General features: G+C 36.3%; 2 long non-coding RNA genes across 3 annotated transcripts; both read left to right on the plus strand.

The window, feature by feature from the left end:
• The first annotated feature begins 23,492 nt into the window (after positions 1–23,492).
• On the plus strand, positions 23,493–118,761 carry LOC109157020. 2 transcript variants are annotated; one of them, XR_002050154.1, is made up of 3 exons: positions 23,493–23,617; positions 24,212–24,283; positions 118,705–118,761. It is a non-coding gene; the product is annotated as an uncharacterized LOC109157020 (long non-coding RNA). The 2 variants fall into 2 exon arrangements; XR_002050153.1 differs by lacking the exon at positions 118,705–118,761 and adding an exon at positions 24,588–24,637.
• Positions 84,923–85,196, plus strand: LOC109157028. The gene is made up of 2 exons (XR_002050155.1): positions 84,923–84,992; positions 85,071–85,196. It is a non-coding gene; the product is annotated as an uncharacterized LOC109157028 (long non-coding RNA).
• Positions 118,762–128,609: the final 9,848 nt, after the last annotated feature.

The following is a 128,609-nucleotide window of genomic DNA, read 5'->3' on the forward strand; positions in this document are numbered from 1 at the left end:
AATCCGGCTAATTATGCTGTGAGCACGTGCCCACCTTGCAAGGTGGGAACGGTTCCGTATCCATAATTTCTATACTGTAGATTCATAATTTCTATACTGTATATCCATAATTTCTATACAGTATATCCATAATTTATAAAATTTATACTTTAGATTCCAATTGTTGAACTCTGTTTTCACAAATTAGAGAACTATATGTTCATAATTGATAACTATACAGTACAGAAATTACAAATCTACAGTACATATATTATGAATCTGCAGTATAGAAATTATGAATGTACTGTATAGAAATTATGAATCTACTGTATTTAAATTTTGAATCTACAGTTTAGAAATTATGAAGCTAAAGTATAGAAATTATGGATCAACATTATAGAAATTATGAATCTACAGTATAAAAAATATGGATATGGAACCGTGCCCACCTTGCAATGTCCTTGTTTGACAATTAGCAGTTAGCTGTTAGCGTTAGTGGATTATATTAGCGGATTTGACCAGCGAATTATATCAACGATGGGTAAAAAGATATTTGAAAAATTAGCCGTTTAGATTAACATGTAAAATGACCTAAGGGTATACATATATTTAATAATAATAATAATTGTTTTTTAAAAAAAATAATAATAATTAAGCCAATCCTATTAACTACTTGGGGGATTTATTGACAAGAGTATTCAAATCACACAATAAATTGAAGTGGAAAACTAACTCGCAATGTCATTATTTGGCAATCAGCAGTTAGCTATTCAATATTAGTATATATTTAATTTTAATATTTTATACCATAATTTTATTTGCTCTCCCTTATGTCCCATATTTGATTTCAACCATACCTATACAATTATTTTATTGACAATTACAATCAATCTTGACTATATTATCTTGCATTTGTAAACTTAGAATTACTTATTTAAATACGCAAATTCAACATTCAATTATCTATGCATGAACAATTCCAATATAATTTTGTTTGATATACTTTAAAGTACTTATTTTTTTAAAAAACATTGGGCATTATCCCAATCGCGCAATGCGCGTAAAAAACTAGTATATATATATATAACTTAAAGGTTCAAATTAAAGCTTTAACTAAATTTATCAACAATACCTAACATATACAATAATACACAACGAATTTGTCAACAATGTCTAACTTATACAATAATACACAACAAATTTGTATATACAATAAACAAATAATACAATAATTAATGATTTACGAATACATCAAATGCAATGTAGGTAATTTTCTTCCACCAATGCTACAATAACCTTTGATCCACAACTACTAAAATAACTATTAATATTTTAACCAAGTAACAACATTATCCAAATTAAAACATTTATAAAATTATACGGTAAAGGTGCAATCTCTATAAACAAATAATACAAATAACACAACAAATTTGTATATACAACAATAACAAATAATACACAATAAACAACAATAACAAATAATACACAATAAACAACAATAACAAATAATACACAATAAACAACAATAACAAATATACAATAATACACAATAAACAACAATAACAAATAACAAAAAAAAAATTAAAATAATTAATGATTTTCGAAAAAAAATAAAAAAAAATTAAACAAACTCACCGTACCTCTGCCGGCGTTCGTAGCAGCGACGGTGGTGGCGGGGGATGTAGCAGCGGCGACCGGCGTTCGGCGTTCGTAGCAGCGGCGGTGGTGGCGTGCGATGTAGCAGCGGCGACCGGCGGTGGTTGGCGTGGTAGCAGCAGCGGAGACCGGCGGTGCTTGGCGTGCGAGGAGCAGCGACGACCGGCGGGTGTGAGGTCTGAACGGCGGACGATGAAAGGCGAGCGAATTGAAGGACGGAGGAAGGAGACGGCGGAGAGGTCTAATTTGGGGGGTTAGGGCGGAGAGCGGGCTGAATTGGATTTGGGGGTAGATTAGAAAATTAATTCGCGTCCAAAGTTGCCAATTTTGGACGCGAATTATATCCGCATTAAGTCATTCGCGTCCAAAGTTGGCAACTTTGGACGCGAACTTTGGTCTCATTAAATTATTCGCGTCCAAAGTTCGAAACTTTGGACGCGATTTATTTAAAAAAAATATATATATATAGTGGCAATTTAATTACAAAATTGCCACCGCACTACACATTCGGCGTCCAAAGTTGTAACTTTGGACGCGATCTATACGATCTTATTGATATTTTTTGTACTAGTATATATATATATATATATATATATATATATATATATATATATATATATATATATATATATATATATATATATATATATATATATATATATAGGGGAGGCTTCAAGTAAGAACCCTTTGTTAGATAGGAACATAAGAACTAATCCAATCTATTTAGAATCTCTTAATCAATGGTCAAGATAATTAGGCATCTTAAAGAGCATCTTTACCGTAATTAATTAGAAAGGACATTAGTGTAATTATGTCCACCTATCAATTAAAATCAAATATTATATTTAGATTCTTTCCAAGATTTTAGGATGACAAAATAAGGGAGGAGTCCTGTTGATTGGTGAATTTACATTCTGCGACCGCAGCACCTTCAAACGATCACCAAACATCAAATTTCGGAGAGAGAGACGGCGACCACAAATCAGCGAATATTTCTGCTCAAGGATGGCCAGGGGCGACAATGAAGGAAACATAAATATTTATTCCCAAAATATGTGCGTACTAGTGTTTGAGATTAAATTGAGTTGTGTCATTCATACTCCTCTGTGTAATACAACAAATGAATGAAAAGTGCCGTTGTGTTGTGTGGGCCGTGTGGCTACTCTAGATTGGTAGGGAATGTTGAACAATAGTGGTTTGAACATTTAGCAATCACCATGCTATGATTCAGTCAAATTTGCAAATTGGGCAATCGATATGGCACACACAATTTAGCATAAGTGCATGACATTGTCTATAACATTAATCTAGTTTTCGTGAATTCAATGGTTCAGTATTTTTGCACAGTATGGCACACATAATACAACTCATGTGCACACAAAAATTTTTACTGTCTTGCCTTACACACACTAATTCTGCAAAGTATGGCACAAATAGTGTAATCGACATTTTCTGCACATGTGTTGAATTGTGAGTGCCATTATGTGCAATACTACTGATTGAATGAAACCCACAGGTATTTGGTCGCACTGTGTGCAAATATGGTAAGAGGTATGTGCCACACATGATATAGAACTCCTAAGTGCGTGCACATAGGAAAAATTGATTGTGCCAGACAGTTAAGAGAAAATCTGACTTTATTCATGGTTTGGTGTGCTATTTGGTCCCACTGTCTACACATATGGTAAGAGGTATGTGCACATATGAAAAATTGTTTGTGCCATACAGTTAAGACAACTTCTGACTTTATAATGATTTGATTGCTTCACAAATCTTGATGGCTCATCAGGGAGTTCATCCAGATGTGTAATGAACATTTCACCTTGAGCAACGAATTAATGAACCCCAGTGAACAGTCAATGAAGACACCATGATAGCCAAAATTTTATGTTACGCCAAAAACAATCCTGAGGCTTAGAGGTTGAAATATTTCAAGAATTATACATTCGAATACCGCTGCCCTAAAGATATTCACACGGTCTTTATTATTTTGTTTGTAAATGAAAAAACATACGACAACTTGATTTAATAGGTTAATGTGTGTACTTGGGTTGAACTATGGGTGGCATAATGTTACAGAAAGTGCATATAAAAAGACGCAGTACTGATTATTTTGCACCTGGGTTTAACTCTGTGTGCCAAAATGTGCAGTGATACTAACAAAATGTAATCTCATAAACTAGAAACTAGAAACTAGGATCATGTGTTGTACCATTGTGTGCACTTGGGTTACACCGTGTGTGCCACACTTTGCAGATTTTTTTTTTGTTTTTTTTATGAACTATAAGATGTTGTATAAGTTGGTGTGCACGCGAGTTACACCATGTGTGCCATAATGTGTAAAAATAGTGTATCAATGAATAGGTGTACACTTAGGCTGCTTTGTGTGTGCCATGTCATGCAAAAATGCTAATAGTTTGAATCCACGGAAACCAGAACGATGATATACATGTCCGTGTGCACTTGCATAAATTGTCTGCGCCATAACCTACATAATGAGTGTGCACCTGGGATAAACTGTGTGTGCCAAATTGTGTAGTGACACTAACATAATGAAATCCCAGAAACCAGGTTGATGTGTCATACAAAGATGTGCCAACGGATGACACTGTGTGTGCCATATTGTGCACAATTAGTTGGTGGACGAAAACACATATGACATACCGTGCAGGATTAGTTTGTGCCCGACAAGGCGTAAAAGAAATTAGTGTGCACGTGGGTTCACTTAGGTTGGTCTGTGTGTGCCATGACGTTCTAAAAATGCTAATAGTTTGAACCCACGGAAACCATAATGAGGTTATACACAGCGGTGTGCACTTGTGTAAAATTGTATGTGCCATAACGTCAATAATGAGTGTGTGGCTGAGAAGACAAAACTCAAGTAGATGTGCACCTAGGTTAGACTGTACTAACATAAAGAAAACTCAAAAACCAGGATGATCTGATATACAATGATGTGCACTTGGGTTACACTATGTGTGCCATACTGTGCACAATTAGTATGCACGTGGGTTACATCATGTGTGCCATAATGAGTACACTTAGTATGTCTTGATTACACTGTGTGTTTTCAAAATAAAAAATACTAGATAGAACATAAAGCTCCCTTGGATTAAATCTCAATTATCATAACACATGAAAACATAAAAATACGTACATGAACTTAACAACAACACTAATCAACTAGTTGAAATGAGCACATGTAGCTAGCATTCTTAATCCGCGTCATGGTATTCAACTATGCTATAGATGTTCTTGGAATGGTGTATGTTAAACTCAACGGTCAAAATCTGACACAAATAAGTCATCCACAACAAATCAAGACCCCATAGTATCACCCTTCTGCAAACCACAATCTCATTGATTAACTTATTGCCTCAAGAAGGTCTCCATGTGCCGCATCGCAAATACGCCACAATCCACATTGTTATGTGCATCACACTAACGCATCTGCATCCTTCTAGGAATAAGCTTTCGTACGATCGCCCCACACCGTTCATCAACCACATCATCAAGGAATACATATAAGAAATATTTATGGCAAAGTGGGTAAAACGATAGAAAACATTAAGAAATGCCAAAAACAACATAATCAAACATTAGGGAAATAAACGTTGGGTGAAAAGTTAGAAAACAGAACTGTGTGTGCCATAATGTGCAACAATACTGCTTAGCAGGAAAACACGCAAACCAGGATGATGTGAGATCTAGTGTGTGCACATTTGTTATCCTGTGTGTGCCAAACCGTGTACATTGGCTTTTATATATCAATATCAATGTTCTCAAGTAATTAATGACTAAATGTATGAACCTTCTTCCAAGTTCTAGCAAGTAGATACCACTAAACATCGCAGCAAGCATTGAATCAGGCTCACGCTGTGTTAGGGTATACACTGTGGTGCAAAATTTCTTCCATCCTTCAAGAAATAAACAATAAACATATAAAACAATAATGCACCATTCAATAAAGGATCCTAAACCCCAAACATAACTCCCATAGCAATGTAGACGATTAGAACACCAAACCCTACACAACTACACACCCACCCCCCACCCCCCACCCCCCACACCCCAGACCCCAGAATCGGCGAAAACCAAATCAGAACAAAAAAGAAAAAAAAAACACCGACAAATCACGCAGAGGAAAATCAAATAAAAAATAAAATCGACCTCGAACGGATGTCCTCGTCGCCGGACGGTAACGCTTGGGATTCCTACTATCAACACCAGCCATCTACCTGAGAACAGAAACAGCGAAAAAGGAGAGATGTCACCGGAATACGGCGTGCGACAGTCGAGAAACAGAAGGAGTCATGAATTCGAAACTTCTCTCTGACTTAAGAGGAGAATGCGACTATTACGCACGCACACCACTCGCACTACTGTTGAAAAACCTAAACTACCCTAATTACTTTTAATAAAATCCCACTTACGTAAAATACCATATTAAAACAATTAAAAATATGGACCATTGATTAATGAAGATAAAAGGCTAAGATAGTTAGATCTGGAGCGCACTAGAGGACCGATGCTTAGATAGTTAGTTTCCCTTCGGCCTGCGTGCCATGATGGTGTATTGACATTGCTTTGAGGATATTTAGTTAGTATTGCCTGTGCATCTGAGTTCTCCAGCTCAGATGTGGCATAGCACCCCAAACTCTTGTGTTTAGTAATGCTCTATTTTCGATATTAATAATAGAACTACCTTTATTATATAAGTCTTAAAAGTTTTAAAAAATCTGGGGTGTTACACAGGTAATTAGCAAGTAGTGTGGGTCAATTAACATATATGTTGCGTCAATTTAACTCATAGTGTGCGTCAATGTAATTTACAACTCGCAATAGTTAAGTGCGTGAAATTAGAACTCAATATGCGTGAACTAACATCATAGTGTTTGTGTATTTCAACCCTAATTTGTATCATTTTGAAGTAAACATACAAAGCATAATGTGCGAGAAATTAAACACTAAACGATATTTTGAATGAATATGTGAAATTTACCTTGTACAGTAGTTGCCAGTGGAGTAGATTTTTCTGGTTGTGGGGCATTTTCCGGCGACGCCATATGTGCGGTTTAAAAAAAAAAAAAAACTTTGAACGAATTATAATATCTTCATTTGAAAATGCACACACAGATATACTTAATGAAAAAAGCTTTGAAAACAAGTACAAATGGCGACTGTAATGTCAAAAAGCTTTGAAAATGCTTTGAAACTGATCGTGGTGAAGAATAAAGTGTTTTTTTTTTTAATATCCAGAGTACTAATTTAGTTATTTACCCCATGACTGCGCGAAATTGAATTTAAATGACCTAAATTCACGCTTTAAAATCAACGGCCGAGATAATTGGATGAATTTATGAATTTAAATGACCGTTATTTACTCTTTAATGATTTGTGTGACAAGAGTAACTCGTCGCACATTAAGATTTAACTATACGCATATTAAAGTGTTCTTGTGCGTATATTAAAAAAAGTAAATTCACGCAAGGCGCCATTAAACTTCTTCACACCCCACCCCCACACACCCCCCTACCTGGTGGTAGGGGGGCGGGTTGGGGTGGGGGGAAAGTAGTTTAATTATTTAAGGCATTTGGAGTATAGTTTAGTTTGTTTAATTAAATATACACATATTACGGACATAATTAAAGGAAGAAATTAAGCATACACATATAATATTTATAATTAAACAAATTAGCATAATATTAATTAAATATACACATATTAGGAACATAATTAAAGGAAGAAATTAAACATATACATACATATAATATTTATAATTAAACAAATTAGCATAATATTAATTTAATATAATTTATACTCCTTAATTACATCGTTAAGAATTGACGCACCTTAAGGCAGCTTAAACTATTAAGTCAGGCACCTTAAGGAAAATCAATTTTTTTTTTTTGTTTTCACAAATCATTTAAATATACAAAGTAAATATTAAAATTAAGCACCCCAAGGCATATTGTCTTCTTTAATTTGGAGAATTGATTTTGGATCTACAAGTGTTCATTCGGAAGAACAAGTGTTAAATATTGTTTCTACAATGAATAAATGAATGAGTTGACTGGTGAATTGGTATAATTCTTTGCACATATTGATCACACTCAAGATCAAATCCCTTTTCAAAGATTTAATTTTTTTTTTTAATCCACGCACATTAGGACTTAAATCAATGCATCTTAAAGTCATATGTCGTGCACTTTAATTGATTTTTCGACGCAATTTAAACTTTTGACATTTAAAATTCTTTTCCTTTTGCTGCAACTAATTTAAATGTATAGATACACGCACATTGTACTTTTATTTCGCTCATGGAATAGAGCAAACCAAAGCACATTAACTCTTTTTTACCAACCTTTCTTTAAGTAATATTCTGATTGTGTGTGTAAGTACTGTCAAGGCTATTCGTTGTCAGCACTTTATGGCATTTGTAGTTGGGGAAACGGACAACATTGAATGGTCATTCATTTACCAACCCCTCTTATACGCATATTAAAGTTTTTCGCAGCGCATATTAAGTTATCTCTAACGCACCTTAAATACTGAAGGTATACATACACGCACCCCACACCCCACACCCCCCTGCCTAGCAGGTGGTAGTGGAGGGGGTAGTTTTTGGGGAAAGTAGTTTAATTGTTTAAGGCATTTGGAGTCAAACTTAGATTGGGTTTTTCGTAGAAATTTTCATCCATGCACACAGAAATATTCGTATAGGCATCTTAAAGTATTACGCCGTGCATATTAAGTGTATATCAAACACACCTTAAATCCTTAAGGTATACATACACGCACATTGCACTAGTATTTCACGCACGTAATGCCTTAACCAATTAAACTTATTCGAACCCCACCCACACACCCCCCTACCTGGTGATAGGGGGCGGGTTAGGGTGGGGAAAAGTAGTTTAATTATTTAAGGCATTTGGAGTATAGTTTAGTTTGTTTAATTAAATATACACATATTTCGGACATAATTAAAGGAAGAAATTAAGCATACACATATAATATTTATAATTAAACAAATTTGCATAATATTAATTAAATATACACATATTAGGAACATAATTAAAGGAAGAAATTAAACATATACATATATATAATATTTATAATTAAACAAATTAGCATAATATTAATTTAATATAATTTATACTCCTTAATTACATCGTTAAGAATTGACGCACATTAAGAATTGCGGAAACGCATAGTGTACTGTAATTTGACCCACCTTAAGGCAGCTTAAACTATTAAGTCACGCACCTTAAGGAAAATCAATTTTTTTTTTTTTGTTTTCACAAATCATTTATATATACAAAGTAAATATTAAAATTAAGCACACCAAGGCATATTGTCTTCTTTAATTTGGAGAATTGATTTTGGATCTACAAGTGTTCATTCGGAAGAACAAGTGTTCATTCGGAAGAACAAGTGTTAAATATTGTTTCTACAATGAATAAATGAATGAGTTGACTGGCGAAATGGTATAATTCTTTGCACATATTGATCACACTCAAGATCAAATCCCTTTTCAAAGATTTAATTTTTTTTTAATCCACGCACATTAGGACTTAAATCAATGCATCTTAAAGTCATATGTCGTGCACTTTAATTGGTTTTTCGACGCAATTTAAACTTTTGGCATTTAAAATTCTTTTCCTTTCGCTTCAACTAATTTAAATGTATAGATACACGCACATTGTACTTTTATTTTGCTCATGGAATAGAGCAAACCAAAGCACATTAACTCTTTTTTACCAACCTTTCTTTAAGTAATATTCTGATTGTGTGTGTAAGTACTGTCAAGGCTATTCGTTGTCAGCACTTTATGGCATTTGAGGTTGTGGAAACGAACAACATTGAATGGTCATTCATTTACCAACCCCTGTTATATGCATATTAAAATTTTTCACAGCGCATATTAAGTTATCTCTAACGCACCTTAAATACTTAAGGTATACATACACGCACCCCACACCCCAGACCCCCCTGCCTAGCAGGTGGTAGTGGAGGGGGTGGTTTGTGGGGAAAGTAGTTTAATTGTTTAAGGCATTTGGAGTCAAACTTAGATTGGATTTTTCGTTGAAATTTTCATCCATGCACACAGAAATATTCGTATAGGCATCTTAAAGTATTACGCCGTGCATATTAAGTGTATATCAAACACACCTTAAATCCTTAAGGTATACATACACGCACATTGCACTATTATTTCGCGCACGCAATGCCTTAACCAATTAAACTTATTCGAACCCCACCCACACACCCCCCTACCTGGTGATAGGGGGCGGGTTGGGGTGGGGAAAAGTAGTTTAATTATTTAAGGCATTTGGAGTATAGTTTAGTTTGTTTAATTAAATATACACATATTACGGACATAATTAAAGCAAGAAATTAAGCATACACATATAATATTTATAATTAAACAAATTAGCATAATATTAATTAAATATACACATATTGGGAACACAATTAAAGGAAGAAATTAAGCATATACCTACATATAATATTTATAATTAAAAAAATTAGCATAATATTAATTAAATATAATTTATACTCCTTAATTACATCGTTAAGAATTGACGTACATTAAGAATTGCGGACATGCATAGTGTACTGTAATTTGACGCACCTTAAGGCAGCTTAAACTATTAAGTCACGCACCTTAAAGAAAATCGTTTTAAGTATTGAAATCGCGCACACTAGAATAAATTACAATGCATCTTAAATTAATATTCCACGCACCGGAGTGGTAATACACAAACCGACACACATTAAGTTTTCAGATCACGCATCTTAAAGTCATTTGTTGTGCACTTTAAATGGTTAATCGACGCACATTAAGTCTTTGGCATTCTCAAATTTTTTCCTTAGGCATTTAAGTCATTCAATAGTAAAACTAACGCAGTTTAAGACTTAATTCCACGCACGTAAAGAATTAATGACACGCACTTTAAACAATTATAACACTCACCCTTAACTATTATACCACAAACTAGTGATGGCTTAACGCCAAATTTATAGATGGAATTTAGGGTTTTCAATGATTAACCTAAGGGTAACACTTTTAACGTGCGCTACGTAAAAATTTAAGGTGTGTGATCTGGAAAGGTAAAGCGTGTTGGTTTGTGTATTAATAATTGTGTGCATGGTATAAGTGTTAAAAATTGTTTTTACAATGAGTAAACGGATGAGTTCACTGGAGAAATGGTAGAAGTCTTTGTACATATCGATCGCATGGTAAAGACTTAATTTTCTTTTGAATCGACGCACATTAGGACTTAAATCAATGCATCTGCGCATATTAAAGTATTCATGTGCGTATATTAAAGAATAAATTCACGCACGGCGCAAATTAAATGATTATTCCACGAATCCAAGTGTTATTACACAAACAACCACACGTTATCATTCCATACAGCGCATCTTAGTCTAAGTTTACGCACCCTATTTATTTCGCAGTTTACTCGCACGTGAATGTGTATTTTGACATAAAATGATTTTGGACAGTTTTTGTGGTATTATTAAATATCATAATCATAAATTCCTAATCGAGTAAAATACAGTGATATATAAATACACATAGTTATACCTGTCACTTGTGAGAAAATAAAAGAGTATAATAAATGTAATTAAAGAAATTTCCTTTATGAGATATTCACATTTTCAATCGTTAAATTATTTCTTATCTTGAACTGTAATTTCTTAATTTTTAAGTAATTAAGCAAATGTGATATCATTGTAACAGAAATATACAAAAATTAAGCCAAATATAGAAAAATAAGTAAAAACGAAATAGTTAGTTTGACCAGTAAATAATAAATATCGCAACTGATAAAATATACAGGTGGAATATTAAGTTATTGTAATTTAATCATTTTCGACACACATTTGAAGGGGAAGGTAGGGGTGCTCAATTGCTTAACATATAAACTGTAACGTACAGGAATGTAACCAGCTATAATATATATAATCTGTATTTATTCATGAAATCTGCTCGTATAACATCAATATAAATAGAAGTGATCTTCATCCTTTTGCTTCGTTCGATCCCAAAAGCAGCTAGCCATTTCTCTCAAGAAGAGAATAGAGTTTTTGTAAGTCTTTGCTTCCTTTTCTTCAATTCTGTGTATATATATATATATTCTAATACATACATACATTCCCATTCTTTGTTGAATTTTTGTTTGTTATGGATCGGACTTTGTTGGGCTGAGGCTTGTAAGGGTCAAGTCCAACACCATGTGGCTAGGAGGATTGTTGGGCGGAGGTCGGTAAAGGACCAAGTCCAACACTCTGGCTCTCAAAAATGTGTGTGATTGGCTATAGCTTTTGGCATAAGTGATTCTAAAGATTGATCAGATTATTCTTTGAAAAGCTAAGGAAGACTTGTGCAGATCGATATGTCTTCTTCAACGATGAGAGTAGAGTGCAGGATATGCCGTGGTGAAGATTTGAATTCAAATATGGAGGTTCCTTGCTCTTGCCGGGGTACCTTAAAGGTTGGTAGATTTATACGTGGCGCTAAGCTAGTTAGCTTATTTTAATTCCCCCGCCCAACTTATCATATATAATATAATCTATTGTTTTTAATTTTATTTACATAACAGCAAATCAAATTTATTTGGAGCTTAATCGTATTAATTTGTTTTGGACGGTTTCAGTATGCACATAGGGGATGTGTCCAAAGCTGGTGCAATCAGAAAGGTAACACTGTGTGTGAGATTTGCAACCAGGTAATTAAGCTCTGGTTTTTTTTTTTTTTTTTTTTTTTTTTTTTTTTTTTTTTTTTTCTTTTGTTAGATCATGAGATATCTTAAATCGACCCTAACTATATATAGGAGGTACTTTAAATCTGAATGTATGTATCATTGTAAATCTAATGGAGAATATTGTTAACACATTATATTAATTACATGAAGCCCAAACAATATCTTGTTAAAATCTTTCTCATTCTTTTATTTATTTTAATTTTTACTTGATTTTCTTTCACTGTACTGTAGCCTTTCCAGCCTGATTATACAGCCCCTCCTCCCCCTGTTTGTCGATATGGGAGCCTTCCTAGCCTCTTAAGGTGAACAATTAGGTTTCCTACTTTACATCTTCAACATATATATATGCCAAGCTTCTTTAATATAATATATATTGTATACTCGTATTTATGCATTTAATTTGTTGTGTATGTCTATCAGAGGAGGTACGATAGTTCCAAGGAGACACTTGAGTAATCGGCCACATCCATTTACCGCACGAATAAGAGAGCAGCAGAATGAGAATGATTCATCATCTAATTCTTGAATATATATATATATATATATATATATATATATATATATATATATATAATCATCATTATATATTGTTTTCTATATTTCAAACTTAAGATGACTTAATTTGGTCAATTTTGTTTTAAATTTGATCAATTCCTTGTATTCCTAGCTACTTGGCTACAAATTTCTTGAATTTAATTTTCCTAAAAGACCATGCATGCCATCCTAGCTTGTTTATGCATGATTTGAAGCTCTCATCCCATCCTTTAATCCTTTAATTTCTTAAAAAGATCAGAGAATGTGAAAGCCCAAATTAAAGTACCAGAGTTAGATGGTCATTGGCTCATTGCGCGTCACACGCGGGCGCACACACACAAATATATATATATATATATATATATATATATATATATATATATATATATATATATATATATATCCAACGTTGCTTTGTCCTCCCTAAACATATCAATCCATGCCTTAGAGACAATAATACCATCGAGCTTCTCTTCTCTTCTGTGTAATCCAAGGTTTCTCTAGACTTAATTAGTCCAAGTATATCAACTTGCAACTTATCACCGTCTCCCAACAAAATTTGATATTTTATTATAGGTAAATAATTTAAATATTATTATTAATTACTAAAAATTTTTAATAAGATAATAAAGCGTATGTTTGATTTAGATGAAATAGGTGATGATCCAGTTGTATTTCTTACTAAACAGTTTTCTAAACTTTTGAAACAGGTATCAAAAGGTTCACGAAACAAGAATATGCAAAAGGGGGCGTCATCATCTAAAACGAGTTCTAAATCCGGATCATCAACCTTCAAGTCTTCTGGTTCACGTCTAGGACAGTCCAAAGAGAAATCCACCAGTAAAGGGATCAGATGCTATGAATGTGAGGGCTTCGGACATGTACAAGCAGAGTGCCCCACCTATCTTTGACGCAAGAAATCCATGTCAGCAGTTACTTGGAGTGATAATAACTCGGACGGTGAAACAGGAGGATCTGATTCAGACGAAATTTCTGGTAATTTTGTTGCCTTTACTGCACATATGGCTGCTGGATCGTGTCATGAAGATGTTGCTGACTCAGAGGGAGGCGAGTATACCTCTGCAGAAGATTTAGAATCAAGTGAATCATCTTTTGAAATTGAGTTTAATAAGTTGTATCCCAAATGGGCAGCACTAAGAAAAGAAAATCGTAGATTAACTAGTGAAATAGGGATTGTAACAACTGCAAAGAAAGTGTATCAAACTCAAATAGCCGATAGGGATCTACTTCTCAAAGAGGCATTGGCCCGAGAAGAAAGACTGAAACAAGAGGTACAGACTCTGAAGTAGGAGCTGAACACCTACAAACGCCAAATCCAAATGATGGATACCACGTCTACACTTGACGAGATCCTTGAGTCTGGAAGAAAGACGTCTGCAAAATTTGGTCTAGGATTCACAGGAAACAGCTCAAAGGATAAAACAGTGTTTGTCAAAGCGTCAGGTCCTGGTCGAGGAGATATTCCAGAATGCTACTACTTCTACAAAGATCAAAGAATCGAGAAGTTCAAACACAAGAACATTCAACCCTTTACAAGACAAATCTGGGTGAAAAAGACAGATTATATCTCATTCGTATCTTTCCACTCTAAAAGTACAGGCCGAGAAGAAAAATGGTACTTCGATAGCGGGTGTTCACGACACATGACGGGAAATGCTAAATTTCTGAGTAACGTAAACACAAGCAAATGTGAAGTTACCTTTGGCGATGGTATAAAAGGACAAGTCACTGTATAGGCACGCTAAACGTAGTTGGTCTACCAAAACTGGAGAAAGTTCTACTAGTCAAAGGACTTCATGCAAATCTTATAAGTATAAGTCAACTATGTGACGAGAACTGGAACGTGAGCTTCAAAAAAAATAGTTGTAGTGTCCTAGACAAAGCAAATCAATGTGTTATGGAAGGTACAAGGTCAACTGATAATTGCTATATTCTTACTAACAATGCTTTGTGTTGCAGGATCAATGTAGATGAAACTGAGCTTTGGCACCAAAAGCTAGGACATCTAAGTTACAGACTTCTTGACAAACTTGTGAAGATTGAAGGTGTTCGTGGATTACCCAAGCTGAAAGTCAAACCAACCATATGTGGTGCATGTCAAGCAGGAAAGCAAACCAAATCCTCTCATCCAGCGCAGCACACTATAAACACAAGTCACTTCTTGGAACTGATCCACATGGATCTCATTGGTCCAACTCAAACAGAAAGTGTTGGAGGTAAGAAATACATACTCGTTTGTGTAGATGATTATTCTCGTTTTTCTTGGGGTTACCTTTCTCAGGGACAAGTCTGAGACTCTTGAAGCCTTCAAAACTCTGGCATTAAAACTCCAAAAAGAAAGAAATGAGCCCATCATTCGAATCCGAAGTGATCACGGACGAGAATTCGACAACAATCTGTTCGATACCTTCTGCAACCAAACAGGAATCACACATGAATACTCAGCACCGAAAACACCTCAACAAAATGGAGTTGTTGAACGGAAGAACCGCACAATTCAAGAAATAGGACGAGTTCTACTCAATGCCAAAGGACTACCTCAAAAATTTTGGGCAGAAGCTGTGAACACTGCATGTCACATCATCAATCGGGTCTATCTACGTCCAAGCACGAATCAGACTCCGTATACATTATGGAAAGGTAAGAAACCAAACATTAAATATTTTCATGTTTTCGGATCACGCTGTTTTATCTTGAAGGATCGAAACCCTGTCGCAAAATTTGAAACAAAAAGCGATGAAGGCATCTTCCTCGGCTATTCAACGAACAGCAGGGCATATCGTGTATACAACAAGTTACCAAAACCATTATGGAGTCCACAAATGTTGTAATCGATGATCAACCGAGTGATATTATCACAACGTCTCAGCCTGGACCAGTGACAGAACCTGACACAAGTTGTCCTGAACCTAATCCAGAATCTCCTGTGCCATCTCCCACGTCAACTCAACCTGAGCAAGAAACTGAGTCTGAGTCTGAATCTGACACTGAACATGGTAACATTGATATTCCTACACGCATCCAGAAAGCTCATCCAATACAAAACGTAATTGGAGACCCCAGTTCCGGCGTAAAAACCAGAGGTAAACCGAAACGCGATTATCTTCAATTAGCAGGATATTCTTGTTATACTTCGCAGATCGAACCGAAGAATATCAAAGAAGCTTTAACAGACGAACACTGGATCAAGGCCATGTAAGAAGAACTGGGGCAGTTCGAATGAAATAAGGTATGGTCACTAATTCCTAAACCTGACAATGTCAATGTTGTAGGTACCAAATGGATCTTTCGCAACAAAACCGATGCAGCTGGCAACATCGCTAGAAATAAAGCGCGGCTTGTAGCCCAAGGCTACTACCAAATTGAAGGAATCGACTACGACGAAACATTTGCCCCTGTTGCATGGCTAGAATCAATACGACTACTTCTATCGATTGCCTGTGCCCTAAAATTCAAGCTGTTTCAGATGGACGTTAAAACAACCTTCTTAAATGGTTATCTCTCGGAAGATATATACGTTGCTCAGCCAAAAGGGTTTGAAGATCCACGTCATCCAGACTATGTCTACAAATTACAAAAAGCTCTCTATGGCTTAAAACAGCCCCCAAGAGCCTGGTATGAGAGACTTACTCAATATCTTATTCAGAACAACTACAAAAGAGGAGGATCAGACAAAACGTTATTTATAAAACGATCAGGTAAACACATAACAATTGCTCAAGTCTATATAGATGATATCATTTTTGGATCCACACAACCAGGAGAGACAGACCAGCTAGTCAAGGTAATGCAACAGGAGTTTGAAATGAGCATGATAGGTGAACTAACCTATTTTCTTGGATTACAAGTAAGTCAAACTAAAGAAGGGATTTTTATTTCACAAGAAAAATATGCGAAAAATCTTCTATCCAAATTTGGGCTTGAATCTGCAAAAGATGCCCGTACTCCTATCTCTACGACTTCAAAATTGTTCAAAGATGAAAAAGGAACATCTGTAGACTCTACTATGTACAGAAGTATGATAGGCAGTCTATTGTACTTAACAGCCAGTCGACCAGATATTATGGTAAGTGTTGGTATGTGTGCACGCTATCAAGCCGATCCAAAAGAGTCACACCTAAAGGCGGTAAAGCGTATTATAAATTATGTTAAAGGTACGATAAATTATGGTATTTGGTACTCGAACGATACTAATCTGAATCTTGCAGGATACAGTAATGCTGACTGGGCAGGAAATGCTGACGACAGAAAAAGTACATCAGGCGGATGTTTCTTTATCGGAAAAAATCTAGTCGCCTGGCTAAGTAAAAAGCAAAACTCGATTTCACTCAGCACAGCTGAAGCTGAGTATATAGCGGCGGGTAGTTGTTGTACACAATTACTCTGGATGCGTCAGATGTTAACTGACTATGGTATAGAACAACAAAGTATGACATTGTTCTGTGACAACACCAGCGCAATCAACATCTCTAAAAATCCAGTCCAACACTCCAGGACGAAACACATAGACATTCGACACCACTTTATTCATGAGCTAGTCGAAGAGAAAGAAATTATCTTGGAATATATTCCAACAGATAAAAATCTTGCAGATCTATTCACCAAGCCGTTAGACAAATCGAGATTTGAACTGCTTAGAGCTGCCCTTGGTGTTTGCAATCCTACAGCTTAATCATCAACACCAGGTACAACAAATAATCTCTAATTAATTTTCTTTAACGTAGTTGTTGTTTATTTGTTGCAGGAAATTTCTAAAAACTCTCCAACTTAGTTTTAATTCTTCTCGCCCATATACCTGCTTATTTCCTTAACCGGCTCGGCTACCTTATTTATCTATATATTAATTCCACCATTACATAATGTGTATTGAAATATTAATTTCAAACAACTTCCACCACTCTCTCCTAGTATGACTCTACTACTACCCCTACAAACTAGTCACATCACTCATCCCATCCATCACAGCTTTTGAGAAGCTCATTAATTAAAAGCCTTCTTGTCTTTCTTGCTCTTACATGTCAAACCCACACCATTCATCTTCATCTTTACCACACTCAAACATCGAACCTTCAACAATGGAAGACGACAACCCTTTCGCCATTTTCACAACCAAATCCGAAAGATTGGAGCTTTTCCGACACATCATCAACCCTAAATCTCCGCTTACATCTGATGATACGGATCGAGTTCTCGCAACGATCAAGCAACATGCAAGCCTTCTTGAAGGACTCTCGGACAAGGAAATCAGACAGATCCAAGCTCTAGCTAGGTTCATATCTGTGGAGCCGTGGACTTTTCCGGCCGAATCAACCAAGTCGCCTCCGCCACAATCTGAGTTCGTACAGGTCTCATCCCCGGAAACTATGGTAGTATCTTCACCTTTAGATGAAACTGTTTCTGCTTCTAGAAAGTTAGATTTGAACATCTCTATGCCAAATCAGTTTGTGTCTACCTCAAGTGATTTGTGTGCCCCTTCTGTTCCTTTACAAGGTGATCTGTATGATTGTTCTTCACATAAATTACCTGAAAATCTTGTGCCTTTATCTGATTTAATGCATGATGTGTCATCTCCCTTCACCATTCGAAATATTAACCAATATGTGTCTCCCATGGCTTGTGCTGCATTCTCTATTCCCATAACCATTCTAGTCTCGAAATCTACAGAGGTTCCCATCCATGTGCCCACCTCACATGATTCTATTCCCATTATCTCTATGCCCGTGGGCAAATCTTCCCGAAAAGGGAAAGAAAAAATTACTGTTTCAGGTACAGCCGAGAAAAGAAAAATCAGAGCATTGGAGGATGTTGTCTACTTATCTGATTCCAAGCAATCAAAAAGAGGGTCCACATTGCCACCCAGAATGACAAGGTCTAGATCAGTTTCAGGCCCAGTACCAAGTCCGGCCCCTGCACCAGCAGCTGCTACTGTCCCCTCTGGCTCAAAGATGAAACAACCCATGAAGAAATATCATCCTATTTTACTGTCTCCAGATTTGATGTCTGACTGGAATGTTCATGCTAATAGGGATTTTATTCTGGAGAAATCCATCAATGTGGAGGAGTTGACAGAAAAATGCAACATTGTGCCTATTTTGCGAGATCAATACCTGCTTGCCTCACTTGTTCATGTTGGCCCGTATTCCAGATGGCTCACTGCCGAGTTCTACATGAATTTAACATTGGATACGTTTTCGGAGGGGTCACCGCGATTTCAACAAGTTTTTATTCGGGATAAATGGTATCCCTTAAGTCCGGCAGTGATTAATTCCTATTTGGGTACTCCAAATCATCAAGCTGCTCCTGACCCAAGTCCTAATCTCCTAGCCGCTACTTTAACTCACAACAAGATCGTCACTTGGCCAAACACCGGACTTGAAAGCCTAAAGCTCACCACGGTCTACTCTGTTCTGTTACGGCTAGCCTCAACAAATTGGATGCCGGCTGTTCGTCATCATTTTGTGTCTGACTAGCTTGCTGCCCTTCTCTACAAGATCAGGAACCGGCTCCCTCTCAATCTTGGAGAAATCATCTTTGGCCATCTTGCTCAATTTGTGCGACATAGGGAACCTAAGGTACATCTACCGTTTCCTAGTCTCATTTTTGGACTTCTATAGGAACATGGGTTCAAGCCCTACACAGATGAGGTGGTGATTGCTAATGCCTCAGTCTATAAATATGATGATCGTTTGACAAATAAGGATCACTATGATGATAGAGCTACGCTTTTGATCACTCCCGGCGCACCAACTGCCACGCCCTCTGTGTCTGCCCCTGCATCATCCGCTGACACTGCCTCTGCACCAAATCCCCGTCTTACGACTGCAATCAAGGAACCTCCGACGCTCATGGATCGCCGTCAAATTGTTCCCACTCTTCAAGCGTCAATTGCTCAAGTCCGCACATCGGTTGCTTCTCAACAAATAACCATTGATGGCTTAGAAAAGTTGTTGAGTGCTCAGTTGGGAGAAATAGCCCGAATGGAGGCTATCTATGCTCGGATTCGATCTAACACTGCGCTGGCACTAGTTCTATTTCTGAGAGTGATGACTCTGAGTCGGGCACCCCGTCTGCAAGTTAATCCAATCCACTAGAATGATGTTCACCGGTTTTGTTTGTCATTTATTTGGCATAAACAAAGGGGGAGTATTGGAGAAAGGGGGAGTATTTTGGAATGTTTGGATGTTTGGTAAGTTTTTTGTTTTTGGTATACTTTGGTATGGATGTTAATCCTTGGTTCGGATGCTATATTAATAATTTGGTACTATATAAATATTTTTGGTATGACTATGAATGAATGTATGAATGTCTTGGTATATTTGGTATGTTGACTGCATGGTATGAATTGGTTTTATTTGGAATGCATATGAAGAAAGGAAAGCTCCAAGTTAGGGGGAGTAATTCAAATTTCAGTACGGAAAGCGTGACATATATGGTATGTTTGATACAACACTATTTCGTGCATGATTCACTATTTATTAATTGGATGAAGTTTGTGAGTCAACATCAACCAAGGTTCAAAGTAAAATCTCACACACACAAATAATCTTTGGTCTGGTCTTAAGAGAATTTAATTTCACATTTGTTTTCTTTATATGTTCAGTACGTATACTATGGGATGTTAATAAAATATTCATTCCTTTTTCCCAAAGTATAATGATACTATTGTTTTACCAAATAAATTGCCAAAGGGGGAGATTGTAAGTGTACAAATGAGTACACATTAGATTGGCTAATTTATTAGTTTATTTTACTAATACGTAATGTTAATGTAATGTTAATTAGTATGAGTTGTAATGTAATTATTGGACCAAGCTAAAATGTGTGGTGGAGTTTTATTTCTAAATGAGTTGGACAAAGAAGCAAGTCTGAAGATCTCAAATTAAAGAATGAGTGGTTGAGAAGAATTCAAGCCACATATGAAGCTACAATCAAGGCTTGGTGGAATGGAGAGTGCGTACAGTATATAAGGAAGGGAAAATGAAAGAGGAAGTTGCCAATTCTAAAATTCTGATCTCATATGCAAGCTTCCTACATTACTGCTTTAATATTGATTATATTATTTGTGATTTAAATCTGTACAACAAATCAGTACCTGTGACAGCTGTAGTGCTACACCAAAGATGGTTATGACATGCACGGTTCTGTCCTGAGTAGGTGTTTTAGAAGAGTTGTAGTGGTAAAGGCTGTGAGCCGTTTGTAGTTACCTCTTGTAATACTCTGTGGTGAACATCTAGTGGATGGGCAGACGTGGGTTGCCCCGCAGACGTAGGAGAAGGAGCTCCGAACTGCGTAACAATTCTACTGTGTCTTTACTTTATTTACGCTTTCAATTTCGTTATTTATACGTTGATTAAATTGGTTTAATTAAACAGCGAAATTGTCTCGTAACATAAGATCAAATAGAATCCTTAGTGTTAAATTAATTTCAAGATACACGGACTTTTTCAGTGGTGAACGTAGTCATCCCAGACTCACCCCGAATACTTTATCATCTTATATATAGATGCGCGTAATTATACATATCATTTCTAGAAATTAAAATGTACCTAACTTGCCCAAATGATCCAATACTTTGATTATTAAGTTTCTTAATTAAAAATGAACTTATAATAAATTAAAAATAAACATATAGTATACAAAAAAAAAATTGAAACCTATTTAGGTTCATCTTACAATGATTGCATAATTATACCTACCCCTTGCGATAAAAGAGGTGTAATAATAAATGATATTAAATAGTTTTCTTTATAGGATGATTACATTTTTAGTCGTTAAATTGGTTATTATCTTGAATTGTAGCTCCTTATTTTTTTTTAAATGGCGTCCTTCTAACTTTCAATTGGCCCATCTGGCCTCACAATCTAAGGCCAATTATATTGTGGACTATGGTTCACATTTGGGTAAATTATATCATTCATCAGGGCGCACAATTCATTGTACGCCCTGGTCAAAACGATGTCGTTTCTCGTTTCTGCCGTTAACTTCTAAAAATAAAAAAATAAAAATAATTCTCTGTTTAGGATGTACAGAATTGTCTATTATAATACACATAAACTCCTAACATAATACACATAATCTAACATAATACGTAATACACATAAACTCTTAACATTATACACATAAACACAATTGTTAAAAAAAAACTGTAATGGGATTGGACGGATAGAACACTATCCATCGCGTCAACTCCCCACGCAACTTATAAAAACGACGTCGTTTTTGGCCAAGGCGCACAATGCATTATGCACCCTAGTGCACGATATAACGATTATCACATTTGTGGATCATAAATAAATGTACATTTTTAATATATTAAATATAAATTATTTGTATACTTAAGGTTCATTATTTTGTAGTATAACAAATAATGTACATTTAAAAGAATAAACTTTTAGTGTATTAAAAATATATTTTCAGTATAATAAAAATGTTCCTTATATTAGTGATTCATCTTACAAGATCAACCATAACCCATTCTATAATAATTGACAATGTAATCAAATTGACAATTTGAGCAAAAATTTAACAAATCATATTTGTTTCCATAAGAATCGAAGGACTAGCAGATTTTAAAATTGAAAGTAATTTAAAATAACTAAATAAGTGTGATTTTTCCTTCTTTAATTAAAGAAGATTACAAATTTTGATATAAATTTTGTTAATCTTTGACCCAAAATATTGGATATTGTTTATTGTTTTTCATCAGTACACCTAATTAAGGACATGGTGATCAAACAATCCTTGAACTTCAATATAAGTATAATAAAAATAAAATCGAATTGGATATCAAAAATAATATAAAAATAAAATCTTGTGACATTTACTAGAACTCAAAATTAAAAAACATGTATATTAGCTTTTGAATTGCGAGTCTTGATTAAACACGTAATATTTTTTAGTGATAATATCATATTTTATGAAATTTTTTTAAAAAAGCATTACATTTTTACTAAGAAATATATTACGTCTCTCACATAACACAATTTCATAAGAATTTTATGATTTTAAAAACTTTTTATGGTATTATTTAACATTATAATATAATTTCCGTTTGAGAAAATTGAAACTATATATATAAATACACATAGTTATAGCTACCACTTCATTCACTTGTGAGAAATTAAAAGAGGTATAATAATACATGTAATCAAAGAATTTCCTTTATGGGATAGTCTCATTTTTAATTTTCAAATCTTTTATTTTTTATCTTTAAATGTAATTTCTTAAGTTTTAAGTAAATAATGTTACATGTAACAGGTGACGGATTGAAATTATTACGGAGTATATTTTAATAATTTGGACACATTTGAAGGGGCTGGGGTGGTCAAACTGTAACCTACATGAACCGTGTATATATATACCTGATGGATTCTTTTTACTCGGTCCACAACAGCGATTTCTCTGAAGAAGAGAAAGGAGTCCTTGTAAGCCTTAATTAGTTTCCAGTTCTTTTGTGTATATTCTAATAAATTCCTATTCTTCATTGAATCATTCTAAAGATCATTCATTGGCCCCTGACTGGGTCTGCTTTCTCCAAGGAATCGAAAACTGCAGATATGTCTTCAAGCAAGATGGTAGAGTGCAGGATATGCCATGATGAAGATTTGGATTCAAGTATGGAGACTCCTTGCTCTTGCCGTGGTACCTTGAAGGTTTGTGGGCTTCTTTTCATTTTTTTTTTAAATAAAATTCAAAATTTTCAATTTCATCTGACTATATCATGTACTCTATGAACCTTTCTTGAACGTGTTTAATTTATTTTCCCCAACTGTTGGGCTGAGGCCACCACGGGCCAACTCCAACATTCATGTGACTAGCCATGGATTATTGGACAGAGGCTGATAAAATATCAAATCGGACACCCAAACTCTTGGAAATGTGTGGTGATATAAAGAAATAAAGTTGTACATTCCCTATAAAAATTAAAATAGCTTTTCACACCAACTTACCATAGTCTACTGTTTTAATGTATTCAAATAGGAGAAGATTTTGGACTACTACTTTATAAATAATCAATTTATATATATATATATATATATATATATATATATGTGTGTGTGTGTGTGTGTGTGTGTGTGTGTGTGTGTGTGTGTGTGTGTGTGTGTGTGTGTGCGCATGTGTGCGTGTGCGTGTGTGCGTGTGTGCGTGTGTGCGTGTGTGCGTGTGTGTGTGTGTGTGTGTGTGTGTGTGAAAATTTTGAATTTGATCATTCTTAATTAGCTTGTATTTGTTTTTGGCGGTTTCAGTACGCACATAGGGTATGTGTGCAAAGGTGGTGCAATGAGAAAGGTGACACTGTGTGTGAGATTTGCCACCAGGTAATTAAGTTCTGTTTTTGTTAGATAATGAGATGTCTCGATTAAGGCCTTATTATAACTTATAGAAAATACTTTGAGCATGTATTATACTCAGATTAATTTCCATTCACATTATAATTAAGCTCTTTTTTGCTTTTGTTCACATCTTCCGTCCGAATGTATCATTATAAATCTATGGAATTGTTAACACTTTCTATTACTTGAAACCCAAACAATACCAGTTTTAAAGTTTTAACTCGAAGTGGATTGGTGTTTAAATTGTTCTCTTTTATTTATTTACTTGCTTTAGTTTGTTTCACTGCAGCCTTTCAAGCCTGATTATACAGCACCTCCCCGTGTTCGTTGCTGTGGGAGCTTAAGGTGATCAATTAGGTTTCATACTTTACATCTTTAGCATGCCAAGCTTCTTTAATATACATAGTATTATATTCTATTCATTATGCATTTAATTTGGTGTTTATTATATCAGGAGAAGTAACGTACTTACAAGGTTAGACGTGAGTAGATCTCGTCCGTTTGCAGCATGGTTAAGAGAGCAGAATGGGAATGATTCATCTAATTCTTGAATATTAATGACGGTAAATAAATTACCAGATACTATGTATGTAGAAAGTAATCAAAGTTGTATTGTGTAACACCCCAAGACATCAGAATGAAAGAAAAAGCAAAGCCAACCGGAACACACACCGGGATGACGTGGTTTTACCCCTTGGGCTGTTAGTTGTTGTTGATTTGTTAGTTGTTACTAGATATTTTCCTTGTATAAGTTGGGGATAGATTTTACCGGAGGATTATGCTTGGAATTAATCAACTATTATCTCTTTTCTCTCATTTCCCTCTTTATTCTCTCTCTCGCCTAGTCTCCCCTCTGCATTTCTTCTTCTTCGATGGAACACTTAGTGCATGATAGACTAATCTAGGGAGGGAACTGAGCAGGAGAAGAATTGTTCATTGAGCAGAAGAATTATGAAAAGTACGCACAAAGGAGATAGAAGGCAGCATTATATATGCTGGTACACCATCTGCTAAGCATATAACAGAAATAACAGAAAGATGAAAAGGATTGAAAATACAGAAATGCCCTTAGAGACTAAGCTAAGACTAAGCTATTACTTTGACAACCCCGTAAGCTGGAGCATGAATATCTTGAAGGCCCAGCTTAGAATGAAAAATGTCAAAGCTTGGCTTTAGTAAGGCTTTGGTAAAGTCATCTGCAGTTTGTCATCTGGATGGAATAGAAAGCAGTTTGATAACCCCTTCATTAACCTTTTGTTTGACCACATGGCAGTCAATCTCAATGTGTTTAGTACGCTCATGAGACACATGATTCTCTCCAATAGCTATGGCATACTGATTATCACAAAACAAGACACTTGGACTGTTAGGCTGCACCTTCAAATCTGCCATCAAATACAAGAGCCACTGAATTTCACACACAGAAGAAGCCAAAGACATGTATTCTGCCTCTGAAGATGATCTTGAAACAGTGGCCTGCTTCTTTATTTTCCAAGAAATCAATGATTCTCCTAAGTAAATGCAAAAACCAGTAATGGATTTCCTTGTTTCTGCACAAGTAGCCCAGTCTGAGTCTGAAAATCCATATAGTTTGAGGTGCGATTTGGCTGGATAAAACAATCCTTTTCCAGGAGCCTCTTTTAGATATCTTAACACTCTGTGTGCTGCCACAAGATGAATATCTCTAGGCTGATCAACAAACTGACTTAGCTGCTGAACAGCATAAGTAATATCTGGCCTGGTGTTTGTTAGATACAACAATTTTCCTATTATTCTTCTATAGACCTCAGGACTGTCAAGTTGTGTTCCTTTAGTACTTGTGAGTTTCTGTCCTGCAGTGATGGGGGTTTGTGCAGGCTTGGCCTCTAAAAAACCATATTCTTCCAAGATGTCCAAGGTGTACTTTCTTTGGCATAGGTTAAGACCATCAAAGGATCTGAAAGCCTCTATCCCTAGGAAATAATTCAAATGTCCAAGGTCTTTAATCTTGAAAGCCTTGTCTAAGAAGTATTTTAACTCATCAATCAGGTTGGGATGTGTGCCTGCAACAAGAATGTCATCCACATAGATTAATAAAGCAGTGAATGAATTATCTGATGCCTTAGTGAATAATGAGGGATCAGTTGTGGATTGTTGGAAACCATTGTCAAGTAATGCCTTTGTCAGTTTGGCATTCCATTGCCTGCTGGCCTGTTTTAGGCCATAGAGAGATCTCATTAATCTGCAAACTTGTTTAGGAGTCTCACTTTGAAATCCTGGGGGTAAAGTCATATAAACTTCCTCTGATCTTCTAGATCACCATGTAGGAAGGCATTATTGATGTCTAATTGCTGAATATCCCATCCTCTTGCAATAGCCACTGCTAGAAAAATCCTGATAGTGGTCATCCTAGCCACAGGTGAAAATGTCTCAACATAATCCACCCCTAGCTGTTGAGTGTAACCCTTGGCAACAAGCCTAGTCTTGTGCCTTTCTATAGACCCATCTGCCTTGTGTTTGATCCTGTAAACCCACCTACACCCAATTGGAGACTTTCCTTTTGGGAGTTCTGTTAATATCCAAGTCTTATTCTCAATAAGTGCTTGAATTTCAGACTGCATTTTGTTTCTTCCTTGTGCAATAGTAGCACCATAACATAGACAACCAAAAGATTTGAACTGATCATACATCACCTGCTTGCCAAATAGTATTTCAAAAGGAGTATTTCCATCCATAATGGGAGAAGGAAGTCTGTTAATAATATAGCAAGCATGTAAGACACAATGTCCGATCCCCAGAATTCCATAGGCAAACCAGATTGGAACCTAAGAGCTCTAGCTACATTCAAGAGGTGTTGGTGTTTCCTTTCTGCAATACCATTCTGCTGAGGTGTATACACACATGACTTTTGAACAATTCCCTTTTCATTATAGAAATTAGTCATGAGAAACTCATTCCCATTGTCTGTTCTCACAGTCTTAATTCTTGCAGAAAATTGAGTATGGACATACTGATAAAAGTTCTGAAATAACAACTTGACTTCTGATTTATTCCTCATTAGATGCAACCAAGTAAATCTACTATGGTCATCAACAATGGTTAGAAAGTAGTGTTCTCCTTTTAAGGAAGCAATAGCAAAGGGGCCCCAAACATCCATATGAACTAAATCAAAACATTTTACAGCCCTGGAAGTACTGACAGGAAATGTTGATTTCTTGTGTTCGGCAAAGTGAAATACATCACAAGTAAAATTAGAAGATTTAACAGAATGTCCATGCTTCATTCCTTTCAAAAGGTGTATCTTATTTATGGGATAATGCCCTTAGAGACAAAGCTGAGACTAAGCTATTACTTTGACATTCTTCCTTCCCCAGATTCTGTTTTCTTCTTCTCCCTCTTGTAATACTGTTCTGCTCTTCCCTTTCTCCCCTACTTTGACCTAAGGTTCATTACAATTGGTATCAGAGCCCTATCTCCCTTCACCATGGAAGCTCAATTGAGTAAATTAGAAGCTCAGATGACTGAAGCAAGCGTCAAAATTGATACGCGATTTCAGGCTACTAAAGATTTAGTGGAGAGAATCATGGCTAAGATGGAGTTTATGATGTCCAGCTGGAGAGATGAGATACTGGAGGCGATCGGACTCAACACATCAGCTCCCCCGATTCCGGATGATGAATTAGGGATCTTCGCCGGAGATTAAGAAGTGGTGATCTTTGCTGGAGATTCAGAAGCTGCGATATTCGCCGAAAATTACGAAATAGTAGAGACGAACCCAGGTGTTGAGGTTCATTACAAGGACATGCATCATTGTACATACAGAACAAACACTTCAACCACACAAATTATAATCAATGAGTTTCCTACAAGCTTAACACTAGCTAAGAGACACTTTGTTCTTTGATGTTTGGGTTGATGAGAACTCATTCAGAAGGCGCCTCTGTACCACTGAACTACTACCCACAACTTCACCATTGCCAATCTATTGATACATTAAGTTATTAAGTTATTTGAGCCCGATAGAATAAATTTTTTAGTGTACTGGAGATTGAAGAACACAATTCCCTAAATATTATTGTTCAAAATAATAGAATCAATCTTAATACATCCATTAAAAAAAAAACATATTTGCATATTACAGAATACTTGAAACATATTGTAAAATGTGATACATATAAAAGAGGAAAAAGCTACACAATACTTGAGCCCTTATAAGTCATCACTTTATTCTTCAATCCGGCACCATTCCTCAACATCAACCTAATAATAAAAGAAATTAGTTACAGATTGAAATAAGATTTTTAAAAAAGATTGAAACTATTAATCTGTTATTACCCAATAAAATTGAGAATGATGATCACCAATGCCTAGCTGGAATACTTTCTGCAATATGTGGAAATTCAAGAGAACAATTATAATAGAAAACAGTTAATAAATAAATATAAAAGGAAACTAAAACATGAATATAGCATTTTATACTGCAACATTAAAAAAAAAAAAACATAAACTGCATAATCACCAAAAATGAACTTGTAATCCTTACTTCACCTATAGCAACTAAAGTTAATAGAATAGAATGCTCCAAATTGAAAAGCCAAGCTCCAAATTGCTCTTCCTCAATCTTCTATTTCAGTCATGGTGATGGAGTACTGAGTTTTGGGCTATATTTATAGGTGATTTAGAGTGTTTGAGTATATTTATATGTGATTTTATTTAAATCTTAATAATTCAGCCTTGAGTTTTAATAGGAGTTTGTAATTTAGTAAATTTAACAGAGAATTAACGGGGAATTATAAAAGTAATAATGAAGAATATATAATTTTTAACGGGAAAAAGAATAATATAATATTGCTGAATAGAAATATGAATTTTAATATTGTTGTATCCTATTACGAATAGGAATTTTAATGTAGAATTGTAGTACGAACGGGAAAGTATGAAACAATATATTCTATTAGAAATTGTATTACACTATTTTATAATATTAGAATAGGAATTTTAATGTAGAATTATAATACGAATAGAAAAGTATGAAATAATATATTCTATTAGGAATTGTATTATACTATTTTACAATAGTATAGGACTGTATTGGGCGGCGGGAAGTTAAAACTGATGATTTAATTTTTATATATAGTATAAATTATTATGTAGACGGTAGTTCACACAGTTGTGTGGACCACGATCCTCACAATAATGATTGATCTATTAACGATTAGTTTCATAACAATATTCAAGTTTATATTACCTGTTGATTTTGAAAGAAAAAAAAATTTAAAACTATATGTTCTAAAATAAATTGTCTTCTTTCATATATTTCATTTAAAAAAAACAACTTACACAATATTTATTATGAGAAAAAAATGAGAAATGTATGATTAAATAAATACATTTAAGGCCATGTTTGATAAAGTTTATTTTCAAGCTTATAGCTTAAATATACATATTTTCGTAAAGATGAAGTATTCGGCACTAAGCATTATATTGTACTTTCCTATTGTATATATCTTGTTCGGTCTAGACGACTAAAGTTATTCATAATTTAATTTTTTATAATATTAAGTTGATCATTAATATATAAAATTTAAAAACTATATTAAAAGTATTATTGAACACACAAAAAAAAAAAAAAAACTATACAAAAATAAGTAAAGTCCATCATCTAGGTGAACCTTTCAGATTTACAATTAAAAAATGCCTTAGTCTAGAAAAATAAAAGAATTTTGGGACCTAACTTTTAAAATATGTTTAATTGGTATCATCAAATTGAAATCTAAGCCAATTGATGAAAATTGGCCAAGCTGAGCGGGACTTTATAAAATTAGGTCTGAGTCTGCTATGAAAACTTAAGGCCTAAGCCTAGGCTTGAGTATGTATATGAGGCTACAATTGGTCTTGGGGGCCTGAAGCCTTTTATAAAGTTTTTATGCTATTTTACCATTTTCGAAGCCTCACATAATACTTTTTTTGAAAGCCAAATATTTTGGTATATTAATGAACGAACATAGTAATAGAGTCAGGTGGGATTACATCCCAGTACATAGGATGTTCCTGATCGAACGCTAACGAAGCTAGTGTATGAGCATGCATATTAGCAGTTCTGGAAATATAATGTAAATGACAGTAATTAAATAATGACATAGTTGTCCTGCACTGGTCCGCAATGACCCCAACATACGATCGTATTCCGGTACTTCTTGATATTATCATGTTACTCAACTCCATGCAATCAGTGAGTAGATCAACCCTCTGTATATCGCGCCCTTTAAGCCACGATAGGGCTTCCTTGCATGCTAGGGCTTCTGCCATAATGGGTGAAAAGGCACCAGGTAGTGTCCCCGCCGAGGCTGCCATAAAAACACCCTCGTGATTGAGTAACACAACTCCGTACGTTGCTTCCCCCGTGTGTTGTCTGTAGCCTGCATCGAAATAGCACTTGAGCCCATACGGTTCGGCTTCCGGCATCACCGTAGCATTCGGCTGTGCCGCCACTCGTCTCAGCCTAGTGAAGGCCTCCTCGGTCAGCACCGCCTTCTTCACTGTAGCCGTAGGCCGTGGCAAGGCTCTCTCCCATAACGCCGAATTCTTTGCTAGCCATAAGTAGTAGAGGATCCCAACTGCCAGGCGTACTTGCCCCTCTAACAACGAGTCCATCATGCCTATGAACCATGATTGGAAAAAATTAGTTTGAATATTCGTAACAGGTAATCCCGAAATATTCGAAACCATTTTAGAATAATCACATAAAATCAGCGCATGCATAATATTTTCTTGTGTATTGCCACACATGGGACATATAGGATCCACCTCCACTCGTTTAACAATTAAATTATCAGTGGTGGGTAGTATGCCAGACACAGCTCTCCATAAAAAGGTTTTCCATTTAGGTGGCACTCTTAACTTCCATAATGTAACCCATTTATCAAAAGCACCTGGGTCATCAGAGTAGTCCCCCATAATACACCTATAGGCATTCTTAACCGTGTATATTCCTTGTGTGTCACCCTTCCAATACCAAGTGTCATCATAATCTGGGCTTATTGGTATTCTTGAGATTCGGTTCACATCCTCAGGAATAAATAACTCATTGAGAATATGTGGATCCCAGGTACCCGTATCTTGATCTACGAGGCCACTCACTAGTGCTTGTCTTAACTCTTCAGGCATGTGTGTTTGAACCAAAGGACTAGGATCATCAGACAACCAAGGATGTCCCCATATCAATGTATCCCTACCGTTTCCAATCCTTCTGCGCACCCCGGCACAGACTAGATCATGAGTGGCCATAATACTCCGCCAGTACTGGCTCGGACTACTTCCTATAGTAGCATCAACAAAAGTAGTCGTTGGATAATATCGAGCTTTATAGATCCTTGCTACCAAAGTGGTAGGTTCTGTAAGAAATCTCCATGCCTGTTTCCCTAGCATGGCCAGATTAAAAGCACGAAGGTCCTTAAAACCTAATCCTCCATATTTCTTAAGGATGCATAATTTATCCCAAGCCTTCCAATGTATTCCACGATCTGCACCTGTCCCCACCAATATTTATTCATAGTACGTTGTATAGACAAACACACTGATTCAGGTAACAAAAAAACACTCATAGAAAATGTAGGCATAGACTGAGCCACACTTTTTAAGAGTACTTCCTTCCCAGCCTGTGAGAGTAACTTTTTGTTCCATGATCCAATTCGTTGCCTGATTTTATCCTCAATATATGCAAAAACAGCCCTTTTATTTCTTCCTATAAAGGAAGGAAGCCCCAGATATTTTCCAAAATTGGATGCCAGTTCCACACCCAAACGCCACGCCACCTGCTGCTTCTGTGCCATCTGGGTATTTCTACTAAAGCAAATATTTGATTTATTATAGTTCACCGTTTGGCCAGACAATTTGTCATATCTAATCAGGCATTGCTTAACAACAGCTGCTTCCTGAATATTTGCTTTGAAAAACAACAGACTGTCATCTGCAAAAAATAAGTGTGAGAGCAGTGGTGCCCCTCTAGCCACCCTACATCCATGTATAGCCCCATCCATCTGTGCTCTCTGTAATAACATTGAAAGTCCCTCCGCACAAATAATAAATAAATAAGGAGAAAGAGGATCTCCCTGTCTCAGTCCACGAGTCGGGGTCACACTTCCACCCACCTCCCCATTTATCATAATCGAATATCTTACTGTGGTAACACACAACATAATAAGGCGGATCCAGTGCTCATCAAAGCCCATAACAGTCATCATCTTCTTCAGGAAAGGCCATTCCATTCTGTCATAAGCTTTTGACATGTCCAGTTTTAACGCACTCCACCCCGCACGGCCACACTGTTTCCTATGCAAATAGTGTCCCACTTCCGCAGCAACCAATATATTATCTGTAATCAAACGGCCCGGAATGAAAGCACTCTGGGACTCTGAGATTATTCCTCCCATCAGTGGCTTCATTCTATTGGCAATCATCTTCGCCATTATCCTGTAAACAACATTGCTTAACGCAATTGGCCTCATATCTGCAACTGTCTCAGGTAGTGTTTTCTTAGGGATTAGCACTATATTTGTATCATTCAATCCCTCCGGGAGGGCACATGAATTCAACGCACCTGTTATAAAACGAGTTACATCATCCCCCACTACACTCTAAAAGTGCTGGTAAAATCCCGGATTCATACCATCCGGTCCCGGTACCTTATCTGGGAACATGGAATACACTGCCTACTTTACTTCATCCGCCCCATAGGGCCGTATCAACAAAGCATGCTCTTGAGTAACTCGGGGACTAAAATCCTCAAACAACGGATCTGAGCAACTGGAATTATTCGAGGTAAAAATATTTGTATAGTAATCCACTATCACCTTTCATCTTATCCCCCTCAACCCACAAATCATCATTATCCTTAATACACATAATTAAATTCTTTTTCCTACGGGCAGAAGCATACCTGTGGTAGAATTTTGTGTTGGCATCTGCTCCCCGTAGCCAATCTTGCTTTGCCTGTTGTCTCCAAAATACATCCTCCTGGGCTTCCAGCAGATTCAGCTGCTCATCAATCTGCCGGAATTCGGCTAGTGCCGCGTGGTACCTCCAATTGCGGATAGATTCCTGCCGTCGTCGCAGCTGGCCAATACGTTTTCCAAACTTATGAAAACGTTCACCACCCCATCGCGTGAGTTTCTCTCCACAATATCGTTGGCACCCAAGCAGCCCTTCAATCTTCCCATCCTACCAGGCAGTCTCCACAACCTCTTTACAGCCTTCTTCTAAGAGCCAGGCCATCTCGAACTAAAAACCCCTCGGGTTTCCTCCCCTCGGTATGCATGGTGCATTAATGTTGAGGAAAAGAATCGAGTGATCCGATGCTCTAGTTCGAATATTCTCCAGCCATGCATTACGATTAATATCATTCCAACTCGTTGTGGTCAACACCTTGTCAAGTCTTTCCTCAATCCAATTCTGCGTGCCCTTGCCTTTCTCCCATGTGAATTGATGCCCCCTCATAGGCATTTGGGCCAACTCACATTCATCAACAGCCTCCCCAAAACCGCGTAGGAGACTATTAGGATACGGGTTACCACCTCTCTTCTCATGCTGGAACAAGAGATTATTAAAATCCCCCACCACCACCCACGGCAACGCGGACCTACCCTTCAACGTGTGCAACAAATCCCATGAGTCCCTCTTCTCGTTCCACTTTGGAAAGCCATAAAAACATGTCATCCGCCATTGCTTCCCATCAATCTGTACCTCCACATCCACATGGTTCTTAGAATAACTCAACAACTGTACCGTATTATTCTTTTTCCACAAAAGAGCCATACCACCACTCATCCTATCATTGTCAACATAAAATAACCCCTCGTATCCAAGACTAACACGAATCCGCTCTGCATGTATCCGTGCCACCTTGGTTTCTATTAAGAACACAAAATTTGGCTTCTTACGGGACCCCAGGTCCACAATCTGTCGAACTGTTTGTGGATTGCCCAAGCCACAACAGTTCCAGCTTAACGTACTCATTGGGACGGGCGGGGCTGTGTAGCAGCTCCCGCCATGGACAAGTTTTTTGAACCCTCTTGCATAATAACATCCTCTCCCTCAAACTCCGTACCCCGTCGGCCTCCCTCAGCCTGCCTGCGCCTTTTCCCGGTGGCTTCCACCTGCTCTTCGGCCTCCAATCCACCCCGTACAGGTACGGCGCCACTGGGCCGTACCACTACCGCCCCGGTCACTCCGCTACCCACCTCTATTGGTCGTGGTCTCCCGCCAACCGGCACAAGCCAGCTATCCCCAACCGCTCTAGGAGCGCTCCGGGATCCACCAGCTCGCATATCCGGACCATACGAGTACCGCTCCAATGGTATGCCAGAATCCCGCGCCCTAATGCAAAAATTATATAGATGTCCCATTAATCCGCAGTAAAAACAAAACCTGTGTAACCGTTCATAGCGAAACGTTACCCAAGCCGTCGTCTTATCCCTTTTCAGTAGCTTCATTCGTCGTCGTAATGGTTTATCCACCGGAATAGAAACCCTAATTCGGTGGAAAGTCAACCACGGGGCCCCTTCAAACCGATCATCATGTTTCACAAAGGTACCAATGAAATTTCCAGCCTGCTCTAACACCGATTGAGATGTATATCCCAATGGTATATCGTGTAACTGCACCCACATATCAATTGTGTTCAACGGGACCTCCCCGGGGAGAGTATTCGGCGGTACCTCCCTGCAAACCAAGGCATTATTCTCAAAAGCCCAGGGTCCTCCATCCAAGACATAATCCACGTCCGTTCTATGAAAGAAAACGAACAAGAACACACCCCTCTGGATCTCCGTAACCTGAACCCCTCTGACCGGTTGCCATACGGAAGCTAAAACCTGACGCATAAACTCTAACTTCACCATCCTCTGAGTCAGGAATCTTCCTACAACTTTCCACGTCTCCTCCATATCCCCATCGGCCTGCCCTACGTTGTCCCCGACCGGCGCAAAAGCCGCCTCTTCCTCCTCCAGCGACCATTGTGCCCACTGCTCGGTGACCACAGCAACATCGTCCTCCCTCGTTTTCGTTCGCTGATCCGGGTCTGGCTGCACCGTCGCCATCAGAGTGTTCTTCCTTCGCTAGTCGTACGCCGGCTGTGGCTGGAAAGATGTTATCAATGCAAAACCCTAGGAAACCCTAGTATGGACGAAGCCTCACATAATACAGTTTCACAAAAAACAGTATGATTTTTGACAGTTTTTATGGTATTATTAAATATAATAATTTCCTATTTGAGTAAAATACAGACAGCAATATATAAATACACATAGTTATAGCTATCACTTGTGAGAAAATAAAAGAGTATAATAAATGTAATTAAAGAAATTTTCTTTATGAGATATTCACATTTTTAATCGTTAAATTATTTCTTATCTGGAACTGTAATTTCTTAATTTTTAAGTAAGCAAATGTGATCCTTCAATATTTGTTGAAGTTGTCAATTTTGTCCTTCAATCTAATAGAATTGATGGACAAAATTGGCAACTTCACTGAAAATTATAAAACCAATTTTGTTTACTTAAGAGTCGGAGGAACTACATTCCAAATGAAAATAATTAACACAATCAACGCGTGATTTTTTTATCTTTTATTAAGGAAGTTTAATAATTTTGAATATAAATTTTGTTAATCTTTGACACCAAATACTAGATATTGTTTAAAATTTTTTTATTAGTAAATCTAAGGAATTCATGATCAAACTTCTTAAAGTCATGAGGGCTGATTATATAATTGTTTTGCTCTATTGCGATAAATTATTGTGTGGATCGGGTCCAAACAGCAATAATTGCTCTTTAACGATTAGTCTCATAACAAAAAATTAAAACTATATGTTCTAAAATAAATTGCCTTTCTTTCATTTATTTCTTTTAATATGAAAAAACAATTTACATAATATTTATTATGAGAAAAAAAAAGAGAGAAATGTATGATTAAATAAATGCATTAAGGCTCTACTTTGTAAAGCTTATTTTATAGCTTATGGCTTAAATATATACAATATTTTTGTAAAAATGGAGTATCAAGCACTAAGCATTATTATACTTTCCTATTGTTTATATCTAGTTCAGTATAGACGATTAAAGTTATTCATAATTTAATTTTTTATAATATTAAGGTTATCATTAATGTATAAAATTTATATATTTAAAAATAATATTAAAAATATTATTTTTTGAAAGGTATTAAAAGTATTATTAAACACGAAAAAAAAACTAAACAAAAATAAGTAAAATGAAATTGTTGGTTTGATCAGTAAATAATAAATATTACAACAGATCAAATGTAACAGATGGAATATTAAGTTATTGTAATGTAATCATTTTGGACACACATTTAAAGGGGCCGGAGTGGTCAATTGCTTAGCATATATACTGTGACGTACATGAACGTAACCAACAATAATATATATATATATAATCTGTATTTATTCATGAAATATGCTCGTAGTATAAATAGAAGTGATCTTCATCCTTTTGCTTCGTTCAATCCCAAACAACAGCTAGCCATTTCTCTCAAGAAGAGCACGGAGTTGTTGTAAGTATTTGTTTCCTTTTCTTCTGTGTATATATATTCTAATACATACATTCTCATTCTTTGTTGAATTTTTGTTTGTTATGGAATTTGTTGGGCGGAGGCCAGTAAGGGTCAAGTCTGACTCTCAAAAATGTGTGACTAACTATAGCTTTTGGATAAGTGATTTTAAAGATGGATAAGATTATTCTTTGACAAGCTAATTAAGGAAGAGTAGTGCAGATCGATATGTCTTCTTCAACGATGAGAGTACAGTGCAGGATATGCCATGGTGAAGATTTGGATTCAAATATGGAGGTTCCGTGCTCTTGCCGGGGTACCTTAAAGGTAGGTAGATTTGTACGTGGAACTAATTGCTAAGCTAGCTAGCTTATTTTAATTCCCTCGCCCAACTTCTCATATATAATCTATTGTTTTTAATTTTACTTACATAAGTGCAACTCAAATTTATTTAGAGCTCAATCATATTAATTTGTTTTGGACAGTTTCAGTACGCACATAGGGGATGTGTCCAAAGCTGGTGCAATCAGAAAGGTGATACTGTGTGTGAGATTTGTCACCAGGTAATTAAGCATTTTTTTTATTTGTTAGACTACGAAATGTCCTAAGTAGATCTTAATTATAGGATGTACTCTAAATCTAAATGTATCATTGTAAATCTAATGGAGATTATTGTTAACACATTCTATTAATTACATGAAGCCCAAACAATATGAGTTTATGGTTTTAAGCTGATCGAAGTGAATTCATGTTTAAATCTTATTTTCTTATTCTTTTATTTATTTTAATTTTTTTTCTTGACTTTCTTTAACTGTAATGTTGTCACTCCAGCCTGATTATACAGCACCCCCCCCTTCGTCGCTATGGGAGCCTTCCTAACCTCTTATGGTGATCAATTAGGTTTCCTACTTTACATGTAATGTAATCTCAATTACACTATTTTTATTGGTTATTTGGTTCATTTTGGAAGCTTAAATTCAATGGATTGGCATGTCCAATGCCTTTTCCCTTGCTTTCTCATTAAAATATGGTTTTACACTTGCTTTGAATGTTTTACGGTGTTTGGTAGTGTTCTTAAGTCATTTCAGGACTAATGCAAAAGCAAGGAAGGCTGTCCAAGCAAAAGCGGAGTCAAAATGAAGTAGGAAGGAAGTCAACGGTGATTCGACGCGTCGAGAAATTCCAGTAGCGATGTCTGGGCTGAAATCGAAGGCTCGACGCGTCGAGAATTCACTACTGAAAATTATAAAATTTACGACCACCTGAAAGTAATCTTAAATCAAGTCGAAAGCAAAAAGTGCTCGGAAATAGCAACAAAGGTTTTTTCGAATACCAAAAGTGATCGGAACAAGACTTTCGACTTGATTTAAGAACACTTTCAGGTGGTCGGAAATTGTAGTAAGTAGTATGAGACTGTGGACCTTACCATTTTCTATCATAGATTCTATGCCATTCTCTGATTTCTCTCTCGTCATACAACCAATCCCATCAAGAAAAAATAATAATAATAAATGTACTCTTATTTTCTACTACTCATCAATAAAATGTAATGATACATTTTTTAATTAGGAAATGAGATTTTTAATTAAAGAAGTACATAATAAAATTTTATATTTGTGTTTTAAAAAGTTATCTACCAAACATTAACTTTTTTTTTTTTTTTGAAACCACCAAACATTAACTATGATTTTAATTTCCATTCATAATGTGTAAACTCATAAATCAAACATACTCAAAGTGAGTTTTCTTAAATGGAAAAGCGTATAAAGCTAGCTTGTAAAAGTTGAGGTTGATGATGTTGGGTTCTTTTAAGGTTAAAATTTGAGAAGAATTTGTACCCATAGCCAAAGTGAGTTTTCTTAAATGGAAAAACGTATAAATTAAAGCTTGTAAAAGTTGAGGTTGATGGTGTTGGGTTCTTTTAAGGTTAAAAATTGAGAAGAATTTCTACCCATACTGGCCCACCCATTTCTCTCTCCCGGTTCTCTTGTCAAATATAATTTTCCACTCACATACCTACCCCACAGTTTTAAATCATTATTTCAATTTCAATTTTCATTAACTTAACGCATAGTAACTGTAGGGTTGAAGTAAGAATTTTGAATTTTTAGCCTTTTAGGGTTAATAGAGAGAAACATGACATCACTATTTATTGAGTGTGTATTTATTAAGCTCGTTATCTTTAAATACAAGAATTATGCTATTCACTTGGGCATTCGTTTTGGAGCTAATAAAATTTTGAAATTTTCTATCATTTGATGAGTACTAATGATAATTTCTAATTTAGCTAACTACCATATAATGTGGTGGCATCCCGGTTACCATTCCAAATGGATGATCAAATCATGAGTATTTAAAAAAAAAAAATTAATTTAGTGCCATGTAAGCAAGGTAACCAATTATGTTAATCATGCATTTTTCATTAATAGTCAAAATGTATTTTTCATGTAAATTCAATTACTTACTTTTTTTTTTTTAATATAAGTTATAGAAAAAATTAATTTCTTATCACAGAAAAAAATAATTGAAACCCTTAGTTTTTGTTTTTTTGTTTTTTTTTTTTTTTTTTTTTTTTTTTTTTTTTTTTTTTATGATTGAAAATTGTATGACAATCAATTAAGATTTTGAACATTTTTGAAAATCTTTACTTCTATTCTATATAGAAAAGAAAGAAGTAAAAGAGAGAAGGGAAGGAAACCCTCAAAAGTTCGGCCGAGGACGAGGTCACTTTTATGAGTATAAGCAAGTGACCTTCCCTAAATAAGGGACACCGCAATTTCAACTCACCATCAAATTATTTCAATGTTCAATTATATATGTTCTTGTGTAGTTTTTGCCTGTGGGCTAAATTTCAGCTGAAATGAGGGAAAGGAGAGCAAAAGGCCTGTGTTATTATTGTGACCAAAAATGGTCTCAATCACACAACTGCCCAAACAAATCCTTGATGTTGCTGGTAGCTGCGGATGATACCATAGATGAGACACCAGACGATCATATCGAGCCTGGGTTGGATAATACTTTGATCACAGGTGACATTTCTAGTTTAAATTCTCTAGCAGGTCCTCTGGTAGTTCGCGGTCTTTGTGGCTATGGGGAATGGTTAATTCCAAAAATATGCATATCCTTATTGATAGTGGGAGTACCCGTAATTTAATCCACCCCAAGATAGCGGAGTAGCTGCGGTTGCCGATAATGCCAACACCGGCGTTTCGAGTTTTCGTAGGGAATGATGACTTTTTTGGTATGTGATTGCAAGTGCCAAAAAGTTGGGCTAGTCATGTAAGGGTCTCAATTCTCAGTGGATCTATATGTACTACCCATTCAAGGACCTGATATTGTTTTAGGCGTTCAATGGCTACAAAGCTTGGGTGTTGTGGCTCAAGATTTCTCTATACCATCTATGGAGTTCTGCTGGAATGGAGTTACAGTGACATTAAAGGGTGATAATGAATTACATCCTACCCGGATTTCTTATAATCAGCTGCAGGCTATGGTCTCCTCTAATGGCCCATACTATGTACGAACTGTACCTATTGCAGGAATCTGATAATCAAGAACCCTTTGAATTGGAATTTCATTATTCCGTGCCTACAGATATTTTAAGTGTTCTACAACAGTACTCTTCAGTGTTCTCCACGCCATCGGGATTACCCCCTCGACGGTCACTTGAGCACCAAATTCATTTGTTCCCAAGTACCAAACCTGTTAATGTCCGTCCATACCGATATCCTCATTTTCAGAAGGCTGAAATTGAAAAACTAGTGACAGAAATGTTGGATCAAGGCATTATACGACCAAGCCAGAGTCCTTTTTCTTCTCCAGTGTTGTTGGTCTGGAAGAAGGATGGAACATACAGATTTTGTGTTGATTATAGAGCTCTGAATGCAGTGACAGTTCGGGACCACTTTCCAATTCCAACTATTGATGAATTGTTTGATGAATTGGTGGGAGCTAAGGTTTTCTCTAAGTTGGACTTGCGTGCAGGTTATCATCAGATACGTGTTTCTGATAGAGATGTTTACAAGACTGCCTTCCGAACTCATGAAGGTCACTATGAGTTCCTGGTTATGCCATTCGGCATGTCAAATGCCCCGTTCACATTCCAGGCAACCATGAACCAAATGTTGGCACCGTACTTGCGTAAGTTCGTAGTAGTATTCTTTGATGACATTTTGATCTATAGTGCTTCCTTGTCCAACCATGTTACTCATCTACAACTTCTTCTGGAATGCCTGCAATCTAATCAATTTTTTGTGAAACTCTCAAAGTGTCATTTTTGCCAGTCATTCATTGAATATTTAGGTCACACTGTTGATGCCAAGGGAGTTCATGCAGACCCAAAGAAAGTTGAAGTTATGCTTAGTTGGCCGGCAATCACAAATTTGAAGCAACTCCGTGGGTTTTTGGGCCTTACAGGATATTATAGACGGTTTGTACGGGGATATGCGACCATTACAATTCCATTAACTGAACTTCTCAAAAAAGATGCATTTTATTGGTCCCAGGCAGTTGAGTCAGCCTTCCAAGCTCTTAAACATGCCATGTCTCAAGCTCCGGTTATGTGTTTACCAAATTTTGAGTTACCTTTTATCATCGAGACAGATGCAACTAATGCAGGGGTAGGGGATGTTTTAATGCAAGAAGATCATCCCATCGCATTTTTTTAGTAAGAAGCTAGGTACCTGCATGTGTGCAGCTTTTACAGATCATAAAGAGCTCTATGCAATTGTAGAGGCAGTGCAAAAATAGCAACAGTACTTACTTGGCCGATTCTTTATCATCCGTACAGATCATCGCAGTATTAAAGAATTCTTACAGTAAGTAGTTCAAACACCAGAGCAACAAATATATGTCAGGAAATTGTTGGGATACCATTTTTGCATTGAATTCAAGCCTGGTAGTTCCAATCGGGCTGCTGACGCTTTATCACGAATACATGAAGCTACTTCAGGTGACAACGCTCCATCGATGATGTCAATGATTGCATCTTATCTCACTTCTGATTTTTTGGCTATTTTACGCAGTGAAAATAGTGTGTTGGCAGAACTCGTGGCTCTACCCCTGAAGTTGGATAATGGGAAATTATCTCTGCATTTTTCTATGCATGATGGACTCTTACTGTACAAAAATTGTTTTTACATTGCCAAAGAGTCTGCACTTCGTGAGCCGTTATTAAAGGAATTTCACTCCACTCCAATGGCCGGACATGCAGGGGTTAAAAGAACATTGATTCGGCTTGCCACTAGTTTTTATTGGCAGGGAATGAGAAAGGATGTTGAAAAGTTTGTGTCTGAGTGTTTAACTTGCCAGGAAATTAAATCGTCAACTCAACCACCAGCCGGTCTCATCCAACCCCTACCTATACCGTCCCAAGTATGGGATGACATTACAATGGACTTCATTGTAGCCTTGCCATTATCTCATGGATTTTCGGTAGTAATGGTGGTAGTGGATCGTTTAACGAAGTACGCTCATTTTGGTGCACTGCCGGGAGCTTTTAATGCATCTAAGATTGCTGAATTGTTTACAACAATGGTTGTTAAGTTACATGTGTTCCCTAGTTCTATTATCTCTGACAGAGGCAAGGTGTTCATGAGTAAATTTTGGCAGAAGTTATTTGAATTGAGTGGAACAACTTTGAAGCATAGTAGCGCTTATCATCCATAGACCGATGGCCAATCCGAGGTTGTTAATCGCGGCATAGAGCAGTATTTGCGTGCTTTTGCCCAAGATCACCCCAAGTCATGGCATGAGTATTTGTGTTGGGCTGAGTTTAGTTACAATACTAATTTTCATAGCAGCATACAAATGACGCCATTTCAAGCTTTGTATGGTCGCCTACCCCCCCACTATTCCTCCTTATGTGAAGCACTCAACAACAATTGACTCTGTGGATTCCATCCTCTTACGTCGGGATGAACTCCTTCACAATTTAAAGGAAAACTTACAGAGAGCGCAGCACCGCATGGAGCAAAAAGCCAATCGAAAACACCGCGAACTAGAGCTAGCAGTGGGTGATCGGTGTTGGTCAAATTGTAACCTTATTGACAGTCCACACTGGCAAACAGATCCTTTAACAAGCTTGCCAAAAAAAATTTTTGGTCCTTTTACAGTTCTAGAGCGCATTGGTGCAGTAGCATATCGCCTTGATTTGCCCCCAAGCTCTCGTATTCACCCAGTCTTTCACGTTTCAACCTTGAAGCCATTTCGGGGGAATGAGAGTGATACGCCTAGTTCGCTGCCTGCGGATGCCACTGACAACCACCGAGTGTCCATTCCTATAGCACTTCTCGAAACTCGCCAGGTGCTAGTAAATGGCAAGAGAGTAGAACAAGGCTTGATTCACTAGAGTGATGGGTTGTTGGAAGATGCCACTTGGGAAGATTTAGACAGCATTCGTCAACAGTTTCCAACCATTCACCTTGCGGACAAGGTGCCTTCTGAAGGAGTGGGGAGTGATACACCAACGGATATGCCACGGGATGAGTTAATGACAAATGGGTTACGACGTTCCACCCGGGTCAAGAAACAGAGTCATGAATGGAAGGACAATAATTTTGTTTACAAATAAGAAAGGCATTAGAATCATTCCTAAAATTACAGAATATTGGTTTACCGTATTTATGCATATCTTTTCCTTATTTTATGTAGTAGTCTTTGGTAGAATATTGTATAAAAGCCATTACCGGCTAAAGCAATGAGCAGAATAAGAATGATCTCTTCTACCACCTTCTGTTATTTCTTTTCTCATCTTTCTTCCTGCACTATTCTCATTTTCTTCATTCTTGGAGTCTGCACTCGCTCGAAGTAGTGTGCAAACTGATACACAACGTATCACTCCACTTCAAGGATAAGACACCTTGCCTTGTTATTATAAAATCAATAGTTCAAATTGTTGAACTACAAGTTGTGCAACATATTTCTGGAAATGTTGTAACAACATTAATAGTTTTTATTATAACAATGGCATGAAGTTTATGGTGAACTATCACGAGTTGGATTCTTTAGCATTTATTGGAGTCTTTCGTCTCATCAAATTGATCCTAGGCCATTAAGATTTAAAAAGGGTCAAAAATCAATGTTGAGAGACATAAAGCAAGCAAAGACTCATGATGTTGGTTCAGATAGATGAATCTTGAGGATTTTTTGTTATGTTGATACAATATTTTTGTTGTATCATAAGTTATATTAATAAATCCTTGTTATTGCTCTCTGGCATGAAAGTTGGGCTTTCTTTTTGTTTTGGAGATTATTTATAAGGTGTGTGTTTAAAGTTCCGGTTGTGGGCTTAGACTCATTGATTTGTTGTCTAAGCCGTTGGAATATGGACTACTCAATTACTGTCTTTGGCTAAGATTAATGAGAGTGAGAGTGATAGACGTGTCGACTCTGAAAACTTAGCTCTCTGCGATAGTATTAAAGATAATGAGTTAGTCATGCAACATATTAGCATTATGCTAATAGTTGTGGATCCCTACTTAATGCATGCTTATAAAAAGCTTTGGGATCATACGGGGTACATGGAACTTATTATGTGACTATATTGTACGTACATTTATGTTGTCACTTCTATGTAATTTGGATGGTTTCTCCTATGGTTATGCGCATATTTATTTGAGAAACATCCATAAGGTTGGATCGAGAATAAACATAGGGTTTATTCATAAAGAACCTGAATTGGGAATCAAAATGCATGTGATGCATAGAGGATATTACTCACACTTTAATTTAGAGGACATATATACCACTATGATTCATGCTTTTGATCTTCAATAAAGGTTGTGCCAATTCTTGCACCGAATAAAGAATTGTAACATTTTCCATTGATGTTGTACAAATGAAGTTGTGCTAGTTTATTAGGCCAAATTTAGCCATTGTGGCAGTAATTAGTTTTTTTTTTTTTTTATAACTAATTACAAATCAAGAATGAACATGAGGTTTATTCATTAAGTTTTATACCACATAAGGTACTTAGAGAAGAAGTTACATTGTAATGATAAGTGGATGCTACTCTGATTAAGAGGAACTATCTCTATGGTTCATGTTTTTTGCTTCTTTGAGTTAATACTTGCACCAAGTGGGAAAATGTAGCATTTTCTACAATATCACCATTAAGTGGTGCAAGTTAATAGCCCTTTTATGACCACTATGTTGTGGTTTGAAACGGAAGCAACGGAGATTACAACTATGACTGGAGATGCTCAATCATATGCTTCCGCTATGAAGGTTAGATTACATGTATTGTTTTGTATAGCTCTAACAACTACACGAAGAAGCACTAGAACCAATCGACCGGTCGTTGGACCAGTCAGTGATCTAAGCGAAACACTTAGCCGACCGCCCTTGCGGGTGATGTCCGGTCAGCAGGGTCCCCTCGAGAGGGAGGCCGACCTGGGAAATCTTCGAGGAGAAGAAGAGGCCCACTCTAGTGCACGCCCACCGGCTGCCGGTGTCCCAAGGACCCAACCAGTGGAGCTCCTACCCGAGATAGTGGAAGCTGCGGCACGCTTCCTAGAGGCACGCTTCCTAGAGGCCCTATATCACGGCCAGACCGTAAGGGTAGAATCCTCAGAACCCCCTCGGGAAAACGACACCACCCAGATCGCCTACGTGGATCCACCACCGGAAACAATGCCGAGACCGGTTCCACCCCAAGGACACTGTCGTGCAGTTTCCGTTCACGACCGTATAAGACCCCTGAATTGGCGGACAACTGTCCTACAACCAGAACTGGGAGAAACCCCGGTAGAAATTCAGTAGCAAAGAGCCATGCTCATCCCCCAGCGGCGAGATGAAGTCGCCCAAGCAACCGGGCCTCACATGGAAGGGGCAAGAGAAGGAGATCGTGACATGGAAAGAATTCCGTAAGACATCATGGAGGGTAGAGGAGAGACTTTAGGACTTCGCCAAAGGAATCGAGATCAGGAGGTGGCGGAACTGGTTAAAGAAGTAAGAAACCTCCAAAGGAAGGTTGAAGACGGAAGAGACCGCCCAACCGCTCGGTGTCTGTTATCCGCCAGCCCATTCACATCGAGATCGAATCCAAGAATACCGCGCACCAAGGGACTTCAAATTCCCGACGATGCCTATATGTTTATCTCTACCATCTTGCTTGAAGCCATATCTGCAGTTTTCGATTCCTTGGAGAAAAAGCATAAATATCATGGTAAAATTACAGGAAATGAAGCAAACCCCGGGGCCAAAGAATGATCTTTAGAATGAAAATTAACATATAAGTCCATAACAAACAAAGAATCCATAACTAAGACTTACAAGTACTCCTTTCTCTTCTTCAGAGAAATCGCTGTTTGGGAACGAATCAAAAGAATTCATCACTGCTATTATACCAGTACTCCAGATTTATGTATAAATACAGATTATATATATACACAGTTGGTTCGTGTAGGTTACAGTTTGTTCCAGCAATTGACTACCCCGGCCCCTTCAAATGTGTCCAAATTATTAAAATATACTCCGTAATAAATTCAATCCGTCACATGTTACATGTAACATTATTTACTTCAAACTTAAGAAATTACATTTAAAGATTAAAAAAATGATTTAAAAATTAAAAATGAGATTATCCCATAAAGGAAATTCTTTGATTACATGTATTATACCTCTTTTAATTTCTCACAAGTGAATGAAGTGGTAGCTATACCTATGTGTATTTATATATAGTTACAATTTTCTTGTTATAAAATAAGGAGAAACAGAAGTACGTAAAACTCGATCATATCTTTATTGTGCATGATATAGCCTTTTATATAGGCATTACAAAACTAACCACATACTAATGAACTGTGCACTAACACCACATACTAAGAAACTAATTGAGCATTAATAGGAAATAGTAAAATAATGCCAAAATACAAGGACATACATTATTATTTATTTCAATAATATTTAACATTTCCTCCCTTAAACTGAAAATGTCAAGCTTTCAGTTTAGGTGTGATACTCAAAGACTCATCCAAAGTGCAGATCCCAAGTAGCTTTCATAGCTTTTGAAATGCAGAGAGCTTGATTGACTTTGTAAATAAGTCAGCAACTTGATCTTCACTTCTGCAATAAATAAGATTAATGACTCCACCATTTGTGAGGTCTCTCAAGAAGTGGAACTTGACATCTATATGCTTAGTTCTTCCATGCAAAATAGGATTTTTTGATAGCTTAATTACAGAGCTGTTATCACAAAATATTGAAGTAGATCCTATTTGCTTGAAGTGTAGCTCCTCAAGAAGATTTCTTAACCATACAACTTGGCAAACACATGTAGACGCAGATACATATTTAGCTTCAGTTGTTGACAAAGTGACAATCGGTTTCTTCTTTGAACACCACGAAACTGCTGTTGATCTCATCATGAATACATAGCCTGATGTACTCTTTCTATCCACAAGATCACCTGCAAGTAAACCATATTCAATAGTTCCTTGCAAGTAACGAAAAATCCTTTTGGTTGCTTGCAGATGTGCTTCTCTTGGGCAATCCGTGAACCAACTAATGAGACTTACCGTGTGCATTATGTCTGGCCTTGTTGCAGTCAGATACATTAAACTGCCTACGATTTGCTTATAAAGCGTATTGTCCACCTCCCTACCTTCATGAACTAAATTCAAACCAGTCTCCATAGGTGTACTTGCAGAATTGCATCCCTTCATTCCGAACCTTTCTAAAATTTCCTTCACATATTTCTTTTGACAAATAAAAATTCCAGTAGCAGCTTGCTTCACTTCAATACCCAAAAAATAATGCATCATTCCAAGGTCAGACATATCAAACTCGAGCATCATGGACTTCTTGAACATTTCAAACATCACAGTACACTATCATTTCCAGTATAAACTAAATCATCCACATATAGACACACAATGAGCATCTTCCCCCTTCACCGACCTTAACAAAAAGTGTGTGCTCATATGGACACTTCTTAAAGCCTTCTTTTAAAAAATAAGATTCTATACGATTGTACCAAGCTCGTGGAGCTTGTTTCAAACTGTATAAAGCCTTTTTTAATCTATAAACTTTATCCTCATTTCCATCCTTAATATAACCAGGGTTGGTGAACAAATACCTGTTCAACTAAATTACCATGCAAGAAGACTGACTTCACATCTAACTGGAAAATAGGCCACAAGTTCTGTACTGCTAGAGATATTAGCAGTCTGACAGTATCAAGTCTTGCTACGGGAGCAAACACGTCTTCATAATCAACCCAAATTCTTGTTTGTATCCTTTAGCAGCGAGACGAGCCTTTGTCAACATCTCCATTTTCCTTCAACTTAGTCTTACAAACCCATTTAACATCGATTGCTTTCTGCCCTTGTAGAAGCTTAGTCAACTCCCATGTATTATTTTTTTTTCAATTGACTACATTTATTCACCCATGGCTTTCTGCCACTTCATATCTTTCACAGCAATTTCAAACGTTGTGGGATCACAATCTGGAAATAAATCAAAATGAGTGAATGCATCTTCAGAACCAATGCAAGTTACCTCGTAATCTGACATCCACGCCGGCCTTCTTCTATCACGTTGTGGGTGTGGCTCTATAATACATTCTGATGCTAATTCAGAAGATGGTTCATTTTGTTGATTGTGAGGATCAACTATAGGCACGTCATTTTCAGTTTCTTCAACATGTGGCACTGGAACTTGTTGAACAACATTGTTATTCCAAGGCCAGAAAAAATCTTCATCAAATACCACGTCACGGCTAATCACAATTTTATTGGTAATTGGATCATAAAGCCTATAAGCTTTTGATTCAATACTAATACCAAGAAAAATGCATTTTTCTCCCTTGTCATCTAACTTTCGCCTCATTTGCTCTGGAATACGGGCTTAGGCAATGCACCCAAAAATTCTAAAATGATCAACATTGGGTTTCCGACCACTCCAAGCTTCCTCTGGTGTCATATTCTGAACAGCAAGTGTGGGACTTTTGTTCAAAATATAAATGCTCCAAGTGACTGCTTCAGGCCAAAACAATTTTAGAACATTGCTCCTCCTTAAAAGACTTCACACCATATTTAAAATAGTGCAGTTTTTCCGTTCACTGACACCATTCTGTTGAGGTGTGTAAGCTGTTGTAAGTTGCCTTTTAATTCCATGAGCTTTACAGAAAGTATCAAACTCACCAGAATTGTACTCTCCACCACGATCTGTACGCAGGACTTTGATTGGTTTGCCAACTTCATTTTCCACAAGCACTTTAAAATTTTTAAATGCAGTTAAAGCTTCTGATTTCTTTTTTAAAAATTGCACCCATGTTTTCCGACTAAAGTCATCAGTGAAGGCAATTAGATATCTCGTACCTCCATTAGACGATGGATTTATTGGTCTGCAAATATCAAAATGAACCAACTTCAACGGCTTACTTTCCCTCCATGTACCCTTTTGTCGAAATTGATTACGATGTTGTTTGCTTAGAACACATTCTTCACAAACACCTGAAGGCACGGTAATTTGAGGAAGACCTTCCACCATATTTTTTTGCTGCAAAACTCTCAAACCGCTGAAATGTAAATGACCATAGCGAAAATGCCATAGCCATGTTGCATCCTTTACTTTTGTTGAGAAGCAAGAATAAGTAGTATTATTGAGATAAAGTGGGAACATGCGGTTAGGAGTCATTTTAACCTGAGCAATCAATCCCAACTTTGCATCTTGTATGCAGTATACTCCTTCCTTGATTGAAATCTCATATCCCTTTTCTTGCAGTTAGCCCACACTAAGCAAATTAGTCTTTTTAGTTTGGAACAAAAAGAACATTAGAGATAATGTGGGTGATGCCTTTGTTTTGAAGAGTAACAATTCCCTTCCCCATTACAGATACTGTGGAATTCTCACCAAACTTCACAGTATTGTGGAAAGTTTCATCTAACTGAGAAAACATCGTCTTATCCCCACACATGTGATTTCTAAATCCGGTATCTAAATACCACATGTGTTGAGTTTCTTCATTCACATGACACGCTAGCAATAGAGATACCTCCTCTTCTTTTTCTACAAAGTTGGTTTTTTCTTCATCTGGTTTAGTCAGATACTCAGATTGGTGCGGCAATCTGATTGATAGTGGCCAAATTTGTGACAACGATAACACTCAACCTTTGACCACCTCGCCTTATGGGTTGTTGAGGTATTATGGCCACCTCGCCTTCCTCCTCTTCCTGCCTCGTCCTCTATTTCCCCTCGATGATGGGTGATTTTCTGTTGAGATCTTCAATGCTTGTTCTTCATTTCCCTGATGAATAAGTTTCTGCTCATGAATCATTAAAGAACTCTGTAATTCATCCAAGGAAAGGTTTTCCACGTTGTTAGCTTCTTCTATGGAGCATACAACAAAATTGAACTTCGGTGTCATGGACCGAAGAATCTTTTCAACAACATCAGAATCCTCTATTTTGCTACCATGATTTCTCATCTTGTTGACAATTGAGGTTGTACGAGAGAGATATTCTGTAACTGACTCTCCCGACTTCATACGGAGTGTTTCGAACTCTGTACGAAGTGCTTGCCTCTTTGTTTTCGTAGAACCTTCATACTTTTTCTGCATGGAGTCCCATATACTCTTGGAAGAATCTTTGCAAAGGATTGTCTCCAAGATGGGACGTTCGATGGCCGGTAAAAGATAATTTTTTGCTTTGTGATCTTTCAGTTTAAACGCCTCCAATCTTGTCCGTTGCTCTTTTGGTATCCTTGCAGTTGGCTCTGCAACTGCAGTCTCAATAACAGACCAAAGTTCTTTAGACCTCAGGAAATTCTCCATCAGCATGCTCCAATGGTCGTAGTAACCATCAAAACGAGGAATAACCGTTTGAGCAAAATTTTCAGCTGCCATCACTATCGAAAAGACTCTCTCTCAATACTCACTTCCTCTCACTTAGAGCTACTACTCATATGAATAATTAACATGGCTCAAATACCAAATGTTATAACATAAGGAGAAACGGAAAAGTATGTAAAACTCATATCTTTATTGTGCATGAGATAGTCTTTTATATAGGCATTACAAAACTAACCACATACTAACCGAGCATTAACATGAAGTAGTAAAATAATACCAAAATACTAGGACATACATTATTATTTATTTTAATAATATTTAACATTTCTCGAACGGAAATTATTATATTATAATGTTAAATAATACCATAAAAAGTTTTTAAAATCATAAAATTCTTATGAAATTGTGTTATGTGAGAGACATAATATTTTTCTTAATAAAAATGTAATACTTTTTTTTTTTAAATAGATTTCATAAATGTTATATTATCACTAAAAAGTATTACGTGTTTAATCAAGACTCACAATTCAAAAACTAATATACATGTTTTTTAATTTTGTGTTTTAATAAATGTGACAAGATTTTATTTTATTTTATTTTTGATATCCAATTCGATTTTATTTTTATTATACTTATATTGAAGTTCAAGGATTGTTTGATCACCATGTCCTTTTTTTTTATCACCATGTCCTTAATTAGGTGTATTGATGAAAAACAATAAACAAAATAATATCAAATATTTTGGGTCAAAGATTAACAAAATATATATCAAAATTTGTAATCTTCTTTAATAAAAGAAGGAAAAATCACACTTATTTTAAATTATTTTCAATTTTAAAATGTGCTAGTCCTTCGATTCTTATGGAAACAAATATAATTTGTTAAATTTTTGCTCAAATTGTCAATTTGATTACATTGACAATTATTATAGAATGGATTATGATTCATCTTGATTCTTGTAAGGTGAATCACTAATATAAGGAACATTTTATTATACTGAAAGTATATTTTTAATACACTAAAAGTTTATTTTTTTAAATGTACATTATTTGTTTTACTACAAAATAATGAACCTTCAATATACAAATAATTTATATTTAATATATTAAAAATGTACATTTATTCATGATCCACAAATGTGACAATCAGGTCGCAGGGACCGCAACGGTGTAATGAAATCAAAACAAATGTGACAATCATTATATCGTGCATCAGGGTGCACAATGCATTGTGCGCCTTGACCTAAAACGACATCATTTCTATAAGTTGTATGGGGAGTTGACGCGATGAACACCATTCCGTTCGTCCATTAATCCCATTACAGTTTTTTTTTTTTTTTTAACGATTGTGTTTATGTGTATTATGTTAAGAGTTTATGTGTATTATATTAGGAGTTTGTGTATTCTACTATACAATTATGTACATCCGAAATAGAAAATTCTTTTTTTTTTAAAGCTAAAGGAAGAAACGAGAAACGACGTCCTTTTGGCCAGGGCGTACAATGAATTGTGCGCTCTGGTACATGACATAATTTGCCCAAATGTGAACGATAGTCCACAATATAATTCGCCTAAGATTGTGAAATTGCCCGATGGGCCAATTGAAAATTAGAAGGACCTCATTTAAAAAAAAAAAAAAAGGAATTACAATTCAAGATAATAATCAATTTAACGACTAAAAATGTAATCATCCTATAAAGAAAACTATTTTTTTTTTCATTTAATTTCATTTATTATTACACCTCTTTTAGCGCAAGTGGTAGGTATAATTATGCAATCATTGTAAGATGAACCTAATATAGGTTTTAATTTATTTTTTTTAGTATACTATATGTTTATTTTTATTTTATTATAAGTTCATTTTTAATTAAGAAACTTAATAATCAAAGTATTGGGTTATTTGTGCAAGTTAGGTGCATTTTAATTTCTAGAAATGATATGAATAATTATGTGCATCTATATATAGGATGATAATGTATTCGGGGTGGGTCTGGAATGACTACGTCCACCACCCAACTCACCTTTATACTTCCTCCAATTATCCCTACTCTTGACCCACAACGGGTGAATTTTTTTAAAATCCACTTAATGAATCTCAATACATACGCCTTGTTATCTTATTAAAAATTTTCAGAAATTAATAATAATATTTAAATTATTTACCTATAATAAAATAAAAAATTTTGTTGAGAGACGGTGAAAAGTTGCATGTTGATATACTTGGGCTAATTAAGTCTAGAGAAACCTTGGAGAAGAGAAGCTCGATGGCATTATAATCTCTAAGGCATGGATCGATATGTTTAGGGAGGACAAAGCAACATTGAATAATGCTACATGCAAATATATTTTATATGTGTGTGTGCGTGCGTGCGTGCTATAACAATGCCTACGCGAAGTTTGAACAGGCCGGAAGGAGGTGTATGACAACGGAACACGAATAGGAATTCAACATACATAGGAAATAGAACTCTGTGCCGTGTTTCTAAAACACTACCTTAAAAGCATAAATTTTTCGATGACGGTTCCGGCATGTTTTCGACAAGCTACACAGATTAATAATGTAGTGTATGTTATGCTCAAACCAATAAGAAGGAAGCTATGTACAAAGAAGGAGAAGCTCTGCTGTGTTTGTAACACCCCCGATTTTCAACAAATTTTAAAAGCTTAAACAAGAGACATAAAGCTAAACATTAATCATTAAACAACGGAAGCAACGTCTAAACACGGAGGTGTTATGCCACACCTATATCAAACATAGGTGCACAGGCAGAGATCTAATCTATCTACAGACCACTAGCACACTCTCCAAAGCTACTCAACCTGTAAAGATAAGAGATAACACCCGGTCAGCGAATAATGCTGGCAACCCACCAAAACGCGTTAAGTATCATAATATACATAGATATAATCAAAATTGTTTGAAACTGGGAATACATTATATATCATTTTAAAACCGAGAGAGGAAACATCAATAGACTAATCAATCACTCACAACAAAGGTCAAAAACCAAAATACTCAACAAGACAATAGAACCACAAGCAACAAGCTCAACAACAAGGTACAACATGCGACACACAACGAAGGATTCACAATAGACATGCTCTTAAGCAATGGAAGGCCATATTCACACCATAACGAGTTCCAAGTCCACATAGGACACCATCACACCAAGTCATATACCGTGGAGTTAGCACCACGGCTCGATTCATAGTGGATCAGTGTGGAGGGCTCCAAATCATAAGTCATGTATCACGTAGTCATCGCAACGACCCGGATCACATGCATAGTGTCATCCGCAATGACAAGGACCGCAGCCCAATGGAAGCAGAGCTAGCAACTTTAAGTGTATACACCCCCTATTGAGATTCCAAGCTCAACGGGTTAGCTACCATCCCTGGCAACTGGAATGAGTTTCCCATGTTGCCCACAAGTCACAAGTAACCAAACGGCAATCCAGAGCTTTAAACCCACTACCGGTCCGTTCACACATAAGTTTCCCCACACTATCCACTTTACCAGCTCAATCATCTCATCACATCAGTCCATCATCTCAACAAGAGTCAATACACACGAAATCTAGAGATACAACAACACATAGATTCCACACAAAATGTGTACAACAAGGGATAAGCTCAACAATAGCTTAATCAAGGAATAATCATACACACAGGATCACATCAAGGGATTCAATCAAGGGGTTTCAATGAAGGACATGAAACGATACTCAACAACAACAATGGACCCCAATCCAATATCAACATGATTGGCAACACGAGTTGCCAATCGTCAATAGAAAGGGACAAACAATACATACTAGCATCAACGACACCTAGACTAGCATGCATATCAAACGGGTAAACCAAAATGGTTCCAACGAACCTTCAAGACTCATATTAGCCCAACGAATCACAAGGTTGGACCCTTAGCACGATTTAAGACACCAAATCCTAACATGGATTCCTAACACATCATTCTAGACATACGAAACATCAAGAAGACTCACAAAGCTCAATAATTCAACAACGGGAGGTCAAAACATCAAATACCAAGAAGAAAGGATCATTGGGAAGAAATCCCCGCAATCCCCACATATGTTCCCCGCGGGTGGGGCCACGGGTAGGGCTCCACCCGTGGTAGTACCCGCGGGGTACATCAGGTCCCAAAAATCAGCATTCGCGAAAATTCACTTTCAAAGGCCAAGTTCAAGTCCAAATGACCCCAAATCTTCCACACAACAAAGATATGACTTGAACATATGAATAGCTCATACAATAGCATTCAAGAACCCTAAATACAAGCTCTAAACATGCATTATCACAAGATCATGCATCAATCACTCAAACACATCAAAAATGTCACATAGAAGCCAATAATCATTCTTATCAAGTGAAAATAGGTTTTGTGTAGCATGGGTTACCTCTTGTAGACCAAGAACACCTTCTTCAACCTCAAAGCAAGACCAAAGCTCCTCTAGATCAACCTAGCACTTCACCCACCACTAGATCTTCTACAAACTCCCAAAACCCACGAGGTAGAAGAAAGATTTAGAGAAAAGATGGAGGAATCTTGTAAGAAAAATGTAGGGAAGGATAGATCTTACCATTGCTAGCCTTGTAGTGTTGGAAAGTTGAAATCTTGGCTTGGGATTTCTTGAAGAACTTGTGAAGATCAACTCTAGGATTTCCTAGAGAGAAGGAGGAGTAGGGAGCAAGAAAGAGATGTAGAGAGAAGGGAAATCCTGAAATATGATTTGGATTCTTTGGTTAGGGTAGGGTTTTATTGCTAGAATTGTGTGAAATGACCAAAAGGGCCCCTTCCTCCCAAAACTAGTTAGGAGACAGACAAAGTCTAGGGTACAAAGGCTAAAGCCCAAGGTACAACTCATTGACCAAATTAAAAGGATAAGAAATTTGGTCAACTAGGTCATTCAACTAATTTCAAAGGGAAATTAGGATAAGAATTGTAAAGCCACAAGGAATTAATTAAGGAATTAATTCGGGTTTTAGGGAATGAATTTCCGGGGTGTCACAGTGTTGTTCTTCTGCTCGAACTGGAAGTAGGATTTTATTGTCAAAGCTTCAACAACCTTCTCCCTTCAGACCACACAAATAGTCCTATTGTATTGGTAATGGATCCTGAATAAAATCCACGTCTTTGACTGGTGAACAAGAGAGGAATTATTCAGGCAGCTCCAAAACATTAGGATAAGAAATAAATTAAGTGAAAAATCCTTCTTTATTGAATGTTTTTTCCAACAATCCCCCACACATTCAGAAAGAAGGCTTAATAAAAGAATGTCTGAGCAGTACACCAAAGTTGACCTTAATGTTAGTGAATCAGCTCTTGAACTAACACGTAGTTACATTGAGTAATTTTCTTCCCAAGAGTGATATGAATCTTGAACTCATTGGTCAGAAAAATTTTGAACTCTAATGCACACATCAATTTTCACAAATATCCCCGTCATGCCTATCTCAATATAGACTTTTCAAATCCGTCAAGTCTATTTCAATATAGAGTTTACCTCTGTCAAGCCTATCTCAACATAGACCTCCTATTACAGGCTACAGAGTGAATCATGGCGATTTATTTTCACAAATTAGATATAAGTCTTTCCATGACTTCGTTTGACCACCTTAGTGGTATCCATCATGAATTCCTTACCTCACAGGTTTTAAACCCATCTCCCTTGATGTTTTGAGAATAGCCTTCCGGTTTAAACCTTTTGTGAGAGGATCTACAATATTCTTCTCGCATATTACATTGCGATTACCCCGTTTGCAATTAACTGCCGTACAAACTCATGTCTGGCTCTTATGTGTCTTCTCTTCCCATTGTAGACACCAATTTTTTGTAACACAAATGACAGTTTATGAATCACAATGAATGGGTACCAAAGGTGTTGGACCCCCCACAATGGCACATCTGCCAACAAGTTTCTTAGCCACTCTACTTCTTGGCTTGCTAGATCAAGAACTATGAACTCTACCTCCATAGTTGATCTAGCTATGCAATATTGTTTGATTGACTTCCATGATATGGCTGCTCCGCACATTGTGAATACATATCCACTAGTGGAGCTAACATCTCTGCTATCATTTACTCAGTTTACGTCACAAAACCCCTCCAGTACTTCTGGAAATCATGTATAGTCAAGACCCCAGTCTATGGTACCTCTGAGATACTGCAGCACTCGTTTAAGTGCTTTCCAGTGTGAGTCACTTGGGTTAGGTGAATTGCGACTGAGTTTGTTCACTGCAAAGGCAATGTTAGGTCTAGTATAATTCATTAAAAACACTAGAACTTCAATTATTTGCATACTCTTCTTGAGATACACTTATCTCCAAATTTTTGGACAAATTGATACTTGTATCATATGGAGTTTTAGCCGAGGTTATATCAAAGTTGTCAAACTTCTTTTATAGTTTCTCCGTATAAAGGCTTTGTGACAGATGGTAGCCATTGTCATTTTTCACGACTTTCACCCAAGTATAACATCAGTTTCACTCAGATCCGTCACATCAAATTTAGCATAAAGTGTTCGCTTAGTCTCATTGGTTTAATAAATGTTTGAACTAAAAATCAATATATCATCTACATAGAGATATATGATCACAACTTTAGACTCAATCTCTTTAGTATACAAAGAGATATTTGACTGGTTAATAGTATAACATAGGTCTAATGAAAATTTTCATACCACTGGTTGCTTGTTCAAGCCATATAGAGATTTTGAGTCTACATACCTTTCCTTCCTAGCCAAGATCAACACATCTAAGAGGCTGTTCTATGTAGTTTTCTTCTTCCAAATCACGATTGAGGGATGTTGTTTTTATGTCCATTTGGTGGACTATCAACCTGTGTAAAGAAGCTAAAGTGAACGAAGCACAAACAGTTGCACTTTTGTTACATGTGGATATGTATAAAAATAATATTCACCAAATCTCTAAGCTAAATGTAGCCATTAGCTACAAGTTTAGCCTTGAATCTTTTAATGACCCATTTGGCTTTTTTATTTTCTTTTGAAGATTCACCACTGCTGCTTCAGTAGTGACATGAGATTTGACAATCAATTATTGCGCTAATTCAGGGACTTATAGGGAAGAGGTATAAGGAGCTAATTACCCCCACAATGCACCACTTACAAATACTTTTCTCAAAAGTACTTTTTTTTTTTTTGATGAAAACTCTCAAAAGTACTTGATCTCTTGCCAAATTAGCCTTTTGTGCCCAACATTGGCTCCTTTATAGATTGAATTTTGCAAATTTGCTTTGTGAAGGCTTATAGTAACTCTGCACTTAATTAATACATACTCAATAGTTGAATATATTTCAGTAGATGGTTCCCAAGCCTCCATAATTACCCTTTAAACAATAGTAATAGGTCTTCTAGCATGGCTCAACTAATATTTTAAATAATATATTTGGATAGTCATTACCAATAAACCAAATAAATGAGGTTGTTTGCATGCTACTTCAAATTGAACAACCCAATCACAAATTTCACATAATTTTCTTGAGAGAAATTAATCTCATAACCAAAATATATATTCATCAAACATCATTTATTAGAGAATAATAAATTGCAACAAAGTGAACTCAATATGTATAATTTTAACATTCAAATTATTTCAACTTTACAATTGTTTCCTCACTTGAGTAAATCCATAACGCATGTATAGCATTGATTTAATACAAATCAATACAAATTTCATATTTATTCTCAAAACAACAAATAGTCCATTGTTATTTATAACATGGTAATTTTAAGTCAACACTTATTAAAGCAATATCTATTTGCAAGGTTTAGATTTTTAGCAAAGTGTTCCCGTATAACTGAAAATACCGGTCTACCAATGAGAACTTACCAACAAGCATCATATTATCAATCATGTTCCTTTGTTGGACCTCAATATCTTCAAATGTGATACATGCCTCACTTTGAGAGACCAAGTTGAACTCCCACAAGGGAAGAAAATAGCTGAGCAAAGGACCTAGAAGAATTTCAGCTGGTAGAATTTTATATAGCTCCAGCCGTACCATTATTAACAAATGGTACAAACCGTGAACTAATACCACCATTACTAGGTGGTTGCCTACCACTTTGACCAAAATTATGGTCACGGCTTGCAGCTACACTGCCAACATTTGCATTATTGTTAAGATAAGCACATGAAATATTATTCCCACTAGACACATTGGCCGAAACATAATCATTAGACCCAAGCTCAACGTTTGAGATGGGAAGTAGCCAAATGAACTGATGCACTATTCAAATGGACAGTAACACTTAGGTGTCTAAGGTTTAAATTAGTCCCAGAATTATGCAAACTTAAAAGAAGTAGCACCACGGCTAGCATTATTAAAAGCATTGTGCACATTCAAAGAAGTAGAAATATTATTTACACTCTATGCATTAGAACCATGAATACCAATCACATTAACATTTGAAACAATATGCAAATTATGAGCAACGGCCATAGCATTAGCAACTTGACTAATATCTTCATCTTGTGTTAGATTAGGGACATGTGTAACTGAGGAATTCAAAGCAAGCACATGATTAATTCGACCATGGTCACCACAACTACATGCATAGTATTTATGGAAATCGGTGCCTAGCTTCGTAATTGCTTTAAAATAATCATACATTCACTAATAATAATTCAATTAAATTCTAATCATATATTCACATGGTGACATGTAAAGCTTTGGGCGTTTGATATTCTTGACCACAAATAGCTAGCAGACCTAGGGCTTTGCATCATCAGCAAAAGATATCGGCCGTTAATTCAGACAATAACAGTGAACAATTTTATGGTCAAACAATCCATTCACTTAAGAAGAACAAGACACACAAAATCATTATTTAGGATGCCCAGCCAAATAATATGCATGTGCGGCATCATATGATATCCCATGCATATTACTTGCAGCATTATTAACAAAATTACTGGTAGGGGTGGGCAAACTTCGGTGAAAGTTCGGTTAACCGACCGAACCGATGAAGTTCGGTTAACCGTTTTCGAACCGAACTTTTTCGGTTCGGTTAATGGTTAAAGGAATGTCAAAACTTCGGTTAACGGTTAATTCGGTTCGAAAGTGTCGGTTAACCGAATTAACCGAACGGTTAACCGAAGTTTTTAAAATATATATAAATAAATAAATATAAACACTTAAATACTAATTTTATAATAAACTAATACTATTATACTAATACCCTAACTAAACTAACTTAGACTAATACCCTAACTAAACTCTTAGTTAATATTGAATACTAGTATACTACGCAGTAAGTCAGTAACCCACTAACCCTAAGCCCTAAATCATCTCCGAGACTCCGACTCCCACAGACCACAGACCACATCTCCTTCCCCCGACCCCCATCGTCTGATCGATCAGCGGCTCAGCGCTCCACCAGCGTCCGGCGGCCAACCACCACCAGGCGTCACTCCGGCGTCAGCGAGTCAGGGCAGCGTTCTTCTCCGTCCGTCTTCGCCAATCGCCTGCTCCGTCTGCTCGTCCACCGGCAGAGTCCTCCGTCTGCTCCGTCTGCTCGTCCACCGCCCACCACTTCACGGCAGAGTCCTCCAGAGTACTATACAAGGTATGCTTTTCTTTTTTTTTAAATAAATATTTTCTAGACTATTAATAGTTTAATACTTGATTGTTAAAAATGTTAACAAGTTTTGTTGTGTGAATTTTTTTTTTGTTGCTAATAATAAAATTTTATTTTTTCACTGTATGTGTTCCAGTGTATGTGTTCTAAGCTCTTTTGACGGTTAATAGTTTAATACTTTCCACTTTTCCAGTGTATGTGTTCTAAGCTCTATTGAGTATTGAGTATTGACTGTTTCCACTTGTTCTATTAGGGGTGAATATATACATTGTTCTATTACTCTGTTTGTATGTTCAATGTTCCAGTGTATAGGGGTGTATATTCTTATTCTATACTTCTAGAAAAAAAAAGGAAGATAAAAGAGCTGCATATGTTTGTTGTAGTGTATGTTTGTGTTTAATTGTTCCACTGTATACTTTTATATATGTAATGTATTTCTATATATGTAATGTGTTTGATTTTTAATTGTTCTTTTAATGTTATTTAATTTGTAGATGTCAATGGAAGATATTTCTCCTTCTTTTACGGCTCCGTCATTCGATGAAGTTGCTATTTCATCAACAAGTGGGACCATAGATGCAAGTCAAGTTTCAAAAAAGAGAAAAACAATAAAACCAAGGTCAGAAGTTTGGTCTCACTTTGAAAAAATTACTTCGTCTTCCGGAGTTACATCATGCAAATGTATTCATTGTGGGAAAGAATATGCTTGTGATCCAAAGAAAAATGGAACCGCATCATTAAAATATCACATGAATGCATGCAATCAAAATCCCGATAATGTTGATAAGTCACAAGCTCAAATTGTTTTGCAAAATAAGGGTAATGAAGGGGAAGGGGTTATTTCATCTTGGAAATTCGATCAAGAAGCAATTAGAAAAGCCCTAGCAAATATGATTGTGAAGTGTGAACTACCCTTTAGGTTTGTGGAGAGTGAAGGTTTGAAGGAATTTGTTGAAGTTGCATGTCCTAGGTTTCACATTCCTTCAAGAACTACAATCACAAGAGACATTTATCAACTTTATTTAGATGAGAGGATCAAAGTGAGACAATTGTTGAGGAACTCATGTAATAGAGTTTGTTTAACTACGGATACATGGACATCTTTGCAAAGAATTAATTACATGTGTCTCACGGCTCATTTTATTGATGATAAGTGGAATATGCATAAGAAAGTCATAAATTTTTGTCAAATTTCAAGTCATAAAGGTGATGCTATTGGAAAGTTGATTGAAAAATGCTTGCTTTCTTGGGGGGTTGATAAGTTGTTCACTATTACGGTTGATAATGCAAGTGCAAATGATGTTGCTATTGGTTATTTGCAAAAAAAGTTTGGGAGTAAACATGGAAATATTTTGAATGGGAAATATATGCATATGAGGTGTGTTGCACATATAGTGAATTTGATTGTGAATGAAGGTTTGAAACTTTTGAATAAGTCGGTTGCTCGTGTTAGAGGGGCGGTGAGATATGTAAGGCAATCTCCATCTAGATTGCAAAGGTTTAAACAATGTGTTGAAAGTCAAAATATAGATAGCAAAAGTTTGTTGTGCCTTGATGTTAGTACTCGTTGGAATTCAACATATTTGATGCTAAATTGTGCTCAAAAATTTGAAAATGCTTTCTATATGTTTGATTTACAAGATGAGAATTTTAAAGATGATCTTGAATCGGGGGATGGTATTCCTATTGAAAGTGATTGGAAAGTTGTTAGGGACTTGGTAAAATTCTTGGAGCACTTTTATGAGCTTACAAATAGAGTTTCCGGGACTTCTTATGTTACTTCCAATTGCTTGTTTGATGAGATTTGTGAAATTGATTGTCTTTTGAGAGAGTGCAAAGCTTCGAATGAGAATGAATTTAGTTTGATGGCAATGAAGATGAAAGATAAATTTCACAAATATTGGGGGAGCATTGACAAGTTGAATATGCTAATTTTTGTTGCCATTATTCTTGATCCTAGACACAAGTTTTGCTATGTTGAATTTGCTTTGAAAGATATGTTTGAGGGTACAAAAGGTGAGGATATGGCAACCAAGGTTAAAGATGCGGTGTATGAATTGTTTAATGCTTATAAGCCTTCAAATAGCATTGTGTCATCTAGTTCCACTCCAACATCAAGTTCAAATATAGGAGAATGTCAAGCTAGGATGAAAAAGCGTATGCAAGAGAAATTTGTAAAGCACAAACTTCAATCAGGTAGTGGTGGGGATCAAATGTCGGAATTGGATAAGTATCTCAGTGAAGCTATGGAGCCAGTGACGGATGATTTTAATATTTTGTTGTGGTGGAAAGTTAATAGCCCTAGATTTCCTTATTTGTCATTATTGGCTCGAGATGTGCTAGCTATTCCAATATCCACTGTTGCTTCTGAGTCTACCTTTAGTACTGGAGGACGTGTTCTTGATTCCTTTAGGAGTTCTTTAACTCCTAGAATGGCTCAAGCTCTTGTGTGCTATCAAGATTGGATAAAAAATTCAACACCTTCATTGGATGTTTTTGAAGAGCTTCAAGAATTAAATGACTTTGAAAGTGTTGAAAATGGTATGTAAATTTTATTCCTTTTGTTTATAAGTTTACTTTCATCACACAAATAAAAATTTTAATATATTATTTATTTATCTTTTATCTTTTAGATTCTTCATGGAATGCAATGGAACCCACCTTGTGAATTGTGAGTAAGGTGTTTGTTCTTGGATTTCTAAGGTAAAAAATAATATTTGCAAGTAGTTGTATTAGTTAGTTTATTTATTATTTGGTTAAGTGGTTAATTATTATTTATACTTACACTTTTTAATATGTAGGAGTGATGGAGTAAACATCATGGACATTAGGATGGAGTGATGGAAAATTGGAAATCATGGGATGAACTTTGATTTTATTTTTGCATGTTTTTGTAATGTTGTAATCTTTATGAAGACATTAATTTATGGTTTGGACTATGGACTATGGACTATGGACTATGGATTATGGATTATGGACTATGAATTATGAACTTATGGTGTTGTTTTTGTATATTTTGATATGAATTTATTATGATATGTATTTTATTTTAGTTAGATTTATTATTTTAGGAGTTATTTTTAAGATTTTCAATTTTAGGGTTAAAAATTTCGGTTAATCGGTTAACCGACCGATTAACCGAAAAAAAGTTCGGTTCGGTTAATTCGGTAGAGCAAACTTCGATTCGGTTAACGGTTAAAGAAAAAAAAACTTCGGTTAATTCGGTTCGGTTAAAACGGTTCGGTTAACCGAACGGTTAACCGATTGAACACCCCTAATTACTGGTAGCAGTACTAACACCCAAAGATAAATTAACAGTATGAGCACTATGATCAGAATTAGCAAGGCCAACACTTTAGAAATATGCATAGTAGTATTAGACCTATTAAAATTGTGTTGCACTAGATGACACCATACCTGAATTAGCAAAAGCCTATTATGCTCATTCTTTGCTGTGCGAGTTCCGAGGATCAGTTTCTAAACTCTATAAAGCTCCCCCTCCGAGTCCTCCATGCTGGGGAGCCATTCGACGATGAGCGAGGGCGGCTTGAGGTTGTTACTATAGATAAAATCATACAGATATGGAATGTTGCGCTTCCCATATTTATTGGCGATAGACGACATTGTTTCAGCAAGTTTTATGCTTTTAACTGTTAAGTATTTTGTGCTATAACAATGCCAATGCGAAATTTGAATAGGCCGGAAGGAGGTGTATGACAACGGAACACGAATAGGAATTCAAGATACATAGGAAATAGAACTCTGTGCCGTATTTCAAAAACACTACCTTAAAAACATAAATTCTTCGGTGATGGTTCCGGCATGCTTTCAACAGGCTACACAGATTAATAATGTAGTGTTATGCTCAGACCAATAAGGAGGAAGCTATGAACAAAGAAGGAGAAGCTCTGCTGTGTTGTTCTTCTGCTCAAACTGGAAGTAGGATTTTATAGTACAAAGCTTCAACAACCTTCTCCCAGATTTATAATGTAGTGTTATGCTCAGACCAATAAGGAGGAAGCTATGAACAAAGAAGGAGAAGCTCTGCTGTGTTGTTCTTCTGCTCAAACTGGAAGTAGGATTTTATAGTACAGAGCTTCAACAACCTTCTCCCTTCAAACCACACAAATAGTCCTATTTTAATGGTAATGGATCCTGAATAAAAGCCACGTCTTTAACTGGTGAACAAGAGAGGAATTATTCAGGCAGCTCCAAAACATTAGGATAAGAAATAAATTAAGTGAAAAATCCTTCTTTATTGAATGGTTTTTCCAACATGTGTGTGTCCTTTAATTTGGGCTTTTGTTTTAAATTTGATCAATTCCTTGTATTCCTAGCTACTTGGGTACAAATTTCCTGAATTTAATTTTCTTAAAAGAGCATGCATGTCATCCTAGCTTGTTTATACATGTTTGAAGCTCCCATCCAATCCTTTAATTTCTTAAAAGATCAGAGAATGTGAAAGCCCAAATTAAAGGACCAGAGTGAGATGGTCAGTGGCTCATTGCGCTCGCGGGGCGCGCGCGAGCACACACACACACACACACACACACATATATATATATATATGGAATACGATTCAGGTGCGCGCAGTTGTGCGGTTTTATGGCGCGCCTTTGGTTTATAAGTCATATAAATATCTTAGCCGTTGATCTTAAATAGTGATGTTCGGTGACTTTAATTAGTAAAAAAAAAAAAAAAACATTTCGCGTACTCAGTTTTCCGTTCCATCTCATCCGTTTCACGTTGTTGTTGCTATTGTCTTTGGTTTCAAAGTTATTTCCTTGACTTGCAAGCAAATTGTCAGTCATTGTGCAATGTAAATAGTATATAAAAGCTCGTTGAGAATAAATTGACACATCTTAATTGGTACTCAAACGAACGCACATCAAGAATTGAGTTCACTTACATTGTACTTTAATTACTCGCACGTAATACTGAATATCAATGCACATTAATTGTTTTGAATTTTTATTCATTTTTTTATTATTTTTGTTTTTAATAAACAACTCACGCACCTTAAGACTTACTTTCAGACACTTGATGTATTAATAACACGCATGTGTAAGTGTATATCGACGCACTCTTGAGTTTTTGAGTTTTTTATTTTATTTGTTTGCAACGGGTTATTTAGTACGCATATAAACGCACGTTAAGATATGAACGCACGCAAGTTGTACTATAATTAGTCGCACGTAATACTGAATATCAACGGACATTAATGGTTTTGAATTTTTATTCATTTTTTTAATTTTTGTTTTTAATAAACAAACTCACGCACCCTAAGACTTACTTTCAAGCACTCGATATATTAATAACAGGCATGTGTAAGTGTATATCGACGCACTCTTGAGTTTTTGAGTTTTTTATTTTATTTGTTTGCAACGGGTGATTTAGTACGCATATAAACGCACGTTAAGATATGAACGCACACAAGTTGTACTATAATTAGTCGCACGTAATACTGAATATCAACGGACATTAATGGTTTTGAATTTTTATTCATTTTTAAAATTTTTATTTTTAATAAACAAACTCACGCACCCTAAGACTTACTTTCAAGCACTCAATGTATTAATAACAGGCATGTGTAAGTGTATATCGACGCACTCTTGAGGTTTTGAGTATTTTATTTTATTTGTTTGCAATGGGTTATTTAGTACGCATATAAACGCACGTTAAGATATGAACGCACACAAGTTGTACTATAATTAGTCGCACGTAATACTGAATATCAACGGACATTAATTTGTTTGAATTTTTATTCATTTTTTAAAATTTTTTTTAATGAACAAATTCACGCACCCTAAGACTTACTTTCAAGCACTTGATGTATTAATAACAAGCATGTGTAAGTGTATATCGACGCACACTTGATTTTTTTAGCGTTTTTTTTTTTTTTTGTTTTGTTTTTCAACTACTTATTTAGTACACAAATGAACGCACATTAAAATTATTTATTACGCACGTTCAAGGATTAGTGGACGCATATTAAGATTCTCAACTACATGAGCTATTAAGGTGATTCTATATAACCTTTAAGGTGCGTGTATCTAACATTAAGGTGCGTGAAAATCTATCTTAATGTGCTTCATTTACATAACAAAAGAATTTTATGTCATAACCAACGGAGTTTATATCATTATTCTAAACTAATGTAGTCAAATAAAATCATTAAGCCTTTTCCATGTTTTCATGAGACAACTCAATGATTTCAGCAGTTAAAATTGCTGTAATGTATTTCACCCTGAGCTTTTCAAGATCTGATATGTTTTCTTTATTGATGCATGTCACTTTGAAAACCACTCTCTCCAGTCCCCATGTATGTTTCCATGTGGCGCATTGTAAATACGCCACAATCATTTTTGTTCTTGTTATCCCTCCATTTCATCAGCATTCTTTTGGGGGGAAACCTTTTTAAGTCCTCTTTCAGTAGTGTATGACTGCTTTTTGTTTAAATATCTCACAAAGTAGTCTCTCTGCAAATATATAGAAAACCATAAAAAAAACAAAAAATTACACTTCATAAAATAATTTAAAATGTGTGATTCAGTACTTACCAAAATACCAGGTATATCGCCATATTTGGCAACACTAGAACCGCCAATAGAACAATTGTCAATTATATCTATGCGTGGATAACCAACATTCAAATCAATGCATATGACATATATATGATCGTTTGCAATGACTGGGAAAAAGAACTGCATTTTGGAAATGTTAGTAAACAGAGAAATGATAAATAAAAATGTTATGCCAACATTTAGAATGTAATTTACCATATCAGATTTCATAGGTTCCCCATCAGTCGTGTCAATGTCATCATTAACACTGTCTTCAAACATTGCATACAATTGATCAGTACTGAGGTTGGCTGGTTTATGCACAATAGAAGTTGCCTACAAGATTATGATTATTAGATTTTAATTATACAACTAATTAATAGTTCATGCTATTCTATTGACTTAGGTGTGTGAAACTATATATTAATTTGTGCTTTTCTAAATGAACAAGTTGATAATTACAGCAGCAATGATGTATGTGCATCAAGATAATTGTTAATGTGTACGAAACTATAAATCGATAATAAAATAACTTACAACTGGGGATGTTTAGAAAAAGAATCTTTTTGTGCTAGAAAACCTAGAGTTGTAGGTCTCTAGGTTATTTAGAAGAGTTAATTCCAACAATGGTCTTCCGACTATGTTGATTTTCCAAAATTGATCCTCGATTTTTAATTTGGACAATTTAGACACTCGACTTTTGAAATCTTTCCAATGTTGGTCCTTCTGTCAGTTAAAAGTTAAGTGGACGTTAGTTTGAAGTGTAAAGTAGTCATTTTACCTGAATATAATTCAATTCACCGTCTTTCTCCCTTTCCTTGTATTCATTCCCTACCGGAAAATTATATGTCATGGGAGAAAGTGGCAACGACGAGAAAACTACGACGAGGCATCTAATGGCAGTGGTAATGAAGAACATCCTCCACCACGGACACAACAGTTGAAGTCGTAGAAGCCGCCGCCTCCCCTCCAGAAGGCGAAAGCGATTTCTGTTCCCAATTATAATAATAAGGTGAGAGTACTGGCAGTGGAGGCCGGGGAGTGAGTATAGCTGGAAAAGTGTGTTGCAGCCACAAATGTGTACTTTGAGATCATTTGGGTCTGATCCCGTCGAAGTCATCAAGACCAAGACCGGTTCCGTGGCCGCCGGAGACGATGACAACGAGGTCTCCCCGTTTTGCTACCGGATTACATAGATAGCTCCAAGAAAAGCCAGGATTTTGAGATCACTTCCGGCCATCTCGCCATGGTAAGTAAATAACCTTCTTAAAACTAAACTACCTGAATTCTTTGTATCTACACAACACAATTAATGCATGCATACACTATTGGAAATTATGGAATTTCCGACCACCTGAAAGTGATCTTAAATCAATTCTAAAGTAAAAAGTAGTCAAAAATAGCAACAAAGGTTTTTACGGATACCAAAAGTAGTTGGAACAAGACTTTCACCTTGATTTAAGATCACTTTCAGGTGGTCGGAAATTCTATAATTTCCAGCAGTGACAGATATACACCTTACCTCACAGCCAGCCTGCTAAGTGCAAACTTTCACCTTTTACACCAAAATTTTGTATACATTACTAATGAGCGTATTACATTTTTTATAAAAAGTATAAAAAAGCAATCTTTGTGGATTTTGTATTGATGGTGGAAAATTCTGAACAAATTTGGTAGGGTGTAAGTAAATGATATGGAGAGAAAGAATCGAGGCAGGAAGTTTGGAAGGAGGGTCGGAAAGATGTGGGCGAGTGGGGGAAAGAAATAAGGGTATATTCAAAGAAAGGAAGCACGTTCTGTAGTATAAAGCAGTAGGGCATTTAGAGAGAGAGAGAGAGAGAGAGAGAGGGGAAGTGGGGAAAGGGAAAATGAAGAGTGCCAGTCCAGCATAGTGTGCAAAGTTACATGGCGGGACTAATCTTCTGGAGCAGTAGCGTACAAGAAACTTCCATTCCATTCCTGCAATCGCACCTTTCCTTTTCATAGCTTCTTAATTTCTCAAGATTTTCTCAAGATGTTGGGAGCTTGAAGTTTCCGTTTTGATCAGGGAATTATCGATTCTTCAGATAAGAGCTCATTTTTGTTTTTAGTTTATATAAAATATAATAGAGTTAATCAACGATTTGGTCCCTCCATTATTGCCAAACTGTGAATGTAGTCCTTTAATTCTTTATTCATCGATTTAGTCCCCGAAAATAATTGTTTTTAGTCGATTTAGTCCCTCCGGTCGTCTTCCGTCAACAAACCGGCGAGAACTCCGATTTAGCGGGGGCATTTTGGTCTTTTCTTGTCTTCAACCCTCTTCTTGGCGAACCTGTCATGATAGATGGTTGCGGTGGAGAAGAAAATGGGGTTGAATGGAAATCCGAGGACTTGACAGTGCTAGCTATCAGGCTAGAAAAGGCGAAAGAGTGTTAGCCTGCAAAACCTGAAGAGGAAACCAGAGAGAAGTAACGCTGGAAGAAGAAGGAGAAAGAAGACTTGCTACACTGATTCAAAGATGTCCGAATCTGAGAGTTCTCTACCAAATCCATGGCCATGTCCTCACTTGCCCGCTTCTCTCTACCTCTTCCCTCTCCTTTCTTCTCGCCAAGATCCTCACGTTCGCCGCTCTTTCGTCGCGCGGCAGCCTGGGCTATGCGAAGCAGCTCGTCTCCCGAATCCCAAACCCAGGAATTTACTCTTATAATTCCCTCATCAGAGGGTTCTTGGAGTCTCAAACATCATCCCCTGAACACATTTTCATTTTCAAGAGACTGCTCAGGAAAAATTACCCAAGATCAAACACTTTCAACAAGCATGTTGTACAGTCTGGGCATGGATCCAGCCCCTTCGTTCAAACCTCATTGCTGAATTTCTACGCCAAGTGTGAGGAGATTGAGCTGAGCGAGAAGGTGTTCGATGAAATTCCTGAGAGAAATGTGGTCGCTTGGAGTGCGATGATCAGTGGGTATTCCAGGCTCGGGATGGCCAATCAGGCTTTGGATTCGTTCAGGGAAATGCAGAAGGCCGACATTTCGCCTGATAGGGTCACACTGGTGAGCGCCACTTCTCAAGAAGGGAATTGAGAATGATCTTGAACTTAATACTTCATCTTCCTCTTCATCTTCATCTTCATCTTTCCCTTCTCGGCAATCCTCTGTTGCTTGATTTTCCGGTAAATCCTTCCGCTCTTAATTCTTAGTTGGATCTTTACACCGTAAGTAATTCTTAGAGTTTCCGGCGAAGAAACACTATCGGTTTTCGCTCTCCATGATTCTGGCGATCTGATCAGACCAAGAAGAGGGTTGAAGACAAGAAAACACCAAAATGCCCCTACTAAATCGGAGTTCTCGCCGATTTGTTGACGGAAGACGATCGGAGGGACTAAATCGACTAAAAACAATTATTTTCGGGGACTAAATTGATGATTAAGGAATTAAAGGACTATATTCACAGTTTGGCAATAATTGAGGGACCAAATCGTTGATTAACTCAAATATAATAATAGCGGCCGATAGAGCATTTTCGTTTTTGGTTGTGTCCGTGGTAGAGGATGTTCTTCATCACCACTGCCATTAGATGCCTCGCCGCAGTTTTCTCGCCGTTGCCACTTTCTCCCATGACTTATAATTTTCTGGTAGGGAATGAATACAAGGAAAGGGAGAAAGACGGCGAATTGAATTATACTCAGGTGAAATGACTACTTTACCCCTCAAACTAACCTCCACTTAACTTTCAACTAACGGAAGGACCAACATTGGAAAGGTTTCAAAAGTCAAGTGTCTAAATTGTCCAAATTAAAAGTCGGAGACCAATTGTGGAAAATCAACATAGTCGGAGGACCATTGCTGGAATTAACTCTTATTTAGAATTAAAGCCCAAGTATCCAACACACCAGATTACACATATTCTCCCTTCCTCAATGACCTCAATTGGAGCATCATTAAACGTTTCTCCCCATGTTTGAAAACAAACTCACACCTACAAAATATTCAGATAGAATGTAAAAAAATTAATAAATAAATAAATAAATAAGTGAACTTAACAGGTACAATTAATATACAAAAGATAGGCATTTCAAGTATAACTTACAAATTCGTATTATGGGCGTTATTAACCCAATTGTTAAATGCCTTCTCATTCTGAGTGTACGGTGTAGTCAAGATCAATTTTCTTTCAATGTACGGAGACACCAGTGCATCTACCCTTTTTCTTGTTCTATGTTGTCTCTGCTGTCCCTCTTTAGCAGGTGGTGATGTTTCTTTTCCAGCCCTTTTGGAAGCTGCTGGTACTTCTACTTGGTTAGATATTCCAGAGTCTATTTGTACAACAACATCATAATCTGTTTGTACAATGGCAGAATCCTTTATTACTGGGGCTGCTGTTTCTTCTAATCTTTGACACACCTCAGAGTGTGCTTGTCCAACAACATCAGAATTTGTCTGCACAATGGCAGAATCCTGTACTAATGGGGCTGCTGTTTCATCTAATCTTTCACACACCTCAAAGTGTTCTTGTACAACAACATCAAAAGAGACCTGAACAAGGGCAATTGCAGTTTCTTCAACATTTGTTTCCTTTGTATTCTGAACCTTCTGTGTTTCAATTTCTGTGGCAAGGGCAGTTTCTTCAACATCTGCTTTGTTTATACTTTCAACCTGCTGCTCTTCGTCATCAGATTTAACTTTCTCACTCTTGTTAAAAGCAGGCTGTTGATAATCTTCAGTAGAGTAGCAAGCAGCAATATTTAAAAGCTCTTCTGAAATGCTTTTTTTCTCTCTATGCTTCCATTAGACTGGCAGTGACATTGGGGGTCACTGTAATGCTATGAGTGTGGCTGCGAATGGGGCTTGGGGTTGGGGTATGCAAAAGGTTGAAACTAGGACGGTCAAAGAACTGTTCTTCCAAATATTCCTTCCTCTTTTGTATTGCAAGTTCAATTGCAATATATATTTGTGGATTGTCCGAGAAAGAGTCTTGGCTGCTAAACGCTTCTCGCTCTTCCTGCGAGAGAGATGATTCCACCCCTGGAATTACAGGACTGAGTGCTTTTTTAGCCACTGAATGCAGGTTCTTTATATTCTCTTTTTTTTTCAATCATTGATGGCGCTTTCCTGGAGTACTCAACTAGCTTTACCATCTCAGCACAAAAGTTTTCCAAAGTCTGTGCATAGCTAGTGCAGTATTCCTATTGTAAGAATTAATGTGCGTACGATTAGTACTTGATGTGCGTAATGGCAATACTTAATGAGCATATAGTTATAACATAATATGTGTCCAATTGAAACATAATCTGCGTGCAAATGATACAGTATGTATGTAATGGTAAAACTTAATGCGCATTGTAATTATACACTAATAAAACTGAACATAGTTTGAATGAAATTAAACACATATTACAGAATGAAGAACACACCTTCACTTCATCAAGCGGCTCATGTTCGATTTTAGCCTGTCTATGACCTTCAACACTAGGAATAGGTGGTAATGCTCGTTGATCATTACAAGCCACTTCTTCCAAACCTTTTTGATCATTACAATCCACTCCTTCCATATCTAGCTTGTTGATCATTACAACCTAATTCTTCCAAATCTTGTCGAGTGGACACAAAATTGGGAATACGTTTATGAATTCTGCCTCGTCCAAAACTACCAGCCTTTAAACTCTTCCATCTCTCGGTCCTTTAAATGTTTAGTTGTCCAGCATATCAAAGCTGGAAGAGCACTACGAACAGGGCGTTGAAATTGTAGCAGAACACGATCAACATAATGTACATGAATACAAATGAAAAGCGTTAGCAACATAACCTCCTATCTATTGCCTTTTACATAAAATAAATACGTATTAAAACTTACAAACATGAATAGGAGGGAACCAGGGAAATAACCAGCAGGTGCCTTTTGCCAAGTCACTACTACAGTATTCAATCTCTACAGAAGGAAGCGACACCAATTGAAATCCCAAATTTTTGTCATACCCACTTTTTGGGCCATCTATGTACATAGAAGTCAGTATTACCATGAAATGGATTTTGAACTATTCTCTCTCATTAGTGCATTTCGCCATTGCTGAAATAACTTCACCATACAGAACTGCGCTCGGGTTCTTTGCTTGAACTTTCTCCTTCCAATCTACGAATAAAGGAAGAGTAGTAGATAATCGATCTTTCTAGTATACAATTTCAAGGGGTCCCCTGGGGAAGCCTAAAGCTACTTCCACATCATCTTCAGTTACGTTAAGCTTAAAATCAGAATGAAATGTCAATCTACCATCCATTCCATCATAGTTTTGGAGCATCCAATAGCATAAGCGTATTGGGAATTCTGTAATCATTAGATTAAGGATACTCCCAAAACAAATATCCTGGACAGCAGCTCGTTGTTCAGGGCTAAAATTTTTAATTGCGTCAACCAATCTAGCTGATGATCCCCTGTTTTTAACTTCGGGGACACTGTCATAAAGACCTTGGTTTTTATTTTTGCCCCTTCGTCTTTGTTTTGCAACCTGAATAGGGCCCTCAGATTCTTCAGCAACAACCATGTCCAATTTCTTTTGCCTTTTGCGTTTTCTACCTATAGTTACAAACAAACACAAATCATTGATTGCAAAATGTAAAAAAGATTAAATGCATAATGTATGTGCATTAATTTGACTATAGACTGCACAAGGAAAACAACGTAATTGTCAAACATAAAGCTGTGTGAGTTTGAAACTTAATGTGCGCAAGGACGATAGTACAGGATATGCGTGAGTTTATAACTTAATGTGCGTTAAGACATGACTTAAAATGCATACAAGTATTACTTAAGGTGTGTGTTTAATTAACTCATAATGTGCGTCAATTTGAAAGTCAATTCCAAAAAATAGAAGGTTCAGGTAATTAGCAAGTATTGTGGGTCAATTAACATATATGTTGCGTCAATTTAACTCATAGTGTGTGTCAATTTGATTTACAACTCGCAATAGTTAAGTGTGTTAAATTAGAACTCAATATGCGTGAACTAACATCATAGTGTTTGTGTATTTCAACCCTAATTTGTATCATTTTGAAGTAAACATACAAAGCATAATGTGCGAGAAATTAAACACTAAACGATATTTTGAATGAATATGTGAAATTTACCTTGTACAGTAGTTGCCAGTTGAGTAGATTTTTCCGGTTGTGGGGCATTTTCCGGCGACGCCATATGTGCGGTTTAAAAAAAAACATTGAACGAATTATAATATCTTCATTTGAAAATGCACACACAGATATACCTTAATGAAAAAAGCTTTGAAAACAAGTACAAATGGCGACTGTAATGCGAAAAAGCTTTGAAAATGCTTTGAAACTGATCGTGGTGAAGAATAAAGTTTTTTTTTTTTAATATCCAGAGTACTAATTTAGTTATTTACCCCATGAGTGCACGAAATTGAATTTAAATGACCTAAATTCACTCTTTAAAATCAGCGGCCGAGATAATTGGATGAATTTATGAATTTAAATGACCGTTATTTACTCTTTAATGATTTGTGTGACAAGAGTAACTCGTCGCACATTAAGACTTAACTATACGCATATTAAAGTGTTCTTGTGTGTATATTCAAAAATAAATTAACGCAAGGCGCACATTAACTTCTTCACACCCCACCCCCACACACCCCCCTACCTGGTGGTAGGGGGTCGGGTTGGGTGGGGGGAAAGTAGTTTAATTATTTAAGGCATTTGGAGTATAGTTTAGTTTGTTTAATTAAATATACACATATTACGGACATAATTAAAGGAAGAAATTAAGCATACACATATAATATTTATAATTAAACAAATTTGCATAATATTAATTAAATATAAACATATTAGGAACATAATTAAAGGAAGAAATTGAACATATACATACATATAATATTTATAATTAAAGAAATTAACATAATATTAATTTAATATAATTTATACTCCTTAATTACATCGTTAAGAATTGACGCACATTAAGAATTGCGGACACGCATAGTGTACTGTAATTTGACGCACCTTAAGGCAGCTTAAACTATTAAGTCACGCACCTTAAGGAAAATCATTTTTTTTTTGTTTTCACAAATCATTTAAATATACAAATTAAAGTAAATATTAAAATTAAGCACACCAAGGCATATTGTCTTCTTTAATTTGGAGAATTGATTTTGGATCTACAAGTGTTCATTAGGAAGAACAAGTGTTCATTCGGAATAACAAGTGTTCATTCGGAATAACAAGTGTTCATTCGGAAGAACAAGTGTTAAATATTGTTTCTACAATGAATAAATGGATGAGCTGACTGGCGAAATGGTAGAATTTTTTTGCACATATTGATCACACTCAAGATCAAATCCCTTTTTAAAGATTTAATTTTTTTTTTAATCCACGCACATTAGGACTTAAATCAATGCATCTTAAAGTCATATGTCGTGCACTTTAATTGGCTTTTCGACGCAATTTAAACTTTTGGCATTTAAAATTCTTTTCATTTCGCTGCAACTAATTTAAATGTATAGATACACGCACATTGTACTTTTATTTCGCTCATGCAATAGAGCAAACCAAAGCACATTAACTCTTTTTTACAAACCTTTCTTTAAGTAATATTCTGATTGTGTGTGTAAGTACTGTCAAGGCTATTCGTTGTCAGCACTTTATGGCATTTGTAGTTGGGGAAACGGAAAACATTGAATGGTCATTCATTTACCAACCCCTCTTATACGCATATTAAAGTTTTTCGCAGCGCATATATATTAAGTTATCTCTAACGCACCTTAAATGCTTAAGGTATACATACACGCACCCCACACCCCCCTGCCTAGCAGGTGATAGTGGAGGGGGTGGGTTGTGGGGATAGTAGTTTAATTGTTTAAGGCATTTGGAGTCAAACTTAGATTGGGTTTTTCGTTGAAATTTTCATCCACGCACACAGAAATATTCGTATAGGCATCTTAAAGTATTACGTCGTGCATATTAAGTGTATATCAAACGCACCTTAAATCCTTAAGGTATACATACACGCACATTGCACTGTTATTTCACGCACGTAATGCCTTAACCAATTAAACTTATTCGAACCCCACCCACACACACCCCCCTACCTGGTGATAGGAGGCGGGTTGGGGTGGGGAAAAGTAGTTTAATTATTTAAGGCATTTGGAGTCTAGTTTAGTTTGTTTAATTAAATATACACATATTACGAACATAATTAAAGCAAGAAATTAAGCATACACATATAATATTTATAATTAAACAAATTAGCATAATATTAATTAAATATACACATATTGGGAACATAATTAAAGGAAGAAATTAAGCATATACATACATATAATATTTATAGTTAAACAAATTAGCATAATATTAATTAAATATAATTTATAATCCTTAATTACATCGTTAAGAATTGACGTACATTAAGAATTGCAGACATGCATGCATAGTGTACTGTAATTTGACGCACCTTAAGGCAGCTTAAACTATTAAGTCACGCACCTTAAGGAAAATCGTTTTAAGTATTGAAATCGTGCACACTAGAATAAATTACAATGCATCTTAAATTAATATTCCACGCACCAGAGTGGTAATACACAAACCGACACACATTAAGTTTTCAGATCACGCATCTTAAAGTCATTTGTCGTGCACTTTAAATGGTTAATCGACGCACATTAAGTCTTTGGCATTCTCAAATTTTTTCCTTAGGCATTTAAGTCGTTCAATAGTAAAACTAACGCAGTTTAAGACTTAATTCCACGCACGTAAAGAATTAATGACACGCACTTTAAACTATTATAACACTCACCCTTAACTATTATACCACAAACTAGTGATGGCTTAACGCCAAATTTATAGATGGAATTTAGGGTTTGCAATGATTAACCTAAGGGTAACACTTTTAACGTGCGCTACGTAAAAATTTAAGGTGTGTGATCTGGAAAGGTAAAGCGTGTTGGTTTGTGTATTAATAATTGCGTGCATGGTAGAAGTGTTAAAGATTGTTTTTACAATGAATAAACGGATGAGTTCACTTGAGAAATGGTAAAAGTCTTTGCACATATTGATCGCACCTAAGATTGAATCCCTTTAAGACATAATTTTCTTTTGAATCGACACACATTAGGACTTAAATCAATGCATCTGCGCATATTAAAGTATTTATGTGCGTATATTAAAGAATAAATTCACGCACGGCGCAAATTAATTTATTATTCTACGGATCCAAGTGTTATTACACAAACAACCACACGTTATCATTCCATACAACGCATCTTAGTCTAAGTTTATGCACCCTATTTATTTCACAGTTTACTCGCACGTTGATGTGTATTTTGACATAAAATGATTTTGGACAGTTTTTGTGGTATTATTAAATATCATAATCATAATTTTCTAATCGAGTAAAATAAAGCGATATATAAATACGCATAGTTATACCTGTTACTTGTGAGAAAATAAAAGAGTATAATAAATGTGATTAAAGAAATTTCCTTTATGAGATATTCACATTTTTAATCGTTAAATTATTTTTTATCTTGAACTGTAATTTCTTAATTTTCAAGTAATTAAGCACATGTGATATCATTGTAACAGAAATATACAAAAATTAAGCCAAATATTCCAAAATAAGTAAAAACGAAATAGTTAGTTTGAGCAGTAAATAATAAATATCGCAACTGATAAAATGTAACAGATGGAATATTAAGTTATTGTAATTTAATCATTTTCGACACACATTTGAAGGGGAAGGGGTGGTCAATTGCTTAACATATAAACTGTAACGTACAGGAACGTAACCAACAATAATATATATATAATCTGTATTTATACATGAAATCTGCTCGTATAACATCAATATAAATAGAAGTGATTTTCATCCTTTTGCTTCATTCGATCCCAAAAGCAGCTAGCCATTTCTCTCAAGAAGAGAACGGAGTTGTTGTAAGTCTTTGCTTCCTTTTCTTCAATTCTGTGTATATATATATATATATATATTCTAATACATACATAAATTCCCATTCTTTGTTGAATTTTTGTTTGTTATGGATCGGACTTTGTTGGGCGGAGGCTTGTAAGGGTCAAATCCAACACCATGTGGGTAGGAGGATTGTTGGGCGGAGGTCGGTAAAGGACCAAGTCCAACACTCTGGCTCTCAAAAATATGTGTGATTGACTATAGTTTTTTGGCATAAGTGATTCTAAAGATTGATCAGATTATTCTTTGACAAGCTAAGGAAGACTTGTGCAGATCGATATGTCTGCTTCAACGTGAGAGTAGAGTGCAGGATATGCCGTGGTGAAGATTTCGATTCAAATATGGAGGTTCCTTGCTCTTGCCGGGGTACCTTAAAGGTCGGTAGGTTTCACTACTACAGAAAACGGATTTAACGTCTACATTATAACGTCGGTTTTTTGAAAATCCGACGTTAAATATTTAAAATTATTTTTTATTTTTTTAAAAAATACATATGACGTCGGTTATTTGGTATGGCCGATGCCGTATATTAAATAAAAAATAAATAAAAAATAAATACGAGATACGACGTCGGCGTTATACGTTGCCGACGTCGTATCTCAAATAAAAAATATATATATATATGGTATATGGCGTCGGCGACGTATATCGCCGACGCCGTATACTTGAATTTAAAAAAAAATTAAATAAATAGTAGATACGGCGTCGGAGAATTAATCTCCGACGCCGTATCTCTAATAATTAAAAAAAAAATGGTATACGGCGTCGGCGACGTATAACGCCGACGCCGTATACTCAAATTAAAAAAAAAATAATAATAATAAATAGGAGATACGGCGTCGGAGTTAAATCTTCGACGCCGTATCGTATAATTAAAAAAAAATTAAAATGGTATACGGCGTCGGCGACGTATATCGCGACGCCGTATACTCGAATTTTTAAAAAAATAATAAAAAATAAATAGTAGATACGGCGTCGGAGAATTAATCTCCGATGCCGTATCTACTATAATTAAAATATATATATATTTAAATGGTATACGGCGTCGGCGTCGTATAACGCCGACGCCGTATACATAAATTAAAAAAAAAAAATTATGAAGCGGAGGTACATACTACTCCAAACGCCCTAGCTAGCTCCAGCTCAGTGCTCAACATTGCTCCAAACGCCCTAGCTCCAGCTCACTCCTCAGCTCACTGCTCCAAACGCCGTACGCCACCGCCGCCGAACGCCCTACGCCACCACAGCTCTCCACCGCCGCCTAAGCCGTCGTCCACTGCCGTCGGCCTCGCTCTCCGCACGTCGACGTCGTCCTCGGCCTCGCTCGCAACAGTGCCGTCGTCTTCGGCCTCGGCCTCGCTCGCCGTCGTCCTCGCCGTCGCCCTAAGCCGCCGTCCTCGCCGTCGCCCAACGTCATCGCCGGTCGCCCAACAACATCGTCGCAAGGTACGTACGTGTATATATATATATATATATATATATATATATATATATATATATATATATATATATATATATATATATTATAAATTAAAAATGGTTATGTATATATATTTTTTGAATTTTGAATTTTATATATTATTATTGTGTATATTTTCAAAATTTTAGGAATAATTGTGTATATATTTAATTTTATAAGTTAGTGGGTCAATTATGAATTGTTGTGTGTATATGTGGAATTTTATGAAATTTTGTTTATATATTATTGTGTATATCTTGAAATATTATTATTGTGTATATAAAATGATGTTGTTTTGGACCAAGACCCACCATGCTAGGTGAATCTTGGTCCATAATTTGCCTTTTCAAGTATATAACTTATCAAATAATTTAAGTGAACAAGCTAAGTGTATAATACATGATGATGTTATATATTGAATATATTGCACTAGTTGATACTTAATATAAAATGATGTTGTTTTGGACCAAGGCCCACCATGCTAGGTGAATCTTGGTCCATAATTTGCCTTTTCAAGTATATAACTTATCAAATAATTTAAGTGAACAAGCTAAGTGTATAATACATGATGATGTTATATATTGAATATATTGCACTAGTTGATACTTAATATAAAATGATGTTGTTTTGGACCAAGGCCCACCATGCTAGGTGAATCTTGGTCCATAATTTGCCTTTTCAAGTATATAACTTATCAAATAATTTAAGTGAACAAGCTAAGTGTATAATACATGATGATGTTATATATTGAATATATTGCACTAGTTGATACTTAATATAAAATGATGTTGTTTTGGACCAAGGCCCACCATGCTAGGTGAATCTTGGTCCATAATTTGCCTTTTTCAAGTATATAACTTACCAAATAATTTAACTTAAAATGTTGTGAGAAAAATGTAATACTAATTGGCCGAAATGAATATAGTGTAGTTGTTGTAGTAGTTATAATTATATAAATTTGTTAAAATGTTGTTAACAAATGTTTAACTAGGTTATTATTATTTTAGATTGGCTTGTGATGGATAAAAGTTGGATGAAAGCTAATCGACTTAGTCAGAAATATGAAGATGGAGTTAGAAATTTTTTACAGTTTGCAAATAATAACCTTCCGAATAGTAATAAGAGGTTCTTCTGTCCTTGTACAAAATGTTGTAATCAGAAAAGGTTAGGTGAAGAAGACATATATGATGATCTAATTGTTAATGGGATTAATCCATATTATACACAATGGATTTGGCACGGTGAAAGCGATGTGGCTACAACATCTAACATGTATGTTGACAATGAAGATGATGAGTCTGAAGATCGGTTGGATGAAATGTTTCGCGATGTTGGAGAAGAGTTTACCAATCGGTCAAATGAGTTGGATGAATTATTGAATGATTCAAAACAACCTTTATGGCCAGGGTGTAGTAAATATACCAGATTATCTGCTGTATTAAAATTATTCAACTTGAAAGCTGGGAATGGGTGGAGCGACAAGAGCTTTACTGCTTTACTTAAAATAGTCAATGATATGCTTCCAGATGGTAATGAACTTCCCAAGAGTACATATGATGCCAAAAAGATGTTGTGTCCCATGGGTATGGGATACAAAAAAATACATGCTTGCCCTAACGATTGCATATTGTTTAGGAATGATTACAAAGACTTGCATGCATGTCCAATATGCGGGGCATCTCGTTATAAAACAAGAGAGAGTGGTAAAGTACGTTTGAAAAGTCCACCAGCTAAAGTTTTGTGGTATCTCCCAATTCTTCCAAGATTTAAGCGCATGTTTGCAAATCCAAGCGATGCGAAGAACTTATCATGGCATGCAGATGAAAGAATTTCCGATGGCAAGCTTCGACACCCGGCTGATTCTTCTCAATGGATAACATTTGATAATGCATTTCCTGAATTTGGCCACGAGTCGAGAAATCTTAGACTTGGACTTTGTACTGATGGTATTAACCCTCACGGGAACCTAAGTAGCAAGCATAGCTCGTAGCCAGTTATGTTGATAATTTATAATCTACCCTCGTGGTTGTGTATGAAACGCAAATACATATTATTAAGCTTGATGATTTCTGGGCCAAAACAACCAGGCAATGATATAGATGTTTTTTTGGCGCCTTTGATTGATGACTTGAAGCAATTATGGGATGAAGGTGTATTAGTGTTTGACGCATACCGGAAGGAGACTTTTAAGTTGCATGCAATGCTTTTTTGCACAATCAATGATTTTCCAGCTTATGGTAACTTGTCTGGATATAGTGTCAAAGGTCATAAGGCATGCCCCATATGTGAAAATAATACCTGTTATCATCAACTGGTTCATGGTAGAAAGACTGTATACATGGGGCATCGGAGATTTCTTGATAAATTTCACCCTTATAGAAAATTAAAAAAGGCATTCAATGGCGTTCAAGACTATACAAATGTTCCACAACCATTAACAGGGAATCAAGTTTATGAACGAGTTGAATGCATCAATGTTACTTTTGGTAAGACTCAAAAGCTTCAATCTCAAAGAGGTAAGAGGTCAAAAGAGATACCTACAAATGAGAAGAGTCCGTGGAAAAAGAAATCTATATTTTTTGATCTTCCATATTGGAAGACACTAGATGTGAGACATAGTATTGATGTGATGCATGTGGAGAAAAATGTATGTGATAGTCTTGTTGGAACTCTTTTAGACATTAAAGGTAAGACTAAAGATGGACTCAATGCTAGATTGGATTTGGTTGAAATGTGTATACGACCTACATTAGCTCCACGTTGCGGGGATAAGAGAACATATTTGCCTCCAGCTGCTCATACTTTATCAAGAAAGGAGAAAATAAGTTTTTGTGAGTGTTTACGTGGAGTAAAGGTACCACAATGGTATTCATCAAATATCAGTAAACTTGTTAATATGCAAGATTTAAAGTTGGTGGGGTTGAAGTCTCATGATTGTCATGTCTTAATGCAACAACTATTGCCAGTGGCTGTTAGAGGCATATTACCTAAAAAGTTGAGATATACCATCATAAGACTTTGTTTCTTTTTCAATGCAATATGTGGGAAAGTTGTTGATCCAAACAAATTAGATGAATTGCAAAATGACATTATTGTTACACTGTGTCAGCTAGAGATGCACTTTCCACCTTCATTTTTTGATATCATGGTTCATTTGCTTGTGCATTTGGTGAGAGAGATCAAACATTGTGGTCCAGCTTATTTGAGGTGGATGTACCCATTTGAACGGTACATGAAAGTATTAAAAGGTTATGTTAGGAACCGATATAGGCCGGAAGCATCTATAGTTGAAAGCTATGTTGCAAAGGAGGTTACTGAGTTTTGTACAGAATATTTGGCAGGGGTAGAGGCTATTGGTGTTTCTACTAATCGACATGAAGGAAGAATTGCTGGAAAGGGTACTCGAGGAGTCAAAGTGAAGACTATGCCTCGTGAAGATGTTGAGGAGGCACACTTGTACATCTTGCATAATACAAGTGAAGTCGAGCCGTATTTAGATGAACACAAGGCATTGATTAGAGAGCAAAATCCAAGAAGGACAGACATGTGGATTGTGGGCGAACATAATCGAACTTTTATTCGTTGGTTCAAAAATAAAGTTATTGAAGAGAATAATATGTCTGAAACTGTTTCATGGTTAGCACATGGTCCTGGTTTGGATGTCCTATGCTATAATGGATATGACATTAATGGGTTTTCTTTTTATACAAAAGCTCAAGATGAAAAGAGCACTATGCAAAACAGTGGAGTTACTTTGGTTGCAAATTCCATGCATTTCAGTAGTTCGAAAGATACAAATCCTGTGTTCGCAGAGTTGTCATATTATGGTGTGATTGAAGAAATATGGGAAGTTGATTATGTTTTGTTTAGGGTGCCGGTGTTTCGATGTAGATGGGTAGATAATAAACATGGTGTAAAAGTTGATGAGTTGGGATTTACACTTGTTGATTTTAATCGTGAAGGGCACAAAAATGAGCAGTTCATAATGGCATCCCAAGCAAAACAAGTCTTTTATATTAGTGATCCTTGTGACAAAAAATGGTCAATTGTTCTTCATGGAAAGAGACAAATTACTAGAGATGAGAATGAAGATGTTAGTTTTGATATTGAGGAAATACCACCATTTTCTTCAAGTTTATTGCCCACTATTATTGATAATGAGATAGATGAAGTACATGCATCACGAGATGATCATCATGAAGGGATATGGGAGAATTGATTATTACATGTAATGCCCGCTATTTATTTTGTTTTTTAGTTTTCTTATTGTAGTACTTTTATATATTCTAATAATTTTTATTTCTAAACAGGCGTATGGATTCAGCAAATGGTGATGGTACTACAGAGGATGGTACTGCACAAGATACTCATACTACTCAAAGTAGTAATACTACTTCTAAGACGAGGGGCGCCACTCGTATGCAAAAACTCATTCTGCAGCGTTCTACTGAAGGGAAACACCACATTGAGCTTGATGGATTGGAGCCTGTCTACGGGCCAGAAGGCAGTGCATTTAAAAGTTATGTTGCATTAGTGGGACGAATACATACTCCTATCACCATAGATGAATGGCCGAATGTCCCAGAAAATATTAAGAGTACTATTTGGAAACAAATCCTGGTAACTTTTAATTTTGTAAGATTTTGATTTATTCATAAAGTTTCTATAATTACATTTCTAACTAATAAATAATTTTGTTTTGCAGAATACTTATGATATTCCCGAAACAACTGATATGAGGAGAGTATGGTTAAGATATGTGGGTGATCGGTGGAAAGATTTTAAAGCGAAATTGGTGAGCAAGTATATATACGGTAGTTTTGCAGGTATGAGCCCATGTATAAAATACAACTTCATTGAACAAGAGACATGGGATGAGTTTGTAAAGTCGCATACAGGTTCAGCATATGAGGTATCGTTATTATTCTATCAATATTTCCAACATAAACTCTATCATTATTATGAGGGACATGTAAAGAGTTTGATTAATATTTTGTATTTATATAGGCAAAAAGAAAAAAATATCAAGACATACAAGCTAAGAATATTCATCCACATCTTTTAGCTTGAGGAGGTTATAAAAGGTTGGAGAAGATGATGATGGATGAGAAGTTGAAAGAAAAACAAGCGTTGGCTGATGCAGATCCGACGTATACAATGAGTCCTCCAAGTCCTCCACGTAGAGCCGAAAAGTGGAAGAAAGCAAGAATTGACAAGTCAGGAAATTATCGCACTGAATCAACAAGATTGGTGGCGGAAAAAATTGTAAGTAAATATGTTGTCATTTACTAAAGTAATAGTAATTATTATTGAATAATTTTTATATATGTTAGGATGCTCTTGAGATCCAAATTTCTCAAGGAGAATTTGTTGAGAAAGGAAGACAAGATTCATTGACTGTTGCATTAGGTACTGATGAGCATTCTGGACGTGTTAGAGCCATGGGAAGAGGACATGGCTTCAAAAGTGTATTTGGCCATGCAAAACGTCGCGAAAAGCCTCCTGAAGATGTTCAACAAATGGTTGATGATGCTGTTGCAGTAGCGTTAGAGAAACAAAAGCAGCAAAATATTTCTGAACGGGAGGAATTTGGTCAACGATTAACTGAGCAATTTGAGGCAAAAATAGCTAGTATGATGTTGAAATTTAGTGCTATGCAGACTCCTTTACAAGCAAAGCAGGTGGATGACGTATGTGTGGATGTTGTGTCACTACCTCCAAGTGACAAAGCTAGTTCCCCAGACCCTTTTAGTAATTTACCGGCTGTAAGTATTCGTTTAAAGTTATCTTATTATTATTTATCAATAAAATGTTATATGATTTTTAATTAAAAATTATTGTAGTTAGGGGCACGATGTCAACTGTTCTTAGAAGATCCAATTAGACGTCCAGTAGCATATGGGATAGCTTACAGTGGTGGACAGGTTCATGGGGTTGTACTGGATATAAATCATGTGAAGGTGAGCGTAAATGAAGTTAGTGATCCAAGTGCACATGTACCAATCCCCACCAGTGAGGTTCAGCTTGTAGGTGATGCAATTCAACACTTTATTGCTTGGCCAAAGAAGCTGGTAGAGTTATGTACTAAAGTTGATGTGGTATGTATACTGAAAATATTTCTATTTTAAAATAGTAAGTAATTTACTTTTTAAAATAATAATTCTTACTTGTATTCTAATTCACAGTCAAAAGAAAAGACTAAATTGACTTTTCATTCGGGTGTGCAATCCGTTCATCAACAATTCACTATACCTGATGATGATTCTTTGACTGATGGATGCAAAAAGGCCTTTTCAATAGCTCGCCATTTTGAACACCCTCTTGTGGTCCATGTGGCTCGTGGTATTATGGGCAACATTGACTATGACTTGCACCTTCTAAGTGATGAGATAATGCGTTTCTTAAATATGGAGACCATCGATGTTTCTCTAATTCAGTTCTTTATGAGGTAATAAGTTCTTTAGTATTATTTATTCATAATAGTTTTATATTTATATAGTTGGTAATCTATATATAATTGGTTGTGTTTGTGAATAGGGGTATTTACATTAGTTTTGAGTTGGCATCAAAAGACACGTATGGCTTCCTAGATCCATATTGGATTCAACCACAAATGAATAATATGGAAGACAGGAAATCATATATAAATGCCACCATGCAGTCGGGGAAGAAATTGGTATACTTAGCCCCATATGTTCTCAAGTAAGTATTAATTACGTTTTAAATAAAAGTACTTATATATTATATTCACTTAAAACTAATAAATTATTTATTTGTAGTGAGCATTGGATGTTGATGGCGATTTGTCCTCAACTAAATGAAATTTTTTGGTTTGATTCACTTGGTCATGGGCCGCGTGAAGACATTAAACATATAATGGAAACGTATGTAAATTTATATAATTAATTAATAGTTATCATTAAACTAGTGATGCCAAGTATTTATATATATTCTATGTCTTATATTAATAGGTGTATGACTGCAACAAACATGATGAGTGGAAAGAAACAAAATCGTTCACCAAAATGGACTATATGTTCGGTAAGTACTTCATTCACTTTGTAAAACATGCAAACTTATTGTTTTTTTTTATTAATTTATTTTATTTTTATTGTAATTCAATGTAGTGTGCTATACAAAAGGGAACCACCGAATGTGGTTATTATGTGATGAAGTTCATGTTGGAAATTGTTTCCAACAATCTAAGCAAAGGAATGGATAAGGCAAGTAATTTCTTAATATATCTTTTGGCTTCAAATGTTTAAAAATACTTTCTTATTTATTAATTTTATTTCTTTTGAACTTTGTAGGCTTTGGAAAGACAAGGAAGATTGCCCTACAACAAAAAACAGATTGATGAAGTTAGAGACAAATGGTCTAAGCTTCTTATTGATGAATGGGTTAATAAAACGCTTCTTAGTTGATACTTTACGTTTAAAATTAGTTTATGTTTATTGGCTTAATGTTTAGTAGCTTTGTTGAATTGTGGTACTTATATTAGTTTTATGTTTAGTAGCTTGAATTAGCTTAATGAATTGTGTTCTTTATATTAGTTTCATGTTTAATAGTTTGATACTTTACGTTTAAAATTAGTTTATGTTTATTGGCTTAATGTTTAGTAGTTTTGTTGAATTGTGGTACTTATATTAGTTTTATGTTTAGTAGCTTGAATTAGTTTAATAAATTAGTTGATGTTGAATGCTGAATGTTAAATTGCTAGCTGCGCAGGGTTTGAAAATTGATACAGGTGGGGTAGAAAACATAAAACGCATATAAATAAAAAAAAAAAAAAAAAAAAAAAAAAAAAAAAGAACATAAGGCGTCGGTTTATACCTAAAAATCGACGTCGTAGGTTAATTATTATTTTTTTAAAAAATAATAAATATATACGGCTTCGGATTTTAGGTAAAAGCCGAAGCCGTATATATTTATTATTTTTTAAATATATAAATAAATAAATAAATAAATAAATATATATATATATATATATATATATATATATATATATATATATATACGGCGTCGGTTTTTACCCAAAAATCGACGCCGTAGGATAATTATTTTTTATTTTTTAAAAATAATAAATATATACGGCTTCGGCGTTTACCTAAAAACCGACGTCCTATGTAAATTATTTAAAATATATATATATATATATATATATATATATATATATATATATATATATATATATATATATATATATATATATATATATATATATATATATATATACGGCTTCGGCTTTTAGGTAAAAGCCAAAGCCGTATATTACATACGACATCGGTTGTTCAACTGACATCGTATGATTTACTTACGACGTCTCTTAAGACGACGTCGAAAGATAACCGACGTTAAATGGGGTATTTTAACCGACGTTAAAATCGTTTTCTGTAGTAGTGTTTATACGTGGCTCTAACTGCTAAGCTAGTTAGCTTATTTTAAATCTCCCGCCCAACTTATCATATATAATATAATCTATTGTTTTTAATTTTATTTACATAAGAGCAAATCAAATTTATTTGGAGCTTAATCGTATTAATTTGTTTTGGACGGTTTCAGTATGCACATAGAGGATGTGTCCAAAGCTGGTGCAATCAGAAAGGTGACACCGTGTGTGAGATTTGCAACCAGGTAACTAAGCTCTGGTTTTTCTTTTTTTTGATTTAATCATGAGATATCTTAAATAGACCCTAACTATATATAGGAGGTACTTTAAATCTGAATTTATGTATCATTGTAAATCTAATGGAGATTATTGTTAACACATTCTATTAATTACATGAAGCCCAAACAATATCATGTTTAAATCTTTCTCATTCTTTTATTTATTTTAATTTTTACTTGATTTTCTTTCATTGTACTGTAGTCTTTCCAGCCTGATTATACAGCCCCTCCTTCCCCTGTTCGTCGATATGGGAGCCTTCCTAGCCTATTAAGGTGAACAATTAGGTTTCCTACTTTACATCTTCAGCATATATATATATATATATATATATATATATATATATATATATATGCCAAGCTTCTTTAATATAATATATATTGTATACTCGTATTTATGCATTTAATTTGTTGTCTATATCTATCAGAGGAGGTACAATAGTTTCAAGGAGACACTCGAGTAATCGGCCAAAGCTGACTTAGTGACTTAGTTTGGGATCATTATATATTGTTTTCTATATTTCAATCTTAAGATGACTTAGTTTGGTCAATTTTGTTTTAAATTTGATCAATTCCTTGTATTCCTAGCTACTTGGCTACAAATTTCTTAAATTTAATTTTCTTAAAAAACCATGCATGTCATCCTAGCTTGTTTATGCATGATTTGAATGGCAATTTATATCCTGCATAACGGCGCGCGTTGCATTGTGCGCTTAGATACAAAACGACGTCATTTCAATTTTTTTTTTTTTTTTGAAATTTTCCGCCCCAGTGTTTGGCAGTTAATTTTTCTTTGAAAAGAAAACCTATGTTCAAAAATGTACATAATGTTATACTAGAATACACATAATTGTATACATGAATGTACATAATTATATATCAAAATATACATACTCTTTTTTAAAAGATAATATCACATAATCTAACATAATACATAATAAACATAAACTTTTAACATAATACACATCAACTGGTAACATAATACACAAAAATTTCTTGATTGGGATGTACATAATTGTATAAAAAGAATGTACATAATTATATAAAAAATGTACATAATTGTATGAACAAATATACATAATCACAGCAACTTCCTACCGCGCCTCCCAAAATGACGTCGTTTTGGGAGGCGCGCGGTGCACAGTGCTACACGCTCCGTGGTGTAGGGTATAACGATTGTACCAGAGTGAGATGGTCATTGACTCATTGCGCGTCACACGCGCACACACACACACATGCATATATATATATATATATATATATATATATATATATATATATATATATATATATATATATATATATATATATATATATATATAGGGACGCACTCAGGTGCGAATAAGTGCCCAGGAAGGAAATGCGAACGAATCAGCGTGTGACACGTGTCCAGATCTAATAACTTAAAAAAAAAAACGCTGTGGCATTTTCGTAAATAATTGAACATCGAAGTGCAAGTAAAATCTCTTATAAGTGCACCTATTTTCACCTATAAGTGCATGTAATTTTGCCTTGTTAGCATTCACTTTCCGCAACCATTCATGCACCTGGGTGTGCTTATAACTATGTGTGCAACTATTTATAACAATAGGTGCAACTACTTATAACTATATGTGCACCTACTTTCACCTATAAGTGCATGTAATTTTGTCTTGTTAACATTCATTGATCTGAGTTCAGCAGGTAGTACTACTCCTGAAAACCACTCGCAAACATTCATACACCTAGATGCAACTACTTATACCTATTTGTGCAACTACTTAGAACTATAGGTGCAACTACTTAGAACTATAAGTGCAACTAAGTATTGATGCTCAGTGTAAATTTTTACTTGCACCTATAATACATTTTACATGCACTTGTAATACATTTTACTTGCACTTTGATGTTTAATTATTTACGAAAATGCCACCGCGTTTTTTTAAAAAGTCAGTGTTTCTCATCCATTAGATCTGGACACGTGGACGAACAGAATCCATTCCTATTTCGCGCCTGGGCGAGCCGTTCGCACCCGAGTGCAACTCTCTCTCTCTCTCTCTCTCTATATATATATATATATATATATATATATATATATATATATATATATATATATATATATATATATATATATATTTGCATGTAGCATTGTCCAATGTTGCTTTGTCCTCCCTAAACATATCAATCCATGCCTTAGAGACTATAATACCATCGAGCTTCTCTTCTCTTCTGTGTAATCCAAGGTTTCTCTAGACTTAATTAGTCCAAGTATATCAACTTGCAACTTATCACCGTCTCCCAACAAAATTTGATATTTTATTATGGATAAATAATTTAAATATTATTATTAATTTCTAAAAAAATTTAATAAGAAAATAAGGCGTATGTATTGAAATTCATTAAGTGGATTTTAATAAAATTCACCCGTTGTAGGTCAAGAGTAGGGATAAGTGGAGGAAGTATAAAGGTGAGTTGGGTGGTGAACGTAGTCATCCCAGACTCACCCCGAATACATTATCATTTTATATATAGATGAACATAATTATACATATCATTTCTAGAAATTAAAATGTACCTAACTTGCACAAATGACCCAATACTTTGATTATTAAGTTTCTTAATTAAAAATGAACTTATAATAAATTAAAAATAAACATATAGTATACTAAAAAAAATAAATTGAAACCTATATTAGGTTCATCTTACAATGATTGCATAATTATACCTACCACTTGCGATAAAAGAGGTGTAATAATAAATGAAATTAAATAATTTTCTTTATAGGATGATTACATTTTTAGTCGTTAAATTGATTATTATCTTGAATTGTAACTCCTTTTTTTTTTTTAAATGGGGTCCTTCTAACTTTCAATTGGCCCATCTGGCCTCACAATCCAAGGCGAATTGTATTGTGAACTATGGTTCATATTTGGGTAAATTATATCATTCATCAGGGCGCACAATTCATTGTACGCCCTGGTCAAAACGATGTCGTTTCTCGTTTCTACCGTTAACTTCTAAAAATAAAAATAAAAAAATAATAATAATTCTCTGTTTCAGATGTACAGAATTGTATATTAGAATACACATAAACTCCTAACATAATACACATAGTCTAACATAATACATAATACACCTAAACTCTTAACATTATACACCTAAACCCAATTGTTTTTAAAAAAAAAAACTGTAATGGGATTGGACGGATGGAACGGTGTCCATCGCGTCAACTCCCCACATAACTTATAAAAACGACGTCGTTTCTGGCCAGGGCGCACAATGCATTATGCACTCTGGTGCACGATATAACGATTATCACATTTGTGGATCATGAATAAATGTACATTTTTAATATATTAAATATAAATTATTTGTATACTTAAGGTTCATTATTTTGTAGTATAACAAATAATGTACATTTAAAAGAATAAACTTTTAGTGTATTAAAAATATGATTAATATTTGATGCACCGTCGGTGTATAGATGCTATACACCGGCGGTTAATGAGAAGATGTCACATTATTAAATAAAAAAGTCAATATTGATTAGGTCCTTTTTTGTAATATTTAAGATTGGTATTTTATTAGGAATGTCTTTATTTCTAACTAACAAAATATATGTATTCTTCTAAACATATTTATTACTTAATTATTATCTATTTAATTTCTATTGCATTTTTAATTATTAAATACATTATTAATTAAATTGACAAATGGTGCATTTTTTTTTTTATTTTTTTGATACCAATGATATATCAATTCAAAATTGAGTCCAAAACAACAAGTTAAAATGGTCCATTTTGGTTTACAGGAATATAATGTCGAAACGATTGATTATTCTGACATCAAAACATTCTCGGTATCTAATCTACAATGTCCATTCACCCTCTCACTAAAAGCGGGATAACTAATACCATCATCGTCTTGGGCATTTTAAGCTCGAGAGTAGTATATAGACCTGATCTTGTGGTATGTAAAACTTAATGGTGCACAGTTGCCCAACAACAACCCCCATCGTATGCACTGCAGAATCTTTAGTCGCATTTAATGTTCTTGTAAGAGTTAATTCCACTTTTGGTCCTACATTTATTGGGCATTGGACACATTTTGACCGGTTTAATTAATTTAGCCACATTGAACCCAGACTTTTCAAAAGGTGGACAATTTAGGTTCATCGTTACATCTGCTGTTAGAGTGCCGTGAAGTATGAGGGCAATTACGTCCTTTCAATTGCTATTCATCCACAGCCTTCATTTGTTGTAGCTTTCAACACCATTTCTGGAGAGATTGAAATCATCAACAGATCAAGCTCTAAGGTTTGTATTGCTATTTCATAATCATGCTCCATCACTCTGAAACATCCACGCCCAAATCTGTATCCCCATCTCTCCCCCTTCCCTGTTTATCATCTTCTTCCCTCTTCCTAGCTGCTCCACCCAGACAATGCATGTGGGTTTCGTTTATTAGAGCCAAAAGAACCCCAAAAATGAAGCTTTAAAAATCCCCAATTTAATCAAAGTTCAAATTACTAGTTACATGTTACAGACAAGATTTGCATATAATTTCCCTCGATTACTTGCCTACAAATTTAATCAAAGTTCAAATTATAATGGCTGCTAGCTTCCATCTCTCGAACCACGATTGACCGTATGCAACACCATAGAGTAGCCTCAGATCCATCGAATGTTTTTTAGACAGATCCTCAATAGAAATGTTTCTGGAACCCAAGAACACTGTGAATAATTTGATAGATAACTCAAGGAAGTTTTTTTCATACCGAGCTTGAAGATTAGAGTTCCCATATCCCCATTAACCCTATAACTAGAATAAACAAAATACAATAAAGCTAAAACCTCAATTCCCCAAAACCAATTTCAGCAATCAACAATGGTGTATGGACTGGGCCTTACCGGCATATCGGCAGTAGTTGCAAACTTGGTGGGACGAGCGATCGACAGTCTCTTCAGCAAACCCCTGCTTTCATGGACCAGAAATGTAATCCAGATGGGCATTCTTTCAATTTCGTAGTCCTCAAGCTCGGCACATTCTTGAAGGAAGAATCAGATGTTGTCGACAAATGGGCCGGTGGGGAAAATGGGGTACCCCGCCTCTGCAAAACTGTGGAGGCCGAAGAACTTCGGAGTTTTCTTCCTCTTCTTCAAAGCTTCAAGAATCGGTGATGACATTTTTCCAGCTTCCAATTATGTGATTCAAGACGATCGTAATTCGTAAAATCTTTGCATGTAGAAAGAAGAAGACGAATCGTAAATGGGTATTTCCCTCAGGCATTTAATGTTCTTGTAAATCCTCCGCACAAACAAATTAGATCCCAGGTACCCAACCACACTACAGAGTATCCCCAAACCGAGCCAGAACATCAAAGTGTATCCAAAATAAAAGCTGATTGGTGGTGTTGTTTTATTTATTTAGTACAACATTTAAAATAATACTACGTATCAAAAATATCAATTTTAATCTAGATCAAAATATACGTTCATAATGTTTATAGATTAAAATTGATATTTTTTATCTAGATTAAGAAAAACGTTCATAATGTCCATAGATTAAGAAATACGTTCATAATGTTCATTGATTAATAAAAATTAAAATAGTTGTACAAGTGTTTTATTTCCAAATGGTTTAGTAATTAAATAAAATTTAAAAAAATAATTACAAGGCGTCAATGTAGTAGGGTGATTAATGTTTGGGAACAATATATACTTCATTAGTTCATTCACAGTATGTGTGATTAATATATATTTAATATAAAATAATCATCATTTGTCAATTTTTTTTTGAAAGTCAATCTGGCGATTGTATTAATGAATCAAAACCGCAATAGCGTCACGGGGGATAGAATCCCAGTACATAGCTTGATCCTGTGAAAATGCTAAAGAAGCTAAAGTATGCGCATGTAAATTAACCTGTCTAGAGACATAATTTAAAGAAATACGACTAAATAAAGACATAAGTGTTCTGCATTGATCAACTGTGACCCCAACATACGAATGAATTGGTGTGTCATGGTGCCGCATAGTTATAGTCAATACCATGCAATCCGTGAGTAGACTTACTGATGTATAGTTCCGTTCAAGCAGCCAAAACAGTGCATCCTTATATGCCTGTGCCTCCGCCATAAGTGGTGAGAAACAAACAGGTAATTTGCCATTTTTTGCTGCCACAAAAGAGCCGTCCGGTGCAACAAGTAGTATACCGTACGTAGCCTCGCCCGTGTCGTGACGGAAGCCTGCGTCCACGTAGCACCGTGGGCTGCCGCCACCCGGCTCGGTGGATGGTGCCAAAGCCGTAGCCGGTTGTGTGTGACCGTATTGGGCAGCAGCGTATGCCTGCAACGTTGCGGCTGCCATCCTGCCAACCTCGGCAGGCCGCATCATAGACCCCTTCCAAACAGCTGAGTTGCGGATCCTCCAAATATGGTATAACACCGCTACCATCAACCGGGTTTGCTCCTCCGTCAAGACCGCCAAAGCCCCTTTTAGCCATGTTGTAAAAGACTCTGCAATAATATTAGTTATAGGCAATTGTGTTATATTCCAAACAAGTGTAGAATATTCACAGAGCACTAAAGCATGTAACACATCTTCATGATCTAAAGCACACATTGGGCATATTGGATCCACCTCCACCCTCTTAATAATCAAGTTAGTGGTTGTGGGTAAAATATCACAAATGGCTCTCCATAAAAAAAGTCTTCCACTTAGGAGGGACTTTTAATTTCCACATTGAAATCCATTTATCAACACAGCTGGATTATTCTCATAGTCCCAACAATTTGCCTATAGGCATTCTTCACAGTATATGTTCCTTTTGGGTCACCCATCCAATACCATGAGTCCTCATAGTCAGGACTAACAGGGATCATACTTATCTGGTTCACATCATCAGGAAAAATTAGGTTAGATAAAATATGTGGATCCCATGTGTGTTTGTAAATCAATCAAACCTGCAACACGTGCCTCTCTCAACTCTTCTGGCATCTCTGTTTGGATTAAAGGGCTTGGATTATCTAGTAGCCACGGGTGTCCCCATATTAAAGTTGTCTGTCCATTTCCAATTCTCCTACGCACCCCAGAGACTACCATTGCATGTGCTGCCATAATACTCCTCCAGCAATAACTTGGGCAATTTCCAATAGTTGCATCAGTAAAACTGGTTGTAGGGTAATACCTTTCTTTATAAATTTCCTAACATAGCAAGATTAAAAGCCCTAAGCTCCTTAAAACCCATACCACCATACTTCTTTGGGACGCACAACCTGTCCCAGGTCTTCCAATGTATTCCCCTTTCCCTTCCATTCCCCCACCAGTATTTATTCATAGTTCGTTCAATTGACTAACATACTGCCTCAGGTAACAAAATTCGCTCATTGAGAAGGTAGGCATAGATTGCGCTACGATTTTCAATAACACCTCTTTACCAGCCTGAGATAGCAACTTTTTACTCCACGAACCAATCCGCTGCCTGATCTTCTCCTCCACATAAGAAAAAACAGCCCTCTTATTCCTTCCCACAAAGGAAGGTAGGCCTAAGTATTTCCCAAAATTGGCTGCTTGTTCAGCTCTAAGGCAGTTTGCTACTTGCGCCCTGTTACCCTCATGGGTGTTCCTGCTAAAACTGATACTGGATTTATTATAATTCACCACCTGCCCTGATAATTTTTCATACCTTGCTAGGCATTGCTTAATAACCCCAGCCTCTTGAACATTCGCTTTAAAAAATAGGAGACTGTCATCTGCAAAAAACAGATGTGATACAGGTGGCGCCCCCTACCTACTCTTCACCCATGTATTGATCCTGCCATTTGTTCATACTGCAATATCATCGAGAGAGCCTCTGCACAAATAATAAACAAATATGGAGAAAGATGATCACCCTACTTGAGGCCCCTGGTGGGTTTCACGCGTCCCCTTGCTACACCATTGACCATTACAGTATAATCAACAGTCGTTACACACAGCCAGTTTCAATGCACTCCAACCCACTACACCACACTATTTTCTGTTTAAATAATGCCCTACCTCAGCCGTCACCAAGATGTTATTATTTGTCAATTTAACTAATAATGTATCTAATAATTAAAAATGCAATGAAAATAGATAGATAATAATTAAATAATAAATATGATTAGGAAAGTAGATATATTTTATTAGTTAGAAACAAAGAGTTTCCAAATAAAATACAAGTCTTAAATATTGCAAAAAAGGACTCAACTAATATTGACTTTTTATTTAATGATGTGGCATTTTCTCCTTCACCGACGGTGTATAACATCTATACATCGACGGTGTATCAAATATTAATCCTTAAAAATATACTTCCAGTATAATAAAAATGGTCCTTATATTCGTGATTCATCTTACAAGATGAACCATAACCCATTCTATAATAATTGACAATGTAATCAAATTGACAATTTGAGCAAAAATTTAACAAATCATATTTGTTTCCATAAGAATCGAAGGACTAGCAGATTTTAAAATTGAAAGTAATTTAAAATAACTAAATAAGTGTGATTTTTCCTTCTTTAATTAAAGAAGATTACAAATTTTGATATAAATTTTGTTAATCTTTGACCCAAAATATTGGATATTGTTTATTGTTTTTCATCAGTACACCTAATTAAGGACATGGTGATCAAACAATCCTTGAACTTCAATATAAGTATAATAAAAATAAAATCGAATTGGATATCAAAAATAAAATAAAATAAAATCTTGTGACATTTACTAAAACACAAAATTAAAAAACATGTATATTAGCTTTTGAATTGTGAGTCTTGATTAAACACGTAATATTTTTTAGTGATAATATAATATTTTATGAAATCTTTTTTAAAAAGTATTACATTTTTACTAAGACAAATATTACGTCTCTCACATAACACAATTTCATAAGAATTTTATGATTTTAAAAACTTTTTATGGTATTATTTAACATTATAATATAATTTCCGTTCAAGAAAATTGAAACTATATATAAATACACATAGTTATAGCTACCACTTCATTCACTTCTGAGAAATTAAAAGAGGTATAATAATACATGTAATCAAAGAATTTCCTTTATGGGATAGTCTCATTTTTAATTTTCAAATCTTTTATTTTTTATATTTAAATGTAATTTCTTAAGTTTTAAGTAAATAATGTTACATGTAACAGGTGACGGATTGAATTTATTACAGAGTATATTTTAATAATTTGGACACATTTGAAGGAGTTGGGGTGGTCAATTGTTGGAATAAACTGTAACCTACACGAAGTAACTGTGTATATATATACCTGATGGATTCTTTTTATTCGTTCCACAACAGCGATTTCTCTGAAGAAGAGAAGGGAGTCCTGGTAAGTCTTAATTAGTTTCCAGTTCTTCTGTGTATATTCTAATAAATTCCTATTCTCCATTGAATTCATTCTAAAGATCATTCATTGGCCCCTGACTGGGTCTGCTTTCTCCAAGGAATCGAAAACTGCAGATATGTCTTCAAGCAAGATGGTAGAGTGCAGGATATGCCATGATGAAGATTTGGATTCAAGTATGGAGACTCCATGCTCTTGCCGTGGTACGTTGAAGGTTTGTGGGCTTCTTTTCATTTTTTTTCACCCGACTCCATACTCTATGAACTTTTCTTGAGCGTGTTTAATTTATTTTTCTCAACTGTTGGGCTGAGGTTACCACGGGCCAACTCTAACACCATGTGACTAGCCATGAATTATTGGACAGAGGCTGATAAAAGATCAAATCGGACACCCTGACTCTTAAAAATGTGTGGTGATATAAATTAATAAAGTTGTACATTCGCTATTAAAATTAAAATAGCTTTTGATCCTAACACCAACTTATCATAGTCTACTGTTTTATTGTATTCAAATAGGAGAAGATTTTGGACTACTACTTTATTTCTGAGTGCTTAATTAGCTCTCATAAGGATCTGGTTTTTCAAGTACCCATAAAATAATCAATTTATATATATATATATATATATATATATATATATATATGTGTGTGTGTGTGTGTGTGTGTGTGTGTGTGTATGTGTGTGTGTGTGTAAAATTTTGAATTCGATCATTCTTAATTAGCTTGTATTTGTTTTTGGCGGTTTTAGTACGCACATAGGGTATGTGTGCAAAGGTGGTGCAATGAGAAAGGTGACACTGTGTGTGAGATTTGCCATCAGGTAATTAAGTTCTGTTTTTGTTAGATAATGAGATGTCCCGATTAAGGCCTAATTATAACTTATAGAAAATACTTTGAGCATGTATTATACTTCGATTAATTTCCATTCACATTATAATTAAGCTCTTTTTTGCTTTTGTTCACGTATTCCGTTTGAATGTATCATTATAAATCTAAGGGAGATTATTGTTAACACTTTCTATTACTTGAAACCCAAACAATACCAGTTTTAAAGTTTTAACTCGAAGTAGATTGATGCTTAAATTTTTCTATTTTATTTATTTACTTGCTTTTATTTGTTTCACTGCAGCCTTTCAAGCCTGATTATACAGCACCTCCCCGTGTTCGTTGCTTAGGGAGCTTAAGGTGATCAATTAGGTTTCATACTTTTCTTTAATATACGTACTATTATATTCTATTTATTATGCATTTAATTTGGTGTTTATTATATCAGGAGAAGTAGCGTACTTACAAGGTTAGACGTGAGTAGATATCGTCCGTTTGCAGCATGGTTAAGAGAGCAGAATGGGAATGATTCATCAAATTCTTGAATATTAATGACGGTAAATTACCAGATACTATGTATGTAGAAAGTAATCAAAGTTGTATTGTGTAACACCCCAAGACATCAGAATGATTCATCAAATTCTTGAATATTTGCCTTGTATGAATAGGGGATAGATTTTACTAGAGGATTATGCTTGGAATTAATCAACTATTATCTCTTTTCTCTCAATTCCCTCTTTATTCTCTCTCTCGCCCACCCCTCTGCATTTCTTCTTCTTCCTTTCCCAGATTATGTTTTCTTCTTCTCCCTCTTGTAATACTGTTCTGCTCTTCCCTTTCTCCCCTACTTTGATCTAAGGTTCATTACAATTGGTATTAGAGCCCTATCTCCCTTCACCATGGAAGCTCAATTGAGTAAATTAGAAGCTCAGATGACTGAAGCAAGCATCAAAATTGATACGCGATTGCAGGCTACTAAAGATTTTGGTGGTGAGAATCATGGCTAATATGGAGTTTAGGATGTCCAGCTGGAGAGATGAGATACTGGAGGCGATCGGACTCAACACATCAGCTCCTCCGATTCCGGATGATGAATTAGGGATCTTCGCCGGAGATTAAGAAAGGGTGATCTTTGCTGGAGATTCAGAACCTGTGATCTTCGCCGGAAATTATGAAATAGTAGAGACAAACCCAGGTGTTGAGGTTCATTACAAGGACATGCATCATTGTCCATACAGAACAGACACTTCAACCACACAAATTATAATCAATGAGTTTCCTTCAAACTTAACACTAAGAGGCACTTTGTTCTTTGATGTTTGGGTTGATGAGAACTCATTCAGAAGGCGTTTCTTTACCACTGAACTACCACCCACAACTTCATCATTGTCAATCTATTGATACATTAAGTTATTAAGTTATTTGAGCCGGATAGAATACATTTTTTAGTGTACTGGAGATTGAAGATCACAATTCCCTAAATATTATTGTTCAAAATAATAGAATCAATCTTAATACATCCACTTAAAAACAAACATATTTGCATATTACAGAATACTTGAAACCTATTGTAAAATATGATACATATAAAAGAGGAAAAAGCTACAGAATACTTGAGCCCTTATAAGTCATCACTTTATTCTTCAATCCAGCACTATTCCTCAACATCAACCTAATAATAAAAGAAATTAGTTACAGATTAAAATAAGATTTTTAAAAAAGATTGAAACTGTTAATCTGTTATTACCCAATAAAATTGAGAATGATGATCATCAATGCCTAGCTGGAATACTTTCTGCAATATGTGGAAATTCAAGAGAACAATTATATTAGAAAACAGTTAATAAATAAATATAAAAGGAAACTAAAGCATGAATATAGCATTTTATACTGCAACATTAAAAAAAAAAAACATAAACTGCATAATCACCAACAATGAACGTGTAATCCTTACTTCACCTATAGAAACTAAAGTTAATAGAATGGAATGCTCCAAATTGAAAAGTCAAGCTCCAAATTGCTCTTCCTCACTCTTCTGTTTCAGTCTTGGTGATGGACTACTGAGTTTTGGGCTATATTTATAGGTGATTTAGGAGTGTTTGAGTACAACATGGAGTTGGGAGATTGAGTTAAGGATTTTTTATTTAAATCTTAATAATTCAGCCAGGCAGTTGAGTTTTAATGGGAGTTTGTAATTTAGTAAATTTAACAGAGAATTAACGGAGAATTATAAAACTAATAATGAAGAATATATAATTTTTAACGGGAAAAAGAATAATATAATATTGTTGAATAGAAATATGAATTTTAATATTGTTGTATCCTATGTAGAATTGTAGTACGAATGGGAAAGTATGAAAAATAATATATTCTATTAGAAATTGTATTACACTATTTTATAATATTAGAATATGAATTTTAATGTAGAATTGTAATACGAATAGAAAAGTATGTAATAATATATTCTATTAGGAATTGTATTACACTATTTTACAATAGTATAGGACTGTTTTGGGCGGGAAGTTAAAACCGATGATTTTATTTTTATATAGATAGTATAGATTATTATGTGGACCGTAGTTTACCCAGTTGTGTGGACCACGGTCCACACAATAATGATTTCTCTATTAACGATCAGTCTCATAACAGTATTCAAGTTTATATTACCTGTTGATTTGGATAGAAAAAAAAAAATTAAACTATATGTTCTAAAATAAATTGTCTTCTTTCATATATTTCATTTAAAAAAACAACTTACACAATATTTATTATGAAAAAAAAAAAGAGAAATGTATGATTAAATAAATACATTTAAGGCCATGTTTGATAAAGTTTATTTTCGAACTTATAGCTTTTTTTTTTTTTTTTGAAAGTTACTGGTCCTATTACATTGTAGTATCTGTTCATAACTTATAGCTTAAATATACATATTTTCGTAAAGATGGACTATTAGGCACTAAGCATTATATTGTACTTTCCTATTGTATATATCTTGTTCGGTCTAGACGACTAAAGTTATTCATAATTTAATTTTTTTTAATATTAAGTTGATCATTAATATATAAAATTTAAAAACTATACTAAAAGTATTATTAAATTAAAAAAAAAACTATACAAAAATAAGTAAAGTCCATCATCTAAGTGAACCTTTTGGATTTACAATTAAAAAATGCCTTAGTCTAGAAAAATAAAAGAATTTTGGGACCTAACTTTTAAAATATGTTTAATTGGTATCATCGATGAAATGCGATTCTATTCCAATACAGTTACAGAGAGAGAGACTAATACTATAGATAAAAGCTACACGTAAAAGTCTCCTGACTAATAGACTATTCTAAGCTGACTAGCTAGTCTAACACCACATATTAAATAACTTATTACAAGAGGAATATAACATAACATTAGACATATTATTCACACACCCCCTCAAGCACAAGGTGGATGTGCTACCACATTGAGCTTGTCACGAAGAAGCTGGAAGCGCGGACCTGGCAGCGGCTTGGTGAAAATATCTGCAAGTTGATCTTTAGTAGACACAAAATTAACAATGAAGTCCCCAGATGCGACTTTGTCTCGGACGAAATGATAATCTATCTCCACATGCTTTGTTCGAGCATGAAAAACCGGATTAGCACAGAGATACGTGGCGCCCAGATTGTCACACCACAGAGTAGACGGCTGACCGGAGTGCAAACCCAGTTCCTGTAGAAGAGACACAACCCACGTAACCTCCACGGAAACATCTGCAAGGGCTTTATACTCTGCTTCAGTAGACGACCTCGCAACTGTACGCTGTTTCCTGGATAACCATGAGATGAGGTTGGTACCGAGGAACATAGCATAACCATTTGTACTCTTTCTGTCAACTGGACACAGCCCAATCCGAATCTGAGAAGGCATGCAGAACAGTCGATGTAGACGGAGATAGACGCAACCCATAGTGTTGAGTACCTTTAACATAACGGAGAACTCGCTTCAGAAGACCCCAGTGATCGTCTGTCGGTGAGTGCATGAACTGACACAGCCTATTAACTGCATAGGATAAGTCGGGACATGTGATTGTTAAATATTGCAAAGCCCCCACAATGCGACGATACTGAGTAGGATTTTCGTATGGTTGATCAGACGGAGAGACGGCTTGAGTGACCGCGGCAGGTGTGACCAATGGCTTACAGTCACTCATACCTGCACGTGTGAGAATATCATCCATGTAACGGCGTTGCGATAGTAGCATTCCACCATTTACCTTCACTGTTTCAATACCCAAAAAGAATCCAGGCGTCCCTAAGTCTCGAATCTTGAATGTTGTGGATAGCTACTTGAGAAGAGTGTCAATAAGCGTAGAATCATTCCCTAGCATGATTATATCATCCACAAACACTAATAAAAAGACCCGAGCTGTACCAGTGGTATAGTGAAAAAGTGATACATCCGTCTTGGATGCTAAAAATCCTGTAGAGAGTAAGAAGTCATGCAACCTCTTGAACCAGGCCCGAGGAGCTTGTTTGAGGCCATACAGAGAGCGCTGGAGATGACAAACGTGATCAGGGTGTGTGGGATCCTCATACCCAGGTGGCTGCTTCATGTATACAGTTTCAGCGAGATGCCCATTTAGGAATGCATTATGAACATCAAGCTGCCGTAAAGTCCAGTTATATGACACAGCAAGAGAAAACAACAACCGGACTGTAGTCGGTTTGACAACGGGACTGAAAGTGTCAAAAAAATCTTCACCGGCAACCTGGTTAAACCCCTTGGCAACAAGCCTTGCCTTGTATCTCTCAACGGACCCATCTGCATTGCGTTTAGTTCTAAATACCCATTTGCATCAAATTATGTTCATATGTGATTTTGCTAGGACTAGCTGCCAAGTATTGTTGTGAAGGAGTGCATTAAACTCCTGGTCCATGGCATCACGCCAATGTGGGTGTCCAACGGCTTGGGAGTAGCAGGTTGGGTCAATAGTGGCACTCAGAGCGTGAAATTCTTCATCCGTACCCTGTGTCATATGTCGTAGGTGCATAGTAAGTGGCACGGGTGGGGCCGGTGGCTTCCTTCGGCGACCCTTTGCCGGTGCCCTAATAGCCAAAGGTGCGGGCTCAGCGGTTAACGGTGCAAGCTCACTAGCCAAGGGTATGGGTTCCGGCTCAACAGATGGTGCAACCATAACTGGTGGTACAGGTTGCGGCACTAAGGTGCCAGCTGCCCAAGGTGCCGAGGGTGTATCTTGTTGCGGTGCGTGCTGCACAACTTTATCTGAAAAAGGAAAAGTAGTTTCGTCAAACCGGACATGACGACATATATAGATTTTTCCAGTTGTTAAGTCCATGCATCTATATCCCTTATAGGACGGTGGGTAACTTAAGAAGACACAAGGGGCGGAGCGATACTCTATCTTGTGGCGATTGTAAGGCCGTAGATAGGGATAGCACCGACACCCGAAGACTCGTAGAAATGTGTATGGTGGGGACGTATTAAAGAAACGCGAGTATGGACTTTGGAACTGTAGAACGGCGAACGGCATGTAGTTGATTAAAGTGGTGGCAGTTTCAAAAGCATAATCTCAGTACTGTAGTGGGACTTTACTTTCAGCGAGTAGAGCTAACCCGGTTTCAACTATGTGTCTATTCCGGCGCTCTACCCGTCTGTTTTGTTCGTGCGTGTAAGCACATGACTGTCTATGGTTTATACCTAGGGATTGAAACGTGTTATGTAGTTTTCGGTATTCGCCCCCAGGTCGGATTGAATTGACTTGATAGAACGCGAGAATTGCCATTCTACCATGACTCGAAAAGACTCAAAACATTTGTATACATCCGTCTTTACCCGTAAAGGATAAAACCAGGTAAAGCGGGAATAATCATCTACAAATAGGAGGAAATATCGAAAGCCAGTACTGGAAATAACGGGAGATGGTCCCCAAACATCTGTGTAAAGTAAATCTAATACATTTGCACTACTAGAATTGACCCTATCTAACGGGAATCGACAAGATTTCCCAAGATGACATGCGGTGCAAACGGCCATTGATTTTGATTTATTGTCAACCGGATACATTTGGAGAATTTTATTTAGGACCCGATTATGTGGGTCGCCAAGTCTGCTGTGCCACATAGCCGGAGTGGTTCGGGAACTTATGAATGCGAAACGTGACCGAGACAGCGGAAGTGTGTATAGCCCTCCAGAAGTGGGTCCTTTAAGCAGGATTGCCCTGGTTATTGAATCCTTCACAAAAAAAGCAATCTTCGTGAAATTCAAAGAATACATTATTTTCGTTAGTCAATCTTTGAACCGAAAGTAATGGGACAGATAATTCGGGAACATGTAATATATTACACAATTTAAGAGATTTAGACACGGATGGAATAGATGCAGAACCAACGCGTGAAATAACCAAACCTGCGCCATTACCGACTCTCAGAACGTCATTCCCGTTGTACTCATCAGAATGAGACATCATTGACGCGTCGGGCGTGGCATGAGCAGATGCTCTAGTATCCGGGAACCAATTTCCAGCTACACTGGTTGTGGATTCATCTCCGGCGACCGTGAGATTAGCCTGGGCAGGCGGCGGAGCGTTGTACCGTTTAAAGCAGTGTACGGCAGTGTGGCCGATGGCGCGACAAATCTGGCACCTCGGTGGATTTCCACGACCATTGCGGCCGCCACGTCCATTCCCGCCACGACGTCCTCGGCCGCGTCCACCACGGGAATTTCCCTCGCCATTGCCGCGTCCGCCACGAGCAGTGTACAGACCGGAATGCGAGACTCCAGAAGCCGGCGCCGGGTAATCATCCGCAAGTATGAACTCTTGCGCCTGTAAAAAGTCCGACAGTTGCGGGATGGTGATAGGATTACCTGAAACTGTTAGCGAAGCTGCCATGGCCCTGAACTCCGGGCGTAAACCCCAGAAAATGAACAAATTCTGTTCGTCTAATGATACCGGCCGGCCAGCGAGCGTCAGGTCTTCGACTAGAAGCTCCGCATGGCCTAGGAACTCTGTCGGCGAACTGTTGCCTTGACGCAACGATTGGAACTGCTCGAGTAAGTTCAGGCAACGCGCACGTGTCGACGATCCGAGAACGGCAGTGATGGACTGCCATACTTCCCGCGACATTTTCCGACCAACGGCCAAGTACATCACCTCTTCCGATAATGATGAAATCAAAAGAGAGAGGATGGACTGGTCTTGCTGCATCCACAACCTGTACGCTGGATTCGCCTGAGGTACGGCAGTGGTGGCGCCGGAATCGTCGGACGGCGGAGGATCAATCATCGGCGATGGGCAGGGAGTTTCTCCGTCTATGTAACCAAGTAGACCCTGTCCCCGGAGAAAGGGCACGAGTTGTGTGCGCCAAAAGAGGAAATTCCGGGATGTGAGTTTGATGGAGACGAAGTGGTGGCTGTAGCTAGGGTGTTTGGGGTGGTGGCCGGCGGTGGTGCGCCGGCGGTTACAGTCCTCTCAGAGGAGTTTGTCGACATTGGAGGAAGAGAAAAGGTGGTCGACGGTAGCGAGATGATCGACGATAGGGAGGGAGAGAAAAGTGGAGGATCTAACCTACGGCTTAGCTGATACCAGATGAAATGCAATTCTATTCCAATACAGTTACAGAGAGAGAGACTAATATTATAGATAAAAGCTACACGTAAAAGTCTCCTGACTAATAGACTATTCTAAGCTGACTAGTCTAACACCACATATTAAATAACTTTTTTTTTTTTTTTGAAAGCTACTGACTCTATTACATATTAAATAACTTATTACAAGAGGAATATAACATAATATTAGACATATTATTCACATCATCAAACTAAAATGTAAGCCAATTGATGAAAATTGGTCAAGCTGAGTGGGACTTTATAAAATCAGGTCTGAGTTTGCTATGAAAACTTAATGCCTAAGCCTAGGCTTGACTCTTGAGTATGTATATGAGGCTACAATTGGTCTTGCGGGCCTGAAGCCTTTTATAAAGTTTTTATCGTATTTTACGATTTTTGAAGCCTCACATAATACAGTTTACAAAAAATATTATGATTTTTGACAGTTTTTATGGTATTATTAAATATCATAATTTCCTATTCGAGTAAAATACAGACAACAATATATAAATGCACATAGTTATACCTATCACTTGTGAGAAAATAAAAGAGTATAATAAATCTATATATATATATATATATATATGTGTGTGTGTGTATTCAAATGAGGACAAGTATATTATAGAGGACTGTGAGGACAGATGTAGTGTGTGCCATTAGCCAGTATGTTGTTTGCATGGCCGAATGAAGTCGTGTGCCACAGTTTGTATGTCGCGTGCTAGTTTTGTTAATTTATAGAGCCTGGGTTCGAAACCTGATGTTTACATTTATTCTTGTGTGCCATTATGTATTAAGTTGTGTGCCTGGTATTAGTTTGCTGTCTGCCCATTATTTGTCCTCACAGTCCTCTATATATTGTTGTCCTCATTTGAACTCAACCCTATATATATATATATATATATATATATATATATATATATATATATATATATATATATATATATATATATATATATATATATATATATATATATATATATATATATATATATATATAAAATAGTTTTTTTACGCGCTTTGTGCGAATGGGATAATGCCCAATAATTATTTTTAAATAAGTATTCCAAAGTATATTAATGCAATATTATATAGGAGATGTTCATGCATAGGTAAATAAATGTTGAATTTGTTTATTTAAATCGGTAATTTAAAGTATATAAATACAAGATAATATATGAGAGATTGATTATAATTGTCACTAAAATAAATGTTTGCAACTTTGTAATAACGTTAGTCTAAATACTTAGTGTTAAAGCGATAGTCTAAATAAATACTACTTTTGGTTTAAATTTCTCTAATTCTTCTTAATTCTTTTTTGGGTAGCATTGTTATTGTTTTCATCTTTAGTAATTGTCCTTTTTTTTTAATATTGGTAGTGTGTCATGTGCAATTAGGTTGCTGGTAGCAGCATAGAGGGATTCATCATGCAATGAGATTATGGTGTAGGAAGTTTTAAATTTGCCTTGATGTGTATATGACTGAGATTTTAGTTGTAATATGAACACTTTAGCGTACAAATACTTATTAATATTTAGTAGTGGTAGTTTTTTTCCTACATGCTTCATGTGTTGTGAGATGTGTGTTGTAGGTTATCATGTGAAAGTATTGAACAAAATATTAATATTTATTATATTTGTATAAAATACTTGGTAAATAAATAAATAAATAAATAAATAAATAAATATATATATATATATATATATATATATATATATATATATATATATATATATATATATATATATATATATATATATATATATAACATGTTTTGTATTATAACTTTGATATTTAATTACAAGATAACGTAAAAAAGAAGACAATGAACAATGTAGTGAATATAATAAATTAATAAATTTGAAGGTAAGGAATCTTTGAATTGTAGAAAATAAAAATAATATAACTAATGAAATTATATTTCTTTTAAATTTTTTTTATAATGAATAATTTTTTTTAAATAAAGCATTATAGACATCTAATTGAATGCTTTTTTTTTTTTAAATAAAGCTTATAGACATCTAATTGAATGCTATGTATTTAGTCGAGCTAATTATTTGACCAAAGTTTATGTTAAATTTTATATTATATATTTTTAATACATTTTAACATATTCATAATATATGTTTAACAATTATGCCAACTATACTTGGGATGAGACTATACTTGGGATGAGGTTCGAACCTAAGACCTTATATAAATTATTAAGAGTATGTTAAGAATAATAAATAGTTAACGGTGATATTAGTTTTTTTTTTTTAAATGAAAAAATTGCTATATATCTAGACAAAAAAATATAGTTTCCATACAAATGAATAAGGATAGCAATTCATTTCTATAACTGAGTTGTTAGAGAACGAGCACATTTGCCTAATTTACGAAAATACTAAACGATGATAAATAAAATCTTCAAAGTTATAGCACCACATGCGTACATCTAAACATTAGCTATTAATTTGAGCAATTATTTGCACAAATACAAGCTATGATAACATCAAAATATATAAACGATCCAAACCATATCTTTAATTGCACTATATAATATTTGATGTTCTAATTTAAATAATTATATTTCGATTCATATATTCTTAATATATTACAAAAAATTCATTCCGTGTATCGCACGGGTGCAAATACTAGTGTAATTAAAGAAATTTTCTTTATGAGATATTCACATTTTTAATCGTTAAATTATTTCTTATCTTGAAATGTAATTTCTTAATTTTTAAGTAAGCAAATGTGATCCTTCAATATTTGTTGAAGTTGTCAATTTTGTCCTTCAATCTAATAGAATTGATGGACAAATTGGCAACTTCATTGAAAATTATAAAACCAATTTTGTTTACTTAAGAGTCGGAGGAACTACATTCCAAATGAAAATAATTAACACAATCAAAGTGTGATTTTTCTATCTGTTATTAAAGAAGTTTAATAATTATGATATAAATTTTGTTAATCTTTGACACAAAATATTAGATATTGTTTAAATTTTTTTATTAGTACATCTAAGGAATTCATGATCAAACTTCTTAAAGTCATGAGGGTTGATTATATAATTGTTTTTCTCTATTGCGATAAATTATTGTGTGGATTGGATCCACCCATCAATAATTGCTCTTTAACGATTAGTCTCATAACAAAAAATTAAAACTATATGTTCTAAAATAAATTACCTTTCTTTCATTTATTTCATTTAATATGAAAAAACAATTTACATAATATTTATTATGAGAAAAAAAAAAGGAGAAATCTATGATTAAATAAATGCATTAAGGCTCTACTTTGTAAAGCTTATGGCTTAAATATATACAATATTTTTGTAAAAAAGGAGTATCAGGCACTAAGCATTATTATACTTTCCTATTGTTTATATCTAGTTCGGTTAGACGACTAAAGTTATTCATAATTTAATTTTTTATAATATTAAGGTTATTAGTAATATATAAAATTTATATATTTAAAAATAATATTAAAAGTATTATTTTTTTTTTGAAAGGTATTAAAAGTATTATTAAACACACACACACACACAAAAACTAAACAAAAATAAGTAAAATGAAATTGTTGGTTTGATCGAAATAATAAATATTAAAACAGATCAAATGTAACAGATGAAATATTAAGTTATTGTAATGTAATCATTTTGGACACACATTTGAAGGGGCCGGGGTGGTCAATTGCTTAACATGTATACTGTAACGTACAGGAACGTAACCAACAATAATATATATATATATATAATCTGTATTTATTCATGAAATATGCTCGTAGTATAAATAGAAGTGATCTTCATCCTTTTGCTTCGTTCAATCCCAAACAGCAGCTAGCAATTTCTCTCAAGAAGAGCGCGCATGGAGTTGTTGTAAGTCTTTGTTTCCTTTTCTTCTGTGTATATATATTCTAATACATACATTCTCATTCTTTGTTGAATTAGGCCATTAAGGGTCAAGTCTGATTCTTAAAAAATGTGACTAATTATAGCTTTTGGATAAGTGATTCTAAAGATGGATAAGATTATTCTTTGACAAGCTAATTAAGGAAGAGTAGTGCAGATCGATATGTCTTCCTCAACGATGAGAGTACAGTGCAGGATATGCCATGGTGAAGATTTGGATTCAAATATGGAGGTTCCATGCTCTTGCCGGGGTACCTTAAAGGTAGGTAGATTTGTACGTGGAACTAATTGTTAAGCTAGCTAGCTTATTTTAATTCCCTCGCCCAACTTCTCATATATAATCTATTGTTTTTAACTTTACTTACATAAGTGCAAATCAAATTTATTTGGAGCTTAATCATATTAATTAATTTATTTTGGACAGTTTCAGTACGCACATAGGGGATGTGTCCAAAGCTGGTGCAATCGGAAAGGTGACACTGTGTGTGAGATTTGTCACCAGGTAATTAAGTATTTTTTTATTTGTTAGACCAGGAAATGTCCTAAGTAGATCTTAATTATAGGATGTACTCTAAATCTAAATGTATCACTGTAAATCTAATGGAGATTATTGTTAACACATTCTATTAATTACATGAAGCCCAAACAATGAGTTTATGGTTTTAAGCTGATCGGAGTGGATTCATGTTTAAATCTTATTTTTTCATTCTTTTATTTATTTTAATTTTTTTTCGAGTTAATAACTGAAATAGTCCCTTGACTATACTGTAATTACCAATTTAGTCCTTGACTACTATTTTTACCCGATTAAGTCCTCAACTATGCACTCTTTACCCAATTTAATCTTCCGTTAATTGACCTGTTTGTTGACTGTTAAAATTGAGGGCAAAAGTGTAACTTTGTAAGCTCTCTTCCACCTTCCCCATTTAGCAGCCCAAACCTCCGCAAATGAAACTCCGCAGGTTTCATATTCTTCTCCAATTGCGCTGTTCATGTTGTCAGCAGCTCCAACAAAAGAAAACATGATAAAGCTCCTAGAAAAATCCATGAGGCTGAGAGGGAGCCAAGCGATAAAGTTCCTAGACAAATCCACAAGGCGGAGAGGGAGAAACAGAAGCGTGATAGTATGAATGTGCTATTCGCAGAGCTAGCCAAAGTTTTGAATCCATCTCATCAGAATTATGGAAAGGCTTGCATATTAAAAGAAACGATGCGGTTAGTGAGGGAACTAATTGTGCAGGTTGATAATCTCAGAAAGGAGAACACTGCTCTTAATTCAGAATCTCATTACATGACTGTTGAGAAGGATGAGCTGAAATAAACGAAACAATTCGTTCCCAAACTACCAACATTGATAACAATACTTCTCCGCCACAGCTGACAGAGGACCATCTTAGAACAATTATACATGATTATGCATCATCCTCAGCTGCAGCTACCGGACCCGTTTTGGTTGTGCCTTTACACAATGACCTTCAAATGTACAGCAAGACTAACAACGTAGAGGCTTTGCAAAACCTCCCACCCAGTGTGAGTAGACCTCGCCCACGATACCCATCACCCTCGGATTCATGGCCATCTCGTGTGCTCAATGTGGCATCAAGCACAACAGAGGATAGAACCACATTGTTGCATGAGCTATTACGATCATCACAGTGACCCTGCAACTCCATGTGTAGTTGATTATTCGGTCTCAGGAATCTCTAATTGCTCAACTGATTAGTGTAAATGTGGTTATCGTTCTTGATTTCTTTCGGTTTTAATTGGGTTGCTTTCTTAAAAAAAAAAAAAAAAAAAAAAAAAAAAGGTGGAGCTCACCGGACGGGCATATCACGGAGATCGTGTATAAGGGCGTGCATAATTACCCGAAAGCTCAGGCGACGAGTCTCCGGTGATCGCCGCCGTCGTTAGGAGCGGAAAGCTGTTCGTCGGAGACGATGGGCCAAGGGGGCGGATCTTCTTGTTTCAAAACTCAGGCTCCGATTTGGGCGAACATTTAGCACTATAGCAGTATGCCGGAAAGAACAACATTGGCGTCGAGCAGTGATCTGACGGCGGAGATTTGCGATCTGTTGTCTTTGTTGACGACGAGATCGGTGGCGGCGGCCATGAGTGGGTTTGAATCGACAGCAACCCCTGAACCTTCATCTACACGGGTACTAGTCAAGACTGTGATGATAATGAAGATTACACTTTTGTCCTCAACTTTAACGGTCAACAAACATACAACTTAACAGAGGATCAAGTTGGGTAAAAATTGTATAGTTGAGGACTTAATTGAGTAAGAATAATAGTTGAGAACTAAATTGGTAATTACGTTATAGTCGAGGGACCATATTGATTATTAACTCTTTTTTTTTTTCTTGACTTTCTTTAACTGTAATGTAGCCTTTCCAGCCAGATTATACAGCACCTCCCCCCCCCCCCCCCCCCCTATTCGTCGCTATGGGAGCCTTCCTAGCCTCTTAAGGTGATCAATTAGGTTTCCTACTTTACATCTGATGTAATCTCAATTACACATATTTTTATTGGTTATTTGGTTCATTTTGGAAGCTTAAATTCAATGGATTGGCATGTCCAACGCCTTTTCCCTTGCTTTCTCATTAAAATATGGTTTTACACTTGCTTTGAATGTTTTACTGTGTTTGGTAGTATTTTAAAGTCATTTCAGGATTAATGCAAAGGCAAGGAAGGCTGTCCAAGCAAAAGCGGAGTCAAAATGAAGTAAGAAGGAAGTCAACGGCGATTCGACGCGTCGAGAAATTCCAGTAGCGATGTCTGGGCTGAAATCGAAGGCTCGACGCGTCGAGAATTCACTACTAGAAATTATAAAATTTCAGACCACCTGAAAGTAATCTTAAATCAAGTCGAAAGCAAAAAGTGATCGGAAATAGCAACAAAGGTTTTTCCGGATACCAAAAGTGGTCGGAACAAGGCTTTCGATCGACTTGATTTAAGATTACTTTAAGGTGGTCAGAAATTTCATAATTTCCAGTACGCACATTGAAGAAAGCATCGAAGGCTCGACGCGTCGAGGTCGCGAATTCTAGATCTTTCCAAAGGCGCGAAGACTTCCCAAATTGCCCCCAATTCAGCTTCTACTATATAAATACCCCTTTCTATCAACCCTAGAGACCAGACCGCGATTTTGGAGACAAGAACAGAGCAAATTCAAGAGGAACAAGATCAAGATCTACAATCAGCCTTGGAGAAATCGTTAGGAAGATTCGGGAGAATTCTTTCCCTATTTCTTTTACTTCAATCCTTGTTTTGTTTATTCTTGATTTTGATTTGAATGTTATTATGGCCATGAGTGGCTAAAACACCTTAGGGATTTCTGGGTGAATGTATTTATGAACCTATGTGCCAAGAGCTTAATTTCTTTAATATATTTATGACAGTTTTTATTACTTGTGTGGCAATCGCGTATTTGAATGTTGTTGCTAGTAATTAAAGGTCTAAATTGCTTGCTTCATAGCCATATCCATGTCTGAACGGGAGTTAGGCATAAATTAGGGCACACTCGTTTGCACTTGACTGTTGTGCCTTGAGAAAGGGCAATTTTGTTAGGGAATTTAATTAATAATTATTGCCAGTTCGAGGGATGGTAGTAATTAGGAATTAACGAATGTCGTTTCTTGTTCTTATTGAGTGTTTGTCGCACGGGAGTGGATAATTACCAGGGATTGAGATTACGAGAGTAATTCAATTCCACATCTGCATTCTCACACAGGTCTAAATATGAATTAAATATTACATCTTTGATTGGCACTAGGGGATTAAACACTTAGATCCCAGAAATTCTATTTTGCTATTCTGTCTTCATCAATCTGCTTAGTTATTTATTTTCTCGCTTGCAATTGCCAAAATCATATGATTTGTTAGGACTAGCTTCACGTGAATAGTCTAGTAGCTAGTGCTTAGTACCCCACTTCCCTGTGGATCGACTACCAGTACTCCGGGTATTTATTTGTTTGCAAATTTACTACAATCAATATCTCATCTTCAGCATATATATATGCCAAGCTTCTTTAATATCATATATTTGTATACTCGTATTTATAAATTTAATTTGTTGTTTATATCTATCAGGGAAGGTATGATAGTTCCAAGGAGACACTCGAGTAATCGGCCAAATCCGTTTACCGCGCGGATAAGAGGTAGAGCAGCAAAATGGGAATGATTCATCATCTAATTCTTGAATATATATATATATATATATATATATATATATATATATATATATATATATATAATCATCATTATATATTGTTTTCTATATTTCAATCTTAAGAAGACTTAATTTGGTCAATTTTGTTTTAAATCAGATCAATTCCTTGTATTCCTAGCTACTTGGATACAAATTTCTTGAATTTAATTTTCTTAAAAGAACATGCATGCCATCCTAGCTTGTTTATGCATGGTTTGAAGCTCCCGTCCCATCCTTTAATTTCTTAAAAGATCAGAGAATGCGAAAGTCCAAATTAAAGGACAGAGTGACACACACACACACCCATATATATATATATATATATATATATATATATATATATATATATATATATATATAGGGTATGCATAAATGCACCACACAGTATTCGAAAATACACCATGGTGTATTATTATTATTATTTTATGTGGTGCATTTTTTGGCATTTCATTCTGGTGTATTCTCGAACACTGGTGCATTTATGCATAGCTAATAGTGTAAGCCGCACTGACTGCACGGGAAGACATGTTCTCGCACGAACCAATATATATATATATATATATATATATATATATATATATATATATATATATATATATATATATATATATATATATATTATTTATTTATTTATTTATTTATTTTGCGTGTAGCATTATTCAATATTGTTTTGTCCTCCCTAAACATATCGATCCATGCCTTAGAGACTATAATGCCGTCGAGCTTCTCTTCTCTTTTGTGTAATCCAAGGTTTCTCTGGATTTAATTAGCCCAAGTATATCAACATGTAACTTTTTTGTCTCTCAACAAAATTTGTTATTTTATTATCATTAAAAAATTTAAATTTTATTATTAATTTCTGAAAATTTTTAAAAAGATAATAAGGCGTCGGTATTGAGATTCATTAAGTGGATTTTAAAAATATCCACCCTTTGTGGGTCAAGAGTAGGGATGAGTGGAGGAAGTATAAAGGTGAGTTGGGTGGTGGATGCATGTAGTCATCCTAGACCCACCCCCAAATACATTATCATCCTATAAATAGATGCACACATAATTAGTCAAGTAATTTGTGTTCAGATGACATATAGTGATATTTTTCATATGAGAGGTCATAAGATCAAATCTCAGTGGAGGCATTGTTGACTCTTTGTGTTTCAATAGGTTAAGAAAGTATGTTTGAATATATATTACAATGTAATAGAGTCACTAGAATTAAAAAAAAAAAATGCACATAATTATATTATACATATCATTTCTAGAAATTAAAATGTACCTAACTTTCACAAATGACCCAATAGTTTGATTATTAAGTTTCTTAATTAAAAATAAACTTATAATAAACAAAAAAAAAAAAAAAAACAAAACAAAACAAAACAAAAAAAAACCTATATTAGGTGCATCTTACAATGATTGCATAATTATACATACCACTTGCGTTAAAATTAAAGAGGTGTAATAATAAATGAAATTAAATAGTTTTCTTTATAGTATGATTACATTTTTAGTCATCTTGAATTGTAATTCCTTTTTTTTTTTTTTTTAAATGGGTCCTTCTTTTTCAATTGGCCCATATGCCCATCTCACAATCTAAGGTGAATTATATTGTGGATTATGATTTACATTTGGGCAAATTATATCATGCATGGGGATGCATAATTTATTGTACACTCTGGCCAAAACGACGTCGTTTCTCGTTTCTGCCGTTAACTTCTAAAATTAAAAAAATTCTCTGTTTCGGATTATAGAATTGTATAGTAGAATACACATAAACTTCTAACATAATACACATAATCTAACATAATACATAATACATAATACACATAAACTCTTAATATAATACACATAAACACGATTATTAAAAAAAAAACTGTAACGAGATTGGACGGACGGAACGGTGTCCATCGCATTAACTCTCCACACGCCTTATAAAAACAACGTCGTTTTGGGCCAGGGCGCATGATGCATTATGCGCCGTGATGCACGATATAACGATTGTCACATTTGTGGATCATGAATAAAAGTACATTTTTAATATATATTTTTTTTGAGAAAGTACATTTTCAATATATTAAATATAAATTATTTGTATACTTAAGATTCATTATTTTGTAATATAACAAATAATGTACATTTAAAAAAAAATAAACTTTTAGTGTATTAAAAATATATTTTCAGTATAATAAAAATGTTCCTTATATTAGTGATTCACCTTACAAGATGAACTATAATCCATGCTATAATAATTGACAATGTAATCAAATTGACAACTTGAGCAAAAATTTAACAAATCATATTTGTTTCCATAAGAATCGAAGGACTAGCACATTTTAAAATTGAAAATAATTTAAAATAAGTGTGATTTTTCATTACCAGGACTATGTGGTCTAATGGTATTCGGGTTGGACTTCCATTTGGAAGGTTGTAAGTTCGAGCCTCGGTGGAGGCGTTATTAGCTCTCTGTGTTTCAGTAGGTTGAGAAAGTATATGAACATATACTACAATGTAATAGAGCTAGTAGCATTCAAAAAAAAAAGTGTGATTTTTCATTCTTTTATTAAAGAAGATTACAAATTTTCATATAAATTTTGTTAATCTTTGACCCAAAATATTGGATATTGTTTATTGTTTTTCATCAGTACACCTAATTAAGGACATGGTGATCAATCAATATCCTTGAACTTCAATATAAGTATAATAAAAATAAAATCTAATTGGATATCGAAAATAAAATAAAATAAAACCTTGACTATGTAATTTTTGTCAATTTTGGTCACTCTGACCAAATTGCCGGCCAAATTTCGTCAGAAAATTTTTATAGTTAAAATAATGAGGTATTTTAGTCATTTTACCTCTCATTTCTTTCTCCCCCATTTTTTCACCGGATCTACTGAAAATTTCGGCGGAGAAGACATTCACCGACCTCGGTTTCTAGAGGGTCCAATCGCGACCTGGCCACCATCGGACCCAGTCCGAGACACCTTCTTCCAGTTTGCAGACTTGGACGATGATATCATGCTCGACGACGTCGTAGGACACTTCAACCACTACGCCCTCACTGACACTGCCATGCAACCGGTCAACTTGACCATAAGTCGGCGACCCATTTCCACGTTTCCGTTGATTCTGACTTCTTCGATGGTCTGGAGTTTGGTGTTTTGTCGACTGTCGACAACAGAGCACACACCCCGCTCTCGTCGGAGAAGATGGCGAAATGGGGGAGAAATAAAATAGATGTAAAAAGACTAAAATACCCTCATTATTTTAACTATAAAAGTTTTCCAGCGAAATTTGGTCGGAGTGACCAAAATTGACAAAAATTGCATAGTCAAGGTATACTAAATTGACACTTTTAAAAGTCGGGGACTGAAATTAACAACACCCCTATAGTCATAGAACCAAAATTAAAATTTTCCTCAAATACACATAGTTATAGCTACCACTTCATTCACTTGTGAGAAATTAAAAGAGGTATAATAATACATGTAATCAAAGAATTTCCTTTATGGGATAGTCTCATTTTTAATCTTCAAACCTTTTTTTTTTTTAATCTTTAAATGTAATTTCTTAAGTCTGAAGTAAATAATGTTACATGTAACTTGTGACGGATTGAATTTATTACGGAGTATTTTTTTTTTTTTGAAAATGAATTTATTACGGAGTATATTTTAATAATTTAGACACATTTGAAGGGGTCGAGGTGGTCAATTGCCAAAACAAACTGTAACCTACACGAACCAACTGTGTATATATATAATCTGTATTTTATACACGAAATCTGGAGTACTGGTATAATAGCAGTGATGGATTCTTTTGATTCGTTCCCAAACAGAGATTTCTCTGAAGAAGAGAAGGGAGTTTTTGTAAGTCTTAATTTCTTTCCAGTTCTTCTGTGTATATTCTAATAAATTCCATCTTCATTGAGTTAATTCTTTGTTTGTTATGGACTTATAACTTAATTTTCATTCTAAAGATCATTCTTTGGCCCCTGGGTTTGCTTCATTCTTTGGTCTTTCTGCTTTCTCCAAGGAATCGAAAACTGCAGATATGGCTTCAAGCAAGATGGTAGAGTGCAGAATATGGAGACTCCTTGCTCTTGCCGTGGTACCTTGAATTGAAGGTTTGTGAGCTTTTTTCATTTTTTTTTAAAAATAAAATCTAAAATTTTCAATTTCACTCGACTATATCATGTACTCTATGAACTTTCTTGAGCGTGTTTAATTTATTTTCCCCAACTGTTGGGCTAAGGCGACTAATGGCCGATAAAAGATAAGTCCAACACTCTGAATCTTGAAAATGTGTTACGGTATAAAGAAATAAAACTGTATATCCACTATTAAAAATAGATTTTGATCCTAACACCAACTTATCATAGTCTACTGTTTTAATGTATTCAAATAGGAGAAGATTTTGGAATTTCGACTACTACTTTATCTCTGAGTGCTTAATTAGCTTTCATAAGGATCTAGTGTTTCAAGTACCCATAAAATAATCAATATATATAGATAATTCTGAATTCGACACATTATTCTTAATTAGATTGTTTTTGTTTTGGGCGGTTTCAGTACGCACATAGGGCATGTGTGCAAAGGTGGTGCAATGAGAAAGGTGACACTGTGTGTGAGATTCGTCACCAGGTAACTAAGTTCTGTTTTTGTTAGATAATGAGATGTCCCGAGTAAGGTCTAATTATAGTTTATAAGAAATACTTTGAGCATGCTCAGACTAATTTCCATTCACATCAAAATTAAACTCTTTTTTGCTTTTGTTCACGTCTTCAGTCCAAATGTATCATTGTAAATCTAATAGAGATTATTGTTAACACTTTCTATTACTTGAAGCCCAAAGAATACCCATTTTAAAGTTTTAATTCGAGGTGGATTGGTGTTTAATAAAATTTTCTCTTTTTTACTTGCTTTTATTTGTTTCACTGCAGCCTTTCAAGCCTGATTATACAACACCTCCCCGTGTTCATCGCTATGGGAGCTTAAGGTAATCAATTAGGTTTCATACTTTACATCTTTAGCATGCCAAGCTTCTTTAATATACGTAGTATTATATTATATTTATTAAGCATTTAATTTGGTATTTATTATATCAGGACAAGTAGGGTAGTTACAAGGTTAGACGTGAGTAGATCTCGTCCGTTTGCAGCATGGTTAAGAGAGCAGAATGGGAATGATTCATCTAATTCTTGAATATTAATGACGGTAAATAAGTTACCAGATACTATGTATTTAGAAAGTAATCAAAGTTGTTATTGCTTAGAGTGTTGAGTATGGTATAAGAATTAGAACCCGTCCTTGCCTATTGAAAGGTTTCCTATTTATACTAATGTCTGCAACGTCTTTATGCTCAAATAACGGTTTCATAGCAATGAAGAGACGAACCTACATTGGGTATGATCTTCACCATAATTACTCCCTCTTGAATAGGTCGGTGGAGTAAATGTCTCCGTTACGTGACCCTTGGTTTCTTCAAGTGATTCTGGGTCGGGTGCCTACCAAATATAAGTATACCGTCAAATATAATATAATCATCATTGTTTTCGGTATTTCAATCTTAAGAAAAATTAATTTGGTTAATTTTGTTTAAAATTTGATGAATTCCTGGTATTCCTAGTTCACTGCAAATTTCTTGAACTTTATTTTTAGCAAGACACTCACTGACTAAGTGTCCTTTTTAAAAAATGAAAAATAAAAAAATTATAGATGCAAGTTATTTCTTATGTGTTTCTTATACCCTTGCTTTTACATCTCTTTTTATAATATTTGGGCCTGGTAAAATAGAGATATTATACAATTTTTGTAATTTTTCTTAAAGGATTTCTTTTTTGATTTATGAGTTATTACTTTTTTTTGAAGCAAAACAAACAGATCTTCATTCAACATTCAATAAACCAACGATACAATCAGGTGGGTTGGTAACTCACACACCTGAGCCAGCCACAGAACCGGTTGCCCTAGCTAGCACATGAGCTACACGATTCGCTGATCTCCTAACATGAGAAACACAGACGTTCCCCATGGTCTTAGCAATAGCACGACATTGCTTAACAATAGCTCCTACATAAGAAAAATCAACATTGCAAGAATTGAAAGCGTTACAAAAATTCAAACAGTCTGATTCAAGAACAATATTGTCAAAGCCTTGGCCTTTAAGCCACGAAAGAGCCTCCTTAGCTGCCAGCGCCTCCGCCACAAAAGGATCTCCAACACCTCCCAAGCGCCCGCTTTTTGCCGAAAGGAACCTCCTACCGTGCTCCCGGACAACGGCTCCATACCCCGCTATATCCCCAAACAAAGCTGCGTCGATATTACATTTGACAGACGCAATCGAGGGGGGGGGGGGGGGGGGGGGGCGCCCAGCTCACAGTGGCTGTCGAGCCTCCAGCCGACCGCTCCAGAGCCGTATAAGTCTCCTTCCACAGCCTCTGTAGATATCGTACCTGCTCACGCGCTGCCATGACATTCGGCGATTTATTTTCCCACACTGCGGCGTTGCGAGACTGCCACACCACCCAGAAGATAGCTGCCATTCTTACTCCCATATCTGCTGTGTGGATGCGGAACATAGAGTCCATGAACTCCGGTAGATGCCTCCCAAACAGTACATCTCCTGTATCCCAAACACTTAACGCAAACCTGCAGGAGCAAAAAAGATGCTCTATAGTTTCCGTCACCATCCCACAAAGAGGGCAACCACCACCAATCCACACTTGCTTCTTTCTCAGATTATCCCGGACTGGTAGAATATCCCGAGCACATCTCCATAAAAAATTCTTTACCTTAGGTGGTACACTTAGCGACCAAAGAGATTTCCAACCCTGAAAACCTCCAGGCATCGCAGGTTGTTCCGCATGTTCCGTCAACAACCGGTAGCCATGTTTAACAGTATAACACCCCCGTATATCCCCAATCCACCTCCAACAGTCCTGCAGCTGAACGTTCACCGGTGTGGCTAGTATGCGGGCCACATCGGCAGGTAAAAAGATATCTCGGATCACGTCCTCGTCCCAAACCCCACGATCCGTGAGAAGGCCTCGGACTTTGGCAATGCCTAGCTGTGGAATGTAGGGGGTTTGCAGAGGCTGATGTGTGGTGTCCGAAAGCCAGTTCCAACCCCAAATCGAGGTGCTCGAGCCATCACCAATTCGACGGGCAACCCCCAGCTGGAGGACTCACTTTCCAGCTAGGATGCTTCGCCAGACAAAGCTCGGATTGGTGCCTATCTGGGCTCCCATAAAATCAGTATGAGGAAAATACCGGGCTTTAAGCAGACGGCAAACAAGTGAATTAGGATTAATCAATAATCTCCATCCCTGCTTGGCTAATAGAGCCAAGTTAAACTCGTGCAGTTGTTTAAAGCCTAGTCCACCTTTTGACTTAGGCCTGCACAATTTGTCCCAACTAAACCAATGGATTCCACGGCTCCCGGAGCCGCCGCCACCCCACCAGTAGCGATTAAACATCTTCTCAAGGGTGTCACAGACACGACGTGGCAACAAAAAGACGGACATGGTGAAAATTGGGAGGGATTGGGCTATACTTTTGAGCAACACTTCCTTACCCGCACGCGATAAGAAACGATGCTGCCAGGCCCCAATGCGACCACGAATGTTCTCCTCAATATAACGGAAAACAGCTGTTTTGTTGCGCCCAAGCGTTGATGGAAAGCCCAAGTACCGTCCCAGGTCCATCGACTCACGGACCCCGATGATACCCGAGACCATAGCCCTCACTTGGACCGATGTGTTATGGCTGTAGACTGCACTTGATTTATCAAAGTTAATCAATTGCCCTGACGCCATATTGTAATTGTCCAAGCATTGCTTAATATGCAATGCTTCCTGTTGGGTAGCCCTGAAAAAGAGTAAACTATCGTCAGCGAAAAACAAGTGAGAGATGGACGGAGCCCCCCGGGCCACCCTCACTCCATGAATATCCCCTCTGGCTTCTGCTTGTTGTAACAGGACAGAAAAACCTTCGGCACATATGATAAAAAGATACGGGGACAGCGGGTCCCCCTGTCGAATCCCCCGAGAAGGGCACACCTGCCCCACTGGCATCCCATTGACTAAGACAGAGTACCGAACGGTCATGACGCAAGTCATAACCAAATCCACCCAACCCCTGTCGAAGCCCAACGCACACAACATACCCTTTAGGAATGCCCATTCCATCCTATCATACGCCTTGGGCATGTCAAGCTTGAGCGCCGCCCAACCAACCAGGCCCCCAGTTTTACGTCTCAGAAAGTGCCCAATTTCGCTGGCCACAATAATATTATCTGTCAGTAACCGGTCAGGTACGAAGGCACTCTGAGATTGGGACACAACCTTTTCGAGGCAAACCATCAACCTGTTCGCAACCATTTTGGCCAGCACTTTGTAAGCCACGTTACAAAGTGCAATGGGGCGCAAATCAGCGACTCTCTCCGGCACCGGTTTTTTTGGGATTAAAACGATGTTTGCATCGTTCAATCCCTCAGGGAAACTCTTGTTTTCCACACATTTAAAAATAAAGACAACCAAGTCATGTCCCAACACCGGCCAAAAATGCTGAAAAAAGCCCGGGGACATGCCGTCTGGTCCTGGTGCTTTCTCCGGGGCCATAGCAAACAGAGCTTCTTTCACCTCAATGATAGTGAAAGGAGCTACAAGGGAGACGTTCATCTCGTCTGTGACTCGGGAACAGACCCGAGAAAACAGATCATCGCCATAAATACCGGAGCAAAAGATGGATTCATAGTACCTGAGAATTTCTTCGTTCATTGCCGGGCCCTCCCTCCAGGCACCATTTTGATCCTTAACACGTAGGAGCATATTTCGTTTGCGCCGAGCCGTAGCAGATTTATGGAAGTATTTGGTGTTTGCATCCCCGTGCTTAAGCCACAGTTGCTTTGAACGTTGACGCCAAAAAACCTCTTCGGCTTGTAACAACACATCCAATTCAGCTTCGGCAGTCCCGAATTGCTGTACACCATGAGGCGTACGGTCCTCCTTGAATCTGGATAGAATACGGCGTGGTGCTTTAATACGACCCCCAAACCTGCTATGATGATCACCACCCCATTGTTTGAGTCGCTCATCGCATAAAGCAATGCGCTCCGGGAAATCGCGGCCAGCAGAAAGTCTCCAGGCCTCATCAACCACCTTCGCGCAACCTGCCTCCAGTAGCCATGCTGCTTCGAATTTAAAGGATTGGAAGGCAGCACGGAATTGTCTAGTTTCCAAGTTGACGATAAGAGCACAGTGATCCGAAGATTGCATATAGATGCTTCGAACCTCCGCCTCCTCGTGCAAATCCATCCAACTAGTTGTTGCCACTGCTCTATCCAGGCGTTCTTCAACCCAAGAGTCCGTTCCTCTACTTTTCTCCCAGGTAAAGCGACTACCAATCATACCCAGGTCCGTGAGCTCACAATCGCCCAAAGCATCATTAAACCCCTCGATTAGAGAAGTTGGATGCGAATGGCTGCCACGCTTTTCCGAAAGACATGTGATGTCGTTGAAGTCCCCCACAACCATCCAAGGCAAAGCCGATTCGCCTTTGATCTGTCGTAGCCGATCCCAGTTTATATGCCGCCTCGATCTTTCAGACTCCCCATAAAAACCAGTCAACCTCCACGCAGGCCGTCCCGGAAGGTTAATCTCCATATCAATATGATTCAGAGAGTAGCTCAGCAGAGAAGCCGCCTGAGTATCACGCCAATAGAACGCAAGACCTCCCCCGAGGCCTACCCGTTCCACACAGAACATTCCTTCAAAACCCAACTGAACACGTACCTGTTCCATCTTCGATTCTTCCGCTTTCGTTTCCATCAAGAAAACGAATTGGGGTCGCTCCTTGGACACAAGGCCCAAGAGTTCACGAACTGACCGGGTGCCACCCAATCCCCGGCAGTTCCAGCTTAGGCAACTCATTTGGCCAGGCGAGCCTGGTCTACCAAGCTCGCCATATCTGGGTACGCATATTCTCTGCCATTACTACGTCCGATGTCGCGACTGCAGACTCCATGCCTGTCTCCTCTCTGCGCCTTTTCAAGTCTCCTTGTAGCCCGTTAGTCTCCTCCAGAACTACCAACGCAGCCGGTGGAGGTCCGGCCGGAGGAATAGTCGAGTGCGCTATAGACGATGATGATTGTGAAAGAAGCCATTTCGTCCCAACCGGCTTTACCTGCCTTCGAGGCCCCGCACGCAACCGTGATCCGAATGGGAATGCCTCGGGCAGAATGCCCTCTTCATATACTGTTTTGCAGAATTTGTCGGTATGCCCCAGAACCCCGCAACAATAGCAGAACGTATTTAGTCGTTCGTATTTGAAAGATATCCACTGGCTAGTACCGTCACGTAGCATGAGCTTCATGCGTCGCTTGAGGGGATCCCGAACATTCATCCGCACGCGGATGCGGTAGTAACTCTTCCATGTCCCGCCAAAGTTGAGCGGATCTGCCATGACAAAGGACCCCACATAATTACCGATCTTCGCAATGAAATCAGCAGAGGCATACATCGCCGGAAGGCCGTGGATTTGAACCCAAAAGGATACTGAATCAAGCTGGACCTCCTCTGGTCTGATCCCGTTTGGTACCCTGTCACACACCAACAGCTGGTTTTCGAAGGACCAAGGACCATCATCAATGACCCTTTGCAGATCCTTAGCGTGAGGGAATTGAAACAAGTATAGATCATCATTCAACGCCAATGCGTACATCCCCATCACCGGCCTCCAGATTGAAGCGAAGACCTGCTGCATATGTTCAAATCTAACCTGTCGGTCGGAGAGAAATCTGCCCACCAGATTATGGTGGATAGTGGCATCCGGAATGGCCTGTACATCAGGGGCCTCCAAACCACCGGTCTCTTCCACAGCGAGGGAAAGATCGGCACACTGGCGCTCGATTTGATGGATGTCCATGGGGAGCTGGGCTGTCAGGTTACGGAAAGGATGATGGAGCAGCGGATTGCGACTAGGGGAATAGAATATCAGATTGTGTTTGGGAGGACGGTATATGGGGTTACGGATGGTGGGGTGGGAAAACGGATCGTAAACAGTGGGGCGGTATATCGAATTACAAACGGCGGGGAATTGTATCCGATCGCGAACGGAGAAAATCTGTACCAAATTGTGATTAGACAGCAACAGTACGCAGATGCAGAGAATAGGTAGGATCGACATCGGAAAAACCAATCAATTAAATAGCCCTAGACGCACTAGGGAGAAAACGCCCACGATCCACGATCGCAAGCGAGGGCCGCTATCGGAAGGGATGATCGGAAATCACGATCGGAGATGTGCGGAGAAGACGGAGCAACGATGATTTTACTTTTAATTATATATAGATATATGAGTTATTACTTGTTTGTAATTTTTTTTAATAATAAAGAATGGAATTCTATTAAACCTAAATGAGTAAAAGACATTTTTGGTCCTAGACTTATAGTGGCACGGCCAATTTTAGTCCTCCATAAAAAAAAATAGACAATTTGTGGACACTCTTATTGTGACGAGGACAATTTTGATCCTCCGTCACTCTTCCCGTTAGATGCTTCATTTGAGAAGGGGTATTTGTGTCTTTTCATCATCACCTGCTCTGCTTCTTCGCCAGTCACCCATCGCCGATAGGAGTAAGGAAGAGAAGTCAAAGCGCCATGATAGAAGGAAGTCCAGATCAAGGTTAACTGAAGCTAAGCGGCAAAGAAGTAGCAGGGTATCTCCAAGGCATTCAGATGAACGCAGATCAAGGCATCGAAAACGGTCAAGATCTAAATCTCTAGAAAGCAAGCATGAATCTGAAAATAATGATCTAAATGGAGGAAAATATGAACTCACAAGGCATGCCAATGAGAAACCTGGAAAGTTAAATGGCATCTTGGAAGAAAATATGCATAATTCATTCTGATTCAACGAACTTGAATGATGATAATCTTCATCATGGGAATCATAAAAAAAGTGTGAAACCAGAGGGCAGTGACAGGGAAGGATCTGAGTTCACCAATAGGGAACAATGTCATCCTTAAATACTGTAATTTGAATATAGAGATACCGGTGATTAGAGGAGTTTTCTCCATTGGAGTATTGGACACTGATTCAAAGCTTTCTGATTCCATTTGTGTGAGGGCCATTTTTATGAACAATGTGACAGCAGATTGTGTTGAAGCTTAGGGTTTGAGGAACCAGATCCTAATTTGTACAAGAGAGCGCTCCCATAAGAGATGTAGTGGTCCAAGGTTAGTTTGCGGCGACGGTGATCGCGACTGAAACCAGTAATAAGAGAACCGCGAGCGTGGTCGGCATGTCGTCGTACGTTACGTTGTTCTTGCGGGCTGACGATGAATGTGGGGATCGGAGCGAGGCGTTTCATATTTATTTGGTTGCTTATATAAAGATTCGACAAACCAGCTCTTTAAACTAACCTTGGACCTTGGTTTCCTGTGGGTGACTGGCGAAGAAGCAGAGCAGATGATGATGAAGAAGGAGGTATGATGAAAAGACACAAATACCCCTTCTCAAAATGCCTAACTGGAAGAGTGACGGAGGACCAAAATTGTTCTCGTCACAATAAAAGTGTCCACAAATTGTCTGATTTTTTTTATGGAAGACCAAAATTGTCCGTGACACTAAGTCTAGGACCAAAAATGTCTTTTACTCAAACCTAAATTGTTCCCACCTATATATTAACTCTTTTTCTAGTTTTAGAGCTTTCTTTTTAGCACATAATTAGCATTACCACCATTGGAGTATAATTAATGATTTAAATACTGCAACATTAAGTATGTAACACCTCACTTTTTTCTAAATCTTAATTAAAATTCTAAACCACAATTAACATAAAATAAGCAGCGGATAAACGACTTAATAAGAAAACTAGTGGGAATGTCACCGCGGTGATTGCACAAGTTAAGGGTAGAACTAAAAATAAAGATATAATACTAACATCCATCAACTTAACCGAAAGTCTTAAGGGGGAAAAAGACACCCGAAGTCTACATCATCAACAACATAAGTCTATATATATATATATATAAGGACCTAGGAGACACCTAAAAATCCCACCACAATAGATTCCACCACACAAGAATTCCCAGGAATTCCCCTATCACCAAACATAGGAGAAATCACGAAGAGGAGATCTTAGAGAAAGAACCTTAGTAGCCAAGGATTCTAATTAAGGCTAAGAGATAACCCATGTCTCAACAAAACCTATTTTCCTTGCTATAATCTTCTTCATTGGCTCCTTTGATATATGATTCTGTGCTTGCGTCTTGATAAGGCTTTGCCTGAAATTGATATGGTGTTTATGAGATAATCTTGATGTTTATGAGATGATCTTGATGTTTATGTGTTAATCTTGATGCTTATGTGATAATCTTGATGTTCTTGATTCTAAGATAATTATATAAACAATCTTGTGTTTTAATTATGACTAGAGCCCTAGGGTTAAAGCGTGGATTTCATATGGTGTTATTCTTGGTTTGTTTGGGTGGGATTTTGCATGTTCGGGTGTTGAGTCTTGGCATGTTTAGGAGTCGTGTTAGGATGTATTTGGTGTGGTTCTTGGTTTTAATCCGTTACTTGACTAACATGGTGTCGTCGTTTATGTTTAAATGTGTCTGGACATGGTTCCGGGTTCCACGAGGGATCCCGGGATCAATTTTATTACATAGGAGTCCGTGGGGGGTAGGTGGGGGCAGGGGTACCCGCCACCTACCCGCTGCCCACCGCACTCTTAGCAGCGGGCAGCCTGCCCGCCGGGCACCCGCTGCCTCGTGACTCGCTGTAACACCCCGTGTTACGGCCTCTAACCCGAACTAATTATTTAATTGCTTACCATTAAAAGAGAACTGAATTCCCTTAATTAATTGAGAAGGGTCCGCTATGGACCATGGACCCTTATCCCTAAACCAAATCCTTAGTCCTATAAGGAATAGAATAAGTAGATCCTTACCATTCAGACCCTAGTTAGGACTCTTAAGTATATATAAGGACCTAAGAGGCACCTAGAAATCACACCACAATAGCTTCCACCACACAAGAATTCCCCTATCACCAAACGTAGGAGAAATCACGAAGAGGAGATCTTAGAGAAAGAACCTTAAGAGCCAAGGATTCTAATTAAGGCTAAGAGGTAACCCATTTCTCAACAAAACATATTTTCCTTGCTATACTCTTCTTCATTAGCTCCTTTGATATGTGATTCTATGCTTGCGTCTTGATATGGCTTTGCCTAAGATTGATATGATGATTATGAGATAATCTTGATGTTTATGAGATGATCTTGATATTTATATGTTGATCTTGATGCTTATGTGATAATCTTGATGTTCTTGATTCTAAGATAAATTATATAAACGATCTTGTGTTTTAATTATGACTAGTGCCCTAGGGTTAAACCGTGGATTTCGTATTGTGGTATTCTTGGCATGTTTGGGTGGGATTTTGCATAATCGGGTGTGGAGTCTTGGCATGTTTAGGAGTCGTGTTAGGATGTATTTAATGTGATTCTTGGTTTTAATCCATTACTTGATTACATGGTGTCATTGTTTGTGTTTAAGTGTGTCTGGACATGGTTTTGGGTTCGACGAGGGATCCCGGGACCGAATTATTACTTAGGAGTCAGTGGGGGTAGATGGGGGCAGGGGTACCCGCCACCTACCCGCTTCCCCATGATACCGCCTGGCAGTGGGCAGCCGGCGGGCAGGCGACTGCCCGTCGGGCACCCGCTGCCTCGTAGTTTGTCGCCGGCGGGTGGCCCTCCACCCGCCGGCCACCCGCTTGAATTCCAGTGTGGAACATGGTGGTTTTCCCCGTTTGATGTTTCCCCGTGTCCGTAGTATCC

This window comes from Ipomoea nil, unplaced genomic scaffold (genome assembly GCF_001879475.1).
Source record: "Ipomoea nil cultivar Tokyo-kokei standard unplaced genomic scaffold, Asagao_1.1 scaffold0298, whole genome shotgun sequence".
NCBI classification, from domain to species: Eukaryota; Viridiplantae; Streptophyta; class Magnoliopsida; order Solanales; family Convolvulaceae; genus Ipomoea; species Ipomoea nil.